Source organism: Camelina sativa, chromosome 4, assembly GCF_030686135.1.
Source record: "Camelina sativa cultivar CO46 ecotype springtype chromosome 4, ASM3068613v1".
In the NCBI taxonomy this organism is placed as follows: Eukaryota; Viridiplantae; Streptophyta; class Magnoliopsida; order Brassicales; family Brassicaceae; genus Camelina; species Camelina sativa.
Window position 1 is genome coordinate 1,479,220 of NC_141883.1, and position 144,179 is coordinate 1,623,398.

General features: G+C 35.4%; 12 protein-coding genes, 2 long non-coding RNA genes, 1 other non-coding gene and 1 pseudogene across 22 annotated transcripts; 8 read left to right on the forward strand and 8 right to left on the reverse strand.

Annotated features, from left to right (window-relative positions):
• Positions 1–25,596: 25,596 nt before the first annotated feature.
• LOC104789963 (serine/threonine-protein kinase BRI1-like 2) lies at positions 25,597–29,337 on the reverse strand. Its single transcript, XM_087509710.1, has one exon. It carries the CDS (start codon positions 29,128–29,130, stop codon positions 25,705–25,707), a length of 3,426 nt encoding a protein of 1,141 aa, XP_087365836.1. The 5' UTR covers positions 29,131–29,337; the 3' UTR covers positions 25,597–25,704.
• Positions 29,338–35,805: 6,468 nt separating this feature from the next.
• On the forward strand, positions 35,806–37,518 carry LOC104779535 (tetraspanin-14-like). The gene is made up of 2 exons (XM_010503901.3): positions 35,806–36,468; positions 37,175–37,518. The coding sequence occupies exons 1-2, from the start codon at positions 35,992–35,994 to the stop codon at positions 37,457–37,459; spliced, it is 762 nt and encodes a 253-aa protein (XP_010502203.1). The 5' UTR covers positions 35,806–35,991; the 3' UTR covers positions 37,460–37,518.
• A 22-nt stretch (positions 37,519–37,540) lies between these two features.
• On the reverse strand, positions 37,541–40,730 carry LOC104779536 (transmembrane 9 superfamily member 3). The gene is made up of 7 exons (XM_010503902.3): positions 40,423–40,730; positions 40,128–40,168; positions 39,409–39,994; positions 39,177–39,314; positions 38,930–39,086; positions 38,370–38,854; positions 37,541–38,129 (listed from the first exon to the last, which is right to left on the reverse strand). The coding sequence occupies exons 1-7, from the start codon at positions 40,572–40,574 to the stop codon at positions 37,910–37,912; spliced, it is 1,779 nt and encodes a 592-aa protein (XP_010502204.1). The 5' UTR covers positions 40,575–40,730; the 3' UTR covers positions 37,541–37,909.
• An 8,408-nt stretch (positions 40,731–49,138) lies between these two features.
• Positions 49,139–55,460, forward strand: LOC104779538 (sodium/hydrogen exchanger 7). 7 transcript variants are annotated; one of them, XR_015596386.1, is made up of 23 exons: positions 49,139–49,519; positions 49,655–49,705; positions 49,803–49,894; positions 49,969–50,046; positions 50,131–50,288; positions 50,376–50,477; positions 50,567–50,684; positions 50,766–50,818; positions 50,898–50,963; positions 51,056–51,100; positions 51,238–51,290; positions 51,773–51,957; positions 52,075–52,119; positions 52,218–52,325; positions 52,520–52,748; positions 52,832–53,134; positions 53,313–53,410; positions 53,488–53,619; positions 53,696–53,914; positions 54,004–54,210; positions 54,291–54,560; positions 54,659–54,960; positions 55,057–55,460. XR_015596386.1 is itself a non-coding variant. In XM_087509711.1 (23 exons), the coding sequence occupies exons 1-23, from the start codon at positions 49,315–49,317 to the stop codon at positions 55,357–55,359; spliced, it is 3,423 nt and encodes a 1,140-aa protein (XP_087365837.1). In that variant the 5' UTR covers positions 49,163–49,314; the 3' UTR covers positions 55,360–55,460. The 7 variants fall into 7 exon arrangements, 1 of the variants encoding a protein (XP_087365837.1); XR_015596388.1 differs by having other exon boundaries at positions 49,143–49,519; positions 49,969–50,051; XR_015596387.1 differs by having other exon boundaries at positions 49,163–49,519; positions 54,291–54,580.
• A 2,123-nt stretch (positions 55,461–57,583) lies between these two features.
• On the reverse strand, positions 57,584–59,441 carry LOC104779539 (uncharacterized). Its single transcript, XM_010503906.3, has 4 exons — positions 59,155–59,441; positions 58,805–58,986; positions 58,621–58,690; positions 57,584–58,168 (listed from the first exon to the last, which is right to left on the reverse strand). Exons 1-4 carry the CDS (start codon positions 59,231–59,233, stop codon positions 57,762–57,764), a joined length of 738 nt encoding a protein of 245 aa, XP_010502208.1. The 5' UTR covers positions 59,234–59,441; the 3' UTR covers positions 57,584–57,761.
• A 6,390-nt stretch (positions 59,442–65,831) lies between these two features.
• Positions 65,832–68,006, reverse strand: LOC104779541 (glutamate decarboxylase 4). Its single transcript, XM_010503907.3, has 6 exons — positions 67,906–68,006; positions 67,396–67,801; positions 67,103–67,317; positions 66,769–67,022; positions 66,629–66,681; positions 65,832–66,502 (listed from the first exon to the last, which is right to left on the reverse strand). Exons 1-6 carry the CDS (start codon positions 67,989–67,991, stop codon positions 66,044–66,046), a joined length of 1,473 nt encoding a protein of 490 aa, XP_010502209.1. The 5' UTR covers positions 67,992–68,006; the 3' UTR covers positions 65,832–66,043.
• Positions 68,007–70,122: 2,116 nt separating this feature from the next.
• Positions 70,123–72,753, forward strand: LOC104779542 (protein NRT1/ PTR FAMILY 8.4). Of its 2 annotated transcripts, XM_019244442.2 has the most exons (6): positions 70,140–70,324; positions 70,550–70,652; positions 70,742–70,959; positions 71,072–71,546; positions 71,701–71,774; positions 71,867–72,747. In XM_019244442.2, exons 1-6 carry the CDS (start codon positions 70,268–70,270, stop codon positions 72,512–72,514), a joined length of 1,575 nt encoding a protein of 524 aa, XP_019099987.2. In that variant the 5' UTR covers positions 70,140–70,267; the 3' UTR covers positions 72,515–72,747. The 2 variants fall into 2 exon arrangements, with proteins under 2 accessions (XP_087365838.1, XP_019099987.2); XM_087509712.1 differs by having other exon boundaries at positions 70,123–70,324; positions 71,072–71,624; positions 71,713–72,753.
• Positions 72,754–74,180: 1,427 nt separating this feature from the next.
• LOC104783449 (putative F-box protein At2g02030) lies at positions 74,181–75,803 on the forward strand. Its single transcript, XM_010508608.2, has one exon. The coding sequence runs from the start codon at positions 74,530–74,532 to the stop codon at positions 75,778–75,780; it is 1,251 nt and encodes a 416-aa protein (XP_010506910.2). The 5' UTR covers positions 74,181–74,529; the 3' UTR covers positions 75,781–75,803.
• Positions 75,804–76,238: 435 nt separating this feature from the next.
• LOC104779543 (uncharacterized) lies at positions 76,239–77,807 on the reverse strand. The gene is made up of 2 exons (XR_766490.3): positions 77,356–77,807; positions 76,239–76,567 (listed from the first exon to the last, which is right to left on the reverse strand). It is a non-coding gene; the product is annotated as an uncharacterized LOC104779543 (long non-coding RNA).
• A 2,381-nt stretch (positions 77,808–80,188) lies between these two features.
• On the forward strand, positions 80,189–83,304 carry LOC104779545 (protein NRT1/ PTR FAMILY 8.3). The gene is made up of 4 exons (XM_010503910.3): positions 80,189–80,683; positions 80,995–81,312; positions 81,688–82,244; positions 82,328–83,304. Exons 1-4 carry the CDS (start codon positions 80,627–80,629, stop codon positions 83,148–83,150), a joined length of 1,755 nt encoding a protein of 584 aa, XP_010502212.2. The 5' UTR covers positions 80,189–80,626; the 3' UTR covers positions 83,151–83,304.
• An 8,934-nt stretch (positions 83,305–92,238) lies between these two features.
• Positions 92,239–96,546, reverse strand: LOC104783451 (transcription elongation factor SPT6-like; annotated as a pseudogene).
• Positions 96,547–98,927: 2,381 nt separating this feature from the next.
• Positions 98,928–100,004, reverse strand: LOC147945201 (uncharacterized). Its single transcript, XM_087509143.1, has one exon. It carries the CDS (start codon positions 100,002–100,004, stop codon positions 98,928–98,930), a length of 1,077 nt encoding a protein of 358 aa, XP_087365269.1.
• Positions 100,005–108,761: 8,757 nt separating this feature from the next.
• LOC104783452 (uncharacterized) lies at positions 108,762–110,371 on the forward strand. Its single transcript, XM_010508610.2, has 7 exons — positions 108,762–108,806; positions 109,079–109,099; positions 109,214–109,307; positions 109,410–109,663; positions 109,795–109,938; positions 110,015–110,233; positions 110,339–110,371. The coding sequence occupies exons 1-7, from the start codon at positions 108,762–108,764 to the stop codon at positions 110,369–110,371; spliced, it is 810 nt and encodes a 269-aa protein (XP_010506912.1).
• LOC147945202 (small nucleolar RNA snoR138) lies at positions 108,866–108,976 on the forward strand. Its single transcript, XR_015597990.1, has one exon. It is a non-coding gene; the product is annotated as a small nucleolar RNA snoR138 (small nucleolar RNA).
• A 68-nt stretch (positions 110,372–110,439) lies between the features above and the next one.
• On the forward strand, positions 110,440–110,963 carry LOC104774731 (uncharacterized). The gene is made up of 2 exons (XR_765472.3): positions 110,440–110,573; positions 110,723–110,963. It is a non-coding gene; the product is annotated as an uncharacterized LOC104774731 (long non-coding RNA).
• Positions 110,964–136,411: 25,448 nt separating this feature from the next.
• LOC104779547 (uncharacterized) lies at positions 136,412–138,306 on the reverse strand. Its single transcript, XM_010503911.2, has 6 exons — positions 137,879–138,306; positions 137,644–137,804; positions 137,316–137,468; positions 137,025–137,220; positions 136,802–136,847; positions 136,412–136,652 (listed from the first exon to the last, which is right to left on the reverse strand). Exons 1-6 carry the CDS (start codon positions 137,895–137,897, stop codon positions 136,625–136,627), a joined length of 603 nt encoding a protein of 200 aa, XP_010502213.2. The 5' UTR covers positions 137,898–138,306; the 3' UTR covers positions 136,412–136,624.
• Between the last annotated feature and the right edge of the window lie 5,873 nt (positions 138,307–144,179).

The following is a 144,179-nucleotide window of genomic DNA, read 5'->3' on the forward strand; positions in this document are numbered from 1 at the left end:
AAATTACATATATTTCTCACTCAATGAATTTGACCCTAAACAGAAAGCAAATTGAAAACAGCCTAACATACCTCATTAACATAAGGCCAGATCTTTGTCAAGTGTTGGCTCAGCCAAGTCAATTGAGTAAATAAAAGCCAAAGTAAGAAGAATCAGTCCCAAGGATGAAAAAAATCTACAACTTTCGTTTCTACCAAATAAACAAAAAGAGAAAGGCATGTAAGTAGATGCAAACACATCAATATAAGTTGCACTACTAGAGCTAAAGAATGGCAATTAATTGAAAAATAAACAAGAATCCATATATCAAAAGGTTTAAATTGATGTAACCTGATGATCAACATTAGCATGACTCCACTGCCAAATCATACAGCTCTTAGAAATAATCACAGGTGTATGTAATCTAGAAAGAAAACAATGGTAAATGTCTGATGAATTCAAAACACACATGTAATAAAATCAATTCACCACAAAAAAAGTCAGAAAACATGTACCTTGTCACAAATTCTGCTACACTTAGACATCTCCTTTGCATCAATGAGATCATCAACATCTTTCGAAGGACTTACCTGAAGCAAATCAAAATTAGTCAATACTATGGCAGGTCTATATTGCTCGAGAACAGGCTCCACATATGCACTTATAAATTTAGACTCCGATGAATAAAAATCCATCCATTAGAAACAATATCTTCTCCATCAAGTTACATATATTGCTCACTCAATGAATTTGACCCTAAACAGAAAGCAAACTGAAAACAGCCTAACATACCTCATCAATATAAGGCCAGATCTTTGTCAAGTGTTGGCTCAGCCAAGTCAACTGAATAAATAAAAGCCAAAGTAAGAAGAATCAGTCCCAAGGATGAAAAAAAATCTACAACTTTCGTTTCTACCAAATAAACAAAAAGAGAAAGGCATGTAAGTAGATGCAAACACATCAATATAAACACAAGAAATTGATGGTGGTAACTTAACTTCTCCCGCTCGGAGAAGACAACACAGGAAGGATGAAACTCATGAGACAAAAGCTTCATAGAATCCTCCACAATCAACCTCGCAAAAGCAGCCACCGTATTCGCCTGATAAGAAGAAACAAAATCTCGATAAAAAAGAGCTGACTAATCGATGAGACTATCAACATCTTAGGAAACACTTACCTGAGCATCGATGTGTCTCTCACTTGTGATTTTCATAATTATATCAAATAATTCAAACAAGTTTTCTTTGTTACAGAAGTCAATTGCTTAAATAAAGAAACAAGAAATCTTATCAGAGAGAGAAATTTAAAAAACACAAACAAAACGGGAAAGACAGAGAAGTACCTTAGACAATTAGAGAGTGAATTCAAAACTTTAATATTGTATATCGTTCCAAAGTGCTAAGAGATCATAGCCTTCTAAATAGGAATTATCATTATTACCTGTGAGAAAGCCGAAATCGTTATCTGATTTGTCATGGTCATCATCGTGATTGATATTGACAATCTGAACCTGAGGAGGAGCTACAATATACATTCCATTTAAAAGAACATAGCAGACCTTTGCGATTTCATCGTGAAGAACACGCTGCAATATATCGTTTAGTGCCAATCACTGACAGAAAAGTTCCTAGTCTCTGGAGAATAAAAAAGGAAGGTACAATACTTTCAGCTTTAGCAAAACCCATCAAATGGGAGGAAACAACAGCAAACGAAGGAACAGAAACTTACGTTGTAGTATTCACAATAGTCATTCTATATTTTTGGTAAGTCAGCTATAAGTTCTTCTTTTAAAACCCTGCAACAACACGTTTAGAAGAAGCAGCTTCCATTACTTGAAAGCAAACCAGCAGTTTCATCTATTTATGCATACCTCTGGGGATTCCCGGGATCAAATTCTTCAAGCATGTCCATCAAAATATCAACTGATCCAGGCTAAAAGAAACTGAAAATATCAAGAAAAAATAAGACGCGACCAAAACAAAACTCACCCATTAGACAAAGAGCATGGATAGGCTAGAAGAGAGTACCTGAGGCTAGAAACACCATTCACTCGTCTGTGGATTAGTCAACCTGCAAGATTTAATCATGGAGAGTTTCATTCACAAAGCAGAAGATGAAATGCGAAAAGTGATTTATAGACCAAGCACAGGGAAAAATAATATTAGTGGTCTTGTTTCACCTTCGAGCTTTAACATCACAATCCCAACAGTGAACTCCACCGCCTCCACTGATGACCCAGAGAATATATTTGAAACCAAAGTCCTCTGCAATTAACAAGACCAAAATGAGTGACTACAAGTTCGTTCTATGATAAGACCGAACATTCTTGCACATTGGCAAAATCAAGATCAAACAGTGAACTCCAAAATGATCTTCATTTTACAAGGGTTATAAATATTACAAAAACTCATAGGGATGGAAAAGCTCAGGAACACTACAAACTCTAGTTGTATCAACTGTCTAAAAGTTAAGAAAACATCAACTGATCCCTCTAAGCTCTTTGAATCTCTTCCAGGCTAAAAGAAACTGAAAATATCAAGAAACAATAAGACTCCCACCAAAACAAAATCCATCCATTAGACAAAAGCATGGATGGACTAGAAGAGAGTACCTGAGGATAGAAACACCATCCACTCGTCTGTGGATTAGTCAACCTGCAGGATTTAATCATACAGATTTTCATTCACAAATCAAAAGATGAAATGCGGAAAGTGATTCATAGACCAAGCAAAGGGGGATATGGTGTTAGTGGTCTTGTTTCACCTTCGAGCTTTAACATCACAAACCCAACAGCATCCACTGATGACCCAGAGAATATATTTGAAACCAAAGTCCTCTGCAAAAAACAAGACCAAAATGAGTGACTACAAGTTCGTTCTAAGATAAGACCAAACATTCTTGCACATTGGAAAAATCTAGATCAAGCAGTGAACTCCACAATAATCTTCATTTTACAGGGGCAATAGTTATTACAAAAACTCATAGGGATGGAAAATCTCAGGAACACTACAAATTCTCATTGTATCAACTATTTGAAAGTTAAGAAAACATTTTTGATACCTCTCAGAGAAGTATCAATGACTTTGATAGCAACTGTCATCAAAGGCCAACACTTCAAGCAAACATCGGAGCAAAAGTATCTAACATCGCCATTATCAGTTATATCCTGAAGAAACAACAGATTCAAGTCAAGCAACCAAAACAAAATACATAAGACGAATAGAAAGACCCATCTCATCATGTTAACATACCTGACTTCATGGTATCAACCACAAAAACCTTCTTGCCATGTGTCTAACAAACTTAGAATCTTTTCCCTCACATTCAGAGATGCAAATCAAAACTCTGCAACAACACATATCCATAAGAAGCAGCTTCCATTACTTGAAAGAAAACCAGCAGCTTCATCTATTAATGCTTATACCTCGATGATTCCTTAGATCAAGGTGCTCCAAGCATGCCCATCAAAACATCAACTGATCCCTCTAAGCGCTTTGAATCTCTTCCAGGCTAAAAGAAACTGAAAATATCAAGACACTATAAGACTCCACCAAAACAAAACCCATCCATTAGACAAAGAGCATGGGTGGACTAGAGTCTAGAAGAGAGTACCTGAGGCTAGAAGCACCATCTCCTTGGCTGAATAGGCAGCATCTTTATCTGAGGTGGAAACGCTCAATACCAGCAGAGTAAAAGACATGAAAATATAAAACCATTTGCCAAAACAAATTAAAAGATAAATTGTGTAATGATGAGTAGAAATATCAAAGACCCATCTCATCATGATAACATACCCTGACTTATGGTATCGACCACCAAAAGCTTCTTGCCCTATTTAAGTCTAACAAACTTAGGATCTTTTCCCTCACATTCAGAGATAAGAATAAATATACCCTTAGTCAGTTTATCACACTAACATTCTAAGACGCAAGATGCAAAAGTCAGGATGGTAACATCGAAAGAAAAATGACAAAAAAAAATATGGCACTACCAACCAAAGAACTGTGTTCATGATAGGACAGATTTTATACTCTTAACACAAAGCCAAAAAAATAGAGAAAAGATTGTCCATTTCAAACAAACAACATAGATAATATGTATTTTAAGCACACTATGTAATGTTCCAATAGCCTAGACAAAATCTACCTTTTCTCAATGTCTGATACAAAACTGAAAATTCTAGGATGTCATTCACATGTTTAAAACAACCACGAAAGGTTTAGAGCATAACAAAAAAATACTACTTTCAAGATTCGAGGAAACTACAATCATATATGTAGAAGTCGCACCTATGTCAAAATAGATATCTACAAGAGACTCTTAAGATGCATACATTATATAGAATAAGAGACTCCACATATATTATATAGAATAAAATAAATATCTAAGATACATAGATTATATAGAATATGAGACCTTATGATACAAGCATTGAAACAGAGAGGATAAAAATATTAAAAACACAATGTGTCATCTAAAAACACAAACAATTTTAATGATCTTGAAACTGAAAATACCTAGTCTCTTGAATTGGAGTCTGTCTCCCAACATCTTTAAGGGTTGATACATCATAACTACCACTTTGGAGTTCAGGTTAATGGCACTGAGTCAATCATCATTGCCTTCAGTAGGGATTTAGCTTTACGGAACAATTTATGTAACTACCACAAAAACTAGAGAACAATATACATACCTGGAAGTTAAAGAGTTCCTCAAATGATCGGAGTTCAACCTTTATGGACTCTTTTCATAGGGAAGATTCAGCTACCCATTGTACAACCTCGTATAGAAAAAGTACAGAATATAAAGATGGTTATAGAAAATAACCTTTGGCTTTGACTTTAAGTACAGAGCTGCTATTATGCAAATAAAAGAAAATGTCAAAACCACAAAGATGCTTCAGATTCATAAGGGATTTTCTAAAACTTATAGTAAAATAGTGGGTCACAAATGCAGTTGCAGAAGTTATACTAATTCATGCTGCAAGTAGCCAAAAGACCTAGAAATGAATGCGTCATATTCTCAAAAGAATCAACATTGCAGTAGTCATAATCATAGCAAGGAACAGAGCCGACCTTTGCGATATCATCGTGAAGCTGAAGAACACGCTGCAAAATATCATTTAATGTCAATCATTGACACAGAAGTCTCTCGAGAATTAAAAAAAAAAAAGTAAAGTACTTTCACCTTTAGCAAAACCCACATCAAATGTGCGGAAACAGCATCGGATAAAGGAACAGAAACCTACGTTGTAGTGTTCAAAAGAGTCATTATATGTTTTTTATAAGTACAACATTGCTCAACTGAGTTAAGTATAAGTTCTTCTTTTTAAAAACTCTGCGACAACACATCTCCATAACAAGCAGTTTCCATTACTTGATAGAAAACCAGCAGTTTCATCTATTAATGCATACCTCTGGGGATTCCCGGGATCAAGTGCTCCAAGCATGTCCATCAATTGATCCATCTCTGGGTTTTAAATCTCTTTCAGGCTAAAAGAAATTGAAAAAATAAAAAAAATATAATACTCCACCGAAAAAAACCTATCCATTAGACAAAGAGAGAATGGATCGACTAGAAGCGCCATCTCCTTGGCTGAATAGGAAGTATCTTCATCTGGGGTGGAAACGCTCAATTCCAGCAGAGTAAAACCATTTGTCAAAACGTATCAAAAGATAAATTGTTTAAAGATGAATAGAAAGACCCATCTCATACCCTGACTTCATGGTATCGACAACCAAAAGCTTCTTGCCCTGTCTGTGTCTAACAAACTTAGTATCTTAAACCTCATATTAAGATATGAGAATCAAACGGAATCGCTAAATCTTCAACTGAACCACCAAAACTTTAATTAAACCCAATTTAAATAAAAATCAAAAGAAAAATTTAAACGCTTCTCTTATCTTTCTCATCGATGTCTTCTTACCTGCACAGTAACGGCGGCTACTGGAAGATCAAACCGATCATATCTACGTCCTCTCTCTTCTTCCCAGAGATTTACACAATCATCGCAAAGTGTCTTTGCAATCTCAACCTCCGGTTAAAAAATCTGGGATGCATAGATTATATAGAGAATAAGAGACCTTACGTATGATACACAAGTATTGAAACAGAGAGAATACAAAAATTTAAAAAGCACAATGTGTTCATCTAGAAGCGCAATCAATTTTTATGATCTTGAAACAGAAAATACCTAGTTAATTGTAGTTTAAGGGTTGATACAGCATAAGGACCATAAACTACCACTTTGGAGTTTGGGTTAATTGTAGCGAACCAATCATCATTGAGTTCAATAGAGTATTACCGTATTAGATACAATTTAGCTTTAGGGAACAATCTTTGTAACTACAACAAAAGCTAGAGAACAATATACATACCTCGAAGTTAAAGAGTTTCTCAAATTATCGGAGTTCAACCCTTATGGGCTCTTTTTCTAGGGAAGATTCAGCTACCTAATGTAGAAGAACCCCGATAAAAAGAAACAGTAAGAAAGAGCCACAATATTATAGAAAATATAAAGATTGTCAAAGAAAATAACCTTCGGCTTACGAACTGTTTCATTGTCATCAGCAAAGGAAACGTTGGTGCACGTAAATGGGAAAGCATATCTGCAAAAAGCAAGAAGCACATATAGTCACAAATGAATCATATTAAAAGAAAAAGTAATAATGATGAATAATGTCCCTTTCTATACCTTAGCAAGACAGATTTACCAGGAGCGAACCCATAATAATCTTTTGAATCCTTCATTCGAAAATCAGATTAGTCAATGTATATAACCCTAGAGAAGGGAACCTAAAACTAGTATGTGTAACACAGTTTACCTTGTAGAATGCCGAGGGATCATCATGCTTTTTTTGCTAAACTCCTCTCTAATATGATGCTCAAGAACTCACATGTATCATGCTACCATCACTTCAACATAGAACAATAGAGAGCAAATTTAACGAAGATCATAGACATATGCCAAACAGTATGTGTAAATATATAGCAAACCTTCTGATATGTGTACTAAATAATAAAAAGTTTGTAGATGCTTACAAAATTATCATGCGCTGAAGATGGTACATCTAAAATGTGAGTAGTAGAGAATGACAGTTGGAAACTTGTAGCAAATGAAGTAAAAGTTTAAGTGAAGTTGATCAAGGATGCCAAAAAGAACAAACCTGGGAAGCCTTAAGTATGAATGTATGATCACATGCAAACAAACAAGAACGCCAGCGCCGCCACACCTGCCATGAGGATAATCACATTACCAAGGGGTCTCTATCAAAGAAACTCTTCCTCCTTTATAATGAAGCTAATCTGGAACACCTTAAAAATAGTGCATCGAGCTGAAAAGGAACACCACTTATCCATTATATTCTGTTGATATCAAATATTTGAGCCATTAATGCTACATAACTTACATTGTTAGAAGACACAAACAGACAGAGACAATAAGAGTAGTTGGACATGAACATCTTGTAAAAATTATTCAATACTGATGCAATCAAGCAAGCAAATGTAACTAAGAACAGATAAAGCTAAAGTTAACATTGAAATCGTTTGTTTGTATATTAAACCCACAAAAGAAGGTCACTCTTACTTACTTTATTCGGAAGGCCATGAAAAACCATAAACGTATCTGTTCACACAGGCACATAATGAAAAGAAAAGTCATAAGCGGATGAATAATAAACTGGGCGTACATATATGAGCATGCGACTCTTTGTGGCGGAGATCCCATTTGTAACTTGACATCTCAGTTCCTTGGAAGCACACATTACACAATAGATGGGTGAAGACCAAAAGACAAGAAAATGAGCAAGTTAGTATTTTACCCAGTAGTATGAAGCATGTCGGGTTTCAAATTCAAGAGTACAGAGCTACTACAGTATTATGCAAATAAAAGAAAATGTCAAAAACAAAAAAAAATAGTTTTAAGAACTATAGATGCTTTAGATTCATAAGGGATTTTCTAATACTTAAAAGTAAAATAGTGGGTCACAAAATGCAGTTGCTGAAGTTATACTAATTCATGCTGCTAGTAGCCAATAGACCTAGAAAGGGACATACCGAATGCGTTTTCTCAAGAGAATCAATACTGCAGTAGTCATAATCATAGCTCGGATAGATACACCATTTGTCACCAGCCTTAGGATGAGGCGTGAACTGCAAAACTTACAAACAAGTCAGACAACAAGAGACAGGAGAGAGCCTATTTCTTAAATGTAACCAGAGATGATTTTAGTTTAACTTGCCTTGTAGGCAGTAAGTTCATACATATCAAAATTTCCACTATGCATATCTTGCTTAATTCTTAGTGTTGCCTTTCCCTTCCTCAATTATTCCTCGTCCCATTTCTTCAAAAGGTTTTAGAGATTCTTCAATATGGCTATCCGTCCAGGGGCTGTTCATTTTCTTCTCTCTGTGCTCCTTTTATCTAGTCGGCAATCTGAATGTATAACAATTATTCGGTTGGATTAGTTTCATGTGTGAAGTAAGTTGCACTACTAGAGCTAAAGAATGGCAATTAATTGAAAAAATAAACAAGAATCCATATATCAAAAGGTTCAAATTGATGTAACCTGATGATCAACATTAGCATGACTCCACTGCCAAATCATACAGCTCTTAGAAATAATCACAGGTGTATGTAATCTAGAAAGAAAACAATGGTAAATGTCTGATGAATTCAAAACACACATGTAATAAAATCAATTCACCACAAAAAAAAGTCAGAAAACATGTACCTTGTCACAAATTCTGCTACACTTAGACATCTCCTTTGCATCAATGAGATCATCAACATCTTTCGAAGGACTTACCTGAAGCAAATCAAAATTAGTCAATACTATGGCAGGTCTATATTGCTCGAGAACAGGCTCCACATATGCACTTATAAATTTAGACTCCGATGAATAAAAATCCATCCATTAGAAACAATACCTTCTCCATCAAGTTACATATATTGCTCACTCAATGAATTTGACCCTAAACAGAAAGCAAACTGAAAACAGCCTAACATACCTCATCAATATAAGGGCAGATCTTTGTCAAGTGTTGGCTCAGCCAAGTCAACTGAATAAATAAAAGCCAAAGTAAGAAGAATCAGTCCCAAGGATGAAAAAAATCTACAACTTTCATTTCTACCAAATAAACAAAAAGAGAAAGACATGTAAGTAGATGCAAACAGATCAATGTAAACACAAGAAATTGATGGTGGTAACTTAACTTCTCACGCTCGGAGAAGACAACCCAGGAAGGATGAAACTCAGGAGACAAAAGCTTCCTAGAATCCTCCACAGTCAATCTCGCAAAAGCAGCCACCGTATTCGCCTGATAAGAAGAAACAAAATCTCGATAAAAAAGAGCTGACTAATCAATGAGACTATCAACATCTTAGGAAACACTTACTTGAGCATCTATGTGTCTCTCACTTGTGATTTTCATAATTATATCAACTAATTCAAACAAGTTTTCTTTGTTACAGAAGTCAATTGCTGAAATAAAGAAACAAGAAATCTTATAAGACACAGAAAATTAAAAAACACAAACAAAACGGGAAAGACAGAGAAATACCGTATATCGTTCCAAAGTGCTAAGAGAGTGAACATCTTGTAAAAATTATTCAATACTGATGCAATCAAGCAAGCAAATGTAACTCAGAATAGATAAAGCTGAAGTTAACATTGAAATCGTTTGTTTGTATATTAGACCCACAAAAGAAGGTCACTCTAACTTACTTTATTCGGAAGGCCATGAAAAACCATAAACATACTGTTCACACAGGCACATAATGAAAAGAAAATTCATAAGCGGATGAATAATAAACTGGGCGTACATATATTAGCATGCGACTCTTTGTGGCAGAGATCCCGTTTGTAATTTCACATCTCAGTTCCTTGGAAGCACGCATTACAGGGATGTGGCTGTACCTAAAAACAAGGAAGATGATAAAGAGACTATTTAAACCATAGCAAATAGATGGGTGCTAATATATGTACGCCTATTCTCTGGAGAATAAAAAAAGGAAGGTACAATACTTTCAGCTTTAGCAAAACCCATCAAATGGGAGGAAACAACAGCAAACGAAGGAACAGAAACTTACGTTGTAGTGTTCACAATAGTCATTCTATATTTTTGGTAAGTCAACTATAAGTTCTTCTTTTAAAACCCTGCAACAACACGTTTAGAAGAAGCAGCTTCCATTACTTGAAAGAAAACCAGCAGTTTCATCTATTTATGCATACCTCTGGGGACGAGACTCTTAAGATGCATACATTATATAGAATAAGAGACTCCGCATACATTATATAGAATAAAATAAATATCTAAGATGCATAGATTATATAGAATATGAGACCTTATGATACAAGCATTGAAACAGGGAGGATAAAAATATCAAAACACACAATATGTCATCTAGAAACACAAACAATTTTAATGATCTTGAAACTGAGAATACCTAGTCTCTTGAATTGGAGTCTCTCCCCCAACATCTTTAAGGGTTGATACATCATAACTACCACTTTGGAGTTCAGCTTAATGGAAATGAGTCAATCATCATTGAGTTCAGTAGCGATTTAGCTTTACGGAACAATCTACGTAACTACAAGTCTACAACAAAAACTAGAGAACAATATACATACCTAGAAGTTAAAGAGTTCCTCAAATGATCGGAGTTCAACCTTTATGGACTCTTTTCCTAGGGAAGATTCAGCTACCCAGTGTAGAACCTCATATAGAAAAAGTAACAGTAAGAAAGAGCCACAAAATTATACAGAATATAAAGATGGTTAAAGAAAATAACCTTTGGCTTTGACTTTAAGTACAGAGCTGCTATTATGCAAATAAAAGAAAATGTCAAAACCACAAAGATGCTTTAGATTCAGAAGGGATTTTCTAATACTTATACTAAAATAGTGGGTCACAAATGCAGCTGCTGAAGTTATACTAATTCATGCTGCAAGTAGCCAAAAGACCTAGAAAGGGACATACCTATATTCTCAAGAGAATCAACATTGCAGTAGTCATAATCATAGCAAAGAACAGAGCCGACCTTTGCGATATCATCGTGAAGCTGAAGAACACGCTGCAAAATATCATTTAATGTCTATCATTAACACAGAAGTTCCTAGTCTCTGGAGAATTTAAAAAAAAAAGTAAAGTACTTTAACCTTTAGCAAAACCCACATTAAATGTGCGGAAACAGCATCGGATGAAGGAACAGAAACCTACGTTGTAGACTTGTAGTGTTCACAAGAGTCATTATATGTTTTTGATAAGTACAACATTGCTCAATTGAGTTAAGTATAAGTTCTTCTTTTAAAAAACTCTGCTACAACACATCTCCATAAGAAGCAGCTTCCATTACTTGAAAGAAAACCAGCAGTTTCATCTATTAATGCATACCTCTGGGGATTCCCGGGATCAAGTGCTCCAAGCATGTCCATCATCAGATCCCTCTCAGCGCTTCAAATCCTTTCACGTTAAAAGACACTGAAAATACAAAAAAAACTACACCAAAACAAAACCCATCAATTAGACAAAGAGAGAATAGATCGACTTGAAGAGAGTACCTGAGACTAGAAGCACCATATCCTCGGCTGAATAGGCAGTATCTTCATCTGAGGTGGAAACGCTCAATTCCAGCAGAGTAAAACCATTTGTCAAAACGTATCAGAAGATAAATTGTTTAAAGATGAATAGAAAGACCCATCTCATCATGTTAACATACCCTGACTTCATGCTATCGACAACCAAAAGCTTCTTGCCCTGTCTGTGTCTAACAAACTTAGTATCTTAACTCTCATATTAAGATATGAGAATCAAACGGAATCGCTTAATTTTCAACTGAACCACCAAAACTTTAATTAAACCCAATTTAAATAAAAATCAAAAGAAAAATTTAAACGCTTCTCTTATCTTTCTCATCGATGGCTTCTTACCTGCACAGCAATGGCGGCTACTGGAAGATCAAACCGATCATATCTACGCCCTCTCTCTTCTTCCCAGAGATTTACACAATCATCGCAGAGTCTCTTTGCAATCTTAACCTCCAATTAAAATATCTAGGATGCATAGATTACATAGAATAAGAGACCTTATGTATGATACACAAGTATTGAAACAGAGAGAATACAAAAAATTAAAAAGCACAATGTGCTCATCTAGAAGCGCAAGCAATTTTTATGATCTTGAAACAGAAAATACAAAGTCTCTCGAATTGGAGTCTGTCTCCCAGCATCTTTAAGGGTTGATACAGCATAAGCACCATAAACTGCCACTTTGGAGTTCGGGTTAATGGTAGTGAGCCAATCATCATTGAGTTCAATAGAGTATTACCGTATTAGACATCATTGAGTTCAATAGAGTGTCCCTTTCTATACCTTAGTAAGACAGATTTACCATGGGCGATCCCATAATAATCTTTTGAATCCTCCATTCGGAAGCCAGATTAGTCAATATATATAACTCTAGAGAACGGAACCTAGATCCACAACCCAAGAAAACTAGTATGTGTAACACAGTTTACCTTGTAGAATGCCGAGGGATCATCATGCTTTTTTGTTCAACTCATCTCTAATATGATGCTTAAGAACTCACATGTATCATGCTACCATCACTTCAACATAGAACAATAGAGAGCAAATTTAAAGAAGATCATAGACATATGCCAAACAGTATCTGCAAATATATAGCAAACCTTCTGATACGTGTACTAAATAATAAAAAGTTTGAAGACGTTTACAAAATTATCATGCGCTGAAGATGGTACATCTAAAATGTGAGTAGTAGAGAATGACAGTTGAAAACTTGTAGCAGATGAAGTAAAAGTTTAAGTGAAGTTGATCAAGGATGCCAAATAGAACAAACCTGGGAAGGCTTAAGTATGAATGTATGATCATATGCAAACAAACAAGAACGCCGGCGGCGCCACATTTGCCATGAGGATAATCACATTACGAAGGGGCACCACTTATATTCATACTTTATAATGAAGCTAATCTGTAACCCCTTAAACATAGTGCATCGAGCTGAAAAGGAACACCACTTATCAATTATATTATGTTGATATCAAATATTTGAGCCATTAATGCTACATAACTTGCATTGTTAGAAGACACAAACAGACAGAGACAATAAGAGTAGTTGGACATGAACATCTTGTAAAAATTATTCAATACTGATGCAATCAAGCAAGCAAATGTATCTCAGAACAGATAAAGCTGAAATTAACACTGAAATCGTTTGTTTGTATATTAGACCCACAAAAGAAGGTCACTCTTACTTACTTTATTCGGATGGCCATGAAAAACCTTTAACGTAGCTGTTCACAAAGGCACATAATGAAAAGAAAAGTCATAAGAGGGGCGTACATATATGAGCATGCGACTCTTTGTGGCGGAGATCCCGTTTGTAACTTGACATCTCAATTCCTTGGAAGCACACATTACACGGATGTGGCTGTACCTAAAAAAACAAGGAAGATGATAAAGATACTATTTAAACCATACCAAATAGATGGGTGAAGACCAAAAGACAAGAAAAATGAGCAAGTTAGTATTTTACCCGTATAAAGCATGTCGGGTTTCAAATTCAAGAGTACAGAGCTACTACAGTATTATGCAAATAAAAGAAAATGTCAAAACCAAAAAAAGAAGTAGTTTTAAGAACTATAGATGCTTTAGATTCATAAGGGAATTTCTAATACTTAAAGTAAAATAGTGGGTCACAAAATGTAGTTGCTGAAGTTATACTAATTCATGCTGCTAGTAGCCAATAGACCTAGAAAGGGACATACCGAATGCGTTATCGCAAGAAAATCAATACTGCAGTTGTCATAATCATAGCTCGGATAGATACACCACTTGTCACCAGCCTTAGGATGAGGTGTGAACTGCAAAACTTACAAACAAGTCAGACAACAAGAGACGGGAGAGAGCCTATTTCTTAAATGTAACCAGAGATGATTTTAGTTTAACTTGCCTTTATTAGATATGCATTAAGGTCATACATATCAAAATTTCCACTATGCATATCTTGCTTAATTCTTAGTGTTGCCTTTCCCTTCCTCAATTATTCCTCGTCCCATTTCTTCAAAAAGTTTTAGAGATTCTTCAATATGGCTATCCGTCCAGGGGCTTTTCATTTTCTTCTCTCTGTGCTCCTTTTATCTACTCGGCAGTCTGAATGTAACAATTATTCGGTTGGATAAGTTTCATGTGTGAAGTAAGTTGCACTACTACAGCTAAAGAATGGCAATTAATTGAAAAAATAAACAAGAATCCATATATCAAAAAGTTTAAATTGGTGTAACCTGATGATCAACATTAGCATGACTTCTCCGAATAAACTCCACTGCCAAATCATATAGCTCTTAGAAATAATCGCTGGTGTATGTAATCTAGAAAGAAAACAATGGTAAATGTTAGATGAATTCAAAACACACATGTAATAAAATCAATTTATCACAAAAAAATGTTAGAAAACATGAACCTCGTCATAAATTCTGATACACTTAGAAATCTCCTTGGCATCAATGAGAATATCAACATCTTTCGAAGGACTTACCTGAAGCAAATCAAAATTAGTCAACACTATGGCAGGTCTATATTGCTCGAGAACAGACTCCACAAATGCTCTTATAACTTTAGGCTCCGATGAATAAAAACCCAGCCATTAGAAACAATATCTTCTCCATAATACAAATTACATATATTGCTCACTCAATGAATTTGACCCTAAAAAGAAAGAAAATTGAAAACAGCCTAACATACCTCATCAACATAAGGCCATATCTTTGTCAAGTGTTGGCTCAGCCAAGTCAACTGAGTAAATAAAAGCCAAAGTAGCAAGAATCTGTCCCAAAAATAAAAAAATCCTAAAACTTCATTTCTTCCAAATACACTAAACGCAAGAAACTGAAGCTGGTAACTTAACTTTTGACGCTCGGAGAAGACAACCCAGGAACGATGAAACTCAGGAGACAAAAGCTTCCTAGAAACCTCCATAGTCAACCTCACAAAAGCAGCCACCGCATTCGCCTGATAAGAAAAAACAAAATCCCAATAAAAAAGAGCTGACAAATCGATGAGACTATCAACATCTTAGGAAGTACTTACCTGAGCATCTATATGTGTCTCTCACTTGTGATTTTCATAATTATATCAACTAATTCAAACAAGTTTTTTTTTGTTATAGAAGTCAATTGCTTAAATAAAGAAACAAGAAATATCATCAGATAGAGAAACAAAACGGGAAAGACAGAGAAATACCTCGTCAAAGAAGAACTGAGATCTCTTTTAAACCTTTAGAGATTGAAATCACAAAGTTAATATATCGTTCCAAGATGCTAAGAGATCATAGCCTTCCAAATAGGAATTATCATTATTACCTGTGATAATTTTCCAGGGTCATTTTCATGATTGATATTGACAGTCTGAACTGGAGGAGGAGCTATAGTATACATTCAATTTAAAAGAACAGTTTCTGATTTCATCGTGAAGCTGAAAAACACGCTGCAGTACACGGTTTAATGCCAATCACTGACAGAAAAGTTCATAGTCTCTGGAGAATAGAAAAGGAAGGTACCATACTTTCACCTTTACCAAAACCCATCAAATGGGAGGAAACAGCAGCAGATTAAGGAACAGAAACTTATGTTGTAGTGTTCACAATAGTCGTTATATATTTTTGATAAGTCAACTATAAGTTCTTCTTTTAAGACCCTACATCAACATATTTAGAAGAAGCAGCTTCCATTACTTGAAAGAAAACCAGCAGTTTCATCTATTAATGCATACCTCTGGGGATTCTCGGGATCAAATTCTCCAAGCATGTCCATCAAAACGTCACCAGATCTAGGCTAAAAGAAACTGACAATATCAAGAAACAATAAGACGCGACCAAAACAAAAAACCATCCATTAGACAAAGAGCATGGATGGACTAGAAGAGAGTACCAGAGGATAGAAACACCATCCACTCGTATGTGGATTAGTCAACCTGCAGGATTTAATCTTACAGATTTTCATTCACAAATCAGAAGATGAAATGCGGAAATTGATTTATAGACCAAGCAAAGGGAGAAATGGTGTTAGTGGTCTTTGTGAGAACTGAGATCAATTCTCTCCTTCCAAAGTGATTTAAATGTGGAGGAGCTTATCACCGTTAAAGGTTCCGAACTAAATTGAGAGTGTTTGAATGTTTGAATTGTATTGTATTGCTTTTGAGAAAAATTGTTCGATCCCTTACAAAAGACTCCCCCCTTACATATTTATACTGACCAATTTATTACCTAATTAATGCATAATTAATAGGGCACGATTTGCGTATCCTAATTAATCATCTTGAATGCGAGAATCTTTGACCAAGCCCGAGCTGCGAGCTGACCAACACGAAGCATCTCCGCGCTCTCTTCCTTTCTCCGGGCTTGATGGGCCGACCAGTAGTACATTCTTGGCCCATTAGACGTGCCCGACCTAGGCCCTTTGCCTATTGCCCGAGATGACAGATCGTGGGTACAACAGTCTTGTTTCACCTTCGAGCTTTAACATCACAAACCCAACAGCGTCCATTGATGACCCAGAGAATATATTTGAAACCAAAGTCCTCTGCAACAAACAAGACAAAAATGAGTGACTACAAGTTCGTTCTATGATAAGACCAAACATTCTTGCACATTGGAAAAATCTAGATCAAGCAGTGAACTCCACAATGATCTTCATTTTACAGGGGCTATAGCTATTACAAAAACTCATAGGGATGGAAAATCTCAGGAACACTACAAATTCTCATTGTATCAACTATTTGAAAGTTAAGAAAACATTTTTGATACCTCTCAGAGAAGTATCAATGACTTTGATAGCAACTGTCATCAAAGGCCAACACTTCAAGCAAACATCGGAGCAAAAGTATCTAACATTGCCATTATCAGTTATATCCTGAAGAAACAACAGATTCAAGCCAAACAACCAAAACAAAATAAATGAGATGAATAGAAAGACTCATCTCATCATGTTAACATATCCTGACTTCATGGTATCGACCACCAAAACCTTCTTGCCATGTGTCTAACAAACTTAGGATCTTTTCCCTCACATTCATAGATGCAAATCAAACTCTGCAACAACACATTTCCATAAGAAGCAGCTTCCATAACTTGAAAGAAAACCAGCAGTTTCATCTATTAAGGCATATACCTCGATGATTCCTTAGATCAAGTGCTCCAAGCATGCCCATCAAAACATCAACTGATCCCTCTAAGCTCTTTGAATCTCTTCCAGGCTAAAAGAAACTGAAAAAATCAAGACACTATAAGACTCCACCAAAACAAAACCCATCCATTAGACAAAGAGCATGGGTGGACTAGAAGAGAGTACCTGAAGCACCATCTCCTTGGCTGAATAGGCAGCATCTTCATCTGAGGTGGAAACGCTCAATTCCAGAAGAGTAAAAGTCATGAAAATGTAAAACCATTTGACTCAAAACGTATTAAAAGATAAATTGTATAATGATGAGTAGAAATATAAAAGGCCCTAACTTATGGTATCCACCACCAAAAACTTCTTGTCCTGTTTAAGTCTAACAAATGTAGTATATTTTTCCTCACATTCAGAGATGCAAATCAAACGGAATCGCTAAATCTTCTTCTTCTTTAACTGAACCACCAAAACTTTAATTAATCCAAAATTTGATTAAAAAGGTAATAATTAAAACGCTCTTATCCCTCTCATCGATCTCTTCTTACCTGCACTGTGATGGCGGCTACTGAAAGATGAAATCGATCAGTTCTACGCCCTATCTCTTCTTCCCAGAGATTACACAATCATCACGAAGTCTACTTGAAATCTTAACCTCCAGTTAAGATTTTCTCCAAGAAACATCCCAAAATCCTCCGTCGCAGTTTCTAATCCTCCGATTGTAATAGTTTCGTGCCTGAGTCGGAAACATCCTGAAACCCTCCGTCGCAGTTCGTACCTGAATCAAACAGAAAAAAAAAAAAAAAAAACCTTAGAGATCAATACAACATACATATAAGAACGATTACACAAAACTTCTATAAATCCGCAAGACAAAGAAATTGAAAATTAAAGAACTAATTTTAAGACTATTTGACTTTAATTTCCTCACCAGTCGATCGAAGAACTCTTCGTTCAAAACTTCAAAAAACCAATGAGAGAAAAATTTGGGAAAAAAATAAAATAAATTGATGTGATTATTTTGATTTTGCAATAAATATATGATATATTGATAAAAAAGTGTTTCTTAATGGCTAGCGGATAACGGCTATTATTAGACCTTGGTTGGCCATTGATTCTTCAGATGATGCTTCAATCAAACGGTCATGCATTTTCTACGATTAAAAAGTATTTTTTCTAAAAACAAACGCAAATGCATAGGGAATTAACGTCTTTGTCTTCAACGGTATTGGGTCTGTTTGTTTCGTTGACGTTGGCGGCAGCGGCAGCGGCAAACGCAAATTTTTTAATCACCGCATCTAATCGACTTAAATATCAGAAGTTGCATTTGTCGCAGCGTCATGCTGCAAGTACATGCGGCAACCAAACGAACAACGATAGCTGCGGCTGACGCAGCCGCAGGTACTTGCGGCGACGAAACAAACAGACTCATTATCTCGAGAGATTAGTAGGTGGGTTTCAATTTCATAGTGTAGTAATAGGATTTCCCTAGGACTAGAACTCTGATGAAGGCTGATAACCGAGTGATAGGCGATGTGAATGGAAGATGATGATGAACAAATGATCTTGGGTGATGATGTGCGAAAATCGAATGAAGAAACAATGGTTCGATGGTGTTAGGTGTTTGGGTGGTTAAATGGATTGTAAGATAGTGAAGGGATTCTGAATCACAAAGTGTATAGAAACCCAGAAATCAAGAACGCATTCAAGAATTCAAATTGAGAGAAGAAAGATCAACAATACTTGTTACAACATAATTCTTCGCTAAAGAACAAAGAGGCGTAGCTTTTGGGTTTATAATCACCCTAGGGCTCGACACTCTAAACCACAAGAAGTTCAAAACCAAAACAACAAGACGTTTAAAGGAAATAAGAAAAAACAGCAAAACGTCTAGGTGACCTGTCGTAGTACAGGAGTCACTTGAACTAGTACAGAAGTACGTTATTCCCCTTTGGTAATGATTTCTAGACAACTCGACGTAGTGATCCATTTGCCTCATTAAAAACCATGCTGAGAAAACCCATTGGGACAAAACTCAGCTATGGGAAAAAGAGTACAAACTTCACACCTAAGTTACCTAGTCCTCATTACCGGGTGAAGTCTTCAAGGTGGATATGTTGAAGACTTGGATCCTTGGTAGGTTGAATGACCCGTCAACTATGAGTGAATGAGCTTCTTTGGCCATCTCCTTAGCTCTTGAACGAGTGACCCTTCCCACCACCTCCGGTTGCTCTGCAGCCTCTAGCTCCTTGCTTGCCACGATCATATCATCCTCCCCCTCTTCAAAAGGATTTGTCCTCAAATCGGAATCTGCATAGTAAGGGAGCAAGTCAGAAACATTAAATGTATATGATATGGTATACTTACCTTGAAGATCAATCTGATATGCATTGTCATTGATCCTCCTGATGACTTCAAATGGACCATCAGCTCGTGGTAGAAGCTTGCTCTTCCTCTCTTCTGGGAACCTATCCTTGCGTAAATGAATCCACACTAAGTCTCCTTCTTCGAAAATGAGCTCCTTTCTTCCCTTGTTCGCATGCTTCTCATATTGTTTGGTCCTTTTCTCTATGTTCTCCTTAGCTTTAGCATGTAACCTCCTCACCTGTTCAGCCTTTTCTTTGCCATCAAAGCTACACTTCACACGTAAAGGTAAAGGGATCAAGTCTAGAGGTGATTATGGATTAAAACCATAAACAATTTCAAAAGGAGAAAACAGGGTAGCAGAATGCTTAGCGTGATTGTATGCGAACTCAACATGTGGGAGACATTCTTCCCATGATTTGAGATTGCTTCTCACTAAGGTCCTGAGAAGTGTAGATAGCGTCATGTTCACCACTTCGGTTTGTCCATCTGTTTGCGGGTGACATGTGGTTGAGAATGAAAGCTTGGTTCCTAGTTTAGCCCATAACGTCCTCCAGAAGTGTCCTAGAAACTTGGTATCTCGGTCTGAGACAATTACTTGAGGCATTCCATGTAGGCGTACTACTTCCCTGAAAAAACAAGTTAGCTACAATAACAGCATCATCCGTCTTGTGACTTGCAATGAAGTGAGCCATCTTGCTAAACCTGTCAACCACAACAAAAATAGAATCTCTACCATTTCTGGTTCGAGGTAAGCCAAGAACAAAATCCATAGAAATATGAGTCCAAGGTTGAGAAGGAATCGGTAGAGGAGTGTACAAGCCGTGAGGCTGTACCTTACCCTTCGCCATTTTGCAGATATGGCACCTAGAACAAACCTTCTCAACGTCTTTCTTCATTTGAGGCCAATAGAAGTGTTCTTGCAGTCCAAGTAGAGTCTTTGACACTCCGAAATGTCCAGCTAGTCCACCTTCGTGAGCTTCTCTGATCAGCAGCTCTCTCATGGATCCTCTTGGTATACACAATCTATCCTTAAAGAACAGATATCCATCCTGCCTATAATAGTTTTCTAAAGCAAACTTATGGCATTTGCCATAGCTCTCAGCAAAATCAATGTCAGTCTCATAAAGTCCTACTATTTCAGCAAAACCTTCTAACTTAGAACACAAAGTAGAAATGAGAGTGTACCTCCTGGATAATGCATCTGCGACTACATTATCCTTACCTTTCTTGTACTTAACCGTGTAGGGAAAAGTCTCAATGAACTCCATCCATCTAGCATGTCTCTTGTTGAGTTTCTGTTGTCCTTTGAGATGCTTCAGGGACTCGTGATCAGTGTGAATAACGAACTCCTTGGGACACAGGTAATGCTGCCACGTTTGAAGAGCCCGAACTAAGGCGTACAGCTCCTTGTCATATGTAGGATAGTTCAATGTCGATCCTCCTAGCTTCTCACTGAAGTAAGCTACTGGCTTCCTATCTTGCATCAAAACAGCACCTATACCCACTCCGGAAGCATCACATTCAATCTCAAAAGTTTTCATAAAATCAGGAAGTAAGAGAATAGGGGCAGAGATAAGCTTCTCTTTTAAGGTTGAAAACGCCTTCTCTTGTGCTTCCTCCCATCTGAATCCTACATTCTTGACAACTTCTGTAAGTGGCGCTGCAATAGTACTGAAGTCTTGCACAAATCGCCTGTAGAAACCTGCTAGTCCATGAAAGCTCCTGACTTCTGCCACGTTTTTGGGTGTTGGCCACTCCTTGATAGCCTTGACCTTCTCATCGTCCACTCTAACTCCTTCTGCACTGACAACAAAGCCTAGAAAAACAACCTCAGTAGTACAGAATGAACATTTAGAGAAATTAGCAAAGAGGGATTGAGAACGAAGAACATTTAGAACTTGGCGGATGTGTTCTAAGTGTTCTTCTAGACCTTTACTGTAGATGAGTATGTCGTCGAAATACACAACCATAAAGATGCCTATGAACGGTCTGAGAGCATGATTCATTAATCGCATGAAGGTGCTAGGAGCATTGGTGAGACCAAACGGCATGACTAGCCATTCGTAGAGCCCTTGCTTGGTCTTGAAAGCTGTTTTCCATTCATCTCCTTCCTTCATTCTGATCTGATGATACCCACTCTTCAAATCTATCTTTGAGAAGACTGTTGATCCACATAACTCATCCAACATGTCATCTAATCTCGGAATTGGGTGTCTGTACTTCACTGTGATATTGTTAATAGCTCTGCAGTCAACACACATCCTCCATGAACCATCTTTCTTTGGTACAAGCAATACTGGTACTGCACATGGACTGAGACTCTCTCGGATATGTCCCTTACTCATCAGCTCTTCTACTTGCTTCTGAAGCTCTTTAGTTTCTACTGGATTAGTTCTGTAAGCTGGTCTGTTCGGTAGAGCTGAACCTGGTAGCAAATCAATCTGATGCTCTATCCCACGTATTGGAGGCAAGCCTGGAGGTATCTCTTCTGGAAACACATCCTTGTACTCCTCTATAATCTCTATCATCTCGCGTGGAAGCTCTCCTGCTGACTTAGTACTGGTGAGTGTCTCTTTGTACACAAACATGAATGTGGTCATCTCTGGATCAAATAGCTTGTTGAACTCGCTATGATTGATGTACAGGCTGTGTGACACTTTTTCTGTATCCTTGCGGTTCATGTGAAGTTGGTCCTTGTAGATTTTGCTGGGTGTAAGCGGTAGAAGAGTAACCTTGCGTCCCTTGAACTCAAACGTTTGCTTGTTGGTGTAACCATCATGAAACACTCTTCTGTCGAACTGCCATGGTCTTCCCAAAAGGATGTGACTTGATTTCATTGGAATAACATCACAAAGCAGCTCATCCTCATACTTCCCAATCGCTAGTTTCACCATCACTTGCTGCGAAACTGTCAAAGCTCCCTTGTTGTTCAACCACTGTAGCTGATAAGGTCTTGGATGTGAAGTAGTCTTGAGATTAAGTTTCTGTACCATCTCTTCACTAGCTGCATTAGTACAGCTTCCACCATCAACGATCAAGGTGCAGACCTTGTCTTGAACCATACACCGTGTGTGAAATAGGTTCTCACACTGTCCTCTATCATCTGGGTGAACCTGAACACTTAAAGCTTTGCGTGCTACCAACATCTTTCCCATGACTACTGGTTCACCTTCTTCACAGAGTTCAGACTCTGATTCACTCTCTGAACTGTCTACTGGCACAATCTCTCCTCCTTCTTGAAGAAGAAACATCTTCTTGTTTGGACAGTCTCTGGAATAATGCCCCATTCCTTGGCATTTGAAACACCTAATATGACTTGTAGAGGTACTACTCTTGGGCTTGAAGTCGATTTTAACCTCCTCTTTGACTGTGGCTGTCACGGGTTTGCTGTCCTTGGTGAAGGCGGATTTGCTGAACTCCCTCGGCTTGGACATGTTAGGCGTAAATGTAGACCTCACTCCCTTTCTCTTGATCTGCGATTCAATCAACTCTGCCTTATGTACCATTTCTTGCACATCCTCATAGTCCTGCAACTCTACCTTGTCTTGAATCTCTCTGTTTAAACCCCCAAGAAACCTCGACATAACCATGTCTTCACTTTCCCTTAGATCAGCCCTGATCATAAGCGTTTCCAGCTCTTGATAGTAGTCTCTAACAGACTTAGTGCCTTGAATGAGACGCCTAAGCTTGTTAAGAATCTCCCTCTGATAGTGTGTAGGCACAAACTTCTTTCTCATCTGCGTGACTAACTGTTCCCATGTAGTGATAGCAGGCTCTCTCTGTCGATGTCTAGTAAGCCCCAACTGCTCCCACCACAACAAAGCATAGCCATTGAATTCGGATATGGCTATCTTCACCTTGTTCAACTCAAAAGTACCTTGAACCTGAAAGTTGGACTCTATCTTCCTTTCCCAGTCTAGATAAGTTTCTGGATCATTGGTTCCATGGAAAGAAGGATACTGAATTTTAAGGTGCTTCAGCTGCTGCCTCAAAGGATCATAATCCCTACCATGATCTCTATTTCGGTTTCTCCTCATTGTCTCTTGACTATGATCCGAAACTTCATCTTCTTCGGAATACTCTCTATCTGATTCAATGTATATCCGATGCCCAGCTACTTGTTCAGCTCGTCGTGGATGTATATGATCCCTGCCGGTTCTGCGTTGCTCTCTTTCTGTACCCTGAGTGCTTCTCCTCTGATTGAAACAAGTCTCTCTTCCCCCAGTAGGTGACTTAGCTGTTCTAATCCGTGTATGCTTGGAAGAGGTTCCTACGTGAGCCTTTCCTTTAGCTAAACGAAGGGCCTCATTAGGACTAGGCGGTTCTGTAGAACTCTGTTCTGAAGCACTAGATGCTTGAGCTATGTCTTCGAACTGTTTCTCAAACTTGTTACTGAGCTGCTCCATCTGTTGCTGAAACTGAGTAGACATTAACTTGTTTGCTTCTGCTATTTGCTTGGACATGGCTTGGTTCAAAGCTTCCATAGCCTCTGGAGAAAGCTCCATTGTACCTGCAAATTAAAGAAGAAACTCGCAGTAAATTGTTCTTTGAATAAGAAAAAACGAAAATAACTCTAAGACTCGAAATTTTCTAACACAAAATTACAAGAAAACGAGCGACACCTAATCCTATAGCTAACAAACTCGAAATAATCAAACCCTAATTGCAGTATAATTTCGAACAACATCAAACTAAATCCTAAACGATCTAGACACAAACGAACCAACAAAAACAAACCCTAAAACTAAACAAACAAATTTTAAGCAACAAAAACGAGATTAGGGTTTTAGAATCGCTTAGTCTTGGCACAAACCTGGCTCTGATACCACATAATAGGATTCCCTAGGACTAGAACTCTGATGAAGGCTGATAACCGAGTGATAGGCGATGTGAATGGAAGATGATGATGAACGAATGATCTTGGGTGATGATGTGCGAAAATCGAATGAAGAAACAATGGTTCGATGGTGTTAGGTGTTTGGGTGGTTAAATGGATTGTAAGATAGTGAAGGGATTCTGAATCACAAAGTGTATAGAAACCCAGAAATCAAGAACGCATTCAAGAATTCAAATTGAGAGAAGAAAGATCAACAATACTTGTTACAACATAATTCTTCGCTAAAGAACAAAGAGGCGTAGCTTTTGGGTTTATAATCACCCTAGGGCTCGACACTCTAAACCACAAGAAGTTCAAAACCAAAACAACAAGACGTTTAAAGGAAATAAGAAAAAACAGCAAAACGTCTAGGTGACCTGTAGTAGTACAGGAGTCACTTGAACTAGTACAGAAGTACGTTATTCCCCTTTGGTAATGATTTCTAGACAACTCGACGTAGTGATCAATTTGCCTCATTAAAAACCATGCTGAGAAAACCCATTGGGACAAAACTCAGCTATGGGAAAAAGAGTACAAACTTCACACCTAAGTTACCTAGTCCTCATTACCGGGTGAAGTCTTCAATGTGGATATGTTGAAGACTTGGATCCTTGGTAGGTTGAATGACCCGTCAACTATGAGTGAATGAGCTTCCTTGGCCATCTCCTTAGCTCTTGAACGAGTGATCCTTCCCACCACCTCCGGTTGCTCTACAGCCTCTGGCTCCTTGCTTGCCACAATCATATCATGTAGGCCCAATAAGGTCCATTAATTCAAAATTAAAGAAATTGCAAAACCCGGTATGAAGATTTGTGATATAGATCCGGTTAATACAATTTGCGGAACCGAATTCATAATTTATTTAACCGAAATAAGTGAACTATGAATTGCTCTTGATTCACATAATCCAAACCAACGCTTCTGTTTGGTTCAATAATTATCAACTTCTTCAGCAAAAAAATTCAAAGCTAAATCATATTATGAAAACTGTTTTAAGTAATTCATAATCTTTATTTTTTAGACAACATTCGCACGCACCCTGATATATAAATTATGAGAAAATAAAACCAATGACTTTACTTAAACCGAGATATGTGAGCCAAGCGTGAGTTATTTTAGCTAAGACATAAGATAAGACTTAAGAGGAGGATGAGGTTTCATATATATAATTATTAAAAAAAGATTTAATACAGAATAAAATTTTAATCATTGATCCACCACACATACATTCTCACAGCAATTTTCTAAAAGAGAGACAAATTATAACCAAAAAAAAAAAAGCAGATCATGGTTACGAGCTGTTACTGTGACTGTGACTACTATTTTCATTTCCACGAAGTTCTCTCAACGAAGCAACCACTTGTAACATATTAGGCCTCTTTGATGGGAAGTCGTCGACGCACCGCAACGCTATCTCCAAGTACCTTAACATCTCTTTCACAATCATCCCTCCGAAACCTTCTTTTTCATTCAGAGACTCTGAGGAACCTTCTTTCATACTCAGAAGGTCTTCATCAATCACTTCCATATGTTTCCCTTCTCTTGCTTTCATCTTCGACCAACCTACTAAGTTCGTATCACCAAACTCTTCTTTGTCCGTTGGTCTCTTCCCGCTTAAAATCTCGAGCATCACTACTCCGACGGAGTACACGTCGCCTTTTGCAGTACATCTGAAACTTTGGTAATACTCCGGTGGTACGTAACCTGGCGTGCCTGCCAAGGTACTCACACTCAAATGCGTGTCTAACGCGCTGATCAGCCTCGCCATTCCGAAATCTGAAACTCTAGCTTCCATGTCTTGATCGAGAAGCACGTTGCTTGACTTCATGTCACGGTGGATGATGTGAGGGATACAATTGTGATGCAAGAAACAAAGCCCTTTCGCTGCTCCTTTCGCAATCTTCTTCCTCTCTTCCCAACTCAAAACCCTCCGTTTTTCGCCTGTTCTCGGTCCGTGAAGCACTTCCTCGAGGCTACCATATTGCATAAACTCGTAAACTAGCAATCTCTCTTCCCCGATTTTACAGTATCCCAAGAGCGGTACAAGGTTTCGGTGTTTGATTTTCCCTAGCGTTTCCATTTCCGCCATGAACTCTCGATCTCCTTGACAACTAAGTCTAATCAGTTTCTTGATCGCCACGGAAGACCCATCTTTAAGCGTCGCCTTGAAAACCTCACCGAATCCACCGTGTCCGATCATACTCGCAGCCGAGAATCCATTCGTAGCTTCGATGAGCTGCGAGAACTTAAGCTTCCTCAACTGTCGCTGAAACGTCGCTACGTTGATACTCAACGGCTCTTTCTCCTTCTCAATCTTCCACGTCGTGGCGGAATTAACCGCCTGCAAACTGTGAAGCATCTTCGCATCTTCCGCGTCTCTCTTCCTTGCACGAACCGCAATCGCCCAAACGATCAAAATACAAACCGACGCAGCAGAAATCAAAACTCCCAAAACAATGCTATTCGCCCAAGAAGCTGCCCTGCTTCCGTGTTTAGCACGTTTCACTTCCTCTGTTCCTGCTGGAAGTTGATTGTTTCCGTTCTTACATTCCGGTAAAGGTACTCCACAAAGTCCAGGATTATCCGCGTACTGGCTCGCCGGAAGCGTGCTAAGCTGACCTCTCTGAGGAATCGGACCGGTTAACTCGTTATTAGACAAATCAATCTGCACCAAGAAAGACAAATTCGAGAAAGACTCAGGGATTTGACCCTGCAAACGGTTATCCGAAGCATCGAACACACCGAGGTTCTTGAGGTGACCAATCGTAACAGGAATCTCGCCGGAGAGTTGATTATGAGAAAGCTCAAGAACTTGAAGAGCGATCATCTCTCCAATCTCATCTGGGATCTTGCCTCGTAGCTGGTTGTAAGAAAGATCAAGATACTCAATGGTTTGATACCTTGTGAAAAGACTCAGAATCGGACCTGAATACATTCTTGTGAAGTCACAGCTTTTAAGAGATGGTATCTGAAGAAGCCTCTCTGGTCTGATCCCTGAGAACTCAACCAAACCTCCCACACCTTTACATGAGTTCCCAACGTTTCTTACGAAAGCCATTGTGTTCCCTGAGAGTAAACCGGAAAGAGCTTTTGAACCGGGTTGACGACCTAACCGTGGTGGGATTTCACCGGTTAAGTGGTTTGTATTGAGATCAAGCCAAACCAGAGTTGTGCATTTCCCTAGCTCCGCTGGGATCTCTCCGGTGAAGTTGTTGTTTCCGAGCTGAAGAACGGCTAACCGGGAAAGGATTCCGAAATCTTTTGGGACTTCTCCGGTTAACCTGTTGCTTGTGAATGAGACCCATTCGATGTTACTGCAGTTGAAAAACTCCGGTGGGATTTCTCCGGTGAGTTGATTGTTGTTGAGGATCAAATCTTTGAGGTTTTGTAGTTTTCCGATCTCCGGCGGGATTGTTCCGGCGAAATTGTTGTACCAAGCGATGAACTGCTCGAGTTTCTGGAGGTTTCCGATCTCCGGTGGGATTGTACCGTTGAGATAGTTGAGACTGAGATCGATCGTTCGAAGCTCCGAGCATTGAGATATCGACGGAGGAATCTCTCCGGTGACGAGATTATCCGGGAGTCTTAACTCTTCTAAAGAAGCTGCTCCGGGACATAAATCCGGCGGAATCACGCCGGAGAATCGATTGGAGCTGAAGTCAGCGATTCTCAAGCTTTTGCAAGAAGATATCGAAGTCGGAAACTCACCGGAGATTAAGTTGTTGCTGAGAAGCAAGATCTGAAGAGATCCGAAGCTTCGGAGGATAGTGTTCGGAAACGGACCGGAGATGTTGTTGTTGGAAAGGTCAAGACTTTGTAGCAAAGAACAAGAAGACAACGACTCAGGGATCACACCGGTGACGTTGTTGTTAGAAAGACGGAGGTTTTGTAATGTCCGGCAAGTGTCTCCGATCTCCGGCGGGATCCAACCGGTGAGTTTGTTATGAGAAAGATCCAAACTTTGTAAGAGTTTTAGCTCACCGAATGGTTTTGGAATCTGCCCATCAAAGTTGTTGTAAGAAAGGTTCAAGCTTTTGAGGCCGGTGCAGTTGATGAGTGAGTCAGGGATATAGCCGGAGATACTGTTACCGGAGAAGTCGAGATAGGACAAGGAGACGCAAGAGGAGAGAGGAATGGTTAAACCGGAGATTGAACCGGTTATGTTGTTGTAAGAAAGATCAAGGGTTTGAAGTTTCTTGCTGTCTAAGAAAACATCATTAGGTAACTTTCCGGTGAAGTTATTGTAAGAGAGAGTGATGGAGATAAGGTTTGAGTATTTGGGGAAGAAGTTTTCAGGGAGGATTCCGATTAAACCGGAGGAAGAGAGTTCGAGGTGAGTTAGGCTTAAGGGAAGAAGAAGAAGAGAGGTTGAGTTTAAAACGAAAAAGTTCTCAGAGAGTTTAAGAACTGTGAGAGAATCAAGAGAGGTGAAAGCATTGAAAGAGACGGTTCCGGAGAGACCACTACCGGAGAGATTAATCTCAGAGACTCTTCCACCGAGACAAGTGACGCCGGAGAATTGACAAGGGGATTTACGAGGTGTCCAGTTTGAGAGGATGTTGTTTGGATCATCTTGGATCATTGTTTTGAAAGAGAGGAGAGACAATGAGTCGGTTTTGAGTGAAGATGAAGATGATAGAGAGAAATGAGTAAGGAGGAAGATGAAGGATATATGGATCCGAGTCCGGATCCGAACCCGGATTGGTGAAGTAGTCATTGGAGGGAGGAGGTGTTTGGAGTTTGAATGGAGAAGTAAGTAAGTTGAAACATTTAGATGATAAAGAGAGTTTTTTTCTCGCCTTTGAGGCGATGCTAAAGCAGAGGAAGGAGAAGGAAAAGGGCTTTTCTTGAAGAAAAGAAAAAGCAGCTTTTGTTTTTATTTTATTTTTAGTATTGATGCTTATCAGTTTATTATATCAAATGCGAGAGTGAGACTAAACATCATTGTCAAGTTAGCTAAATATTGCAATTTCTTATATTAGTATCAGTTTAAGTTTATAGTTTGTTATTACCTTGACAAAACTAATGAAGATGATAATATTAGAAATTTACCCTATAATCACATCAAGTTTGAATTTTTGGGAGATTGTTTTGTGCATTGTAATTTGTTCAACAAAAAGAAAAAAAAAATCTTCTACAAATCGTTTGGAAAATGAATATTTGGGAGAAATCATTACAAACCGAATGAAGTACTAAATTTTCATATGGTGAGGTGTGTGGTCAAAATAATTGGGACCCAATTTAGTCATGATATGCATCGCATATGAAATGGTATTTTGTAAAACTTTGTTTGATCCAATGTTCACGGTCGATGCAGAGAGGCGTGGTTTTACAATAACAAACTTTATGGTGTAACCATTATGTTGCTCACTTCTTTCTACATTTTTATGTGTTTTTAATTAGTTTATAAAACCATATTAAACGCCATAGATAAGCCTTTATATCATGTTCCAAGTCACACACTCAATCCTTTTCATCATTACGCTTGCCCTCTCCTACCAAGTTTACGAGTAGATTTCTATCAAGTAAGCAATATATTAGCTTTGGTTACTTCATCCAACAGAAAAGAAAACGCTATTTTGCTAAGTTCATTGATAATTAGTCATATACACATTAAAAATAAAGCCATATTTCTAAGTGGTTCAATTGGTGATACTCTAGCTAATTTCTCTCTCAGGCACAATAATCGAGGCGCCTCCCTCTTCACTTCTCTCTAACGCCAGTAGAGCTCCGGCTCGCCGGCGTCGGGATCTCTCAGTATCCCCGCTCTGTTACTTCCTCTTCATTCCCTTTAGATTCTCTTTGCTTTCTTTTTTCCCTTTTTGTTCTCTTCTTTTGTGTCCCGACCAAACCTCTACAGCCACCCTAGATCTAGACGAAGGGTTGTCCTTGTGCCACCACAGCAGGATCTGGAGTTCGGCGAACCCCATCCTCACCTATCCTCGCCCAATCCTACCGTCGACGGTCCAAAAGTCCCTGAGCCTCTATCTCTTCCGATCCGGATTCTGCTTCGCCCCTGAAGCTTCCTCTTCCTCCACGGCTTCTGAGTTGATGTTTGGCGAGGAATCTTCCAGAGATGCGACTTATCTCCGTTTTTGGACTTCCGTTTCTAAGATCTATCACATTGAAAGCTTGGTAGACCCTTGTCAACTCCCTTGGCCATCCCCAAAGTCTTTTGGATCTCTGTGGATGAGCTCAGGACTTGAACTCGGATTGCTAACATCCCAAACGGTTCTACCCATTCTCCAAAATCCCAGGTCTACTCTCTTTATCCCTATGATATCTAGTAAACATCTCTTAGGTTCTTTGGTAGAACTCGATGTCCGAAGACTGCATCTGAGAATCCATGTACCTAGAATGATTAGTAGTAACATAGAGTATAGGAGATCCCTGGTCTTTGCTCAAGTTGCGAATCCGATTGTTAACTGGAAGAACCTCAACCCGTTTATCTCTATGCTAACTAGCGTTTCTAGTCCTCAACAACATCCCTTCACCTGCACCATTTTGGTGTTATCAACAACCCACCAGGCCAAGCCTAAATCTCATCTACCAATGTCAAACCGGATACATGCTTTGTGTGGTGTTCTTAATCTCCTTGGTAAAGGGCACCAAGTGAGAGAGAACCCACCTGTATTGTTACGGTTTGATTGTTATCCTTGGTTAGTCATGGATCTAGTTCCACTTGTATGGTTTGATGTTACAACCTTGAAGTATTATGGTCTTATGCCCTGTTATTCCACTTTTGCATCCGACGACTTCAAGCAAATTTTCTTCAGCGCCATCTTCAACACTCGGACTGTTTTTTATCGATGTGTTTCCTGGTGTGACCAGTTTTTCCTGACCCTCCGTTTTGGATGTTAAAGCACTCTACCCTTGACCACCAAACCTTGGTCTACCAAATCCTTGCCAGTGTGGTGCTCTTGTTAGTGCCCCTCGCTCCGGTGAGTTTACTGGCTATGGATTTGCTTTTAACGTCACATGGTCTATCGACTGTGACTATCTTGTCATCCACTGAATTTCTCGAGGATGAGCAATCGATATACCATGATCTCCCTTGTTCCAAGCCGCTTTTGAGTGACTGTTGCATAGCCCTCATGGATTCTATCTCGATTTTATTTATCTACTCTTTTATGGCATTGGGGAATGCCCATCTATGTAATCTTTGTTTCAGTTTAAACTTTGAGATATTTGTATCTCTCTTTCTGTATGTTTTAATTTGAATGAATGAGAGCATCTGGTTATTAAAAAAAAAAAGAGACTATTTCTTTAAGATCGATAGTTTCTAGTAAGAAATAATTATTCTTAGAAAAATTTCCCATTACAATTAATATAGTGCAAACCTCCTTATCACCTATAATAGTGTGATTGTGTGTTATAATATTTTACACTAGTGACTATCGAGTATATAGTTTATTGATTCTAATTAATAATAAAAATTCACAAAAAGAACCAAATAGTGGAGAGTAATAGTGAAAAGGCCCACAAAAGAAACAACATCAATTAGCTCGTGGTTTAGTGGCATGAGGGGTTATGATTCCTTTGCCCCCAATATTTTTTAAAACACTTCTTTACTAAATTCTTCTTTTCACTACCACTAATTCTTATATATCTCTTTTTTTATACGAATTTTGTTCTCTTGAACGTCAGTTTATTTTGACCACTCTTGCTAACAAAATAGTAAGAAAATCAGACTAAATTCCAATTACATCAAAGATTTGACTTGTCCCCAGAAAGAATCAACTATTGTTTTTACTTATAAACAATTACTGATCATGTAATACATTTTGGGGTTACCATAAAGTTTAAGAGATCTTAAGAGCAAGATTTTGCCTTTTTTAAAGGGAAACACTCCAAGATAGGGATAGTAATTAAATTATTATTTTTTTTTAAACCTATGTTGTTTCTTTGTGATTTTGTATTTAAAACTTCATGATGCCTCCATAAATAAGTGATCAAAATTTGAGCAAATCGATTTTACCAAATAATATCCCAATGCCAAGAGACAACATGAAGTCTCAAAATGTATAATCACAAAGAAACAATTTTTTAAAAGATTATTTGGTGGATTGTTTGAAAGCTCCTAGTGATACCATTATTCAAAGATCTAAAACGCAAATTACCATATATTTTAAAGAATGCAGAAAACAGAGATTTTAGGGTTCTGCTTATGTAGGTGTTGCAACTCAAAATTGATTTTCCAAAGCTTTATTTTATGAATTTATTGTTAAAAGAAGACATTATTCATATACATCTATATTCATATTCATATACATATATATGTCTGTATTAATAATTTTTTTTATACACACACGACCACAAGTACTAATTACTCCTTTAAAAACATCATGTATTGCCTATATTAGTCTATATGTTAACAGATGCATTTACACGTCAACCTATGATAAAATATATGGTATATTAATTGTTTTTTTTAATCATTAAAGTATAATAAACATGCTATCGTCTTGGTGGTACAAATCATTAGCGTATATTGTATAATTTTAAATCATGGTAGCGTCGCACATCCTTTGAGATCTGATAACAAATGTAATAATAAAAGTTAGATACTGTGATAGCCAATAGGGCTGGTGGTTCTCACCTAACCTTCCTACTTAGGCATAAAATTAATGTTAAACTTCCCAATGTGTGAGATATATACGGTGGAAGAAAATAGTACTATATTGGACTTCATTTTGACCATATACTGCTGTTGTGTTCCTTAATTCTTTGTCTAGTGAATACGTCGACCATTTTACGCTCAATGTATCGAACGTTTCAGCCCGGATTACGTTGAGAATGCGGTTTGAGAACTTAACCAAAGCAACTCAGATTTACTTGCAGTTAATTTAAAATAAAATGTAGGGAAGAAACGTCTTTTTTCTTTTCTTTTTCTTATAAGTTATAACTGGAATGTGTAAAAGTCAATGGTCAACCAAGCATGACTTGAAGTACAAATGATTTAAAAAAAACTATTTATATTGATTGTTGTTTTTAATCATAGGTTCAGGTCGATAATAATTGGACAATATCTTTGAGAATGGAGACATAATGATAATATATATGATGTGCACTTATGTCAAAAATGAAAGAAAATGCTGTATACCTTGTACATATGGGTTCAAATCTAATTACTCGAATATATTCAGCACCATCAATTACAGTTAAAAAAAAAAAAAAACAAATCTATATAAATAAAAGGCAAAGATGTGCCCATACTTGGTGTATATACCTTGTGCATTAGATAATTCAATGATGTAATTAAGACCGTTTTTTCGTTTTTAGGGTTTAGGCTAGTTTTTTCAATTTTGAGTAGTGTTGTTTATTTATTTTCAATTAAAAGTGTTTGTCTCTCAAAATTACAAGTTTAGTTTAATCGAAATTTATGGATTTTATTTTTTGAAATTTCGGTTTTAGAATTTAGATGGAATTTACGGATTTGGATTTCGTTGCTTCTTTGCTTCAGTATTCTTTCTGCTTCTGCTTCTTCTGTATTCTTCCTTCTAGTATTACTAAATGAAAGGAGGAAAGAAAAGAAAGATGACATAATATTTTATAGAAGTAACTTTGCGGAGAACTTGTATTCAACTCTTCTGTCACTACAAAAAATCAATTGTATTAAATCATTTATTTTCTATTATTGTATCAGTTTTAAGTGATGCAAAAATAATTTATATCACTTTAATGAATGATTTATATTTTGTCGATGCAAATAATTTGTATCAGTTTATATCAAAACGATGCTAATATTCAAATATTTACATCGATTATTATAATCAATGTCAATATATATCATTTGTTTAAAATTGATATCAACGTTTATATCATTTTATTTAAGTGATGTTAATATTTATGTCATTTAGTTAAACTGATTTAAAATTAGTGTCAATTATCACAAATGATTAGAATATTTACATCAGTTTCAACATGTTCTAAAAGTCGTGCGCCTAGCCGATTACATGTTCGATTAGGCGCTGATCGGAACATACCCGCAGCGATTATGATCAAATCGCTGAAATTAATCGTTATCCGATTTTTACCCGCTTAACCGACTAAAATCAGATATTTAACTAATTTTTAAAAAAAAATTGGTTAAGCTACACGGGCTTTAATACAATGCCCAAAGCCACTAAACAACATAAACCTACACCACTCTATTTATAGTCAGTTTTTTTAATCATTTTTTCTCTCCCACTCGGTGTGGGATACAATCATCTCTTATTAATTGTTTAAATATAATTTTGTTTAACATCAGTTTTTAATTGATGTAAATTTTAAATCATTTTTAAAAATGATTTTATCCAAAAAAAAAACACATCAATTATGTAAATGATATAAAAATATATTTTATATCAATTTTAAAAAAGTGATACAAACTAGTTAAAACTGAATCAATTATAAATAACTGATGTAAAATTAGATAATTATAACATCAAATGATCTAATTGATGCTAATCATTTTTATTTGCTTCACTTGAAAATAAGTAATTTAGATTTACTTCATTCTATTTTGTGATACAAAATAAATGATACAACACACCTGACTTTTTGTAGTGTGTGTCGAACCAAAACTGTGCCAAAGTCATCTCCTCTTTCATATTTCGACAAGTCATGTATTCTTTAACATGATGCGACGGTAAAATGAAAGAGTATTCTCATCAATAATTGAAAAACAAAAATCAGGGTAGATTCATATCATGTAAAACTAAAAGAGGAGAAAATAAAACACATGCAAATAATCGAGATAATATGCATGTGATGATGTGAGAAGATATATTAGTTAATTTGTAAACAAATTTAAGTTTATAAAACGTTAAAAAGTTGTATGACGGGAGGCTCGAGAGAGGAGGGACCAAAGATGTCGTGAATGGCACGCGTTTCTTCTTTATCCACTTTTATCTTTTACTGTGTTCAAATGATTGGTGTGTTGTACTCTGTCTCTGTTTCCTGTTAATTCCTTGTCAAAAACATTCAGCCTTTTTTAACTTTTTTTACTGAATACAGTAAACACGTGGCATATATATTACCATGCAATCGATTTTATTTTGAAAATGAACTTTTACATAGATATTTTATGATCAGTTTGTCAAACCATGAGCCATTTTTGTGTTAAGAATTGACCAGTGTGAAAAGTAACTTTAGATGTTGTGGCCCGTCAAAGCGATATCATTGTTATCAGTACCATCGATTCCAAAGATGTTACTATTTTTTGAAAATCGAACCATTTATTATAAAATAAATATTGAGTTGGAGAAATGATGAATTCGATCATCCCTATAACATAAATAAGCACGCCTTGTCTTTTGTTAGTCTCCTAGCTCTGACACGGTGTCAGATTGTTGTTTAATGGGCTTTAAGGCCTATTACAAGTTGGCTCAAATCAACTAACAAAACCGGACAATCAGAGAAATTGAGCTCTAGTCCATATCTAATTAGCTCTAGTCCATATCTAATTAGTTCTAGTCCTTATCTTAGCTTTCCTATCTCTATCTAGATAGTAGATACTAATCTCTGCTTGTATATAAATACCAATTTTTATGAATGTAACATCTACAAGATTTTCCAAAAACTATTTCAAACAATGAAGTTACAAAGCCATAAGTCGTGGAATCTAGTGGCCGGCATCATCCTTCCGGTCATCACTTTGATCCTCTCGGCTCCTCTCGTCCGCTACGCTTTGTATCATTTCATCATGCGTTACCACCAGTGGCCAAGTACGCCACGTGCTGAGACACTCTTCAGCGTCTCTCTCCTCGCCGTGTTCCTTCTCGGCAACGCCGCTATGTTTCTTCGACCACGACGGCTCGGCTACTTCTTAGTTGTTGTCTTCTTCATCGGCTTTGCTTACGCCGGTGTGTACGAGATGCAAAGCCGGTGGTTTTCTCCGACACCGATGTGGTTCAAGGGCGAATATGGTGTTGGTGGACAACGTAAATTAGAACGATACCAAGTGGTTAAGATAGAACAAAGTCAAGGACGCTTGCCAAGAGTTCATTTACGGTTCGTTGACAGCTCTTACTTACCACGGTACGATAGGAGGTTGGTACCTCCCATTGAGGTACTTTGCGAAATCGTTTAATCCTTTTTTAATAATAATACTAGGTACTAACCGCGGACTGAACATTTTATTTTAGAAAAATTTGGAAAATACAATGGTTTGTGACTGAAATTGTTGGTTTAGAATCTTTGGAATTTTTTCAATTTTTAAAATGTTTATTGAATGGATGATTCGATGATGGTTTGGTACAGAATAGACCCCTGTATTTATAGGGTGAAGGATGATTATTTCTTTATCTTCGTATTCTAGTGATATAGTTGTGAGTATTTTTTAAAAAGATATAGTATTTGGTGTTTTTAAAGAGTATATTCTTCTTTTTAGTTATAAGAGGATAAAGATGTTGTTAAAGGAATATCTTATGAGAAAAGATTTTGTTAAGGGATATTTTTTTTGTTTCGATTGTTTGTTTATGTGTTTGATTTAGTTGGATTAATTATCTATGTAACCCTGCAATTTTGGTTGAGTACTCGAGTAGAAATTTTAATTTTAAATAAATAATTACCAATTATTAATTATCTTTTATAGCCTCTATTGTTTTTTTAAGGTTATTTTTAATTTTGTACTTCTCAATTAATATAGTAGGATTAATTACTTAAATGTATATCTATTCTTGTATAGGTATTATAACTTTGATGAGATTCATATATGCCTTTGACTTAAAAAAAAAAAATGTTTCTAATTTGCTGTTGTTGTTGATGTTGTTTAGGCTGGATGCTGCATGCGGCCAGGGGAATGCGAACTAGAGACGGTCAATGCAACATTGCACATTACAAGAAATCGTGAAGGACCACCGTTGGAAACGGCACTGATCTACGGTCGTTACGGTGGCACTGCAGACATAAAGGATTATTACGATATGTGGAGGCACGAGTTGAGTGTGTTGTACTATGATTGCATGACATGTAAAGTCACGATCATTAAGTCTCCACGGCTGCGCAAATGGTGGCAATTTGGTGTTTTCTTTTCTTCCCTCACCTCTTTGTTTAGATAACAAATTCATCATAATTTTCGGAAGATTTTGTTGATCGAATAGATTAGCTTTTTGATTCATGAGCATTATCTTAATCAAGTATTTTCGTCTATAGAATATATAATATAAAAGAAAAAGGATACAAAGTAATTAATTAATTACCAAAAAAAGAAGATAACAACTCCCTAAAGTAGTAGAGAAAAGAGAATGACTCAACTAAACAACATCATAGTTTTGTCCAAGTCCGTATCACAGATAACAAAACGCCACAAAATATTGTATATATAGAAGAACTTAAAGCACTTTACGTAAATACCTCTAAGAAAATCAGACCATAAAAGCCATTTTGGTATTCGGTGTCTGGCTTTGAAGAAGCCTTCTTCTTTATCTACCAGGTGGACGGGTTTATCATCTTCTTTCTTCTACCAAAAATCGTAAGGGGAGAAGGTGACTGACTAGCCAGCAACAGTTTTACTCGCATTTAATCGACCGGTAAATGTGGCGGACAAAGAGGAGAGAAGATCGGAATCCAACGGCTCCAAGCATGAGGAAGAATCCGTAACAAATGCAAGCCATGTAGCCGAAGAAGTATGAGGTTTGCATGAAACCGGACATGTCTGATCTTGCATAGTAATAGTATAAGCAGTATGCGTAGATGAACACACCAGTCGATCCACCGCATAGGAATGATCTGCAATCGTATTATAACAATGTAGCTTTATCATCACCAATTCAAATTCTACTACGAATTTAAAATCTATGGAAGTATTTAGCAGGTTTAACTGATTCAAATTCGAACCCGACCTAAGAAACCAGTCTGAAACAAAACAAACCGATTTGGTAACTAAAGGGAATATAATGAACCCAAACCCAAAACATAGCAAACCTAGGAAAGTATTCCATCTATCAGAAACTACAATGAAAAAATTACCTCCACCACCATTCGTGATCTTCAGCAGCGAGTTGGAAGTAAGTGAGGGCAACTGTAATAAAAGCAGTGACGATCAACAGGATGATGAAGACGATGAAGAGGATGCTGTAAATAGTGTAGATACGATGGCCCCAAACACTGGCAAAAATGTAATATAGCTCGATGTAGATGGCACTGAAAGGAAGAAAACCAGCCATGGCCATCTGGGGTACAGCACTCCTGTACCATGGGAGTGGTGGGATCTCCCGAGGATACTTAGTGGTACGGCACGGAGCTTGGAACTCCGCTTTGCTGTTTTTACCGGCAATACCACCCAACACAAGCAAAGGCGAAGTGACTAGTGTCCATATGAGGACGATCACTACAATGGTTCCAAAGGGAAGAGCAGCGGTCGCATTGTAGGCGATTGCCACAGTGTTTAGGAAGCAGAAGGAGAGGAATAGTGGGCCACAGAAGAGACCTCCAGTGAGCAGTAAATTTCTCACCTGAGAAAAAGAAAAAGTTTTATTACTTTCTGTTAAAAGAGTTATTTATGGAAAGGGGTTTAGGATTTTACATACCCAGTTCTTTCCTTCAAGTTGACAATAGAAAGAGGAGGCAGTGTATCCGGCAATCCCAGATGTGAGAGCATAGATAACGACCAAAGCAGTGAAAAGTGCTCCGCGATTGTATGGATAGAACACTCCAACAAGTGAAAGCATGAAAATGAAGATGGTGCTGATGACATACATACGAGGGATATTATAGTTAGTAATGGCAAAGAAGACAATAATATTATGTGTAAGGAAGCTGAAAAACAAGACTTACAGAGTGAACAACTGGGTACCGCTACCGAGAGATGCAGCAAAGAGAGATTTGTGTTTTGGGAACCGGAACACATCCCCATGAATGTATTTCCATCCAGTCTCCTCTTGATCATCAGCAGCTTCCTCATCTTGGGCATACCTTTGAAAGTTGGGGTAAAAGTTTATATTCAGAAAAACAACAAAACGTGCATTGTTGAAGAGAAGCAAGTCAGGATTCAAAAGTCAAAACTTACTTCATGAAATCATTCTTGAGGACACGCATCAAGATAGTTGCAAGGAAACCAGTCAAAAGGAGTACAGTGACGCACGAGTTAATAATAGAGAACCAGTGGATTTCCAAGTGATGTGGAAGAGAAGAAGACATGGCATACTTGTCCATTCTTTTCTCAAAAGGAGTCTCAGTTTCTTTCCACTTCACAGTGTACATAAACTCAGCATCAACTTCCTTATCCTCAGTGAGATCCACAAGCGAGTGAGGATCCATTCTAGCATTGATTTCAATCACTCTATCCTTGTTGTACAAAATCTCAAACTGAATGTGCTTGTAGAGGAAATATTTGAACTCGCTAGGATCAGATTTGCTCTCTTTGTCAACTTTTCCAATGAACCCCCAGATAGGCAAATCATCATAATACATCTGAAAGTAATAATCTTTCTCAACAGCTCTTCGAAACTGTTCCACTTCTTTTCTGCTAAGCTTCTTTCTGCAGTAAACCTCAGAGTCTTTCTCATCTCTGAAGTTAAGCTTGTATGGAGCACTAACAAGTCTATCCCCATTCAAAACCTCACCAAGAGCTTCCTTCTTATCTTTCACTCCCTCTGCACAAACAAACCAAAACCAATTCATATGACCAAAAATACACAAATCTGAAACAACATTGAGCTTATTTCTCATGCCATCACACTCCAATTTATCACTTAACCTAAGAAATTTCACAACGAAATTGAGTACCTGGAATACAGAAGGGCAGATCGAAATACCGATACGTCTCACTGCGACAAAATCATCAAAATCACAAGTAACATCAGACATATGAAGATGAAATCGAAGATCTACAGCAACATTTCATGAGATCAGATTACACATTCTAGACGATGATGAATCGAAGTTTTCGATGTCAGATACAAATTTGATACAATCGGAGCTTTCACTGGGAAATTAATCACTAGTCTGAAGAGAATCTCAGATCTAAACCTAAGATCTGAACAAAACCTACCGACACGCACAGTAGAATAGATTATTTTACCTGGGATTGTGAAACGGGCCGACCTTGTTGGCGTAGAGAGGAACGGAGTCGCTGTCTTTGTAACGGTGGTCAGAGGCATCGGATCTGACATATGCGGCGCCGGAGAAGATGAGAGCTCCGATGAAGAGGAGCAGCGTCGTCGATAATGTCATGATGGGCGAATGGGGAAGAAATAAAATCGTGAGATCTGAGTTTTGCTTTATATTTTGTGAGCAACGCTTACGGCAAATGACGATAATGTTTTTATATTTTTGTCTCTATCTTTTTTTTTATTTCTTTTTGTATTTAATAACCCATTTTTTACCTACAAAATAACTTTATGCATAAGAAAATACTATATTGCGATAAAAAAGCATTATGTAAGAAAATAAAATCCCAATTTTTATGCAACATTTTTACATACGAATTTTTGATAGTTTTTAGTATACTAAATTATTTCTCTTTATTCAAATAAATTTTGGAGTTTTTTTTTTGCTATGTTTATACATTTAATGAAAAAATGATAATAATTATCTATATACTTATTTAAGCAATGTTATTAAAATTTAACCGTAATATTATGTGGTATTTTACATAAAATGCTACTACATTTTAATTAGTTTAATAACTAACTAAAGAAAAATTATATTGGTTTATAAAATAATTAAACAATATTTCAAAATTATTTAATAAAATTATTTAACTGATTCCATTTATTGTTTTAGAAATTTTAGGAAACAATAACAAACTATTTTGAATAATTATAAAACTTAATTTTATTTATAAAACTAAAATTAAATATTTGTATATCTAAATCGTTTAGTAATGATAGATATACTTTAAAACTAAGATACAAGTACAACATTGCTTAATTTTAATAACATCTCTATATATTTATTTAAGCAATGTTGTTAGAATTGTAACCAGCTTTAATGTAGCATATTACGAAAAATACTATTGCATTATATTTTAACTAATCTAATAACTAACAAAAAAAAGATTATATTAGTTTTAAAAATAATAAAAAAATATTTTCAAAATTATTTAATGAAATTATTTAACAGATTCTATTTATTGTTTCAGAAATCTCTAGAAAGAATAACAAACTATTTAATTGGTTAAAATTTATTTTTTTATACATAATATTCACTATATAAACAATACTACGTGTATAATGTTGACAATATACATATACATAATCTAATTGTAATTTTCATATACATAATCTAACTATTTGTGAATACAAAAAGATTGATCATTGAGAAATTTTTATATTTATTAAATATATTCTTCTCTTTGATTTTATATAGCTCTTATGAAAAAGGAAACAAAATCACTACCTCTAACATTATATTTAATCCCTATTCATCAATTTGTAATATCAGATCACATGTCAATACAGGTTTTGTTGGGTTTTTATTAGACTTTACCGAATTTATAATTCAGAAATTTGATATTGCACCCAAACCAAAATAGTGGTACCAACTACGGGTCAAAATCGGAGTATGAAACTAAGTAAATTAAATATATAATTTTATAAAATATATTGAATAAATAAAATTTCTACTATTATTTTGTAACAAATAAATCCAATTTACATAAATGTTTCCCCGCTGTACAGCGTGGGTCACTATCTAATAAAAATGTTATAGATGTTCTACGTTACGAAAGGAACTTGTGAATTGTGAATGGCAGATGAAGGGTTGTGCGAGTGCGATAACCTGAAGCAATTAAACTTTCTATGATCGATTGTTATATGAATCTTGCTGTTCAGGATGTGAATCTGTTGTTGATTCTATCAAGGAGCGGTTTACAATCTTGCCCCTTTATTTTCTGAGCCATTAGCCATAAGGGGAACTCCGAACTCCTCGATATCTTACTAGCAAAGAGCCTTGAGTCACACCAAATCTTGTAGAAAGCTGTCTGTCCCTATCAAATTCTTCCCCACTAATTAACAGTGTTGTCTTCTATCCGTTAGTACCCTAAACCCTGAACCTTGCTTGAATTCCTCCAGAATCCCCTAATAGAAGACTTTGATCCGTAAAAAAAAAGCAGCAACACATCATCAGCAAAGCTAAGATGGTGTTATAAAGGACTAAGGAGCCAAGCATCTGGGATCAAACTGATGTCATATAAAACAACACTCCATCTATAGGTTTTCTAATTATCTTTTTCTGTACTGTGAAAAACTTAAAAGGATAACTAAACTGGCTTATACAATACATTATAAGACTTAAGGCTCAAACTACAAATAAGTCCCATGATAGAAAACCATCACGTCGTTTTATTATTTTGGGACCAATGCACTGTGTTGAATCATTTTTGTACGAATATTGGCATATTGCCATGCTTTGTGGCTTGTAATAGCAATATGCCAATATTCGTACAAAAATGATCCAACATCATTTGTGGTTATGGTTAAGATATTTCATTCGTTATGTGGAAAAGATATATTCACAACTAATAGGGATGACAAAACTTTATTTTTTTTGGAAAAATATGTGAATTTTCATTAGATGGAAAGGTTTGTAGAAGCTACAATATTCCAACATCAATGATAGTAGTCATACTTTAGCCAAATTCGCAAAAGGTTTTTGAATGTTTTGAGTTTTCTCTTTGCAAAAATTGCATCGCGAATCTGTCAGTTTCTGTAAAGCCTTGACAAAGTTGTGAGTTTTCTATGGAAATGTTGTTGGGATACCGCTTGTCTCTCTAAATCCAAATGGCATATATATCGTTGGCTGGTGACTTGTACGTCGTTACAAAATCATATGATGTTGGTTAGTACATGTAGTCACATTGTCACAACACGTTACATAGCGGATTGTGGATTGCTTCGAACCTATATATAAAATGGATTCTTCGAACCTAGTTTATACCTTAACTAATTTCATATTTTTCATTTTCCAATCTAATCTTTTATTTTACTAGGACTCAGACCCCCGCGATATCGAGGGGGAAATATTTCACAAAAAAAGTTAAATTTATATTTAGAATCATATATTATATATAAAATTATTTGAAAGTAACAACATAGTTTGAAAATATATGATAAGAATACAATTAAAAATTATCTAAAAAAAGAAAAATAATAAATAGGGCTAAAACTACATAAATATTAAACATACAATATATAATTACAATTTAAAAAACACAACTATCAAAATGAAAACTTATATTAAAAAAAAATATTATGGTAAAAAGACACAACTCTAAGTTCAAAATTATTAAATGAAAAGGCATAATGAATAGAGGCAACATTATAAATTCTTTTGTATGTATTATAAGAATAAGATATTTTATGAAAAATTATAGTAGAGAGTAACAAGTATCATAACATTTATTGTTATTTATATTACTAATAAACATATATGATGACGAAGTGATCCTAAGTGAAAGTATCAAACAAAAGATTATAATAAGTAAATACAACTTTCTAATAAAATAAATTTTAAAGTAAAATAAATTTCATCTTGGGTGAAAATTTATCAACCAAAAATTAGGAAAAAAATACACAACTTCTAAAAATAAAATATTGAATAGTTAAATTTAGAAAAACACATATTTTATGAAGACTTAAGATAAATAAACACAACTTTAAGTTACATAATTAAAGTTGATTAAATATTTCTATTACTATAATTATTTCTAAAATCTTTAGTTACATTATAGAATAATGTTGGATATTGGATATTAAAGTTCATATTATTTAGTTTCAGCATGAAACGAAAACTTTGTGTCAGCTAACAATGATTTAATTATTAGTTATCCAATAAGAGACAAATAGTTCAAAATACATAAACATTTAGATAAATATAAATATTGGAACGAAAAGTTGATAATAAGATATGGTGAAAAGACACAACTCTACACTGAACAAACGCAATCGTATGATTTTTTTATGGTAAAAGACACAATTCTACAATGAACAAACACAACTGTATGATTTTTTTAAAAATAAATATTAAAACTTTTGATTTAATCATTCAAACTTTGTGTCAGCTAACAATGATTTAATTATTAGTTATCTAATAAGAGAAAATTAGTTCAAAATACATAAACATTTATATAAATATAACTATTGGAACGAAAAGTTGTGAATAAGATATGATGAAAAGACACAACTCTACACTGAACAAACGCAACCGTATGATTTTTTTTTACGGTAAAATACACAATTCTACAATGAACAAACACAACTGTATGATTTTTAAAAAAATAAATATTAAAAATTTTGATTTAATTATTAGTTATCTAATAAGAGACAAATAGTTCAAAAGACATAAACATTTATATAAATATAACTGTTGGAACGAAAAGTTGTGAATAAGATATGGTGAAAAGACACAACTCTACACTGAACAGACGCAACCATATGATTTTTTTTATGGTAAAAGACACAACTCTACAATGAACAGACGCAACTGTATGATTTTTAAAAAATAAGTATTAAAAAATTATTTCACGAAAAGATACGACGAAAAATCGCAACTATTATTGACATTTATTCAGATTGCTATTATTATAGATTTCTAAAATCTTTAGTTACATTATAGAATAATGTTGGATATTGGATATTAAAATTCATATTATTTAGTTTCAGCATGAAACGAAAACTTTGTGTAAGCAAACAATGATTTAATTATTAGTTATCTAATAAGAGACAAATAGTTCGAAAGACATAAACATTTAGATAAATATAACTATTGGAACGAAAAGTTGTGAATAAAATATGGTGAAAAGACACAACTCTACACTGAATAGACGCAACAATATGATTTTTTTTTTACGGTAAAAGTCACAATTCTACAATGAACAAACACAACTGTATGATTTTTTAAAATAAATATTAAAAATTTTGATTTAATTATTAGGTATCTAATAAGAGACAAATAGTTCAAAAGACATAAACATTTAGATAAATATAACTATTGGAACGAAAAGTTGTGTATAAGATATGGTGAAAAGACACAACTCTACACTGAATAGACGCAACAATATGATTTTTTTTTACGGTAAAAGACACAATTCTATAGTGAATAGACGTAACTGTGTGACTTTTTAAAAATAAGTAATAATAAAATGTTTTATAAAAAGATACGACGAAAAATCACCCGCGGTTATTAGCATTTATTTAGATTATTATTATTATATAGATTTTTTCTATTTGAACGTCCGAAAATTACTAAACAATGTTTTCATGCATCTGTCAAACTTGTCTCTTTCAACATTGACAAGCGAACGTACTAATTACTATGAGATTTTAAATTGGCACGAACTTATCTTCTTACATTTTTCTGTAGTATTTGCGTTATCTGAACGACGTTTGCAATAAATTGGCCCATATTATTTGCGTTATCTGAACGACGTTTGGACATATTTTTAAGTTTTGTTAACGGTAAAAAAAATATTTTTTTTTAATTAAAAACTATATATTTTGTTTGTAATCTTCTGTTGTAGTTATACTTGAATTAGTTGTATAACTCTGCCAAGAAATGACGAGTTCAGATGTATAATGTTTTGGACATACTTGATTGGATCTAATTGGTCGATCCATTTGACCTTATCTAATTATATAATTTATAACTCTTATAGAGAAACAAAAATATTAGTATTAATTAAATTACTGATGTCAGATGATAGCTACTTGCAAACACAAATTCGATCTGGGATTCGACTAACTAGGTTTCAATTTTATATTTCACAATTGGGTTACCACTAGTACCAATCAATTTATATGTTATAATCAGAGTGATCATAATTTACAGTTCACTTGCATTATACACACTTCTATCTTCATTAATACTGGGTAAACAATAATGATTTTGATTACTCATTTCCCAAAGTAAAGTTTTAAGATTTTGAGAAAAATGGTAATTGGAGTTTGGAGATTAGAAACTAAATTTTGTGTAAGTGGAAATTTTCACGTATTTCCAAACGACCAAACCATAAACATATGACCGACCACAAAGCAAAAACACACTCACATTGTCCAATTTTATTAAACAATCGATTAAAAAAACCAAAACGTTGTCAAGTTTTAAACGAGTAAGAAGGTTACCAAAGTAAAAGAAAAGACCATAACCATGAATCTTTTAGCCTTTTAGGACCAAACCAACTTTTGGAATATCACTAATTGTCTGTCTTAAAAGCATGCTTAGGAATAAAACTCTAAAGTCTTATAAATTCTTGTTCACTAAGTCACTTCTATATATACACATATAAAAGCTAGAGGAATATAAAACCTGTAATAAACTATATAATTAATTTCGGTTATAATAAGAACTTGTATATTGTTAGCTCCTGATCAGAAAAATTATATTTTAGATTAGAAGATCTGGTCAGGCTGAAATTTGTGAAAAATAAAAATAAAACGTAATGATTGTTGACATGTTGTCCATTCGAGATCTTACAAACAGTAAAATAATAATATTGTAATTTAGGAAAGACGTCCTATTTACCCCTCAAAACTACCATATCTTACCGAATATCCCTGGAACTTTGACCTACTAATAGAACATTTTCTATCTTATATCCTCTTTCTATTTTCCCCCGAATTAATACTTCTATGTCTATTTCCCCATCCGTCTGGGTTTACACGGTTTTGTTAGTAAACCCGATAGAAACCCATCTTAAACCGGTCTGGAAGCAATTTATAACCGGATAACATTTAGAACCCGACCCGATTACTTCTTCTTCTTTCTTTTAAAACGAAAACCCCCAAATTCTTACTCCACTAAGAACCCTAAAAATCTAAATTGAAAAGATCCAAATTTCTGTCTTTTTCTCTCAAAATCATGAGTAATATTTCTGGGTCTTCGAGTAGGTCGACAAATGTCCGCGAAAGAGGTAGAGTTGTTGGTGTACCTAAGAGATGCTGGTGTGGAGAAGCAATTGTGGCCAAAATGTCAAAATCCGACCATAACCCAAATCGACGATACTTTCGTTGTGTGTATGCAACTGGAAATAAGGTAATACGAAGTAGAACTTATTATTTGGCTTATGAATATTGATAAGGTTCTAAACGATAACCAAATGAATTGTCCATGGTGTAGCTTATGAATGACAATCACGTTTTCAAGTGGGTCGATGAGGCTTTGTTGGATGAGGTGGAGGCAATGAAAGAGTTCATATCAGAGACAATGAAAGTTGAGAAGAAGATGCAAATGGAGCTTGAGAAAGAGATATTTGAGAGGATTGAAGATGTAAAAGCTGAATTTAAATTTAGGATGAATAGGATGATAATTGTTTTAGTATTAGGTTGTATGATCATATTTGGTCTAGTTAAGCTAATATGATGACATTGTATGTTGTTTTCTATGTTTGTTTTGTATTAGACAAAATGTTTTTAAGAGATGATGTTATCTTGTTTCAAAATACATTCATGTTCAAAAGGGAAGAGTACATCCTTACATAGTTAATAATAAGGTTCAAAAGATTGGACTTGACCATACTAAGGCAAAACAAGATATGTTCTGAAACAGGTCATAAAACCAAAAAAAAACAGTCCTACTTATGCTAATCCTCCATCCCACATTATTTCTCTTGAGTCTCGAAGACGTTCAAATTGAGTGTCATATTCACTCGCTATCCATGCCAATGCATTTCTCCTAGCAGCTTGACATTGACCTCTCGTAGCTGATATCTTCCACTTCTCCATTATGGTCTGTTCCATCTTTAAAGGCATGTAATAATCTGGTTCTTCTCTAATCTTATCAAGAAATAACCTAGCTATGACTGGGACCTTAAACATCTCACATTCTCCATTAGGCACACAAACATGGGTGTTCGTGTACTTCGTAATCCTCCACATCAACTCATTATGAAGAGACGCAGAATAAACTTTCCATTGACATTTTCCCTTAGCACCAACACACCTAAACCCGATTCTATCTCTATTGTACCTGTATTGCTTCAGATTACAACCTGTTGCCAGTGCATAGTCAGTCACACACTCCTTAAACGCGATTCCATTGTAGAATCTCTGCCCTTTATACATTATACCATCGCCACGAACGATCGGTGTCCCCCCACGCGCGGCACCACCACGACCATTACCCTCAGACTCGTCGTCACTCTCTGGATACACGTTATGACGAATCGATTCCTCCGTTTCTGTAAAATCTGTCGCAAGCTTATCGGTGTGAAATTCATCTCGATCCTCGCCTTCCTCGTCGAACTCCACTCCAATAGGTGGATTAACAACGGGGACTAACGCCATCCCAAGAGCCAAGAGCAAGAGATAACAAAACGATTCGAAGAAAGAAGAATCAATTTAGGGATCTAGGGTTCGTCGATGGAAAGGGAAAAAACGATTTGGGGATTTTTGGGTTTTTTAGGTTAAGTGATCTAATCGGGTTGTAATCGGGTTGTAATCGGGTTGTCAATTGGTTAATAATGGTTTAATTTGGTTATTTTGGTTAATAAGAATTGTCTGTCGGTTAACTAAAACATTAAACCGTGTTAATCGACGTCGATGGGGAAATAGCTGAGAAGGTTAATTTAATTGGGGAAATAGACATAGAAGTATTAATTCGGGGGGAAATAGAAAGAGGATATAAGATGGAAGGGGTTCTATTAGGAGGTCAAAGTTCCAGGGATATTCGGTACGATATGGTAGTTTTGAGGGGTAAATAAGACGTCTTTCGTGTAATTTAACATGATTAATCACATGATCAATACGGAATCATATCACTAATTACTGATTAGGACTTAGGAGCCAACAAACACATAAATTACATAACCATAATATTTTAATTCAAATACATATATACACACTCATATGTGTATATATATTCTCTTCTCAGCTCTCTCATAAGAAGCTTTCTACAGTTCTTCTTCTTCTTCTTCTTCTTCTTCTTCTTCTTCTTCTTCTTCTTCTTCTTCTTCCTCACTCTCGTTGTTGTTGTTTCAATGGCTTCGATTCCGTACAGACTTATGGAGGAGGAGGCCGAATCGTCTCTTTCTTCTTCGAAAGAAGAATCTAGCCCTGTGGACGCCGTACTCTTCGTCGGAATGTCTCTGGTGCTCGGTATAGCTTCAAGGCATTTGCTTCGAGGAACTAGGGTTCCTTACACCGTCGCTCTCCTCGTTATCGGAATCGCTCTTGGATCCCTCGGTTCGATTTCGATGATTCCTAATTCGGTTTTTTTTTTTTAAATTTTTTTTTCAATTTCAATAGTTTGTATTTGAAAATTTCTTGGAAGAAGATCATAGAGTAGTACTGATGAGAAGAGTTGTTTGAATGTTTCAGAATATGGAACTCATCATAACCTTGGCAAGGTCGGCCATGGGATTCGTATTTGTAAGTTGTTAGTTTTGTTGAACAAATAATCAAATATAATACATAGCTTTTGGTTGATTCAATTTGGGAATTTTAAAATCTCTCTTGGTGTTGTTAGGGAATGATATCGATCCAGAGCTTCTTTTGGCTGTGTTTCTTCCTGCTCTTCTTTTCGAGAGTTCGTTTTCAATGGAAGTTCACCAGATCAAGGTTTGCTTTTTCTCCTCCCTAGTTAAGCCTTAAGTTGAAGGGAAATAGATGCTAAATGCTTTTGGTTATTGTAGAGGTGTCTGGGACAGATGGTGCTACTTGCTGGCCCTGGAGTTCTCATTTCAACGTTTTGTCTTGGATCGCTTGTTAAGGTAAGGTATGCTGTAGTCTAAGATTGAGAAGTAGTATTATGTAATAAGAGGTAGTGAAAAGTATGACTATGATGCTATTTGTAGCTTACGTTTCCGTATGACTGGGACTGGAAAACGTCGTTGTTGCTTGGGGGACTTTTGAGTGCTACTGATCCTGTTGCTGTTGTTGCTTTGCTTAAAGAGCTTGGTGCTAGTAAAAAGCTAAGCACTGTTATTGAAGGAGAATCCCTGATGAATGATGGGTAATCAATCACGTTAATCTTTTCTAATCTTCTGTCATAGTCTGCTTAATTTATGCTTATAATTTATGATTTGGAAACAATTTTCAGGACTGCAATTGTGGTTTTCCAGTTATTCTTGAAGATGGTTTTGGGGCATAGTTCTGACTGGAGTTCTATAATCAAATTTTTGGTTAAAGTGGCTCTTGGAGCGTATGTCTTGATCTTTTCCTCTTTTAGTGATATCGAGTTGTTGTGTTCTTGGCATCGTAAATTTATAACGTATGATTCTGTCTGTTTAGTGTAGGCATTGGTCTGGCTTTTGGCATTGCCTCAGTTCTTTGGCTCAGGTTCATATTTAATGACACCATAATAGAGATTACTCTAACGATTGCAGTGAGCTACTTCGCATATTACACTGTACGTCTTTCTGTAGACTTTGAAATACTGTATCAAGATCTTATTTTTGTATACAATTGAGAGTTAGTTACTGTGTGACAGGCTCAAGAGTGGGCTGATGCTTCTGGTGTTTTGACAGTGATGACTTTGGGCATGTAAATCTCAGTCACCTCATTGATTTCTTTTTTCTGTTATCATGTAAGACCCCACTTGTTATAATAATAACTGTTACAGGTTCTATGCTGCATTTGCGAGGACAGCATTTAAAGGTGACAGTCAAAAAAGTTTGCATCACTTCTGGTATTTCTCAATCTTGTGGAATTGGAATTGTTTTGAACTCTGTGAAAAAGGTTGATCTATGTAATACAGTTTTTTTCCGGTAACTTGTGCAGGGAAATGGTCGCGTATATTGCAAATACTTTGATTTTTATCCTAAGGTAAGACTCATCCCATGCTTAGGCCATGCCAACCCTAAGAAATAAGCTTATGGGTAGCAAAAAGCTATTTTACTGCAGTCTACTCTTTAGCCGGTCCTACAGTATTTAAGTTGTTTGTTTCTCATTCTTTTTTGCAGTGGTGTTGTCATTGCTGAAGGCATTCTCGACAGCGATAAGATTGCCTACCAAGGTGTCATTATTTGTTATAAGTTTGCAGTATATTTTTCTAGCTAAAAGTGATGTCTAGTCAGGTCGTATGAACATAGTTCCCGTCAAAATTTTCTACAGCCAATTGCTTATTGAATTTGGGTCCCTAGTCATTGCATTTCTCCACCTCTTATCATAGCTTGCTATTACTGATCAAACCTCTGTATTTGTGGTATCTGGTTCTCGACGGGTCAATTGTTCCTTAGCGTGAATTAGTTTAAAAGGTAACAACCTGGCATCGTTGGTTTGAGAAGTGATGAAATATACACTGTGCTAGGACTGAAACAATGTGTCTTTTCACCAATGAGTTGATTATTCAGTAGCTTTCAGAGATATACTGTCCTGGATTTATCTTTTGTTTTTCCTTCTCTGGAACCATACCCACATAAGTCACACAATATCATTGACCTTCTCGTAAAAATATATCTTGGTTTAACAACTCTTGATAACCCATGTTTTTTACAGGGAATTCATGGGGATTCCTTTTTCTACTATACTTTTACATCCAACTATCGCGATGTGTTGTTGTTGGAGTTCTATTTCCATTGTTATGTCGTGCTGGCTATGGCTTGGATTGGAAAGAAGCCATTATACTCGTATGGTCTGGTTTGAGGGGTGCAGTGGCGCTCGCGCTTTCTTTATCTGTGAAAGTTAGTTTTCAAGAACATTGTCAAGATTGTTCTTCTCTCTCTTGAATTTATGTACGTCGCTTATTCAGCTACATTGATTCAGTGTTGACCTACCGTATTCTCAATTATTTGTTTTAGCAATCAAGCGGAAATTCATTTCTCAGCACAGAGACGGGAACATTGGTAAGTTCTAGAAATAGTATGCCAGGTGTTTTTGACAACCTAAATGAATTATGGAAGAGTATCATGTCTCCATCTTGATAATCTCAGTTGTTTTGCAGTTTATTTTCTTCACAGGTGGAATTGTATTCCTAACTCTGATAGTTAATGGATCCACTACCCAATTTGTTCTACGCCTTCTTCGTATGGATGGTTTACCAGCCACAAAGGTCAAAATCTTTTCACAGACTTCATTTCCACTCTAGTATGGAATCTTGAAATCAATGAATCATGATACTGTCGTTAGGGTACCAAAGAAAGCTGTGGTTATGCCCGTGTCAGTCAGTAATAGCTAGCTCATGATTGGCTCAAAATGCTCAACCCCTTGATTTATTTGAAGTTTCTTCACTTTTCTTGTTGACAGAAACGAATATTGGAATATACAAAGTACGAAATGCTGAATAAGGCCTTGCAAGCATTTCAAAATCTAGGAGACGATGAGGAGCTAGGACCCGCTGACTGGTCTACCGTTCAAAATTATATTTCAAGCCTTAAAGATTCAGAAGGGGAACTAGTTCATCCTCACAATGGTTCTAAAACTGAAAATCTTGACCCTAAGAGTTTAAAGGACATACGTATACGGTTCTTAAATGGTAGTTATGATCATGTACCTTCCAATATGTATTCTTTATTTTAATTGGCAGATTATTGACACTTTGAGAACTGGATGATACAGGTGTCCAATCAGCTTACTGGGAGATGCTTGATGAGGGCAGGATATCTGAAAATACTGCTAATATTCTGATGCAGTCGGTGGATGAGGCATTGGATCGGGTTTCTACAGAGTCTTTATGTGACTGGAAAGGTCTAAAACCGCATGTTAAGTTCCCGAGTTACTACAATTTTCTTCATTCTAAAATTATCCCACGCAAGTTGGTCACATATTTTGCTGTCGAAAGACTGGAATCTGCTTGCTACATTTCCGCTGCATTTCTTCGCGCGCATACAATTGCACAGCAGCAATTGTTTGACTTTTTAGGTATGTGCAATTCAGATTCTGGATCACACTTTGGAAACAATGAATAGAAGAAAATTATATGATTGGACCATCTTTGTTGATCTATTAGAACTTTTGTTTTCAAGTACCACAACTTAGTAAGAACAATACTTTCATCCAACCCGCTTTTGTCTCTGAGTTATCTATTTTCTCTTTACAGGGGAGAGTAATATTGGTTCCATTGTAATCAATGAAAGTAAAAGGGAAGGAGAGGCAGCGAAAGAGTTCTTGGAAAATGTCCGATCTTCACTTCCTCAGGTTGAGAGTCGAGTCACTTATTTTGGGTGATATCTTACTCACGACGAATCCCATATAATCTTTGATTTATTTTTTAGGTTCTCCGTGTTGTGAAAACAAAACAAGTAACACATTCAGTGCTGAATCATTTACTCGATTACATTCAAAACCTTGAGAAGATTGGCTTGTTGGAAGAAAAAGAAATCGCTCATCTTCATGATGCTGTCCAGGTACTAAACGAATCTAATTCCTACAACAAATGGTCCTTTCTCTTTTATCTAATGTTATGTCTCTCTCTCTCCATAGACTGGCTTGAAGAAGCTTTTGAGAAACCCTCCGATGATAAAACTTCCAAAATTAAGCGACATGATCACCTCACATCCGTTATCTGTTGCTCTTCCATCTGCAATATGTGAACCTCTAAAACACTCGAAAAAAGAACCAATGAAGCTGCGTGGTGTCACGCTTTATAAAGAAGGCTCAAAGCCAAATGGAGTCTGGCTTATTTTCGATGGCATTGTTAAGGTAAGACAAAACTTAGTTTTACTTTCAAGTCATAATTCTAAACATCTGTTACCTTCTTCATCACTGAATGTTTTATTATAATCCTACAGTGGAAAAGCAAAAGCTTAAGCAACAATCACTCGCTGCATCCAACTTTTTCTCATGGTAGTACATTGGGACTCTACGAAGTCCTCACCGGGAAGCCATATATGTGCGACATGATTACAGATTCCATGGTTCTTTGTGTTTTTATCGATAGCGAAAAAATTCTCTCAATTCTACAATCAGACTCTACCGTCGATGATTTCCTTTGGCAGGTACGTCTCTATTGGAATCTATAGAAGAAGAGACACTCTCTTGATTGTTCATAACATCAAATTCTTTCACTTATTTGCAGGAAAGTGCATTGGTTCTTCTCAAACTCTTGCGTCCTCAGATATTCGAAAAAGTGGCAGTGCAAGAATTACGAGCACTTGTTTCTGCTGAAAGCTCGAAACTGACGACATATGTATCTGGAGAATCAATTGAAATCAATTATAACAACGTTGGTTTGTTATTAGAAGGATTCGTAAAACCAGTTGGTATCCAAGAAGAGCTTATAGCATCTCCCGCTGCATTACTACCTTTTAACGGGAATCAGAGCTTCCATAATTCATCTGAAGCTTCAGTTGATTAATTGCACATACAGTACAGCAGAATCAAACCCTTTTAAAATCATTAAACCGAATCAAATCAAAACTGTGTTTTTCTTTTTTTTGACCACAGGTATCATGAGAGTGAGTTTCTCGCAACAAGGAACACAATACAGTGTGGAAACAAGGGCAAGAGCAATCGTCGTCAACATTGGAGCATTTGGAGCTGATAGGACTCTACATCGAAGACCATCTTCGTTAACACCACCACGTAGCTCAAGCTCTGATCAGCTTCAGAGATCATTTCGTAAAGAACACAAAGGACTCATGAGCTGGCCTGAAAGTATTTACAAAGCCAAAAAACAACAAGAGATCAACAGAGCAACATTAAGTTTATCTGAACGAGCAATGCAACTCAGCATTTTTGGCAGCATGGTAAGAAAAAGATCACAACTTGAGATTCTTTTAAAGTCGTTATCGGTGACTTCTCGACTAACCTAAAGCTTCTCATATTTGGATATCCTCAATTAGGTTAATCTGTACAGAAGGAGTGCAAGTTTCGGTGGGATATATAATAACAAGTCACAAGATAACTTATCGTACAAGAAACTTCCATTAAACTCAGCTCAAGGTCTCGTATCAGCCAGATCAGAAGGTTCAATTGTGACCAAGAAGCAGCTTGATACACGTAAGTATCCGTGTCAGCTTCCACTGCAAGCGGAAAGCAGCACAAGGCGAACAAGGATGGAAGAATCAAGCGATGATGAAGAAGATGAAGGGATCGTCGTGAGAATCGACTCTCCGAGTAAAATCGTTTTCAGGAACGATCTATGAGCATAGAGATGTTTGTAAACAAAACAAAACAAAAAATGCTAGCTTACTCATTCTTAGTGCAAAAGCAAAAGAATAAAAAGCAAATATATCTTCTTAACGAATCAAGGTTTTTTTCTTTCTGTCTACCACACTTTGGTGAGTATATAACTTCTTTTGTTAAAACAATATCTGCCAATTTTGTAAAGAAAAATAATCATATTCGTTTTTTGTTGTTTACGTAGTCATTTACTCATTTATCTCCTCCCACTTTTTTTGTTCTTTTCTCCTTTTAATTTCTTTGGCTACAAGTCTACAACGGTCCATCTTCTTCTTTACTAAGTGGGGGATAATTTTTCTATCAAACGGGGAAAAGAAAAGGTTGGTTTGGACCCCGACTCCACCACCGATAAGGTAATATTCTATAACTACCCAGCCAAACTTATAATTAATGCCACGGTTCGTGAATTATAATATTCAAGAAAAACATTTGAATTAACTTAGACTATACTTAGCTATGTGAACGTTCAAATGATAATCATATATCCAACCTTTCACATATCTTGGAGATTAGTTGACATTCTGTTATTTTATCACTAAACTAGATTAAGACCCGCGGTACACCGCGAGGCAAAATTATTTATAATTAAAATATTAAAATTATAAATTGTATTTGTTTGTTAAATATGTTATAATTATATAATAATTATTAAATAAACCATATAATACCGCAATAAAAATTATTTTTTATATAAAATATATTTAAATTTAATTACATATGTCTATTCTCTGATACTGACAGTGTTAACAAAATAATGAAATGATGTTTTACCCGTGTAATACCGAATTACTGATATTTTTTAATTTATATAAATATCGATAAAACCTGTCCCGCTATATAACTCCGTCCGGATATATTTTAACTCACACTATATCATCTTAATTTTTAATATTTATTGTGTATCTACGGTATAATATTTATCATATTTAACTTTTAAAAAGTTTTAAATATTTTTCATATTTAAACTTTTAAAAATCTTTAAAATAAAGAACCGGAATAAACCAAATAAAAGTTTTTAAAGTTTGAATGCCTGATAAATCAAGGATCTACTCATTTGTATTCATAATCATTTTGGCAATTGAGAATATCATTAATGTCATAGTTATTTCAATGTGATTTTCCGGAAATTTTGTCTACAAATTCATTTTCCGGAAATTTTGTCTAGATTATTAGCAAAAGAGTATATTTTCGCGGGTCCTATAAAATTTTGGACATCGTTTTATCTACAACCTAAATAAATGGAAGTCCTTAAATTATAAATTATCAAGAGACCCATAAAATACTAAGAGGTCCATATAAAATTGCTAGAGGGACAGAATTAATTGCATTAGTAGCATTAATTGCAAAAATTTTCCTTATTAGTATTTTTGAGCAAAAACTGCTGCAAAAATACTAGTATAGATAATATTGGTGGTTTAACTATTGTTAAACTATAACTTACATTCACTAAATTAAGGTTAATTTGTTACTACTAATTACAGTATATACAAAATTATCACAAAACTTAGCCAAATCAACGATGAGCCACATGCATGCACTGTATCTTAGGCAATAGGCGTATATAAAGACCATTTACCACTTTTCGTTTTTACTTTTTCTTCCTAGTTCTTACTTCTTAGTAGCTCATGCCGACATAAGCATTACGTACGTTATTGTATGTCTATGGCTACCGTTTATTTTAAAATCAACACAAATAATATGGATTTGTGTTATTTGCCTACAAGACAATGAACTTTTATTTTAAAGCTCAATAAATTTTAAAAGGAAATAAAATTCTGATATTTCTTTTAGTTAATGACTTAGATATTTTCTTTCTTTCTGTTCTCTTGTATATGTTGTATTATCATGAGTGGCTTACAGAGTAGACCACTAATGATTTGTATAAAAATCTAAAAGTGGTATTATCAAACTACATATAATACATTGTTGACAAACATAAATAACAATTGAATAAATATCATTTTCTTTGTTTTTTACTTTTTACCCTTTACTTATTAAAATTGCATCTCTTCCTTTTCTTTTTATTCATTGGTTCTTTATTTTCTTTATTCTCATTGTTTTTTTCTTTATTCTTGTTTACTCATCGTACTTTATATAGCTTGTGAATATTCTCTTAATAAATAACAACATGCTTTGCTAATTGAAAAAAAGTATAAAGAGTAAAAAGCTCAAAATGCGAAATCCAAGAATTCAAAATAAGTTTATTTCTATCCACTGGATATTGTACAACATTTTCAAAATTTACCTCGCCTAACTTTCTATACAAAGTTGAAAGTTTATCTCATAGCCAATGATCGCTTTGGCTTTCTAAAACCTCATTTATATTACACATAACAGCCCCAACTAATTACCGATATTACATAGTTTATCCCTTTGTTCTGATTATAGTAATTGTACCCCTCCCTTGTGTTTGGATCTTAGTAAGAGCCACCACGGCTTTTCCGGAGAGGCCCGGTCCATGGCCAGAGACGCATGGTCGAGAGGCAAAGTCTCCTACAGGATGTCGAACCGGTCTAGACGGAGTCATCAAAATTCTTTCGTTGATATCATGTAGGGTTACATCATTTTCTTTACCACCTGGTTTCACCAATCCAAATGGGTACACTAGTTTCGTGATTAGTCTTTTGTTCTTATTACCACAATTGGATGAGGATGGTTCGGTTGGAGTTTTTTCTCGGACATAAATTCTGCCGGAAGAAACAGAAGTGTCGGGAGACTCATAAGCGGTCGATATTGTCTCCTCAAAGTAACCGACCCCACTTTTACGTTCATCTGTATATTTAGTAAAATTTTAATTAAAAGGCTATATTTTACTAAGTTTCTGTAACAAAATTAAATTCATTAATGGTGGAATATAATCAACGTATGGATCAAAAAACAAGTCTACTTTAAGAAAATGTACTGTCATTTGTATGCAAGACCGTCTCAAACTATATAGAAGTTTTGGGACCATAAATATGTAAAAGAACAGTGATGTTTGAACGAAATGATTACCAAAAAAAAAGGCAAATCTTTTTAAAAGTGCAATGCTATTTCATTTATTTTTAAGACAAACAAAATATAAAAATAGTGCCTTCATGCGAATAAGAAAACGTTGGTCAGCTGAATTTAAAACTACTAATTATATCCGACAAGTAAGTTCAAATTATCTTTTTTTCTTAGGTGGGTTCTCAATGACTAATATCTTTAAAATTTATTAACAATAAAACAAAAGTAGATCTCACCTGTGTTAACATGTGGTGTGACAAACTGACTATTCAAACAGCTATAACCCTCATGCAGGCCCCAATCGTTCTGCATATTCAACAATTTAAAATTAAAACAGCTATATTTATATTGTTACCAAATCATTTGGAAATGATAATTGAAGAAAATTTGCAAAAAAAAAATTCAAGAAATTACACAAACCTGCAAATCGTTAACGTTAGGAGATTTTGACGGATCCTCGAACAAGAGACGTCTCCTTTTGCTTCTCTCACCGGACTCGATAAGTGCATCTTCGAGGTAGCCTGTGGAGACGTCAGAATAATCCATATCCGGTGATCGGAAAATGTGTTCCGACGGCGATCCATTCATGAAACTACATGTATCTGCAAACACACATTACACTTTTAAACTTCTCGTTATATAGTAAAACCATTTTTCATTAACATATAACTTGTAAATAAGTACATGCACGTCGATACATATATATATTTACATTACATATATGTATTATATTTACGTGTATATATATATATATATATTTGTATATATACCAAGATTGAAGTCAGGCTTGAAGAGTGATCCAAGGTTATGGTGATCCCAAGTGGGGAGAGAGTAGAGAAGCTCACTCATCTCTTCTTCTTTTCTTTCTTTTTTGTGTGTTTCTTCTCTTTGAATTATTTCTGATTGTTTTGTATAATGAAAGCTTATATGGTTGCCTATTTATCTTGGTGGATCGTGACTAAAGTGAGAATAAACAATAATTTTGGAAAAAGAAAGTTTAAGTAAAAAAAAAGTAGTGGAGAGGTTTAGAAGATGAAGACGAATTTGTACTCAATACAGTCAACGGAAAAAGAAATAAAGCAAAAGAAAATTTGTTGGGTGGATGGATAGTGTTTTTTCTCCTTGACATATGAAAATTTACTAAATTTTTTTTCTTTCTAATTAGCAACAAACATTATACAAATTTGAACTCACAACCATGCATGCCGAAATTGATACAAACTCACTAAGTTACTTAGCTTGTCATCATAATCATATAATTTCAAAATATAGTATATAATATTGGTGAATGGTTTTAATAACATATAATCTCAATTACATCAATATACATACTTCATTTCCCGTATAAATTATAGAGTCCCGCAACTTGAATTAATGGCTTTATAACACCTAGCTTTTTAATTAGAACAAAGATTCGGGTGGTTTAAAACTAAATTAAAATCAATGCATGTTGAATAAATATGTTATCTACCTTAGTAAATTGGAAAAAAAAAAAAAGTCTACCAATATAGTCATTTCAACGTTAATAGTAGAGATGTTCCTTTCTAATCCGTACATATGTTTGAATTTTGTTAGGGTTTGGTTAGATGGGGGACCTTATATAATGCGAAAGGTTATGATATCACATCATGCTGTTATTTACTGTTCCGCTTTAAGCAAATTTAGTAAATAATCTTATAACTTGACTCACTCAAGATTATACTAGAATAAGAAAGATATCACAAGTGAATAGTAGAAATTGTCGGCAAATATTAATTAAACGTAACTGATATATACGTGAGTAAAATGCTATTTACATTTTCGTGAAATCAAATTTTTAATATTAATATTGTGTAAGCCATTTTTTTGTAATGATGTATGTAATGCATTAATTTCTTTATTTATCAAATCACTTTTCGAATTATAACTGTTACAAAATTATTGATATATATAGGACATGTTCATTTCACTGTTTCTGAGTAAGGACGATGATGTTGTGTTTGTTTTATTAACGTTATATTAACGTTAGTTCAGTGGTAAACATCGGTGATACAAACTACCGACAAGAATTTTAACGTTACTGTTATAATGTTTAATATTTCACCATTCATGTCTGATATCAACATCTAGTAAATTAAAAAGAACATACCCATGGTCAATCAAGAATAACAACATTATTAGCTGTAAATTAGATCGTTAATTAAGTCATAAAAGATAAAACCGTAACATTTTGAAAAGAAAAAAAAGTGATGTATCAGTTCAGTAAACTATAGCCCTTAATTTCAAAGGAGAATAATGAGTTTTGTTATATCTAGCTACTTTTTTTTTTTCTATAGTTGAACCAAAAAAGTCATTGTAGAAAAACTCTTTTTGTTTTCTTCGACGTCTAGGAGAAATTTTGTTTATTTGAAAATCATGATTATCTATTGTGCTTCTGATTTGGTTAACAACCGTTCTTCTTTTTTGTATGCTTTTTGTGAGTGTTTTTTCTTCAATTCTTCACAATGGTGGGGTAGTGTCACGTCCTTTCACGTTTACCTTCTTCCATTATTACAATCGATCTCTCCTTTATTTCAAGTTATATTAATTTTATTTTCGATTTGACTTGATCTGATTTGATATATGATAGGATGATGAAATTGTTCGGAATGGCTGCCACTGTTGAAGAAGCTATGTAATCAGTAATCACTATAGAATAAGTTTGGTCGTGTAGTAGTGATCAAATCAGAACATGTCGTGGTGTATACAAACAGTTTAGACGACGTACGATACATTCATCATTACGATATATATATATAGTTTTGATTGAGCTAATGAATAACCATGTTGATTTGCAAGAAAAATCCAACGATAATCGGGAAAACATTGTATATATTGTTTGAAAAAAGAGAGAGAAGAAAAAAACCAATTGAACAAAAGAAAATGTTAGAAGAAAGTAGAGAAGCACGAGACAAACTAACTATCTATACTAGTATTTTTGGAGCAATTTTTGCTCAAAAATATGTTTATGGAAACATTTACCATTAAATATCATTTAATGTTTATATTCATATCCAAACAAGTTTAGTTAATTCTCTCTACTATCCTTGAATTAAAATATTTTAAAAATTCATATATATAATATTCTATAATTAATATAGATATTTAGAAGATTTATTCCATATTAAAAAAATTATTCTCCTATTATTATTTTTTTTGATTTTAAAATGTAAATGTAGTGAATCATCATATAAGAAATAAAGTTAATAAAAATGTGTATTTTTCCTGCATATATTGTGATTAAAATTTTTTAAAACAAATATATATAACCCAATTAATATAAAAGTGTGTGTTCAACAGACATACATAGTAAATTTACCGTATATAGTAAATTATAAAATTTTAAGAAATTTATAATTTATAATTGATATATTTAAACTTAATAAAAAGTTTAAAGTTATGAATATTTAAACATATTAAATTTTCAAAATAACATAAACGAGTTATATTACATGATAGGTTATATAACATTACATGATTGAATTGATAATACTAAAAAATAAAATATCATTAATATGATACTTCGATACGGGTTAAATCCTTATTTTACTATTTTAACAACACCAATATAAAATATATCGAATCAAATTGATTTAATTAAGATTGTATTAAACAAAAATTGTTGTGCGGTATACCATAAATTATATACTAAATCACTTAAATTAACAAAATAGTACATAGCAAAATTAGTATTAAAATAGTATATTAACAAAAATAATCAAAAAAAAATTTGCCCCGCGGTATACCGCGGGTCATAATCTAGTTTGAAACTAGTATACAAATAGTGATGAAACAAACTATAGTGCGTTTAATGTTGTGATTGAGTGTATTAATCACAATGTCAATTTATATAAGTTTAATGTCTGTGATTAAGTGAGTGGTATAATAGACACATATGTAATCTTTTTTCGTGATTTTTTTTTTTTTGTCAGTGTACGTATATTTACTTTTGTCGATCTATTACTACTACAGTAGTGTTCTTTTTTTTTTCTTCTAGACATGTTTGTTTGTTTGTTTTTTCTCGGAGTAGGAAACCTTTTTTTTCTTTTTTAATGGGCCCAAATGTAGGCACGCTTGTGGGGCCCAATTAGAAAAGACGAAAAAAAATTGCGCCGGTATTATTCGCGGGACCCACATTCTGTATGTTTGGTCGCCTCTAAATTTATTAAAATAAATAAAGTATTTATTTTACGATAGCACTTCGCCGGTTGCTTCAATTTTTGTATGCTTTAGTTGTTTTGGATGGGTCTGGGCCTTTATCTCCTTTATCTTTAAAAAGATGTGTCGGCCCAATTAATTAAAGCCCATGTTTGAGATTAACATAATTTAACTTTATGCTGACCAAAAATAATTTAAAAGTTTCATTCTCGGATCTAGGGCTGGGCAAAATAACCGATAACCAAATAACCGACCGAAACCGAACCGAAAAAAACCAAACCGAACCGAACCGAAATTCTTCAAATACCCGAATGGTTAGTAAAAATCTATATCCAAACTAACTGAAACCGAACCGAACCGAACCGACAATTAAATGGTTAACCGAAATATCCGAAAACCTAGAAGATATCAAATATTATATACTTAATATTATGCAAAACTATAAAATAAACTTAAAATATAAATTATTTCTAGATTCAAAACAATTAAATATTTTAAATAATCAATATATGTAAATGTTATTATTTTGAATTTACAAAGTTAAATACTATTTTGTAAAATTGAATCCATATTTTTCCCTTTTTTGTATTTTTGTTATTGTATATTTGGTTAATTTTGGTTATATTCGGTTAGTTTTGGTTATATTTGGTTTATTTGGTTAATGTTAATATAATTTATGTTAGTTATGGTTATTTATTTAAATAACCAAACCGAAACCGAACCGAAAGAAACCGAACCGAACCGAACCGAAATTTCAAAAATATCCAAATGGTTACTATATTACTATATCCAAAATAACCGAAACCGAATACAACCGAACCGAAACCGAATGGTTAACCGAATGCCCAGGCCTACTCGGATCAACAAAAACAAATCCCTAAAAAATTTCGTGTCGTCTTCTTCTTCTTCTTCTTCATCTGGCGGCCTCTCTAATTTCTTCAAACTTTGAAACTTTAAAATGAAATTCTGATCGTAGTACTCTCTTTTACAAGGTTTCGTTCATTTCAAACAAGCTTCCCTAATCATGGTACACAGTACACTTAGTGTTCTTGTTTTAGATTCGACCGTTATTATATCTGAGTCAATATGTAGTATATATTTTTGGCAATATATAATTCTCAGTCTGAATCGGAGAAGCCGATCTTCACGGAGAAATAACTCGAACGGAAGAAAAAAGAACGAAGACAAGGTTTCACTTTCTTTCTTTTCCCGCAAGAATCTGATTTTTAAGGGTTTCGTTTGGTATCATTTGAATCTGATTTTTTTTTTTTTTCATTCATGAATGTGTTCTTTATAGTGACAAGAAAAAGTTATCTCCACTCATGGCTAAATAATAGAGTCCTGCTGCTGTTGAAAAATCGTAAGTGTCTAAGAAGATTTAGTGAATAACCAAACAATACTGATTTGTTTCCAATGTTTTGATTATAAATTTATAATAATAATCTCTGTCGTGGTTTTGGTTAGGTGGTATGAATGGTGGGAGCAATCTAGCTTTTTCAAGGCTCATGCTAAGAGTTCCAAACCAGCTTTTTTTTTTTTTTTTTTTTTTTTTATTGTAATAAGCACCCTACTTTTTCACAATCTTGACCTTTTAAGACTAGCCTAGACTCTAGAGTACTCTACAGAGAGTTGTTTAGTTTTTTTTTTGATTCTAATATACACGCCATTCTTGCAGATGCTGCTCCTCCAAACGTTACTAGAATCTTGCATACTGGAAACATACTGACATCAGCCATGCATAGAGGTTTCTTTGGTCATAAGATTCTTCTTATGTTGCCTTTCTTCTGAAAAAGGATCAGACTTATACAATTATTCGTTGGAAGAGAATGTCTGGTCAGTGCCGGTCCAGCAACATTGGAGGCCCAATACGATAAAAATTGTACTTTAAAAATGGGGCCTTATAATATTTTCTTTTAAATTGTTTTTCTCAATAAGTCTAATGTAATTTTTTAAATGAGGCTTCAACTCAAACCAATTTTTAAAATGAGGCCTCAACTAAAAGCAAATTTTTAAAATTGGGCCTTTTAAAAGAAACTAACTCTTAAATTGAGGCCTTCTAATTAAAAACAAAAAAACAAAAAATCCTTACAAAATGGGCTTCAAAAAATTGAGACCAGATACCTATGTATCATAGGAATGTGTCAAGGGCCGGGCCTGTGTCTGGTAAATGCTTTGTGGGTTCCCGCTACTGACCATGCTGGTATAGCTACACAGGTCTGCAATTAGTATACTTGTTTGTAAAATGTATTCTTCCTAGCTCCTATAGTTTATGTTGGGATATATGTGAAACTGGTGGTCATAACTAGTATTATAACTCTTGTTGACTAAAATGTAGGTGGTGGTTGAGAAAGATATCATGTCTATAAGAGGATTGAGTAGACATGACCTGGGCCGTGAAGAATTCGTAAAGCAAGTGAGTTAAAAAACTTCTTATGCACTGAGGAAGTGGAAGAACCAGTCTGGTGATACAATCATGCATGTCACAACAACGGCGTTTAGGTGCTTCACTTGATTGGTCTCGTGAGGTAAAAATTCAGTGATCTTCTGTACCTTCTTCACATGTTATTGATGAGTTATCTGTACACAAGTGTTTTCTATCTTTGAATTTGTAGTGCTTTGCAATGGATGGGCAAAGATCAAAAGCTGTCACCGAGGCTTTTGTACGGTTATACTAAAAGGAAGGGCTTATCTATAGGTATATGTTTCAAATCTTCAATAAGCTACACGACTCTTGGTGTAGAGAGGAAAACACTAACCTGAAGGCAAAACTGTTAATTCTGCAGAGATAATAGGAAAGTTTGCTGTACATCCATTTATTAGTGGATGGAAGTTACCAATCATCTGTTAATCAAAGACTATGGACCTAAGGGCTTTATATTTTAGTGTATATTGGGCCGATACATTTTTTTGAAGATAAAGGATGAAGCCATTAATCCATAAGGTCGAAGCTGAAAAAATAAGAAAAAAGATTGAGGAATTAGAGAAGTAAGTTTTCAACCCATAAGAACATAGTAGTCCGATCATTTGTCTTCTTCAAACAAACTACTCTGTTTTGTTTTTGATCAGAAAAAATGAAGAAGTTGATCAGCGGGAGTGTGTGTATGAAGAGAACGTCCCTGCGAACATAAAGGAATAGAACATGACTATAAAGGATAACTGAAACACAAGTGTGTGATGAAAGATTCTTCAAGCACTCGACTTTTTCAACAATATTGATTTAGAGACCCTTCAAAGGATAACTGAAACACAAGTGTGTGATGAAAGATAGAAATTTTATACATAAAATAGAAATTTTATTTCATTAATTTATTTAGTTCAAATACATAATAAATCACCATTCATCAGCAAATATCAAATCACAAAACTTTATAAAAACCAAAAAATAATCGAAGCAGCATGAAAGATAAAAGACGGTCCAAATTAAATGGATCTTTAATTAAGGACAAAAACAAATAATAGTATTAGTTTACAGTAATAATCTGATCAGCAAATTGTGTTCTTGCTTGTCTTCTTAGTCTCCAACAGCTTCTTCCAGTAGGACGTGACTTCTCTCTGCATCTCCTCTGGCGTCTTCTTAACATTTCCGTTAGCCATTTTCGCATGAACTCTCGCCGGAAGCGTATCGAGCTCGTGGAGAACCTTCTCGAAATCGGCCACAAGTCTCTCGGCTAAGGTTCGAGAGAAATCTTCTCGGATCACAACTCGGAGCACGGTGACGTGCTGCGCGTCCGCGGGCATCGTGTATGCCGGAACGATCCAGCCGAAGCGGCGGAGCGTTTCGGCCACCTCGAACTCGTTGTGGCGGCTACTGTCTTTGAGAGAAAACGCCACTAACGGAACACCGTTTTCTTTGGATACGATTTTGAAACGTCCCGTTTTCTCCAATCCTTGTCTTAACACCATCATGTTTTCACGACAATTATCCATCACATTGCGATATCCCTAGACCAAACACACACACAACGTTTAGTTCGAATAGTAGTTTTGAATTTTCTAAGTCAAAGAAGTATATATAGTAACAACTTGAATATATAGTACGTGATGTTTATTGAGTTATTGTTTAGTTACCTCGAATCCAAGACGAATGAGCTGGTAGTACTGAGCAATCACTTGACTTGAACCTGGTTTATACAAGCATTTATTAACATCTTTAATCTATAAGAATTATATAACTCTATCGAAAATTATATATTTGTGGTAATGTGTACCTTTGGAGAAGTTGAGTGTAAAGGTGGGTTGATCAGCGCCAAGATAATTGATATGGAAGATAAGTTCATCAGGCAAATCGGTTTTGGTTCTCCAGACAACCCAACCGATACCGGCGTAAACCAAACCATATTTGTGACCACTCACATTGATGCTCTTAACCAACGGTAGGCGGAAATCCCACTCCAGCTCCGGGTACAAGAACGGTGCGATAAACCCACCACTCGCTGCGTCCACGTGGATTGGCGTGTCCCATCTGCAAATTGCGAACGTTAGACCGGTCTCGGACCGGTTAAAATTCGATAATTAGCTTGTTTATCGGTTTGGTTTAATTACCCGGTCTGCTTGTTTTTCTCGACAAGAAGGTCGTTGAGGAGCTTTACGTCTTCGAATTCACCGGTTAGAGTCGAACCGAGGATGGCCGCAACGCAGATTGTGTTTTCGTCTACCATTTCGACCGCCTTTTCAGGGTCCATCACGTAATAGTCCTCTCTCAGATGTACTTCCTTGAGCTCCACTTCGAAATACCTTGCGAATTTCTCCCAGCAAACCTGTATTAAACCGAAAAATGAGTCAAACCGGAGAAACTCCTAAACCTGATTGATATCTCCAATTTTGATTTGGTTTACCTGGACATTGGCTCCGGTTACAATGTTGGGCTTATCATAAGGAAGCCCTTGGGCCTTACGCTTATTCTGCCACTGTCTCTTAAAAGCCAAACCGGCCAACATAATCGCCTCGGACGATCCCACGGTTCCGACACCAACGGCTGCTTCACCGTCACCGAGCGGCGCGTTGAAGAGACGCGCGATCATGTTGACACATCGGTTCTGAAGCTCAGTGGTGACAGGGTACTCGTCCATGTCGACGTAGTTCTTGTTGATGGACTCCATCATGAGCTTGTCACACTCTGGCTCCATCCATGTGGTCACAAATGAAGCTAGGTTAAGCCTCGGGTTACCGTCGAGCATTAGCTCATCGTTGATGATTTGGTACGCTGCTTCCTTTGGGATTGAGTTCTCAGGCATCTCAAATCTGATGATGACCATACATTAAGTTAAAACTACGAAATAGTATATTCATATATTATATAACATGATAATATCATACAAAAAAAAAATTATGTTGCAACTTGTTACCGTGGAAGAGAGTTGCGGACGTAACGAGAAGCAAAAGTTGAGTGGATTGAGACATCCGATTCAGAAGCTGTCTTAGACAAAACCATCTTTTCTGAATTCACTCGAATGCTTAGAAACTTTGATTTTTGGTTTTGAAATGAACAAGAGGAAGTAATGTTTTTGTTTGTAGTTGACGAATGTTGTGTGAAATTAGAAGAAGAGGAGCAAATGTTATTTATAGTAGTAACATAGAATGGTTTGGCTTCGTTTCGTGTTTGCAACGTGAAAGGAAGCATCGCTAGTCTTTATTTATGTGCTCCTTTTTCTAACGTTTCCTATCAATGACTTTTCCTTGTAATGATAGTAAGACCAATGAATTAATATTTTTAACAATTAATTAATTTAAATGAACCTTTTCTCTCTTAAAAGAAAATACTTTTAAAATACAAATACTTTTACAAAACAAATTTTATATCGACGACTACGAATTCAACTTTCATTTTTGTATTGAAATTTTAGTAGTTATAATAATTCATAAATTAGTGTATTCTTCACAACTCTTGCGTAAAGTTTGTAAACATAACCCTTGGCTTGGTGCGATGAGTAATAAAATCATGTAATTTGATAAATTTTTGCACTTTCAGGTGAATATTACAAACGCATAAAATGTGACCAGATTATATGGTTTTCGTGATCCTTTTTTTCTTTTTTTTTTTTGCTATTAGTGTAGTTTAATATAGACCGTAAATAAGTTAGAGACCAAATTCGAACTTTATATTGGTATCAATACTAAAGGACATTGACTATTTGTTGTAAGATCTATTGACTTTTTGTTGTAAGATGTCGTATAATTATTATTGCCATCTCTGAAGTAAAAAGATTCAAATAACATCAAACCCATATAGACTGACCTAAACAAATAAAGTTAGGCGATGCATCAAACCTCCCACATGTTTAGACTAGCTTTAGACTAGCCCTAGCTTAGGTTAATTATGTTGAAGACTACTCCAACCTTAACCATTGTTTCTAGATTATCTTTCCCATGAAAAACTAACTTTAGACTAGCCCTAGCTAGCTTGGGTTAATTACAAACATGCAATCGTCTTTTTGACAAAAAAAAATATCTTATTTTTTTCTTTTTTTGGTGTATACGTGTATTAATTTTGTTAATTACAATAGTTTTGTTATATTAATTTTGTTGTCTCGTGCAATTGATTAATGAGAAAATAACAAAATTTGTGAATATGGTGGGCATACGTAATTAAAAGGGAGTGAATGGGACATAACTGGTATATCATGAAAAAGGAATAATAAAAGTCGCGAACCCATCAAACATCAGTCACTCTCAAATAAAACGCCTTGGTCAATGGGAACCGGCTAATGTAGACGCCATTCGGCGAATAAGGTTATACCGGCAATTACGTGTTACCGCCACCGGTTTACTTCTCTTAAGTTCTTCTGACCTTCCTTAATTAATGCAACGCAGAATTTTGAAATGGCCAATTAAAACATGCTCTGTTCGGTTTTGTGTTTACTAGTCAACTATTAGCGACCGAATCTTTTCTATTTTCTTTTTTTTTTTTTTTTGAATGAAAAATCTTTTCTATTTTCAACGAAAACGATAAATTTTGACGATCAAAACTATTCGTTTCATATTCAATAAACCACAAATTAGTTTTATACAAAAAGAATTCGATAATCCAAATGTTAGAACGTTGCTGTTGTCATCACTAATCGCTGATTAGGTAAAGCAAACAACAAGACATATTATTAGTTTTACACCTGAAAACATATCATTTCCAGTTTTCAAAATTCATTTGTTCGTTTCTCCTTGTTCTTTTTGTAAATAATTTTTTTAATAATAAAATTTAACATTCTATTAATATATATATATATATATATATATATATATATATATATATATATATATATTTTGTTGGTTATTGTCATAATACACTCAAATTGCATTGGTTCCTTAATTTTTTTATATTACAAAGAGAGTAATTTTAATTACAAAAGTCAAAAAATATTACACGACTAGGACGTTAGAAAATATATCTGTTATTCAATTTTTTGGAGGTTTTAGACTGGCCTAACAAAGACAATTAAGAAACCCACTATTATTAAAGCCCAATATATCAAATCACATTTGTGAATAATTTAAAACGCATTCACACTCTTTATTTTTTGTTTATTTGGTTTTATATTCCTTTTATTTTGTAATAAAATACAAAGAATGTGGTTCTGTGGTGACTGTCACTGACCACTCACTGACTCACACCACAACTTTGGTGAGTGCGAGAATCATTTTTGAATGTATTCTTCGTGGAGAAGCATAAATCAACTTGCGTGAAGATTGTCATGTTCAAACAAAGTAAAAAAGATGGGTTCCATTGATGAAGAAGTGTCATTGCTAGAAGCTGAAGAATCTCTCATACAGGTTCAACCTCATAGGTCTATCTAATTTTGATTATCTATTTACGTTTTTGTTAAATTTTTAATTGAATTAATTCATAGATTTATATTTTTTTCCTCTAGAGTCTAGATATATGTAAATTTGCTCAAATTGATAAGTATCTCTTCAGTTTAATAATTTTCTTAGTCCCTTGAAATGCTTCAAACTAAAGTAAGCTTTGATAGATCTCTCGTTTTTTTTTTTCAACAGGAAGAATTGAAATTGTATGCTGAAGATGGTTCAATAGATATTTATGGAAACCCACCATTGAAGCAGAAAACAGGAAACTGGAAAGCTTGTCCATTCATTTTTGGTAAAATTTTTGTTTTATTTTACTTGTACGTATTCTCTCTCATGTTCTGTTTTTAATCTCCAAAACTTGGTATTTATGCTTTGGTGCAGCCAATGAATGTTGCGAACGGTTGGCTTATTATGGCATTGCCAAGAATCTAATCACTTACTTCACAAATGAATTGCATGAGACCAATGTTGCTGCGGCTAGACACGTCATGACATGGCAAGGGACATGTTACATCACTCCTCTTATTGGAGCTTTAATAGCTGATGCTTATTGGGGAAGATATTGGACTATTGCTTGTTTCTCTGCCATTTATTTCACCGTACGCTTTAGCTATACGTTTACTATATTAGCTACCCAAGTCTCACTCACTAATCAAGTCTTTCTGGTTATGTTCTTTGCTTGATGTTCTGTATTTTTGACTTGGTTTTTAGGGAATGGTTGCATTGACACTCTCAGCTTCAGTTCCGGGTCTTAAGCCAGCTGAATGTATTGGCTCTCTTTGTCCACCAGCAACAACGGTCCAGTCCACCGTTTTATTTTCAGGGCTTTACCTTATCGCTCTTGGAACAGGAGGAATCAAACCATGTGTCTCATCCTTTGGTGCTGATCAGTTTGACAAGACTGATCCAAGCGAACGAGTCAGAAAAGCTTCGTTCTTTAACTGGTTTTACTTCACCATCAACGTTGGTGCGTTTGTTTCATCTACTGTTCTAGTTTGGGTTCAAGAGAATTGTGGATGGGAATTAGGATTCTTGATACCAACCGTGTTCATGGGACTTGCTACCATAAGTTTCTTCTTTGGCACGCCACTTTATAGATTTCAGAAACCTAAAGGTAGCCCGATTACTAGAGTCTGCCAAGTTCTTGTTGCTGCATACCGTAACTTTAATCTCAAGTTCTCTGAAGAGTACCACACACATTTATTTGAAACATGGGATATGAACTCTTCAAATACTGGAGACTGCAAGATAGAGCACACGGACGGTTACAAGAAAATATTTTTTCCCTCTCATTTCTTATTTTTGAATTGAGCATTAGACTTTATATCTAACCTTTTCATATCAATGTGCAGGTTTCTTGACAAAGCCGCAATTATATCCGAAGGAGAAGCCAAATCTGATCCATGGAAGCTCTGTACCGTAACTCAAGTCGAAGAAGTTAAGATTCTGTTACGTTTGTTCCCCATTTGGGCCTCAGGAATCATCTTCTCAGTCCTTCATTCACAGATTTACACTCTCTTTGTTCAACAAGGACGGTCCATGAAACGAACCATCGGCTCATTTGAGATCCCTCCAGCTACTCTCGGGATGTTTGACACTGCGAGTGTTCTCATATCTGTCCCAATCTATGACCGCCTCATTGTTCCCTTTGTGAGACGGTTCACAGGCTTAGCTAAAGGATTCACCGAGCTACAACGGATGGGGATTGGACTTTTTGTCTCTGTCTTGAGCTTGACATTTGCAGCTATCGTTGAGACGGTTCGGTTACAGTTAGCCCGAGATCTTGATCTAGTGGAGAGTGGAGACACTGTTCCGTTAACCATCTTTTGGCAAATCCCTCAGTACTTCCTTATGGGAACAGCTGGAGTTTTCTTCTTTGTTGGGCGAATTGAGTTTTTCTATGAGCAGTCTCCAGATTCTATGAGAAGCTTGTGTAGTGCTTGGGCTCTTCTCACTACCACATTAGGAAACTACTTGAGCTCTATGATCATTACGGTTGTGGCGTATTTGAGCGGCAAAGATTGTTGGATTCCTTCAGACAACATTAACAATGGTCATCTTGACTACTTCTTCTGGCTTTTGGTCTGTCTTGGATTTGTTAACATACCGGTTTTTGTCTTCTTCTCTGTGAAATACACTCACAAAAAGGTTTGATCTCTTTTTCTTTTTTTTTTTTCTGCTTAAGATATCTATTGTCATGGAGGCTCTTGTGTGTACTTTCAAAATTTGTAGTGTGTCGCAAATTGAAAGTTATAGGTATTTGTGGTACAAACTGAAAGTTATGGCCCTCTGTTTTGGCTGTAGATTTTGTTCTTAGTTTTGAGTCTTTTGACTAATTTGAGCCATAGACAACTCAATCTAAAATTCAATCATAAAGGTTATAATTAGATAAATCTTATTATCTTTTTTCTTTTCATTATAGATATTTGATTTAATTTTATATCAGTTGATTATTATGAATCCCCTTTATAATAAAAGGGAAGTACACAACATTGTTTTGGTAGACTTTATAATTTTAATATATGGTTATAAATAATTATAAATAGGTTATATATGAATCCATATATTAATTGGTTAGAAGTTGATAGTTCATGTATTAATGGTAACAAATAAAGCCTTAATTGTAACGGAAAATCTTAAACGGGATATTCCAAATTGATAATTCATGGATATTCCAAACTTTATTTTCCGAAGAACATGTTGTTTCCAAAGATCTACAATCACAATATTATCAATTTATTTTCCTGAGATTTTATTGATAAACCATAACGTTAACCAAGTTATTAAAGGGGATAAAAATATACTCTCAATCATAAAAAGAAAGTACACAACTTTTTTTTGTATAATAAAACGGAAATATAATTTTTATAAGTTAAATAGATAATATATTAAATATAGGTTGGTTACAAAAAAAAAAAGTTATAGATTGAATTACGGGTCAATTAGTCTATTAGTACATTTTATGAATATAACATCTACTTTTCTATAAATATATGAGCAAAACATACATAGTTAAGTACTAAACAACTAAAATTAAACTTTTAAATTATTAGATAAAATAACTAACTGATTCTTTTATAAATAACAAGATTTATTTTAATTTGGTTTGAGTTTAAAGTGTGACCAAAATAAAATATTTTAATTTGAGACCGACAACCCAGTCCGACCTACCGGTTCACGGGTTTTTAGCGGGTTTTATTTGTTAGGTTTTTAGAGGTTACCCGGACCGGAATACCTATCGGATTGTGGTTGGATCGAACCGACCGGCCGGTCCGGTCCTGGTTAAAAAACATTGATATAAATCATTCAGATCTCCATTCACTAAAATACATCTCTCATATTCATACAAAAGGATAATAATAATAATAACAATCGTTTCTCAGTTTACAATGTTAAACCGTCTTATAAATTATATTTTATTTTGAAATTATAATACAGGTAAAAGAAATTTCAACCCGTGCTAGCACGGGTCCAAATCTAGTTTATGATTATTGTTAACAAATCTACAACGTACAATTCTCCCCACCATAGTCGGATCTCAACCTAACGAGAATTGAGAATGTGAATTTAAGGTCTCTTTAGGTTTGGAATTATTATTATGAATTTATGATTATTATGAACCAATCCACAATTCTCTTGAACTATTATTGTAAATTCATAAATTCTTATTTGCAAATCCAATAAGAATTTATAAATCAATGAACCAATAACAATCATTAGAGGATTAGCCCAAATTGATCATCCTAAAAAATGAAAAAGAAAACTTTTTGTTTGTTTTTCCTTTTTTTATCATCAAAAAATGATCGTGGGCTCGTCTAGGTGCCCAGTTGATGATCTAAGTTAGTTCTAAACCGGTAAACATAAGATCGTTTGTTTAGAAACAAAGAGAAGATAGCGTTAATGTAAGTTATGTACTTATGTCATTTCTTTTTTCTGCTGGAATTTGTTGGTACAAGCTTGAAGTTAGCTTGAGAAAGAAGCAATACTAATCCTAATCAAGTTGTGATTCAAGAGATAAGGTTCAAAAGAGTTTAGAAGCTATCTAAACTTAAGTGTTTTGTAAAATGATTAGGATTGGTGTTTATTATATAAAGAGTAGTCGAGGCATGACATAAGAAAACTTTATAAATTCGTCTCACATTGAATTCACGAGAGTAAGAAGAAGAGACATGAAGTCGGTGGAGAAAACTCAGAAACTCCTTACGATCAAACAAGTTGCTTTGTCTGCAAGAAAAGAAATCAAACAAAGAAGAAGAGAGTCTGAGAAGATTCATATACCTAACGATGTCGTCGTCGAAGAAATCATGATGAAGCTTCCGGTGAGATCGCTCATGAGATTCCAAACTGTGTCGAAAGAGTGGAGAACTCTGATCAGGTCAAGAGATTTCGGGGAAAGACACATGGCTCTTCAGAAAAGCAAAGGGTGCAAACTCCTTTTTGTCTGTGATGATTTTAAAGAACGTACGGAAGACACTCTCTTTTTAACAACAGTTGCCGTGGAGAAGAAGTCACCTTCTGTGGTAGATGAACAAGCTTTGGAATTCGAATTTAAGGGGATTCTAGAGATTTCCGAGAGCTGCGATGGCCTTGTCTGCTTCTACGACCAAACAAGAGCAGTGGAAGTTATAAATCCGGCCACCACAATGTTCATAGAACTCCCTCTATCGAGAATTCAACGGCTTTGTACATACAATCCAAGCCCGGAGGTAGAGCTGGAGCCAGTTCAAGATCCAAATCCTGTTCTAGATCCAATCATGTCGGATACTAAACTTGGATTTGGAAAAGACAGCGTTAATGGAAGGTATAAACTAGTCTGGATGTATCATACTTCTCCTACTACTCCTCCTACGTGCGAGGTTTTGGATTTAGAGGAAAAAAAATGGAGGTTCGTGAACACTACTACACTTGATCATCATAATATCTTGTTCAATCAGAGGCCAGTGTTTGCAAACGGATCACTCTATTGGCTCACGGGAGATAAAGATGGATATCCAACAAAAAATACCAAACTCATAGTTTTTGATATGCACACGGAGATATTTCAAGTCATTCCAACCCCACCGTGTATTACCCGTGATGCCCGTGGTGACAAGATTGGTTTATGCAATCTTGATGGTCGTCTCTGCATTTCTGAGTTGAAGGGAGATTGCAAACAAGAGTTTTGGTGGAGAGTTGAAGACAACAAATGGGAGAGGATCTTCTCAGTTGATTTGCATTCTACTTCCACTTGGTTTGCTGGTGTCACCTCGCAGCCTCTCATACCTTTAACCATTTCTAGGGACACCAATAAAGTCATCCTTTCACTTCGCTATCAAGATAATCTTGTTGCCCTCGATCTTGATCCTAACTCTTCAGTTTGTCATTTGTATTTTTCTGGTTACTACGGCTTAGTATGTCCTTATTTTCCAACTTTCACTTAATTTTTCCTTGAAGTTTTAGCAGAGTTGTAGGCTTGTGGCTTTTTTTCTGGAGAGAAATAAAAACTGGGCAGTTTTATATGTTTATAATCCAACAACTTTAATGAATATCAAATTGTATGACTTGCTTCTTTTTTTCTTTTTTCTTTTTTAATTCATTGGAGTGAATGAATGAATATAGAGCAAAAAGAGTATATATCACAGTTTGGAACTATAGCATTATTGCCGAGCAAGATTAATGGGGGGTTCATATATTGGGGTACTTATACACTGTTTGAATTTTTTAAGAATTTATTGTGTATTGTTTTGTAAATAAAAACTAATGATCTCTTAGTTAAAATTTTCTCCTCCAATGGTAAGTTCTAATTTTGGGTCTCTTATTTTTTTTAAAAATTATTTTTTTTTGAAATTTGAAAATTTTAAATAGAATAGAAGTAATATAAATATGTAAACATTTAAGATTATATAAAAATAGGAAAATATTGCATTTAATTAATTTGTAAACATATAAAACATAATAAAAAACATTAATACATTGTGGGATATAGTAACCTCAAAAGGGAGATTCAGTTTCGTTTTGGGGAATGAATGAGAAGTGAATACAACAAAATCTCGAAATAGTAAAAGTGGCCAACAGGTTTTTGATTTGTTCACACCAAGGTAAAAGAATTAGAAACACGACTGGAACTCTAGTTTGAGGTTCTCTTGTATGAGTAGAGGATTCTACTCTGTTTCGCTTAAGATGGGGACAATCAGAGGATTCATCTGTGCAATATATACAATTGCCCACCTACCATAGTCAAAAGATAAAACAAAAAGAAGTAAGAAACTGTGACCAAAGCAACAGCAGATTGTCGCAGCAATGACCAAGGTAAGATGTATCCTGTTATCAGAGAAATTTAGATGAGATATTTTGACTCCATTACATGTTTTACAGAACGAGAGTTCAAAGCAAATATAGTCAAGAAACAAAGAAGACAGACTATGAATTACAAAGCTTGAACACATCCATAAAACCTTTAGAGCACAAGAAACAAAACCATTATAGTACTATTTCTAACATCAACCAAAGCTACCTTGAAGAAATCACCACGTCAAGCAACCCAATTCAAAGAATTTGAAACCCATTATTAAATGTTTCCCGTTTTACAATTCTCAATTCCAAGAGTAAGAGAGTTCAAATATTCAATCATCTTCAGAAGAGATTTTACGTTCAGTTGAATCCTGGGAACTAACATTGATGCAGCAATCAAATCTAACACAGACACACGACCAATTCATACCTTAGGATATTAAGAAATCAAATTAAAAGTATCAAAAAATTTGCAAAGTAAGAGGGAACCCATGTTTGATTCCTGAATCTCCGACGAGATGTATTACACGCACGTGAATTCAAGGTACAATTTAAAAAACCTCAACGCGATCGATTCAAATCCGATCGAAAAAGACGGGAGAGGAGAAAGTGTCTGAGAGATCTTACAGATTTTCGATCCAAATTCAAAGAACCCTAATTGATTCAAACAACAAACATCAAAGAACCCTAATTGTTTCAAACAACAAACATCAAATAACCCTTACCTTGGGATTCCAATTGATTCAAACTCTTCCTATTTAATCTATCGCGATGGGACACGGCCGAGTCATCAATTCACGATGATGAGCATCTCCTCCGACCGCAATCTCCTCTTCCTCCACACCCTTCGATTCCAAATACAAATCTTCGTTTTTTCGCAGTCGCGAGAGAAAGAGAGAGAGAGAAGGAAAGAGTGATATGCGATCCAAATAATTTTTTTTCCCCTTTTCTATTTTTTTTGTTAGACCAATACCATGAACAGAAATGAGTATACTATATAAGGGAATCTCTTAAATTTTTTCTTTTGTTCTGATTTATTTTTTTGGACCAAAATGCTAAGAACTTCCCTATGAACCAGCCGATGGGGAAGGTCTTAGCTCTACACAAAAAATTGTTTCCAACCCCTTTACCCCTCTAAACATTATTGCATACCTATATTTCTAATAATGAAGCTTTCTCTTCGTTTGATCTCAGTCGTCGTTCTTCTATAGTTTGATGCATGATACTTAAAAAAAAATGTGGGATATTAAATATGCATTTCATGCCCATTCTTTACATATATATATATATATATATATATATAATTAAATATGCATTCATGTAATTACAATTAATATAATAAAATGTGGGATATGTTTTTGGAATCTTTTGCCCTTTATTATTCTACATTTATGGTTTCTATAATACAGTAATACTCTAAAGTGTAAGCAGTAAGCAGAAACTAACTGACTTAACTAACAACCAATTCTACAGGTAAATTAATTAACTAATGCGTTAACAAACTAATTAACAGACTCACAAAACAAGAGCAAACCTCATTAACAGACTAACGGACGTAGTTCAATAAAAAAAAACAATTTAGATGATTATCAAATAAATTAAACATACTTTTAGCTTAAAAAAGTTAAACTGAATAGTGAGTACGTAGTAAACTAACAACATTAAAACTATAATATATATATATATATAGATATATATATTTCATTATCGTGGGGTTAGTGTATAGAGTAGTATGTAACATGAGAAATTATATCTCGTCGCATAACAATAATTATTAATATTAATAATAATTACTTGAGGCTGCGTGTATCATCCATATTCTAATATAATCGTTTTATTTTCTCCTGAATCTAAAACTCGCACGTAAACAGACCTATATATACTCAACTTCACTAGTCATCGATCCCTAAGCCATTATCATCTCTTAATTCACTTTCTCTCTAGTTTTCTAATTTCCCAAACCCTTTCACGGAAAATCCGAAACCCAAATGGCCGACGAGTGGAAATCTCATGAAGATGTTCTTTTACTCGAGGGGATCAAGAAATATGGAACCTTTAGATGGGATAAGATATCAACATCGTTTCTTCTCTCCCAGCGAAGCATCGATGAATGCAAAGAAAGGTTCAAATCTTTCGTTGAACCAAAGGTATGGTTACTTTCCCGAGAAAATTCTGTTCTGTTTATCGAGAATCTAGGGGTTTCTTCAGTACGTCAATAGCTAATCCATCTTTTTTTTTTCTTCTTTGCGCAATATAACATTCATGTTTCTCGAGAAAGTTTTGCTCTTGTTTCTTTAGAATCAGGGGTTCAATATAAATCTTTCCGTTTCTTTACGAATAGTTTCTTCTTTGCGCAATATAACATTCGTGTTTTCTCGAGAAAGTTTTGTTCTTGTTTCTTTAGAATCAGGGGTTCAATATAAATCTTTCCGTTTCTTTACGACTAGTTTCTTCTTTGCACATTACATTTTTTTTTTTTTTTTCAACCAAACATTAATCAAATTAAAAAATAACTCCAAGATTGGTTGCCCAAACCGGAGGAAAAGAGTTTACAAAGGAAATTTCAGAGGAAAGCAATCTTGAAGAACGGGCTAGACAATCTGCCCTTACATTGAGCTCTCTAGAGATCCTGATCAGGGAGAACGAGGAAAAGCATGGTCTGAGCACAAGAAACTCCTCTAACAGGTTCGAAAAAGATGGCCAATCGTCAGGCGTCTGCACATTACATTTATAATCAGCTTTTTCATTTCTTCGAATGCAACTTGGTTATATTCCCGGGAAGATGTTCGGTTTATCTGAAAATATAGATATATATGTTTCTTTTAGGTTAAAGTTCTATATGATAATCTTTATAAGCCTTTGCTATATATATATATACACAAACCAAATAAACCCAAAGAATCTTTCCAAAGAATTTAATTTATTGTTCTTTTTCTATAAAGTCAAACTTATAGTATGCTTATTTTATTTTAGGCATGGACCTATGAAGACGACAAAAAACTACGCGAATTAGCTCATATTCACCAGCCTTCGTGGACTACTATCGGTGGATTGATGGGCAGAGACCCCAATTTATGCTATCAGCGCTTTATGTCACTTCCTTCTACATCGGTAAATGATCTTGATCTTTTGTTCTTAGTTTTCATTTATTTTTAGAATTCTTTTTGTTTTGACTCTTGAAAATATATTCATCGTTTTCTTTATTTCATTAAGCACCGGAAGAGAAGAAGGTTCAAGCTGGAATCATAAAAAAATATAGACCAAAAAGAAAGGTGTGTGTGTTTATTTTTCTTGAAATGTATATTCTTTTCATAAAGTTTAATATACAGTTTATTTCAATAATTTTTTTTTTGTTTTTTGTAATAAATAAAAATCCATAGGTTTCACAGAAAGTGGAAATCCCAACACCAATCCTTGGAGATAAGCCGAAATTGGCCAAACAGAAGGTGACTTTTGTGTATATCTGTATTTTTAGTTTTTCACTAACGAAAGGAAATGAGGTAATTTATTAATAAATTATATATCAATTTTAACGTATGGTTCTTTTTATTTATATAGGGCCGATGCATGAAACGGAAGTGGATTGATGTTTAATAAGGAGCTCCGGATTGAAGTTGTTTTAAAAGGAGCTTTGTTTTGTTAAGTGTGACAGCATTTTTTTTTTTCCCTGGTGTTCTGAAATTTTGAATATTTTTGGCTTTTATATAATTTTTTTTGGGGATCAAAGTGGCTTTTTTAATTAAAATAATCTTTCATCAACAACAAATTGAGACATGGATCGATTCACACAATTCTATAACGTAATAAAATAATAATAGAGAAATCGTCAGTTTTAGTTGATATTTATTTAATTTCCACTTATTTTCCAAAAAGGTCGCCGGGAAAAGTAAAATAAAAAAGCCGTCACGTCTTCCGAGAAATACAATAAGAGTATAGATAGATAGATAGAGCTTGCTTCCACGTAAGGAATCTAAATTTGGTTTCGTAGCGAACACGATGGGTTCCATTGAAGAAGAGCAAAGACCTCTCATCGAAGAAGGTTTAATATTACAGGTTTGTTCAATTTTGTTCTTAAGTTAACCAATTAGGTTGGCGAATTTCGGATTTCGCATCTTTAGGGTATTTGCTGAAATTCAAAAAAAAAAAAAAAAAAAATCTTGATTTTAGATTGATCTTATGCTTTTGCTTTCTGGGTTTATTGAGATAGTTTCTGGGTAATCACTGTTTTATCTGATCCCAGTGTTGTTCTTATGATCGTTTTTAATATTTAGGTGATGATTCCTATGTTTTTCTGGGTTTATTACAAGTTGTGATCAAAATTAAAGGTCGAATTCATTGTTTATGTGATTTTGTTTTCAAACCAGGAAGCGAAATTGTATGCTGAAGATGGTTCGGTTGACTTTAATGGGAACCCACCATTGAAGGAGAAAACAGGGAACTGGAAAGCTTGTCCTTTCATTCTTGGTAATGAATGCTGTGAGAGGCTAGCTTACTATGGTATTGCTGGGAATCTAATCACTTACCTCACTACTAAGCTACATCAAGGAAACGTCTCCGCTGCTACAAACGTTACCACATGGCAAGGGACTTGTTATCTTACTCCTCTCATTGGAGCTATCTTAGCCGATGCTTATTGGGGAAGATACTGGACCATCGCTTGTTTCTCTGGGATTTATTTCATCGTAAGTGTTTTTCTTATAACCATGTTTGTTTGTTTGCAACAATGGCTTTGCAAGACTTGTGATTTTGTGAGCCAAGACATAGTTGGTCAAGACTTAGCTATAGGTCTACTATGTTCACCCTATGATTGATAGCATATTAGAGCTCTGTATGTTGGTTAGAGAGCAACTATCCTAGTTTACTGATTTCACAATCGACTTACTATGTCCACCCTAGAACTGATTTGAGCATATCATAGCTCTGTATGTTGGTTAAGAGTCTAGAGAGTAGTTAGTAAGCATGTATTGAAATCCTACTTTAATGGTTTCAGAATTGATTTAAAGTATCATGTTTTGGTTTGTTTGCTCTGGTTACTGATTGGTTTTGTTTTCGTTTAGGGGATGTCGGCGCTTACTCTTTCAGCTTCAGTTCCAGCATTGAAGCCAGCGGAATGCATTGGTGATTTTTGTCCATCAGCAACGCCAGCTCAGTATGCAATGTTTTTTGGCGGGCTTTACCTGATCGCTCTCGGCACTGGAGGTATCAAACCGTGTGTCTCATCCTTTGGTGCAGATCAGTTTGATGACACGGACTCGCGTGAACGTGTTAGAAAAGCTTCCTTCTTCAACTGGTTTTACTTTTCAATCAATATTGGAGCACTTGTGTCATCTAGTCTTCTAGTTTGGATTCAAGAGAATCGCGGGTGGGGTTTAGGTTTTGGGATACCAACCGTGTTCATGGGACTCGCCATTGCAAGTTTCTTCTTTGGCACACCACTTTATAGGTTTCAGAAGCCTGGAGGAAGTCCTATAACTCGGATTTCACAAGTCGTGGTTGCTTCATTCCGGAAATCTTCTGTCAAAGTCCCTGAAGACCCCACGCTTCTGTATGAAACACAAGACAAGAGCTCTGCTATTGCTGGAAGTAGAAAGATCGAGCATACCAATGATAGCAAGTAAAAAAATATTAATCCGCTTCATTAACTTTCGAGGAACGTATAGCTTTGTTTGGTTTGACAAGGTCACCGATATGATGCAGGTATCTTGACAAAGCCGCTGTTATCTCAGAAGAAGAGTTAAAGTCTGGAGATTTTTCCAACTCGTGGAGACTATGCACTGTAACGCAAGTTGAAGAACTTAAGATTCTGATTCGAATGTTCCCAATCTGGGCATCCGGGATCATTTTCTCAGCTGTATACGCACAAATGTCAACAATGTTTGTTCAACAAGGCCGTGCCATGAACTGCAAAATTGGATCTTTCCAGCTTCCTCCAGCAGCACTCGGGACATTTGACACAGCTAGTGTTATCATCTGGGTCCCTCTCTACGACCGGTTCATCGTTCCTTTTGCAAGACGGTTCACAGGAGTAGACAAAGGATTCACCGAGATACAACGAATGGGAATCGGTCTGTTTGTCTCTGTTCTCTGTATGGCAGCTGCAGCCGTCGTCGAAATCATCCGTCTCCATATGGCCAACGACCTCGGACTAGTCGAGTCTGGAGCCCCGGTTCCGATATCCGTCTTATGGCAGATACCGCAGTACTTCATTCTCGGTGCAGGTGAAGTATTCTACTTCATCGGTCAGCTAGAATTCTTCTACGACCAATCTCCAGATGCAATGAGAAGTTTGTGCAGTGCCTTGGCTCTATTGACCAATGCTCTTGGGAACTACTTGAGCTCGTTGATACTCACACTCGTGACTTATTTCACAACAATGAATGGCCAACAAGGTTGGATTTCAGATAATCTCAATGCAGGTCATCTGGATTACTTCTTCTGGCTTTTGGCTGGTCTTAGCCTTGTGAACATGGCGGTTTACTACTTCTCTGCTGCTAGGTATAAGCAGAAGAAAGCTTCGTAGTAACGTTGTTGTCTTTTTCTCTCCTTTCATTACATACAAAGCTTGTTTCTTTCAACTGTAACTGTCTGTATCTGTTCTGTGTACTGTCCAATATTTACCAGAACAATTGTGTATTTTTCTTTCAAATTGAAAAAAATTCAAGTCGCATTTGCAATATTATACACAATCCAGGGTTGAAATTCTAAATAAAGAGAAACTATACAAAAAGCTTTCGTGGTTAGTAAATGGTCCTTCGTTATGTCTTTTGGACCACCGTTTTGACTTCATCCCCCTAAGCTAATTCCCTTACTCATTTTTTTCTCCCATTTGATTTCCCATTTATATATTTTTTTTCTCTTCCCTATTAAGTAATACTAATAAGAATTATTTATTTTACCCAAAGTATATATCTTTTGTCCTCATACTCTGGCTCTATGTGTCTAACACCTTTTCTTCTTATTTTTTCATTGTTGCTTTGGAATACATCGAAGACGAATCAAAACCATGATAACCATCATATCCCCTATATGGTAGCCGACAATAATTACTGATTTCTCTAATTTTTCTAACCACGGATTCAATACGAACGAATCATATATATAAAAGTAGAGTTTCAGTCTCTCCTTATTGGTCCACTTGACAATACAATTTTAACAAAAAAAAAATTTATATTAAAACACAAATTTAAAACAATTAATTTTCACATTTAACTCACATAATATAAAACTGAAATCTTTATAGCTTCTCCCTATAAATTATGCATTAACTTTATTTCTCTACTAAGTTGTATTAATCAATTATATTAAAACAAAACAATAAATTAAAATTGTAACTCTCATTTTTTTAAATATAAATTTTCATCATTTCTCTTCCTATAAATACTCATTATCTTATTCTCTTAGTCTATTACTATTTCATTCTCTCATCTTCTTCCACTACTCTCAAATCTTTTTTTTTTAGTTTTGTTTTGTTTTGTTTTGTATTTTTTTGTTATTGTTGTTGTATGGGTTATAAAAAATCAAATCAAATATCATTGTAAAAGCTTAGTTTTAGAGTTTGTATGATATGTATATCTTATATATTTATTTTAATCTTTTAAAATGTTTATCTCCATTTTCTATTTTATATTAACATCTTATAAGTCATTATTTTCATACTTCCTTACAATATTCACCATACAATAAGATCATAAAGTTGAAATGATTCATATGTAATTATCTATTATGTCTCTGGTTATCTCACATATTCATGTATCATTTTTAATAATTATAAAGATCAATATAATATTTAAAGATCAATATAATTATCTATTTATCCATTTATAAAGACTATTTTGTTTTGTGATCCAATTGTTAAATCTGTAGAGATCAATATAATATATATATTTTTTTATGATTTGAGGTTTTTGAAAACAAAAAGAACAGAATTAAACAATTGGTTTTTTGTGTCTTTAATCAAAATAAAAAATGATCCAAAAAACAAAACATATTCAACTGGAACTTAAATATAAAAATAAAATATAATTTTAAAAATATCATTTCACTAAATTCTTTAAAGATGAAACCATTAGTATGAAATCTAGCACTATAAATTAAATTGATGAGTGAAAACCACAAAAATATAAATTATCCTTGGGATTTTAAAAATTATTGAGATTGAAGAATTCATATAATTTTATAAGAAAACTAATTTAGTTTGTCACTTAAAAAGTAATATTTTTTATTTTGAAATATTATGTGTAAGTGTTGAGTTTATATCAACAAACAACCAAATCATGTGAATTTTGATTCAGCCACTTGATATTCCTTTTATTTTAGGTTATAAAAAATTAAAATATTTATTTATAATTAAAGACATGTAACTCCATTTAACTCAAATGTAACTCCTATCCAATAATTGTACATTAATTCATTCCTCCTACTAACTTATTATCTTTCAAGAGAAATTATTTTTGGTTAAATTTTAATATATTTTATTTATTTTGGTTGGCTAAACTTATATTCATATTTTGGTTGGCTAAATTAATATATTTCTCATGTAAAATTATTGTTTATAATATATTTCTCATTTCAAAGTTTAAAGCAATATATCATATATATATAAAAGTAAGGTTTTGGTCTCTCCTTATTGGTTGATTTTCATTTAATGTTTTCTAATTTTTATTTTATTTTTTTATTTGCTTTCTAATTGCTTTAAATAATATTTAATATCCAATAAACACAATACATTTAACTCACACATTAAAATAAAATTATAACTGAAAATAAAATAAATTATGCATTAATCATATTCTACCACTCAATTCTATTCAAACACAATAAATTACTATTGTAACTCCATAGTTCTAAATATAACTTCCATCATTTCTTATCATATAAATAAGTATTCTCTCAATCTATCATTCTCTCATACTGACATTCTTTTACTATCTCATTTTCACATTCTCTCATTCTCTTCTACAATTCCTCAAATCATTTTTCGTTTTTTTTGTTATTTTTGATTTCTTATTTTTGTTGTATGGGTTGTAAAAAAAAAAAAGAAATATCATTGTAAATTGTTAATGCTAAATTTTAATTTTAGAGACTACATGATATATATTTTACATTGTTCTTATTTTAAAAGATTTATCTCCTTTATCTAATTTGGATTATTATCTTATAAGTAATCATTATCTCTTCCTCTCCCACCAATATCAAATATTGTTATATCTCATATGTGTTGTAAGAGTTTGATTCTATATTTTAATTTAGAAAGTATTATATATATATATAGATATTACATTGTTCTATTTTTTAAAGATTCATCTGCATTATCTAATTTGGATTACCATCTTACAGTAAACATTCTCTCCTCCTCTCCTACCAATATCAAATGTTGTTATATCTCATATGTGTTGTAACTTGTAAGAGTTTGATTCTATATTTTAATGTAGAAAGTATTATATATATTTAACATTGTTTTCAATTTTTTTTTATTTATATAAAAAAAATATTTCTTTTATATTTCTTGCCTTTCTAATCTATTCATATTTATTTTTTAAATTTGCATAGTTAAATTTAAATTCACATATGTTGGTTTTAACAAAACAATCAACTTTATTTGAGAATTAGATGTTCCTATTCATTTTTAAACGATCAATGTGTAACATATAAGCATTTTGTCTTGCAATCACAAGTTCCATTTCCATTGCTTAACTCCATGGTTAAACTATAGTATATGTTGTCCTATTTGTAGGAATAACAACATACTTATTTAATTTATTTAAAAGAGCATATGATTAAACGAAATAAACATTTCTCCAAATTTTATAATTCAATCAGTGAGTGTACTTATTAATTTGAAAAACTTTTACATTGAAGTTCATAAAATCATATAAGAAAACTAAAATGTTATATCACTTCAAATTTGGAAGGAAACACTTGGTATTCCTTTTTAAAAAAGTCAAGACACATATAAAAATTTATTAATATTTAACTCACTTTAAAGACATTAAAGGTCATTTAACTAAAAAATAACTTCTATCCAATAATTTCATACATTCCTCCCACAAATAAAAAAAAATATATATATATATATATATATATGTTCAAGATTGTATTTAAATATTACATAACTTTTTAGTTAGCTAAATTTATAGTCACATATATACAATATATATACATAAGATTTTATATTCCTTATTAACACCATAATTCGACCCATTATTTGCTTAACTCAATATTGGTTTCAAAGCCAACTAAAGAAAAACAGAAACGATCTTATTGATATTAGATCAAAACATGGGTATACAAACATAATCACTTACACGGAAGATATTTTTAAAAAATAACTTATTATTGCAACATCAACGTATGAAGGGTTTACATAAGCAGTTAATTAGAAAATCTATAATACAATAAATGTATTGGAAACAATATCACTCAATGATAAGATTAGATCCTCAAAAGCAAGAAACAACATCTTCATAATTCATAAAAAGTAAACGCCACAATTATACACATCTGAACGAAATGGTATAAACATATAATGTATAAATAAAAGTGACGGCAAAACCCATATATGCCTAATTAAAACGAAATAATACAAAAGAGAAAACGAAAAAGACCAAAAAAAACAAGAAAGTGCCAACTACACCACAACCCACGCGTTGCATGGAGAAGCACCTAGTTATATTATATTATTGTGGACAGTTTTTTTTTACGAGTATATTTTCCTTTTTCACGAAATATTTTGATCAATGATAAAATAAAAAATTAGGCATAATCTTACTATATAAAGACGACTTATGTAGTAGACTAGCTACTATGTATGCTTTTTTTTCTTTCTCATTCATGCACATTCTCTATATTATTATAAAAGCGTGGAATGATCTGCGTATGTGCCAAAATTAGCTTTAATGATTTAAGAGATTTTTTTTTTGTTTTTCTTAAAACCATTGTTGAGTTATTGAAATCAGAAAGTTTAACACGAAACCCTACAAATAAAAATAAAAACAAAAATGAGAAAAAAAATAGAAACAATAATTATGCTATGGTCAAAGATTCAAAGCTAAGCAGTTGGGCTATTTTTAATTTAAATTTAAATTTAATTCATTTTGGTCTAAAACCTAGCTGGGGTGAAAAAGAGAGAAAGTTAAAAATAGAGGAAACTTCTTCATTTTGGTAAATCCCAAATCCCTATAGTGTAATTTCTTGGGTTATAAACTAAAGAAAATTTGTTTTTTTTTTTAATACCAAACAAAGGTATACACAATCTTAATATTACTAGTTTCATTTTTATTTGGACCCTCTCAACATACATCAGCTGTTACTAATTACTACTATTCATGTTATATACTATAAGGCTATATCGATTAATCAGCTCTGATTGGTATAACAATTACTCTTTAGGATGTTTTGAATTTTTTTTTTTTTTGGCAAACAGGATGTTTGGATTTTTAAGTTTTTCTTTTTTGGACTTTTACATGATGAGAATTATTGGATCAAAGCCCAAAAAACTTATCCCCGTTTATAAATCCCATATGATGTTTATTAAGATTGTTTATGACGGTGGTCCACGAGGTAAATGGATAAAAAGTAACATTAAAAATATTTTCTGAGAAAGAAATTATGTGTAAATGTAATATATTAGAAGGAAAATCTATATAATAATAACAATCTGAAAAATGCCAACAGTTGCGATTTTTCGTCGTACATTTTTGTAAAAAATATTTTTTTTTGACAGAAAAATTCAACGGTTGTATCTCTTTAAAAAGTTGCGTCTGTTAAATGTAGAGTTGTGTCTCTTACAAACAGTTGTGTCTATTCAAATGTTCACATCTTTATAAATTAAGTGACTTTTCATCATTATATTCAAATTTTCTTTATTTTATATTTATGACAGTAAATTTTTACAGTTGCGTCTCTCTAAAAAGTTACGTCTGTTGAATATATGTCTTTTACAAACAGTTGTGTCTGTTCACATCTTTAGAAATCTATATATTCGTCGTACCTTTTCAAAAAAATATATTTTTTTGACAGAAAAAATCAACGGTTGTATCTCTTTAAAAAGTTGCGTCTGTTAAATGTAGAGTTGTGTCTCTTACAAACAGTTGTGTCTGTTCACATCTTTAGAAATCTATATATTCGTCGTACCTTTTCGTTAAAATATATTTTTTTTGACAGAAAAATTCAACGGTTGCATCTCTTTTAAAAGTTGCGTCTGTTAGATGTAGAGTTGTGTCTCTTACAAACAGTTGTGTCTATTCAAATGTTCACATCTTTATAAATTTATATATAAGTGACTTCTCATCATTGTATTCAAATTTTCTTTATTTTATATTTTTGACAGTAAATTTTTATAGTTGCGTCTCTTTAAAGTTGCGTATGTTGAATATAGAGTTGTGTCTTTTACAAACAGTTGTGTCTGTTCACATCTTTAGAAATCTTTATATATTCGTCGTACCTTTTCGTAAAAATGTATTTTTTTGACTAGAAAAATTCAACGGTTGCATCTCTTTAAAAAGTTGCGTCTGTTAAATGTAGAGTTGTGTCTCTTACAAACAGTTGTGTCTATTCAAATGTTCACATCCTTATAAATTTATATATAAGTGACTTCTCATCATTGTATTCAAATTTTCTTTATTTTATATTTTTGACAGTAAATTTTTACAGTTGCGTCTCTCTAAAAAGTTGTGTCTGTTGAATATAGTAGAGTTGTGTCTTTTACAAACAGTTGTGTCTGTTCACATTTTTAGAAATCTATATATAAATAACTTCTCATCATTGTATTCAAATTTTCTTTATATTTGTATTAGTTAAAAGAGAATTTGTTGGAAATGATGTCTCATCATTGTGAGAAATTTATTCCAGTTTGATATATTTTGTTAATTGTTGTAATATTTAATTATATTCAATCCCTAGGTATACAACCATCTATTCATCGAGGGTTATCATTCTATTGGTATGAATCCAAACTGATTTTTTTTTGTTTTTTTTAGCTGTTAAAAATGTGGTTCAAGTTGGTTTTTTAGAAAATGAGAGCATATTGGCTCGTATATGTTTGTTTATTTTTTTGTCACAAGTATATATTTGTCTACTCCATGCTTTTTGATTAGAAAACTAATTGTATTATAGAAAACAAAATGGATTTCTATATTTTTATTTTTTAAGAAAATATCTGATTATGAAATATCAAGGTAAAAATAAAAATAAAATATCACAGTTTGTTCTATTATATTTTCTACCGTTGGGCATATTCAGTTTATTGGGAGATGGAAAACTGGTGATCAACAGAAAGATTGACGGTTGAGATGATTGTACAATAAACTATATTGACGACAAAAACTTATCTACAACTTCATACATGGTAAGAGAGTTTGTATATTTAGTTCTAATCATAATACATTCAAATTGAAATCTTAACAACAAAAGATACTGAATATGGCTGAAAAAAAAAATGAAATATTATAAAATTTTGAAAAGGTTTTGGATTATGACTACCAAAAAAAAAGAGGAGCATGTGGAAGCAATGAACCCGGCCGTCCTTGGCCAACCATCTTCCTTAGACGCGCACATTGTGATGCTACATTATGCACCTAAATATTATTGTTATAGGTTATAACTATTATTGTTCCCCTCTAATATTTATTATATTATTTATTTATGTGTGACTTGGGATAATTAACCAGCATCTTACGCAGAGAAAAATAAGTAGTAAGTACATTCAATATTGGATTAACCATATATATATATATATATATATAATCTATTATAATTGCCAAAATATTTAATGACTATAGTTTGTTTTACATAAAAATATGTTTCATCTATGAAACGATAGTTGTTTGTATTATATATTCATTTACAATACTGCCTTTATGAAAATAGATGTATTCTTTTTTATAATTTGATTCAAATAAATAAAATATGTTATAATTTTCTGTTTAGTTATATTCAAATTTGAGAGGATTGGTAATTTTCTTACTGATTGAGTGAATAGTAATATTTTCATTCATTTTGTATGAAGTAAAAATTGATTTTGGAAATAGAAATATGTTTGAGTTATGCTAAAAATATTAAAATAATTAATTGAAATGACAAATCATTTTGTCATTTTAAGAATGGTCCTCAATTAATATTTTTAATTTATTATATGATTATTTAAGAAATTTATATTGTCTTATACAATGTATTCATAATTTTATCATTTAAAACCAAAAAAATAATTAAAAATATAATCATTTACATATCATATTTGAAAACAAGAGAACAAGTTGTAATGGTTCATAAAATATACAAAAATATGACTGTAAGTTTAAGAAGAGAGGACACGACTGTAGATTGCATTTATTCATTTTTCAGAAATTAAAAAATATTTTGCGAAAAATTACGATGAAAAGACACAAATAAAATGTTACATTGAAAAGATACGAACGAAAGGTTATGACGAATAAAAGCGAACGAAATAACACAACTGCAATGTAATCTCATGGCAGTTAATCGTAAAGATTTGTTTAATTTGATATGTATAGCATTGTTAATTATATATTTAATCATATGTGAAAGTAAGATTATTTTTAAAGAATATTTTTCAATAAAGATATAAAGAATGTTTCAAAAATTCCTTTGTTTTTGAAATTTTTATTAAATAGTTTAGAAATCCCAATAGTTTAATAAATAAATTTAATTAAAGAAATTTTTGTAATAAATATTTTACTAAAATGAGTTCTTCCGTGATATCGCGGAGGCTCCATACCTAGTCATAATAGTAATCTAATGTGATTAGGTTTTCACTATCTTTTCTTTTCTTCACTAAAGTCAACGTTTTTTCATTAAAGTCTTCAAAATAATTGTAGCTATAGTTCGTTCACTTATTTTTTTTTTTCCACCGGTTAGTTGAATTGAATCTAACTCCATCTTCTTGATATATAAAATTTTGTTTTCTTGTTAGCCATCTTCTTTATGATAATTAAATTAAATAAATATTTTACCCCAGAAAAATGAAATCAATAGTACGTTTGTATCTTTGGGGGACAAACAAGCTTCTGAATAGTAGGATTTGCGCTAAAGTAAATTGGGAAAATAAACATAGCACAAAACTTCTAATGATATATTCATCGGTAGTAATAAGAGCTATACAGACAACGAATTGGCCCAATCACCTAAGGGAAAGATAAGCACAAGGAAAAAAAGAAGCAAAATGACTCATGGCCATGACAAGAGATTAAAATAAGCTCTTATTGGCGTAATATGAATTGTCAACATAAAATCACTGATTTAATTTGTTTAAAATAGCATAAAGTAGTTCTGGTGCTTCGAACCGGACATCAACAAAGCCATACGTTAAAATCAATCTGCAAAAAAATTACTAATATATATGAAACAAAACAGAGACGTTAGAATCGAAAACAAAACACTCTGTTCAGAAAACATAAGTTGTGAACAAACAAACATAAGTTGAATACTTCTACAGTTCTACTAAACAACAGACCTAATTACGTTCCAAAAACCAAAACCTTTATTCTCACATATGCGTTTCTTGCACAAAAAGCAACAGTCTAAACATTTCTTTAGGTAAAAGAGTAGAACAATTCATGAATCCAGACAAGTAAATATTACCTTCGAGTTCATTAATAGTAATGGACTGGATCATCAATATGTCTCTTGAAATAAGCAGCAAGCTTATCAAGATCCCCAAACATTCTTTTCCTGAACTTGAATCCCTTTGGGTATAAACCAATGTACTCGTGGTGCGGATTTGCGGATCGTATATAAGACAGTATTAAGCTCCCTGGATGTTCATGCGATACACCGAAACTGTAAACTACCATTTTGGGGTTTTCACCCTTCTCAACCCGAAGCAGATCATCTATTTGCGACTTTGTCCCAGTCCGAAATTTACGGTAGTTGATCATTGTCATAAGATGAGTTACCAAAGGATCAACATACCGATCCATTACCTGCAAATTTTTAAAACGTATAACTGTATAAGTATTTTCAATTATATCAAAACTGAAATTTATAAGAGTATATAAAGACGAACCTCATCTAGATCCTCGAAGGTTTCATTTCCAATTTTTAATGTTTTACCAATACGTTGTAAGCTCACTATGTCCTTGCTCTCCTTGTCACCTTCGATTATCTCCTTGTTAGCATACACATTATCAAAAATCTTGATCATCAAAGTCAGATGATTCAGTCCTCTTGAGCTTGGACGAACAATTCTTTCTCCAATATTGTTATCAGATAAATACTCTACTGCTTGCTCAGCAGAGATGTTCTGAACTCGAGATGAACAATCATCCGAGACTTAAACTGTTTCTTTTCTTCAGGAGCTTTCTCTTTCTCTACTAGGACATTGTTATGTTTCTCTACTAGGATCTTGCAAGTAACCATATCGCCTTCACACAGTATGTTAGACAAATCAACAATATCTCTGCCATTATCTGAGTAATCTTCCTTGAATAGAATCCCAGGTAATCGACAATCTAATGCACATATGGCTCTACCACTTGTCACTTTCTGAACAGTGGCCTGCACTATTCTCCTTTCACCAATAGTTTCTTTTGTTTCACCCGACAACAAATAAAACTCTTCATCTGCATCAACCGCTTTAAACGGACTCCGCCAATCCTGAAAACCACAGCTTAGTTCTCTCATGACTAGACTATAAGTTTCCTTCTTATTCTCTTGGTTCTTGCTTCTCAAATACTCATCAAGAACAATTCTTCTCAAAGAAGCTGGCTGATCTCTTACATGCTCTATCGCCATCTCTATCGCATCATCCACACCACCTCTTACGATATCATCATGAGCATAAACATCTTTCGCCAATTCCTGCGCAAGACGACCGTATGATTCTGGATGTATTCTAGTATCATCCAACAGATCAATAAATTGGCTGCTACTACAAGTCGATCCACTCCAAGAGACTCATCCGCATAAACCACTGAAATATCACGAATCCCATCAATTACATCAGACGCCAGTTCTTCCACGATTTGGAATATTACCTCATAAATCTTGTCCTTCAGACGTAAACAACTCATATTTACAGCTCCTAAAGCCACAACATCCGGTTGATGTTCTGTTATAAACTTCGAAAGACGATCTTGCTCCTTCTTTTTACGTTGCTGGTCATTTACATCTGGACATCGCAATGCCAAGGTTTCCGCGTAAAGCACATCAAGAAGCTCTCCCGATGAATCAAGCACCACAAATGTAGGGCCTGTTCGTTTGCCTGTCACCAGCGACAGAAACGAGCGACAGCCACAGATCGTTTAACTGTCGCTAGTTTAGCGATCAGTCGTAGCGACTGTCGCCAGCGATCAGCGACCGTAATTTTCAGTCGCTAAAATTTTCAGCGACTGTCGCCAACGATCAGCGATCAGTCGCTGAAACTAGTCGCTGGATCCAGCGACAGGCAAACGAACAACATAGCGACCAAGAAAAATAAAAAAATAAAAATTGATAAATTAAATATGATCAAAATTAAAATTAATTAAATAAAAATATAACTACGTATAGTTATTAAAATTAAACTAAATCTAAGTAAATAAAATAAAAATTAATTTGAATATATTTAAATAAAATTCTAAAAAAATCAGTTATAAACAAATTAAATTTAACAATATTAAAATGAATAAAATAAAAATAAAATTCAAATTAATTATTTAAAAATATGTAAATATGTTTTTAATTTATTTTCATGGCTATATGTAATTGTTTTTTTAAATAAAAATATAAATTATCAAAAATAAGTTTTATTAATTTTTTTAAAAAATATATAGTATTTAGTCGCAGCGACAGGCAATCGAATAATTTAGCGATAGTTTCTAGCGACAGTCGCTACAGTCGCTAGCTAGCGACAGATAAACGAACAATATATGCTGTCGCTGAAATCTATCGCTGTCGCTGGATCCAGCGACAAGAAAACGAACCGGGCCGTAATCTCTGGATTTCCAGGTCCCCAACAACACACCAAGACCCTCGGCGCAGCTTCTTTATCATTCTTTCGGTATGGCCCTGAAGACACTTTGTTCCATAAAACCTGTCCATACTCCGAAAGCAACCGAGTCTTAGCTCTGCTAGTTAAAAAGGATCTTGCTTCTTTCTCCATCTACGGCAAAAGAAAACCGTGAACCGCATCCTCAAGTATCAGTTTCCTCTGCTCATTCCAGAGTTGAGCATACTTATTAACACCAACACTTAGATAGTGTTCACTGCATTCACTAATGATTCTCCGGGAGCTTAAACGTCACTTGAAGAAGTTTCTCCTCTTCCGCTTTCTGAATCAGAAGCCATTGTACACCTTCAAAGTTCAAACTTCCTCAAAGGCTTTTCCCGTAACCACTTAACCGCAGAGAACCGATGGAAAGAATCTATAACCACATTCCCATCAGGTGTTGGACTTGTTGAGACTACTGCATTGTCCATATAAATCCCTCGAACATACTTTTTGATCAATACCTCACAACTTATCTCGACCGCAGCCACATGTCTTGCACCTTTTAAGTACAGCTTGAGGATCTTCAAACATCGCACACACATAGTTCAATGCCATCTCCGCTGGTGTTTCCTTTGCATCTTCAAGCTCATCAACAAGAAATTTTTCTCAAGAGATGAAAACCAACTGCTCAGCGCTATAACCAAACTTGTTTGCAAATTCCCGGATCCCAAATTTGCTGCAGATGTTATATTGTGATTTTCTATTAGGCCTCTTGTACTGTCCTTCTTCATCGATCTCACGATGAGGAAAATGCAAGTTGAACTTTGAGTCTACATCATCCACTTCTCTCTCTGTATCAGCCGCTTCAAGGGACTTGATAACCGATTCAAAAAAACTCTTATTCAGATCATACCTGCAGGTTTCTTCTTCAAAACGTTTTGTATAGTAACCGAACGAAGCAGTTTTTCGTTTCCGCAGAAGAAGCCACTTTCTATCCACAAGACTTTATGCCACTTGGTCTCAAGCTTCTTATCACCATCATCATCATCATCATGATCAGAACAGTCCAATAAACTCCGACACTGATCCTTCCGGTACATAGCTATAAACGGTATCTCTAGCTTATGCACATGATACAGCTCCAAAAATCTCACAATGTCATCTTTGTTAAACCAAACAACCTGGACCTTGTTCTTGAACCAATCGAGCATAAATCCAACGACTCTCTTCTTCAATGCTACTTTCATCCACGGGAGCGACTCCAAAGGCTTCTTCAGATATCTGCATTCTCTCAGGAACATCAAGCTTCCTAATTTCATCATCTCTCTCTGTCATATACTTCTCGGAGAGAACCAATGGGTCGACTCATCTTCTAGGTTTCTTTTGATCTTTTCGTTATACGCCAAAAATCCTTTTTCCTAAGTTTCAACAGTTCTTCAGGATCACCAAACAGATCGTTAGCGTAACGTAAAGCGTTGTAATCAGCTCCTAGCTTAAATTTCTTAATCTTCACTCCATGACTATCTTCATCTACAATGAAGTGACTCAAATCATCATCATCATCATCATCATCATCATCATCATCATCATCGTTAATGTTATTCTTTCCTCTGTAGATTTTTCAAACGCTTATACTTTTTTCTTTGGAAACTGACGTTGTTGTCTTCTAGAAGAAGGTAATCATCTTCGTGAAGGCTAAAGTCTTCGTCTTTCTTCCTTCTATTTTCACTCTTTTTTCTCACGACATGGCCTCTCTTCTTCTTCTTCGTCTTCTCCATCATCAGAACTATATCCACTAGAAACCCATCTCCATCCATAATCAAACTGATCATCTTCATCATCGTTGTCTCGGTTCTCCACTGGATCTTCATGAATCTGTAGCTCTGTATCAAAAACAGAGTCGAATCTTCAGGGAAAAAAAATAATAACAAAGAATTAGGGATTCAAAAGCAGACGTTTCAATTAATGTACCTTCGTTGATACTATTCATGATTATGCTAAGAGAGTAGCTATACAAAATCGATGAAGGTGGAGATTAACCCTAAGACCTCTGTGATCGTTAAAAATTGTAAACAAAAGCATATTACGAAAGTGTTACCAAAAAAAACATTAAGAAGAAAAAACAAAAAACAAAAAAAAGGATTACGAAGCTACTAATTAAAACACAAAATTTTGATTTCTTTTTAGCTAACGAAGTTAAAATATACTCTTTAATTAAAAAGTAGTAATGCTTAATTTTATGAAAAAGTGTATTAAAGATATCTAAAATATATAAATTTTCTAATTCAATCATCAAAATGTTCGTATTATTAAAAGATTAATCTTTCATATTTATACAATCTTCTATTAATAATTTGTTATATTACAATTCTTGACTAAGGGCTTAACTTAAGCCTAGTTCTTAAGGCGCTTAAAGTTGCCAAAAAAATGTTATTTATCAAATTAATAATTTTATAATCGAACGAAAATTAGAAAAATTTATTTATTTTCTTAGTTACACAAAAAAATTCTGAAAAAGTTATTTCTATTGTTAAGAAAATCGAAAAATGGAAAACCAAACGGATTGAAATCATCAAATCACATAGAGTTTTCAAATTTGCATAAGCTTTTTTTTTTTTTTTTTTTTTTTGTCACATAGAGTTTGCAAATTTTGCATAAGCATACCTCATAAAAATAAGTGTCTTGAAATTCCAAACATCTTAATTTTTAAAATCACATTCAAATTTTTTTTAATGTTTTGTTTGATCACATTCAAAAAATTAGTTTCCGGTATAATTACTTTTTGAGAAATTCGTGAAGAATTGTGGCAGGGTATGCCTCAATAGATCGAGTGTGTTCAGACTTCAGTGATAGGTTTAAAACTTAAACAATCATCATCATCATCATCATCATCATATTCGTATGCGCAAGTGCCACAAACTTCATAGATATTAATTAGTATAATCACATCCAGTACATAAACAAAAAAACCATATTTGTTTGTTACTTTTTTCCTATTGTATTTGATTTGATTGGTATTCTTATACTGTTTTCTATCTTTCTCCACGGCTAAAGTAAACAGAAATTGGTTTGGGTTTTGGATTTTGCTTACTTGTTCACTTTATTGAAGCTTTTGATTATTATTGGTTTCGCATATATATAAAAGTTTCGAGAAAATCATTAAAGTAGTTTTTTTAGATATGCTCAAATTCGATATTGTAATAACAGTGTTTACATCCTCAGTAGTCCATAGACAGACATCGAAATTGGGATATAATCCGTCATATGATCCTTCGATGTATCTTTAAATCTAGACTTGGATTCGTATATGGAAAATCAAATCATCCGCCATCGCTCTTATGTTGATACCATAAACGAAACCCTAACTTTTAAGTAAAGAAACTCGCGTTAATTACATATTTTGGAGTGACCTACCAAAACCATCCAAACAAGTATAGCACAATATAAATTACAACTAGTAACCAGTTTCAAATTGAGCTCAATAGAAAAGAGAGAACCACACAAACTATAATCTAGAATGTAAATCAATTGTGCATCTGCTACAAACCTACTATTGACCCAAAAGCTAAATTACTTGGGGTGAAAAGAAAAGAGTACCTCGCAAGAGATGTACTTGAACGATTCATGATAAAAATAGCAGACTTTAACTCGGAATTCTCTCGGCAGATCATAGGAAGGATACTTACCTTCAAAGGTAATGAAGTACATTTACGGCAATAGTAGCAGTTCTGTAAAGATTGGCTTTGATAACCTTGACAAATCCATATCTTGTATTCTGTAGTATAGACAAATGTGAAAAAAACCAACCACAAATAAGTTCAACATAACAAGAACTTAGAAGAAGAAACATATATTAGACTATAGTTTTGACCTCTCTTTCATTGTAACCCTCAAGGACTCCACGAGACAGCATGTCCATTAACTCTCTCGAGGTTTATGGTTTCATGACGAAATCGTTTTCATCAAAATCAAGAGGCAGGTAAATAAAAATGCAGCGGAACTGCTTGAAATCCATGTCGAAACCCTACAAAACACAAGATGATTCGATACCCAATAATAAACACTAGATTACCAAATTAGGAAAGGACAAATGAACATCAAAATATAAACACTAGATTATCCAACCCACCCATTTTTGATCGAATCCCATTTTTTCCATCAAAGCTCTAAAGAAATTCTATTCCACCCTATCATAAGCTTTACTCATGTCCGTTTTTATTGCCATAAATTTTTTCCGGTTGGCCTGATTAGAACGGAGGGCATGGAAGTTTTCTTGAGCAATGAGGATATTATCTGTGATTAATCTTCCCGACACAAAGGCAGATTGGGTCTCGGATATAATTTCCGGCAAAAACTTCTTGAGACGTAAGCTCAGAATTTTTGAGACCACCTTATACTCACATTACACAAGCTAATAGGGCGAAATCTTGACATTTCACGAGGTCGATCTCCTTTCGGGATTAAACATATATTTGTCTCATTTAGCTTGCCATCAAAAATTCCTGAGCTAAAGAAGTTCTTCACCATCTTAGTGAGATCGCCTTTTATGGTTTCCCAAAAATTTTGGAAGAACAAAGCAGTCATCCCATCCGGTCCTGGAGCCTTTTCCGGATTCAGGGAGAACAAAGCTCGTTTGACCTCCTCTTCTGAGATTTCTTTTGTGAGATGCTCATTCATGGCATGTGTGACCAATGTAGGTACATCCTTAATGGCCAGTGTAGGGTCACTCGCACTGGAGGATGAAAAGAGATTGTCAAAATACTCTACTGCAACTTTTTCTATTCCCTCTTCTGTATCAACCCAAACTCCAAGTTGATTAAGGATGCCTGTGATCTTGTTCCTTGCCCTTCTTTGTTTTGTGGAAGCGTGGAAGAATTTCGTATTTTGATCTCCTTCTGCAAGCCACAGTTCTCTGCTTTTTTGGTGCCAATATGCTTCCTCTTCCCTATAAGCTTCGCAGAGTCGCCATTTTAGGTTGAGGAGAGTCTCTGACGATGCTTGATCATCTCCATATGTCTCATCAATCTTTTCTTGAAGTTTCTTAATAAGCTTTTCGGAGTTTGTTTGATTATTTTTCTTCCAAATGGAAATTGCTCTTTTACAGTTTTGGATTTTTTTCAAGATGGATCGTTCGACAGAATTGTCGTCCCCTCCCCATCCATCTACCACCGCCTCTTTGAGGCCTGGCTTGTCTATCCAACGCTTGTCAAACATAAACCTTCTCAAAAACTTTTTTGGACGTGTAAGAATAGATGCAAAGAGGGGACGATGGTCCGAACCCCACATCTTCATATACTCCACATTACTGTGGGAAAATAAATTGTGCCACTCTTCATTTCCCATGGCTCTATCCAAGCGACACCGAATCTTACCATTTGACCGCTGACAAATCCATGAAAATTGGTTTCCTTGGTAAGGGAAATCAATGAGACCACATGAATCAATCATAGCACGGAAAGGTAGAAAGGAGGCTTCAGATCTTTTTTTCCCCCTCTTTTTTCATGATTCCCTGTTATTTCGTTGAAATCCCCAATAATAAACCAAGGCTCGGATCTCGAAACTCCAATACGCATTAGTCTTTCCCATACATAATCGCGAATTGCAGGGACAGGGTCGCCATAAATAAATGACATATAGACCCGATTTCCATTAATGATTGTTTCGATGTCGATTAAACGGTCATCTAATAACAAAAATTTTACCGGAAAATCATTCGAATACAATAAAGCTAAACCGCCGCTATTACCCTTAGGCTCGACAGTTTGAAGGTTATCAAAACCTAAATCCACTTGCACATCTTGCAGATAAAACTTGTCGTTTTTGGTTTTCGACAAAAATAAAAAATCTGGCGAGTATATCCGACACATCTCGCGCAGTCGACGGCGAGTCAGCTTGGATCCCGCCCCTTGACAATTCCAAGCAATTGTCCTCATTTGTTAGTTCCAGAGGGAGAATGAAACCCCACCGTACTAACATTTGTTTGAATGAACTCATCCTTTGGTGATGGAACCACTTCACTAGGAGAGAAAAACATGAAGTTTTTAAAAGCTTTTAATTCCAACTCACGCGGTTTGTATTCCAGATATTCAAGAATTTTTGAGCTCTCCTTACAAAAGGGAAATAAATTGGTCTGAAACTTTCTCGAGATTATGTATTTTAAACTCTCCATATAGGAGGAAATTGGTGGAGAAGCTCTCTCTAAATTGAAGAATGATAATGGCCAGTAATTAATAATAGCTGGACAAAAATCAAACAAGCTTGCAATAAGGTTGAAGCCCACTAGAAAAGTCTCAATCCAGGCCCACTTCCAGGTCCAAACCCATGTCGGCCAAATGGAACTTTTAGGAGTTGAATGTGTATCTAGGTTTGGACAGCACTTTGAGACGTCGTCGTCACCGGAGATAGTGGCACGGCGGTAGCTGGAAGAAGCACAACATGTAGAAGACTTATGTTGCCTTTGTTTTTTAGATCTAGAGCAAAGGTGAATCATCTCTGATAATAGTTCTTCAGCTATGGAAGCCAAGAAGGAGAGAAAATATTCTTCAGTTCTAGAGCGCATGCCGGAGGTCGGAGTAGCAACGAAAGGTCGTGGCTGGTGGTGGAGATTGATTGCAAGACAAATTGAATAGGACCTTCGGAATAAAACCGAAAATCACTTCACACCGACGCCGAGTGGAAGAACAATAAGATCTATAGCAGGGACGCTAGTACAACGAAGCCACTCACGAGCAGGGTCGACGGCCACCAGATTTGTCTTCTTCAGGTGGTCAAAATGATCTGAGCAAGAGGAAGGGGTCGAGACTGCAAAATCCAGAAATAAATCGAGACAAAAAGCAGAGTCAAAACCCCTGAGCCAGCGAGCACAGCCACCGGATCCAAAGATCATCAACGAAAACCTTCTTGCCGCCATGAGGAGAGTGACGCTGGACAGTTTTGCAGTATCCATTAAGCCGAAATAACCACGGGTTTGCCTCCTCAACAGAGGGAAACACATAACCTGCCATGACGGCAAAGAGACGGTACAGCCACCGGGATTTGTTTGAACGTCGGCATGTACGAGACAGATCTGTAACCAGAGACGACTGCACATAGCAGGAATTAGTTGCACAAAAGTGACGGGAGTATCCTTAGATACTAGATCTAGAGTCGCAAACGATGGCATTTGAACAGCCTTCCACAAACGATAATGAGATTAGGATGAACTAGACGTCTAGACAGTAAAAGAATCTCTGCAAATTGCAGGAACAATGGTGAAAGAGTTGTTCAGATTAAAGAGTTTGGGAAAGAGAGGTGGTCGGAAGAGATGAAGAAAAGTAACAGAGATGGTCGGATCCGATCTCATGTCTTATGGCAAAGCAAATCTAAAATTGAAGAAGAAGGAAATTTGAATCCTCGGGGAAAGTGCCTGATCGTCTGTGTCTCTGTGACTTGTTTTGTCATGAGGCGCAACTCTTCGTCTGGCGTGAGATGATCAGCCCCTTCATCACTGCGTCTTATACACGGAATGAACGCATAGTTAGGCACAGATCCAGCCTCATATTTCATATATGGAGATACATCCTCAGTAGTTCAATCTGAGACCTGACATCGAGATTAGAGATATGATCCGTCGATATATCATTTAAGACTTGGATTTGTACCTGGAAAATCAAATTATCTATCATCGCTTTTATATTGATACCATAAACGAAACCCTAACTTTTAAATAAAGAAACTCGCGTTAATTATATTTGAGTTCCTCTATATTTCTATTCTATGTATTTTTTTCTTCTTAGTTTTTAATTTAACACTCACACCCCACTAAATTGGTCAATGGAGCATACCGATGATTAAATTTTTTTATTGTAAATTACAAGTTAACTTTACAAATTGATTAAATTATTGTAAAACTGCCAGGTCAATAGGTATAAAAAAAATAGTTTTTTTTTGTTAAAAAATATTCAATAAAAAAATAGTTACAATGCAAATTTGATTGAGAAAATAAGCATTGACAACCTTAACAAAAGCAAAATTCGTAACCTCTTCAAAACAAAGGAAAAAAGAAGAGGATTTTCATCAAGTTAACTATTATAGCGTTTTTTGGGTTCAACAAACATAAATATAGAAGAAAACATCCACAAAAAAGAGAGATTTCCATAGCATATTATCTTCATTACGCGAATTTGAACAAGGAACGACAAAGAGAAGTTGAAAGCAGACACATTCATTGTTGCTTCTGGAACCCTCGACTAGATAAAACAATACATTATCTTAATTTGCTTGTATTTGACATTTGTTGGACTTGTATCCCATTAATTGTACACAAGTCCCTTTATTTTCTCTTTCGTATATAATTTGGCCTCATAGTTGTAGTTGTACACTATAAAACCCCATCGGAATCCACTGTAGACTGTGTAGTTTAATCACTAATTTATTTGGGTGGGCCTCTCTCAACATACTCACATCAGCTGTTTTTTTACTAATTTACTTACTCAAGGTTATAATAAATCATAAGGCTATGTCGATTAATCAACTCTGAATAGTTTTTGTATGATTATAATCACACTCTTGAGGATGTTTTGATTTAAAGTTTTTATTTTTTGAATTTATTTACTTGAGTTGATAGCTTCGTTTACATCACCGAGCGGATGAGATGGAGCTAATGAGTACTATTGGATCAAAGCCCAAAACACCTCAGTCCCGTTTTAAAAAACTCATATGACGTGTGTGACAGTAAACGCGTAGATAGAGAGGGGGGGAAGAGAGACGCTGTTTCATGTAGGCTGTAGCTACAGCTTCTGTCCCATGTAGTACGAGAATAATAATGATGAGAGGTACACGTGTCGGCTCTCCATCCAAACTCCATTTGAATTTGTTTTTTCTTTTTCTTTTTTTTTTTTTTTTTAATTTCTATAATTAATGGATCCGTTTAATCTTTTATGATGGTCAAATGATATTCTAGGCAAAATCTTTTTTCTTCCCTTCAACCTTGACAAGCAACAACCTGTCTTTTGTTGGAGCCCACGATATAATAAAACAAAACAAAGACTTGATTGATACGCAAATATATTTATCCCCATAAAAAACCCTTTTTTAGAAAGCTTTGAACATTTTTTCTTCAGTAAAGAACTTTCCATCATATCATGGAAAACGAGCGCGTATGAAAGTAATTCATCGTGACACATAGTAATGTTATGCTAACAAAACTATTAATTCAAACACATATTTACCATAATGCCCGTCTGATCATTTGAGTCTGGTTTTCTGAAAAAAAAAAAAAAAAAATCAGTATCCTCAATTATTCATAAAAGTGGAGCAGTGCGATCATATTAATATGACATTACATTTCGTTTCACAGAAATCGAAATGTACATAAAATTTAAAATATAATGACAATTGAATAATCCGGATGAAAAAATGATTTTACTTAGTCCATTTTTGTACTGAAGTAACGATATATTTAATTATAAATATTTCTGGAAATTTGGATGATAAATGTTAAACTGCATTTGGAGGAATAAAATTAAAATTGGATGATTTATATATGTATGATTAAAATAAAGGATGATAAATTGAAAGACATTGTTTTTGTTTTTAACAACATTGAAAGACATTGTTGTAGGAGTAATATTGTCAACATAAAGATAAGAGAGATGGTTTGAGATGACACAATTGCGTGTTAAATTTTTCAACTCCATTATTATTTTTGCAAATCTGAGCCAAAAATAGCTTCATTAATTTACTATGAATAATGAATACCAGAGAAATATCATGTGCTGTCTAATGATATTTTTAAAACAATGTCTTTCAATTTGGAATAGAAACTATTTTTAAAACAAACGATAATAAAAGGATATGTAGTGATATATTGAAGGTCTATTTGAATATATTTGTCGATTTACTAAAGTTTGGGGTTTTTTTTTTTTTTTTTTTTTTTTTTTTTTAATTTTATCTTTGCCAGACAATAATAAAAATCTATTTTTGGAGGTTTTCGTGTTTCAACGGGCATTATATGATTGCAACTTGAAAGAAATTGACATCTAAAGGTAAGTGCAACATTTTTACAAGGCCTAAAATAGAAAATATAATGGCTTTTCTAACCTCGAAGGAGAAAAAAAGATAACGTCGTGATAGTTAAATTAATTTCATGAAATCTTTTGAAGTAGCAAACTACGATCTTTTTTCTTCTGTAAACAATATGTTAACCTTTAAAAAAAAAATCAGTATATTCTACTACGTACATGAAGTCATGAATACTCTTAAGTTATTTCTTCATGTGTCGAATACGGTTTTTAAATAAGTGGTTTGAATATTTAATAATTTGTTGACAATGATGAACTATTGAATATTTTTTCAAAAACTGTCAAAACAAAAATAAATAAATAAACCAAAAAAGAAGACAGCAAGGATAACAGAAAAATCACAATTATTTTGAAAAAAATTGAACTGAATAAAAAAAGATAACCAGTGAATATTTTTATCAAGCGATCTTTTCCCCCAAACATTATTGTTTCTCGGATGAATCCGGATCTCTGTATTTTACATTATATTACGACATCAACCAACCTCGTATTAGTCCCAAGAAAATATAATAGTTTTAGTTGATGATTGCTCCAAAATATTATATAGTAACCTATCAAATGACATCATAAGTTTTTTTTTTTTAATAAAAATTACAATTATGAGAAATTATCCTTTTTATAAACGTACAGTAGTTTTTTTAGCTTATGTTGATAAAAAAAAAAGGTACAGTGGTTAATTTATAGGGTTTATATATGGATAAAAAAAATGTCAAGTAGCTAGGATATTTATATGTAATCCGTTATTAGTAGGATTTTAGTTTTATTTAATATATTGAGAATGCATGTTCCACCATTTATATTTATAATAAAATAAATTGAATAAGTTTCTAACAACAATTAAAAAGATCGGGAGAAAACTAACGGTCATAAATTATGACTCATCTTCAATGATCAAAATATCAAAAATTGTAAGAAAAAAATAAACCAACGGTTAATACTTAATAGTAGTAGTTTCTTTACCTTACTCCGATCCAATCTTTGCTATTCGTCAATCGGCTGTCATTGTCTTGATTACTGTGAATCATATAACAAGGAACTGTAAATTTTTAGGTGGACCTGTTAACTATGTAGCTACGTTACGTAGGGCATGGTAATGGTGTGTTTTTCCGTAAAAACTTTCGTTTTTCTTTCTTTTATGCCATATTCTTCATATCCCCTCACTTGTACGGAAGCCACCGTAGAGCTAATGATGAATTCAAGAAAACAACAATAAATACCAAATACCTCTTGTTCTTTTATTTGTTTGTTATACTGTTTATAAATATTGGAATGTGACAAGACAAAAAAAAAGTATATATATCAATCAAACCGTTTTATTCTTGTCTTAGAGTATCCTATCAAAACATATATTGTATCATAGTATGTCTGAGGCTTCGAGTCAAATAAATCTACGACTCTTTTTGGAAGGGTTTTTTTATTTTGTACTTCACTGACTTTAATAAAGCGGTTTGAAAAAAAAAATTAACATAAAAGATAGAACAATGCAACTTCATTACAAAGTTAAATATAATGATGTTTATAACTGCTAAGAAAAAGAAAAAAAAAATAATTAATTACATATATTATTTTTATGTGCACTATGTAAAGATTATGGTTACTCCTATACATCAACTTACAACACGTCTTTAATTAATTTCATAACAGAAAAACATGTTTCAGTGACAAAATTAAATATTAGCTTATTAAGTAGGAGTCTTAAGGTTGCTTATATCTTAGGCTTGGGCAGGTTGTAAAACAATCTCTTTCTCATGCATTAAATTTAAACAGTAAACTTTTTATCGAAAAAAAAAGAAGTAACAGCAATGGAAAAAAAGATCATTTGATTAAATCTTCTATTTTTTTAAATATGTTAAATTTATATTTCTAAATTCGAAATCTGATGGTAGAAAGGAAAATTAATCGCATATTCTCTAGTTTTTGGTTGAAGTTTAACTAGGGGAAATAAACAATAAATAATAAATTATCAAATATAAAGTTATTATCTAGTCAAATGATATTTTCGGGAAAATATTTTTCCTGACCATTTTCTTCTCTGTAAGTCTGTAACCTTGACCAGAAACATTTTGTCTTTTGTTGGTTGGAGCCCGCATATAATAAAACAAAAAACTTGATTGTCATTCCACCATAAAGCAAGCTTTGATTTTTTTTTTTTTTTTTTGGTCTGTAGATAACTAACCTCATATGGTGTAAGTGGGAAACGAGCAATGCAATGATAATACATAAAAGTTTTTTGAAAAAGCATATTTATAAGAATCAAAACATGATGACAATTAGATAATCCATATGAAACAGTGAGTGAGTTTCCTCTGCAATGCAATCTATATTAACATTTTAGACTGGAATAGCAACGCTTTAATTGTTATATCTTCTTGAAAATTTGAATGATTTGTGTAAAGTGCACGTAATTTCTTAAAATATTTCTTTATTAAAAAAAAGCTTTCATAAAATATTAGGTATGTCTAATATAACATGTGATAGATTAAAATAAAAATGCTACTTATCGGGAATTATTACCGTGTGTTTGAATCTATGTTAATTACAACAATTTAAATGTACATTTAAATTCTGCAGTATTATTTTTATGGACTGAGTTAATTTTTCATCTGTATTAATCTTTTTGCTTTTAAACCACAAATCTTATAGCAAAATAGAACATAGAGGAGTATTATTAGAAATTTCAATAAAATTATTGATTAATAGCATTTCAGTTTAGTGTATATCATAGATTGTAATTGATACATTGTTTAAAGCTATTATTACAGATTTTCATTTTGACCACTGATCAGTTGAAAGATGATGACACACTTTATTACTGTTTTCACTAACTATCTTATTACCTTACTCAGATCCAATGGCTACCAATCTTTGCTCTCGTTGATAGAGACCTCATTTGTTAATAAAACTTAATAATCAGAAATTGTATAATATTAAGTGAAATGGGTCGGTAACTCGTTACGTAGGGCATGGTGGTGTGCGTTTCGGTAAAATTTCTTTGGCATTTTTCTCCATATCTCATACTCTTTTGTACGGACGTCACAGCCACGAGACAGCTAGCTAATGATGAATCAAAAGCCCAAAAGATAAAATGCCAAATATTTTACTTATCATTATATAACCTGTTGTTTATACTATTATTGTTACACAAAGACGAAATATTGTTACATGACAAGACCAAAAGATAACACCTGATTATCAAACATTTACCTATAGTAATTTATTTTTTTGATTTTATTTAATAATACTATTTACTGTTTACTACTATATGTCAGTCGTGATTTCGTATTCAACTATTAAAATATATATGTTTGAGCCAAATTAATATAGTAATTAAAGTATGTGTTGACAAAAAGAGTAATTAAACTATAAAAACAAATCCCGTAAAAAAACTAGTATTGAAAAACAACGAAACAATGATCAAATAGAAAAGACGAAAATAAGAATAATGGAAAACATTGGAAAATTGTTTCATGTTAAACATCTAAGTCTAATGTGGTGGGTTTTCCAACCAATAGGAAAATTGAAGTTTGAATTTTTCCCAAGAAAAAAAAAAAAAAAGGAAAATTGAAGTTTGAAAAGAATTAACATATAGAAGTAAAACATATATAGCAATATCTTTAGAAAGTAAAATAATTTTAATTTTCAATGACACTTTTAACTTAGTGCTAAACAAAATATAAAGCTTTTTTACTTTTTGATAACCCTTCTCTTCGTTTGTTTTTTTTTTTGTTTCTTTTGACATCTAGTGGTTAAACTTTTATATAATCTTGTTCAAGCTCACCCTTTCTCTCCTTCATTTCTTGGTCATTCTCTCTCTCTCTCTCTCTCTCTCTCTCTCTATAGAGTCCGGATTCTCTTTCTCCTTTCTCTCGTTACGCCCTCCCTCGCTCTTTCCCTCACTCTTTCCCTCACTCATCTATTGTCAGATTCGCCGAAAGTCCAAGGTTTCGTTTCTCATCTCTCTATCCTTCATCTTTTCTTCTAGCTAGCTTAGGGTTTTTTTTTTTTTTTTTTTTTTTTTTTTTTTTTTTTTTTTTTTGTCAACCGCTAGCTTAGGTTCTAGACAGCTTAATATATATTTTGTGGGTGGCATCTGATCATTTTTTTCTTTTGTTTTTTTTTTTGATTATTATCAAGGTTTCAAAATATGGCAAGCAGAAGAAAAGGAAAAGGGATAATGGTTCCAGATGCGGTAAGGCTATATCTCTATACTCGAATCAGTTTTGTGAGTGAAAAATAATCGAAGTAGAGATTAAACAAAATATCTGTACTCGAATCAGTTTTGTGAGTGAAAAAGCTCACCTTTTTTTTTTTGCCCTTAAATCCAATATATATCCTTTACTAAAATAGATTCGAATAGCTGCTGAATTGGTTTTCTTTTCACATAAACCTATTTCACTCACCACCACCTCTCTTCTTCGACGATTTGAAGATCTCTACTAACATTTTTTTTTATTGATATAGGCACCCTCAGAACTTCCCGAGGTATGTATAAAGTGACATTTCTATTTACTGTTTAGATTATATTTGGTAATTGGTACATAAAGACAGATTTTCTAACAATTTATTTGTTTTTTTGTTTTTAATATTATTTTTCAGGATATTCCTAGCGGTTGCAAGTATAAATTGAGCTGGAGAGAATCCAAAGACAAGAAATGTGTTTTGCTGGAGATTTTCTTTCAAGGACGTAATGGTGAGTTTTTTTTTCCTTGGTAAATTGTGTCGTGCTTCGTTGTTTATCTGTCTAGAAAAAAAAATTAGATTAACTAGTGATATGTTTATTGATCATTAATAGGTTACTGCTGGACAGTAGTACTCAATAGGATGATATCTGCTCACCTCTACATCCACCAAAAAGTCAGAAAGCTCTTGCGACTTTCTTGCAAACACCTCTTCGCCAGTATTGAAGAAAAATTTGATGATGGGTTTTTAAAAAATTACAAAGGTGTCAAGGTTTTCCTAAAAGAAAATGGCCTGGTGTTAGAAGAAGAATGCAAATGCGTTCTGGGGAAGAAGGAGATCAACACTGTTGCATGTGATAAAGTCAAGGTATAACCGTATAAGTTAATTTTTTTTTTTTTTTTTTTTTTTTTTTTTAACAATAAAAATTGAATTGTTATCAAGTAACTTCAAATATGCTTATTGGAAATCGTATAAGAGTTTTCCGTTTAATATCTCAGGATAAAACTACTTTTAAGATTCGTGAATTGATAATCGTGGAGGGAAATGAAGTTGATGAGAAACAAATAATAAAGTTGCTGAATACCCACGGTGTCATTGCAGTCCATATAACGGTAGATGAGAAATACAAGACAAGCAAAAAGGTAAGCAAAGTTACATTTACTTAAAAAAATTCTATTTTAATATTCTTTTGTGTAACTATAATCCCTTTTAAATTAGGATGAAATTTTCTATGGAACCACGAGTGGCAAGGGAAACGAAAATCATATGGTTTTGCTTACTGGGTACGACACCACCAAAGATGGAGTTCACTTTTTTGAGTATCAGAATACATGGGGAGAGAAATGGGGAGGTGATGGTGGTTATGGGAAATTTGCTAGAAAAATTAGTCTCCCCAAAGGACGTCAATCTTTGATAAAGGCTTATATGTACCCAGAGGTATATAAACGATATATATATATATATATATATATATATATATACCTTGATTTCTACTATTGTTTTTACTGGTTTTATCCTTATTTTTAATTTCTGTTTATGCAGCTTCTGGACGAAGTCTTTGATGTGCGAGGATGAGAAACCGACCGGTAAATATACACTTTTGTAGAAGATTATATTTTAGATACATTCTAGATTATGATCAACTTAGGGTCTCTCTTTTTCTGTTGAGCTCAATTTGAAACTGGTTGTATTTAATATTTGTGTTATACTTGTTTGGATTGTTTTTGGCAGTTCACTCCATTGACGCTGCGGAGAAAGAAGATGCCAAGAAACCAAGGTATATGAAATATTTGGTTATTTATTTATTTTTTTTATTTACTTTGATGAGTCTCTTCATTAGTGTTGATTTCGTATATGGCTCTTGTTCTATCTAAAAGTTTTTTCACTTTGCTGATTTGTTTATTTAATTTTATTGATTTTCCTCAGATTGACAGAGGAGCTATCTACGGTCTAGTACTCGATGGTGGTGAGATGCATGCAAGCTTTCTTTCTGGTTATATTTTACCGACTCTAGTTATATATGACGAGACTTCTGCTACTTTTTATTATTTGTCTTGTTTGTTTGGTGTTTCTAGACTGCTAAGTTCTGCTCTGCTTTGTTTGCTCAAACTTTAAACTATGTTTCTTTTGCTGTGGTTTCACAAACATTTTAAAAAATGTTTCTCAACTGGTGGCTTTGTTGACTGTGAGATGGGTTCACGACTTCATGTGTTTTTAATTTCCTAATAGGTATAAAAGAACTGTGTTTTTATTCCTATTCCTAATACACTTATAAGCGAAATGCAATTTTAAAACTTGTTGTTGCGAACCCGAGTTCGTTATATATGTTCCTTCGTCCTCACCTGTAACGAGACTAATTAAGCTCAACCGTTATGATTTAAGTGATTTGCATCCGGGTAGTAGTGGTGCGCCCTCATCCATATTTAACCAAAGAGAATCAATACTTTTAACACACTTTACCAGATTTCAAAGGTTCACAAACCAGAAATTACTACTATTAGATAACTGTGTGAATATTTACAGATTTAAATGACTACCGCCAACAACATTTTCATCATGAGTCAAGTAGAACCAAAGAGAATTAATATGCGATACAGAGATAAAATGAATCAAAATTGCATTTAATGATTGATAAGGGAGGTCTTGTCCAGGAAGAAGAAGTAGACCTCTGCGACACAGTTCCCATACCACTTGAGAAAGATTGTGTGTTTGCTTCCAACCATTCTTTTACATTTGCCTTAACCTGTAATACTAGTCTTTGAGGGAAGTACAATGATTTTATTGAAAAATAGCGTTGTGACTATTCTGTGGAAATTGAAAATGACTTTGACACACAATGAAAGAAACAGCTTTTTATGGTTTTTAAAGACTTTTAACAAAACGGTGCGTCTAGCTCTGAGGGTGAAAAAAAGGCGATCTAGGGTTTTTTGCTTCTCCCGCAAGTTCTGATGCCACCAGAGGCTATTCCGCCTGGGGCTGATGTTTCGTTGGATCGGAGTGCGGTGGTAGAGAGTGTGGAGATAGAAGATGGTGAGATCAGACAGGCTGGTGATGGTACGGCTGTGCAGTCAGATCTTGCTAGTTGTGAAGGTATGGGTGTGTCTGATGCAGCTGGGAAAGATGATCTGCAAAATGTGGTGGAAAAGCAAGTAGCGGCGAAGATGGTAAAGCCAGGTGAGGTACCATCTACGAAACAACGTTCTTGGGTTTCAATGGTAAAGAAATCGGAGGAGATGGAAAAAGTGGAGTTGGCCATTGAAGAGATTGATGGTATGCCAACTGTGAGGATACCAGATAAAATCTTTGAGGAAGCACAATCCCTATGGGAAGACTTTCTCATTGGTAAATTTTTAGCCAAGGCTCCCTATAACACCCCCGAACCGTTCTATGACCACTAAGGCCATCGGACAGCCACAGGACGCCACTATGGGAACTGTACCGAGGTGATCCAGTCGAGGGACGGAAGCTGCAGACTTCCCGACCGGTCCTCCCTAGCACAATTCCACCCGCAATCGAGACTACTTAGGCTTTGCAACCCTTGCAGCCTGGTGCGTTGTGTTGGCCCGGACAAGGACGAGCACCATTTGCAACTTGCCATGTTTTCCCCGAAAACCGAATATATTACTTTAATAGATTATTACATTGTAAACAAGTCATCAAAGCAATATACATAGATAGTCGGAAAATTTTACAATAATCGTTTAAGAAAATATAGGGTTTTACAAAGAACACAGAATACCCTATCCGGTACCCTAATGTTTGCTCCAGCTCTAGACTCACTTAAGCTTCCTGCAAGACAAAATAATATCATGAGTAATCTAAGATTACTCAGTGAGCCTGGGCACCCCTTTGTCCTAAACAGGATTCTACTTCCCCAACCCGACTACCCCGGCAAGCAAAGAAAACAAGCAAGGCAAACTAGCAAGCAAGTAATCAAAGCAACGCAACATAAACAATAGCGGAAGCAATTGAACAACAAACAAACGAGAGAGGTTAGATCAACGCAACTCGACTCGGACGATCTAGACTTGCTACTCACGGAGAAAGACGACTAAAGGGAACAAGGACTACTTGGACGCTTTAGAGTCTTAACTCTTACACGACTCGCAGGACGACTAGAGTAAAACAAGGGAAACTTGAATACTCTAGACTCTTGGTCTCTTGGACAGTTTTCTCGGCATGCCTCGGTATCGCTCAGACACCATCGGTCCTCTCGGCATTTCTCGGACAGCTCTCTCGGTACATAACCGTCTCTTCTGCGGATACCGTTTTCCGCATAAACCGTTAACTTCTGATCGGTCTTAAGGTCTCGATCGCACCTCTGGTCACTTCAGTCTTGGCTCGGCCATCCTCCGACTCACTAATATTTCCTCGGACTTCCTTCGGTCATTCTTCTTTATTTTATTTCCTCTTCCTTTCTAAGTCTTTTCCGGGACATTTCCTCGAACTTTTATTTTGGGATTTTTGCTCTTGGTGAGGGTCATTACATTCTCCCCCCTTATAAGAATTCGTCCCCGAATTCTCAGGCCTTCTCCTTCTCTTCTGGTGTTGACGACACTTCCTGACACCTGCGTCCTTGACTTGTGATTACCATCACATTAACACCTTCCTCAAAATACTTCTAAATGATTAAACTCCCTTCACTTCTTCTTGGCTCTCTTGTGAACATAATCTTCTCCTTTCAATATTTGTTCTACTCACACTATTGGCCGATGCTTTTGGGAAAGCTTCTTCATCTCCAGCATCCACTTGGTTCCTCATATTCTTCAAGCTTTTCAAATACTAAGGCTTTTGCCTTATTGCACCATGACTTGTCCACTCCTTTATAATCTTTACTTCTCTTTCTTCAGCTTTTTCTTGACTCTTCTCTTTTCCTCTGAATTATAGCTTGGGTCACTCCACCATCTTGATATGCTCATCATACGACTTCGTATTCTCCCATCTGTAATAGACAGAAAATATTTTTCATTTATACCAAGGAACTTTAATTAATGAAACATTGGATAAACGAGAGAGGTTATTTTGAGGAAGATACGGTTATTAATGTTGGTGTTGGTGTTGAACAACAAACAAACGAGAGAGGTTAGATCAACGCAACTCGACTCGGACGATCTAGACTTGCTACTCACGGAGAAAGACGACTAAAGGGAACAAGGACTACTTGGACGCTTTAGAGTCTTAACTCTTACACGACTCGCAGGACGACTAGAGTAAAACAAGGGAAACTTGAATACTCTAGACTCTTGGTCTCTTGGACAGTTTTCTCGGCATGCCTCAGTATCGCTCAGACACCATCGGTCCTCTCGGCATTTCTCGGACAGCTCTCTCGGTACATAACCGTCTCTTCTGCGGATACCGTTTTCCGCATAAACCGTTAACTTCTGATCGGTCTTAAGGTCTCGATCGCACCTCTGGTCACTTCAGTCTTGGCTCGGCCATCCTCCGACTCACTAATATTTCCTCGGACTTCCTTCGGTCATTCTTCTTTATTTTATTTCCTCTTCCTTTCTAAGTCTTTTCCGGGACATTTCCTCGAACTTTTATTTTGGGATTTTTGCTCTTGGTGAGGGTCATTACATTCTCCCCCCTTATAAGAATTCGTCCCCGAATTCTCAGGCCTTCTCCTTCTCTTCTGGTGTTGACGACACTTCCTGACACCTGCGTCCTTGACTTGTGATTACCATCACATTAACACCTTCCTCAAAATACTTCTAAATGATTAAACTCCCTTCACTTCTTCTTGGCTCTCTTGTGAACATAATCTTCTCCTTTCAATATTTGTTCTACTCACACTATTGGCCGATGCTTTTGGGAAAGCTTCTTCATCTCCAGCATCCACTTGGTTCCTCATATTCTTCAAGCTTTTCAAATACTAAGGCTTTTGCCTTATTGCACCATGACTTGTCCACTCCTTTATAATCTTTACTTCTCTTTCTTCAGCTTTTTCTTGACTCTTCTCTTTTCCTCTGAATTATAGCTTGGGTCACTCCACCATCTTGATATGCTCATCATACGACTTCGTATTCTCCCATCTGTTGGCCACATTGACCACAAAATTTTGCTTCTCCGGCTCCTTTAACCTCACACTTCTTTTTACTTCTCCGATTCCTTTAGCTTCGCGTTCCTCAGGATTTTAACTTCTTTCGATTCCTTCGGCTTCACATAGCTTCTCTCCCAGATTATTTTGAATTCCATTTACGAACTTCTTCTTCAACTCCCATACTTATGAGGTTTGGTTTGATAACCTTACCCAACTCTCGCCACTTAGCATAATAATGCTTCTTCTTTGCCGTCCATTATTTTCTTGTACCCTCTTTGTCTATTCGTAGATAATTTCGTCTTCTGTGTATTATCTTCTTGCACCTTCTTTTGCACTTAGTTCTTGGATCATGCATTACTTTCGCACTTTCTTGATCACACTCGGTTCGACCTTCTCAATTTGTTTTGCCATTTTCGATTGATTTGCACCGCTCTTTTGTTCTTTCGATTTCTTTGAATTTGCCTCATCCTCCTCCATCATTTTTTTTTCTTTTTGCTCTTCTCTCCTTTTAACTGAACTGGTTGCCTTTTCTTGGTTGAACTTTCTTGGACTTCTTCTCTTTTGTCTGATCGCGCTTTGTGGTGACTTACGTGAATCCTCATCAATTGCGCTGAAGCAATGCAAGCTAATTATGCAAATAATTAACTATGCAACCTATAAAACTCAAGCAAAAATTAGAGCAAGCAATTCAAAAACAAGCAAAGATTAGCAAGCAGTTTTAACAACACAACAACACGGCTAGAGAACACAAGGTACTTTACAAAAGATACTGAGATTCTACACCACTTAGCCGATAATTTTAAAGGGTTCGGATCCTAGACAAACACAACAAAGGTTAGGTCTAGAAGCTTACAACATTAGGAAAACTATCCAACCCTTACACATAAACCCCAAAAAGAAACTTCCCTTACTCCCAACCATCCTACTGGTTCCTGAGCCTGGTACACGCTAAGTGCACACACACTCCCTAGCTGGCTCATCAGGTGGCGGTTCAGCGGGAGACGCGGTTAAGGTAGAGGCAGCAGACAATGAGGTTCCAGCTTGGTTCATCGGGTTTGCTTCGACTCGAACATCTCGGTCCAATGGGTTCTCTCCCGTCCCCACAAGTTGACTTGATGGGTTCAATCTCTCTTGCAAAACTCGGTACGGACAGCTATGAGTGAAATGTCCACTCCTCCCACACTCAGTACAGATGATAGGTTCTGGGAACAACGGACGATCTGGTCTTGCTCTCCAACAATGATTGTTTAGATGCCCCGGCATCCCACACGAATCACAAGGCCTCCTATGCCTCATGTAATCTGGGTTCGGACAGCGGTAGGCAAAGTTCCCTCGCATCCCACACGAATCACACTCCGCATTCTCAGGTGACAGCATACGTCTAAGAGACGTCCTCCAATAGTTTCTGGTCCAGTGTCCAATTCCCTCGCACAGCATGCAATAGGGTTGATTCCTCATGTGAACTTGGTTCAGATACACCACTCTCTTTCGGGCAGTGGCTCTTACTCTTAGCCGGCCTCTCGGTTGAAAAGTCACTGGCCGCGCGTCTGGCTGCTCTCTTGACTGAAACTCTTGATAGGTCATCCTTGGCCTCTTCGAACTGCTCTCTCCTTTCTCGAACCTTACTTTCTCTCGGTTCAATCTCCTTAACTCGACCATCTTCTCCCATTCTAGGTCTCTTGGTTCCTCCTCTTGTTCAGCTAACACCATCCACAAAGGTATGGCTCGAATAGGACTGTTGTGTCTCGGCACAATCAGGTTTGGCAATACTTGGTCTGGCACTACTCAATCTGGTCCACCTTGGTTTCTCACATCTCGGCTTGAACTGGCCCTTGATCTCGCGTCCTCTCTATACTCCCCACCTGTGTCAACTTCCTGGTCTTGGTCTCTTGGTATCGGTTCTTGATCACTCCTTGGTTCCACTACTAAGGTCGGTATCCCCTCGTCATCACTCGATAAAATATCGATCACCTCTACAAACTCCTCCCTTCTTGTCGTCAGTTCCTCGGACTTAGAGTCTCCGTCACCTGACTTCTCTTCCTTCTCGGCTTCCAGTACAATCAGTTCACCATCAACTCTATCCGCTCTCTCCGGTGAGTGCAACTCATTCAGCATAAGGAGAATCCTCGCAACCGTCTCCGGTCTCTCCTCCACTAGTCGTTCCGCACTGGTACCTCCGGTCTCGGGTGTTACCCCATTCCCACTAACAGCAGCTTCTTCTCCTGGCGCATACACATCCGTCAAGAAGTTTAGAATCCTCTCGACTGCCTCCGGGTACTCTCTCATATAATCCTCGGGATTAGTATCGTCGCACTGATCCTCCACAAGATCCAGCAGCAAACTCCGTAACTTATCGGCGAGCTCCTCTTCCGCCTCTCCATGATCTCCAATAGGGACAGTCTGAAATTTTCCTTGCGCGTCCATCCTGACTTGGATACGACTTGGTTCACCAATCTCCAATACGATCGTCTTGTCATCCTGATCCGCTTCCACCTCCTCCGTTTCGTCTAGACACTCGGATGGATCGGTCTCAATAGACACGTTGGTATCATCATCGTCCAATAACCCGTCCACACTCCAATTATTCGGATCAATTGGCTCGTGACTGCTCTCTGACTCCGTCGACAAATACCCATTGTGATGCTCATAATCCTCATGTCTCGGCCCCTCATCTCCTGAACCATCCCCGCAACCTGAATCACCTGAAGACATCTAAAACCCACAAGAAATAAGGTGAGATGCTTAGTCCATTCTAAGGTTCAACTTAAAACTAGACAAGCAAACAACCGGATAAAATTTGTGTTTTTGCGACACATTTACTCGATAAAATTTTTGAAATGCACAAGTGCTCGCGGATTCGAAAACACCGCTCTGATACCACCGTTGTAACGCCTTCGAACCGTTCTATGACCACGAAGACCATCGGACAGCCACAGGTCGCCACTATGGGAACTGTACCGAGGTGATCCAGTCGAGGGACGGAAGCTGCAGACTTCCCGACCGGTCCTCCCTAGCACAATTCCACCCGCAACCGAGACTACTTAGGCTTTGCAACCCTTGCGACATGGTGCGTTGTGTTGGCCCGGACAAGGCCGAGTACCATTTGCAACTTGCCATGTTTTCCCCGAAAACCGAATATATTACTTTAATAAAGTATTACATTGTAAACAAGTCATCAAAACAATATACATAGATAGTCGGAAAATTTTACAATAATCGTTTAAGAAAATATAGGGTTTTACAAAGAACACAGAAAACCCTATCCGGTATCCTAATGTTTGCTCCAGCTCTAGACTCACTTAAGCTTCTTGCAAGACAAAATAATATCATGAGTAATCTAAGATTACTCAGTGAGCCTGGGCACCCCTTTTTCCTAAACATGATTCTACTTCCCCAACCCGACTACCTCGGCAAGCAAAGAAAACAAGCAAGGCAAACTAGCAAGCAAGTAATCAAAGCAACGCAACAGAAACAATAGCAGAAGCAATTGAACAAAAAACAAACGAGAGAGGTTAGATCAACGCGACTCGACTTGGACGATCTAGACTCGCTACTCACGGAGAAAGACGACTAAAGGGAACAAGGACTACTTAGACGCGTTAGACCCTTAACTCTTACACGACTCGCAGGACGACTAGAGTAAAACAAGGGACACTTGAATACTCTAGACTCTTTCCTACTAACAACCAAACAAAGACATCTAGAATACAACAAGAAATACTTGAAATACCCTAGACTCTCTCACCTAAGGACCCTCGATAATCTGTTCCGTTCCACAACGTTTCCCATGCCGAGACCAGAAAGGTAACCAGCATGAGCCCACATAAATGCTACATCGTCATGTATCGGTCACACTAGTAGCTAGCTAGTCATGACATTGTCCCGCGCGAGTGGCCATCGGGAACTCTCGCGAGACAAACCGCATTTGGAACAGAAGATTGATTTTACTATTCTAGCTAAGACTCGAGAAACAAATTCAAGAGACTTCGCTAAAATACACACAATAACTCAAGCAAGAAGATCAAGCAAAACAAGCAAGAAATATCAAGCAAGAGAACATGCAACAATCAACAAGCAACAAGAATGATAATTTAAGCAACTTATGATTACTCTACATGCATGCAACCAATTTATCCAACTTAAGCAACTAAATGCAACAAGTTCATTTACGCATACAATCCAGTTTGATTTAACCGTTTAAATCCTTTAAGTTCAATTAAGCATGCAAGCTAACCTCACCCGATTTTATGCAATAAAATTTGCAATTAACTTCACCAATTTAGTCATGCATGAAACCAATTTTAAGCAAGAAATATTGCTACAAGATTCGCTAAGTCTCGACATGCATGCAATCCTCTTAACCAAATTTTAATCGTTCCAATTTTACTTAAAATGCATCCAAATTCATCTTGCATGGTGATTCCTAGCTCAAATTCGATGTGCATTTAAACATGAACCTAGCATGAATCCTACCATATTTCGCATACATCAATTTAAACCGATTCTAACATGAATCTAGTCTACATGCAACAAACAAAAGGGAACTTGAAAAGATCAAAAGATCGATGAAACCCCTGCATGCATTACCGCAGAACTCACCCTTACGCAACCGATGATGACCGGACTCCACTGCACCACTGATCAGACAATCTTCTTCTTCTTCTTCTTCGCGTCAGACAACATCTCGCTCTTCGTCCGCAACTACCATCTCTTCTCGGCTCGCTCTCGACACAATCACCGTCTCTCGATGATCTCTCTCTTGTTTATCTCTCGGCGCAAGCAGCGTCTCTCGCCCACTCTTCTTTCTTTTCTCTCTTGCTCACCTTCTCTCTCAATTTTCTCTCCTTACCCCTTTGTGTTCTTGTGCGAAAATGAGAAGGGTGAAGTCTTATTTATAGAGAGCTTGGGCGGTGGAGTTGGCCAATGCATGAGGTGCACTTCTTCTTCTTAGTGCATGTCCTTAACACTTGTGTGCAATTAACATTAACACTTGGCCTCAAAGATTTGTTTAATCTCAATTATCTCCACATGATTTGTTTAATCTCCACCATCTCCATTTTGATTAATTTAATCTCCATTATCTCCACTTGATTTAGTTTAATCTCCACTTCTCCTCTTGATTTGTTTATTCTTCCACTAACTCCACTTTGATTTGTTTAAGTCTTGATAAAACAAGATTTTTTCTTATTTCTCGAAATTCTTGTCGGATCGGTCGGCGTCTCTCGGTCGATCGTCGGTTATCTCTCAGCAATACTCGGACAATTTTCTCGGTATCGCTCGGACACCATCGGTCCTTTCGGCATTTCTCGGACAGCTCTCACGGTACTTAACCGTCTCTTCTACGGATGCCATTTTCCGCATAAACCGTTAACTTCTGATCAGTCTTAAGGTCTCGATCGCACCTCCGGTCACTTCAGTCTTGGCTCAGCCATCCTCCGACTCACGAATATTTCCTCGGACTTCCTTCGGTCATTGTTCTTTATTTTATTTCCTCTTCCTTTCTAAGTCTTTTCCAGGCCATTTCCTCGAACTTTTATTTTGGGTTTTTTGCTCTTGGTGAGGGTCATTACACTCCCTTTGTGAGAGGAATCCATGCTTTGGTCAACAAGATTTGGACCTTGGGTGATAAAACAATGAAAATTGATGTCTATGCGGTGGGTAATACTACAGTAAGATTTCGAATAAAGGATGAGAAAACTAGGTTGCGTGTGTTGTGGAGAGGAATGTGGAACCTTTGTGGTGTTCCGATGGTCCTTACAAAATGGACGCCGATTATTGACACAACGCAAGAGGGACTCCAAACGATTCCTATGTGGGTTGTTTTCAAAAATGTTCCTCCTAAGTATTTTTCCTCGAAGGTGCTAAGTGCAATCACGAGTCCTTTGGGTATGCCAAAGCGTTTACATCCTGCAATAGAAGCATGTAAATCTTTTGATGAGGCAAAGGTTTTTGTGGAGGTTGATCTCACAAAGAGCTTACCAAAACACATGTCCTTTAATTCAAGGAAATACAAAATGTGTCTGCAGCGTTGCAACCTACAACAGTCAGCGTGGACAAAATGCAGGCTCTGTCTGGTAAGTAGATGATAACTCTCTAATTTACATATTTTAAGCACCTTTTTGTCCATATTTTGCATTGTATATACCCTAACCTTAGCATTTTTAGGTCATTATCTGTAGGAATTTGCATTTAGGCCATTTAGGGTGTTGCATTCTTGCATTTGTGCATTTTGGATGAAAACAGGTACTTTAGAACCTCAAAAGAGTAAAAAAAAAGGGTTAACAAGTTGCAGCTTTCAAAAGGAAGGAACTGGTTACATTTATAGGGTTTACACAGAAGCATCAAGAAGGAAAAAGGAGGCACCCGACCATACCACCCGATAATTGCCACATAGCACCTGGTCGAGTTCATGACGAGACCTTCAAATATCGACTCGAATGAAGATTTTACGTTGGGATTCAGCTTCTGAGCTCTTCATCAAAGTTATTGGAAATCGAGTTCTCTTTCCAATGGTGGTGATTTGAAGCCAATCGGATGTACGATTCAAGAGTTATTTCTGTTTTCGTAAGCGTATATACATCCAGATCGAAGAATGGAACCATCCGATCACCTATCCGATCATGCCCTCGAATTGGGGCTCGAATTCCACCTCGTGTAGCATGGTCGGATACCTGATGACGTGGCTAGGTCAACCTTTTTCTTTATAAATACCCCTTCTTAACCTTATTTTCGACAGACAAGGGGCGAGAGCCGTCTCCACACTTTTCTTAACATTTCTTTTCCAGTTTTTGTTATTCTTTCAACTTGAATTCTATTTACATTTTGCTATTGCTTCTTTTTAGTAAAACATTTATCTCCTTTTCATCTTTATGATTATGCAATTTTTATTTAATTCTGGGTTTATGTTCTTTGCCATGAGATCTGAGTAGTTAATCAAAGTTTCTAGAGATGGGATAGGCTAGTATGTATTCTTGATCGGTTAGGATGTCTTAGCTTGATTGTTTATGTTTTATAAATTCCTTTCTAGATTGGTGTTCTTAATGCTATCAATAAATCGAGAGGGTGAGATTAGATCTAAGGTGTTTTACCATTGAAATGTGTAGATGAAATGCTTGAATCAACCAATGCTAGAGATTTACTCACTTAGCCTAAGAGATTAGATGTGTAAGGAGTTTATTGACAATAATGAAATGGTTTGTATTGCCTGCTTGGTCATGTTTCTCCAACGAGAGTTGGATAGGGAAGTGATCAAGGTTGATTGTTTCTATCACGAGAGTGTTTTAACAAGATTTTAGAGATTCATTGTCTAAGGAATAATTGCTTCAGGCATGTAAGATATCTCAAATTGATTAGGAATACTTATGAACCAATAACCCCATCCTTAGGAGCTTTCACATCTTGATTGTTTACTGTTTTTATATCAACCCGATCACCAGCCCGATCTGGTACTCGATCACCTGCATCGTGTGGTACTTCGAGTTGTTCTTGATTTTTGTTTTTTTTTGTTTTCTTATTTTTCTTCACCTTAGGTTGATAGATAAACCCCCCCCCCCATTATTATTTGGCTTGACTTGCTTGTTTCTGATTGCATCCTATCTGCTAGCATAACAACTATTTGGATTGATAACCCTTTGTACTACAACTGCATAGGGAATTGATACCCTGGGTGAAAATCATGTTATCAGTAGACGTACCGACTAAGGAACTTGGTGTCGTGGTTGATGAGGAAGCGCTAGATACTGGAGTTGTGGCTACTAGTATTGTCGACCAGAACACAGATGTGGGATAGCGTACTCCGTCTAAGGGTCTCTGCAGTCCCGAGAAACCGGTGGTTCAGCAGAATCAAGAACTCTCTATCATGTCCAATTCTTTTTCTTCTCTTAGTGATAAGAGAGAAAAAGGTGAGGACATCAACTCAGAGGCGGATCAAGGGGACAGTGACCGAGAGAGCTTATCTACAAATTGAGGGGGGGGGGGGGGTCTCTAAAGAGGGCTCTCATTGCCTCGATGAATGTGTACAGTTGGAACAACAAGGAAACATGTTGCACCCTTCTCTACCACGAGCTTCAAAAGAGGGACACAAGTATATCTCGGTAACTGGTCAGCAGAGCTCTAGGATTCAACAACCTAGTACTCTGAAGACACATAAATCCCAAAAAAATCCCTGATGTCGGGTTTCTTTTGGAACATCCGAGGTTTCAATAAGAAAGAGAAACAACAAGTGGTGCGAGAGTGGTTGGCTCACGGAGACTTTGATTTTGGTTGTCTGATTGAAACAAATATTAATGAAAGAAGAGCAAAACGAGTGTTTAACTCAGTTTTTGCAGACTGGTCTGTGCTCACTAACTATGAGGAACATCGTCTGGGTAGGATCTGGATTGTTTGGAAGAACAATGTGAGAGTGACTCCAATCTACAAATCATTTCAGCTGATTACAGTCTCGGTCTGTATTGAAAATCAGCAGGAATTTTTTGTTTACTTTATATATGCATCTAATCTTGTTGCAGATCGCAAGCTACTCTGGAGTGATTTGCGGCATCACTAAAAATCGCCTCTCTTACGACATAAACCATGGCTAATCTGTGGAGACTTCAATGAAACATTAGACATTGATGATCACTCTCTTCATGATTCCTCGCCATCTGTTTCAGAAGGTATGCGAGATTTTCAAGAATTGGTACGAGATTGTGAACTTATTGATATGGCTTACCAGGGACCACGATTTACCTGGAGGAATAAACGCCTTGATGGAGTCATCTGCAAGAAGCTGGATCTTGTGTTAATCAATCAGTATTGGCTCCAACGCTATGGTCAATCCTACTCTGTGTTTGAACCAGGCGGCTGCTCAGATCATCTGTGATGTCGGTTCAGCATTACTGACGAAGAGCAGAGAGTGCATAAACCATTCAAGTTTGGCAATGTTGTTACAACCCATCTGGATTACCTGACACAACTGCTAGAAATTTGGCAACGGTCTCCCCAGTTATTTCACTCGAAGTCTGCAATGTATCGTTTTTCAAAATCCCTCAAAGGTCTAAAGCCACTATTTTAACGCCTAGGCAAACAAATGGTAAGCAATATCACCAGTTGCACAACAACGGCGTTCAAAGCTTTATGTGAAGCTCAAGAGTAAACAATGGCGTTCCCCTCATCGCAAGTTTTTTATGCCGAGGCTATAACATATGCAAATTGGTTGAAATTGGCTGACACTGAAGAACGTTTTCTGCAGCAGAGGGCTAAGTTACACTGGCTCAGGATTGGTGATCAGAACAACAAAGCTTTCCATGCGTCAGCAAAAATTAGAGAGTCAAGGAACAATATAAAGGAGGTTCAGTGTGACGATGGGAGAGTAATTAAGACACAGACTCAGATCAAACTTGAAGCTGAACGATATTTTAAAGGTTTTCTAACTTCCTCGCCTGCAGATTATGTCGAATGGACTATAGAGGAGCTAGCAGACATATTGGATTTCTAATGTGATGAGAATGATAAGAACCTACTAATACGTGAATATTTAATATTCCGTAGACTTGGTTATTTACTCTTGAATCTCTTTGAATATGTTCTATTCTGTTCATCATTTTTGCAGATTGGCATAGGAAGCTTATGTATGTATTATTCAATGGCTGTGCGAAAGTAGTGTTTGGAGTGTTAGATATTATGGCAGAATTGTTCTTTGAAATAATAATAATACTAGGAGATGTCTCGTGCTATACTGCACGGATCAATATCTTTTCTAAAAATAATAATATAATAATAATAAATTTATTGTTATATTTATTTTAAAATTTTATTTTGATTGAGATAGTATTTGTTTTTAATATTGTTATTGTTTGGTAAATATATATATATATATATATATTTCTGAATACTAATTATTTTAGAATATTATAGTTTTTAATTTATTTGATGTATATACAGTTTTATATTGCTTGTTTTTATTATTTGCATCATTATTTTGTGAAATATTTTGAAGTAGCAATTATAATATTGTAATTGTGAGTAAATAAAATTTATGAATTTATCAGCCACATAAATTTAGTTTTACCAATCCGCTCATGTGCAAAAATTAAAATACACATTTTTTCTTCATAGATTGAGTAATATATATTTGATTTTAAAAATTCAAATCACAACATATGCAGAAATGTTTTTACATATCTATTAGTCATAAGTATTATATGATAATTCAAAATAATTTGTAAATAAAATAAAAGAAAGATGATAGGAGAACCATAATTTCAAATCTTAACAAAATTTTTCAAATCTAGTTATTAAAAATAATCATATTATCTACTTGGATATAAAATTTTAGTTTTAAAAATTATGATTGGTTATATATTTTAAAAAATAAATAATAATTTTAGTCCATAATTAATTAGAAAAATATAATAATTTTTTTTAATTAATAATTATTTAAAAGATTTTATTCGAAATTTTTGATATATTGCTTATATTTGGTCAAAGTGTTTATTATCTTTATTAAATTAAGTAATAAATTTTTATTAAATATTTCTAATGGTATTTGAATGTAAATTTTTATATTTTTTAAGGTTAGTTTCATATTTGTACTTCTCAATAAATATAGTAGGGTATGAGAAAGTTATATTGACTGAACGTTAGTAATGTGAGATATTATTTAACTATTTGTAATTAAGAAAGACGAGCATTGAACTTTCCTAGTTAAATTCGCGTTCAGAAGATAATATATCAATATGCTATGAAAATCTCTGTTGGAGCCTTGGTCGTGAAGTAACTTGGTCAACGTATCAATCTCGTGATACGAGCACAGTTAATGGTGGTTTCCATATATGTAAAGATTGTGATTTGTTAGGATCGTTCCTATGATGTATATATGTTTGTAAATCAAGGTTTAATACGATCATCGAAAACTTCATAACCTCTGTTTCTTCATGGTATCAGAGAGCGGGTCGATCCTTGTGGATCGATTATGACGACCCTCAAAGACGATGGTGATGAAGATGACAATGATGAAAACGGTGAGGATGACAATGGTGATATACGATCAAAAAGTTTCTAAAACTTTTGACGTTTCTCGCTCCGACATGATAAAGTCAGACGAGGTGGATGAGAAGACGAAGACGGTGGCACCGGCGTATTGCCACGACGGAGAACTCATGAGTCATTATGACTCAAGTTCAGTCCAATGGTGCCTAGATCCGATGATGAAAAAAAACGACAGTGGAGTCCAAGAAGATGGACATGAAGAAGTATGACGAACCCGACAAACAAGAACACGACTTGAAGGAATCCAACACGACTTGAAGGAATCTTTGTGTCACACACAAATATTGTGTTGTGACATCGACGAACCATTACGACAAGAAAATCTGAGATGACTCAACGGTGGAGTATAACACCGTGATGAATACCGATCAAAACCGAGATGTGAAGACGGAGACATGATCAAGTTCAGAACATTATTTTGATTGTCTTATGAAAATTCCGACAAGCATCGGACGTGAAAAGCACAACGACCACGAGAACATGGTGTTGAGCAGATAACTTAGCAAGGAAGAAACGAGGTTGTGTGGAAGACAATGAGTATAGAAGCACTTCTGACTGAAATTGGGCAATGGCAAGCAATCAGTCTGCTGGTCATTTGCAAGATTTTGTTTTGCAGTTTATATGCAAAACTGTTCAGTTCTTGGGAGAATAACCAAGACTTGTGATCGGAGTGGTCAAGTTGAAGCTATTATGGTCAAGTTGGGCATTTGCAAGCGGCATTCTCAACTTGAGGGGTAGTATTAACGGAATCAGCTCCCTCACCTACGCACCAAGTTATTGCTCCTACAATCACGTAACAAGTAGATATGATTTGGTCAAAGATAGTTGATATCTTTGTGATTGTAGTTAGATTCTATAAGATCTCTTCTGTAGTCTATAAAAGATTTGTAAGTCATTCTAAGCAATACATATTAAAAATATTTCCTTGTGATCTTTTATTCTTCATGGTATCAGAGCCTGAATCATTTCTGTAAAATTAAAAGTTTATTTTTTTCTATTGATCGATGGCTGCTGCAAATGACTGATCACTTTCTTGTGGTCCAGGACCGCATTTTGAAGATGGTGATTGGAACGGGTACTAGAGTTGGTGGAACGTTTTACTTTCGTAGTATGGAGGTTGCAGCAGCAGTCACTGCAACAGAGGAAAAAGAATATGAGCTGTTGCACAAACGGTTGGGTCATCCATCTGCTAGAGTTGTTTGTTCAATTTCACCGATTTCTGTATCAGTTTCTTTTTCTTTGAATAAAGCGTGTGATATATGTCTCCACGCAAAGCAAACTCGCACAACATTTCCTTTGAGTATGAATAAGACATCGACAATCTTTGAATTAATACACTGTGATTTATGGGATCATACCGAACAACTTCTCATTCTGGGGCTAGGTATTTTTTAACGATCGTTGATGACTATTCAAGAGGGGTGTGGTTGTATTTGTTAGCTGATAAGAGTGAGGCACCAGGGCATTTAAAACATTTTTTAGCATTGACAGAACGTCAATTTGGGGTCTAAGTACGTACTATCCGCAGTGATAACGGTTTGGAGTTTATGTGTTTAACCAATTTCTTTCAAAGCCATGGTATTGTTCATGAACGATCTTGTGTTTCAACGCCTGAACAAAATGGGCGGTTTGAACGCAAACACAGACACATACTCAACGTTGAGAGGGCGTTACGGTTTCAGGCGCATCTTCCATTGTAATTTTGGGGAGAGTGTGTCTTAACAGCGGCATATCTGATCAATCGGACTCCAAGTGCTATTCTTAACAACGAGACACCCTACGAACGGATTCATAAGAAACCACCCCAGTATGGACATTTGCGACTCTTTGGGAGCATGTGTTATGCTCACAATCACAAACGTCATGGTGACAAATTTACATCTTGAAGTCGCCAATGTGTATTTGCTGGTTATCCTCTTGGTCAAAAAGGTTGGAGATTATTTGATCTCGAAAAGCAAGAGTTTTTTGTCTCCCGTGATGTGGTCTTCTCCGAAGGTGAGTTTCCTTTTGCACCACTCTCGTCAATTGAGAACGTGACGGAGAAAAAGGTTGACGACGATCAACCTGCACTTTGGGCTTCACTATCTCCTGGCCCAGTTAAAGATGACTTGCTTGATGGATCACCAGGCCCATTATCTCAACCAAGTCCAAGTGATGCAAGTTCTGGTCCACGTGATATTGGGTCTTCATCTTCGACTTCGACTCCACCTGTGCCTCCGCTGGTTCCGGTGCCGTCACCGAATTCGTCCGCTACTCCATCGTCTTCGACTTTGGCAGAAGCTGCCCCCACGTCGTTGCCTAGTCACCCTCCATGCACAAACCCACCGGCTCCCGTTCCGATCAATCCTCCTCCTCTCCGACAAAGAGAAACCCCAGCTCATTTAAAGGATTATATTGTCAATTCCGCTACATGTGAACCAGTGGCTTCCACATCCGGCACGGTACGGTATCCAATTTCTCACCAAGATTGTAAGAAGCGTTTTAGTGCCTCTCATGTTGCGTATATGGCTGCGGTTGCAAAGGCTGTTGAACCCAAATCTTATAGAGAGGCTGTTGCTGATAAACGGTGGAATAAGGCCATGACATATGAAATCGATGCTCAGGAAGCAAATGGCACTTGGACTATAGAGGATTTGCCTCCTGGAAAACGAGCAATCGGGTGTCAATGGGTGTACAAGGTAAAACATCACTCTGATGGCACAGTTGAAAGATATAAGGCGCATGTGGTTGCGTTAGGAAACAAACAGAAATAAGGTAAGGACTATGGCGATACCTTCGCTCATGTAGCAAAGATGAACACTGTCCGGTTTATATGAAACTACCGCCTGGTTTTTGCATGGTGATCTTCAAGAGAAGGTCTATATGAAACTACCGCCTGGTTTCGCAGCTTCTCACCCTAACAAGGTATGTCGTCTTCGCAAAGCCTTGTATGGTTTGAAACAGGCTCCTAGGTGTTGGTTTGAGAAGTTGACAACATCTCTAAAGAACTATGGTTTTAAACAGTCCTTATCCGACTATTCTTTGTTCACTTTGGTCCGTGGTCCTGTTCGAATCAACATATTGATCTATGTTGATGATTTGATCATCACGGGTAGTTCTCCAAAGGCGACACAAGATTTTAAAGACTATTTGGCTTCGTGTTTTCACATGAAAGACTTAGGTCTTCTTAAGTATTTTCTGGGAATAGAGGTGGCACGCAACTCAAACGGCATATACATATGTCAGCGAAAATATGTTTTGGATATTCTTAAGGAAACGGGTATGTTTGGTGCCAAACCGGCGTCTTTTCCGTTAGAACAAAGTCATGATCTCATGTTGTCTACCTCACCTCTTCTTCCAGACCCGCATCGATAAACGGCATATACATATGAGAGCAGTTCGAAGAGGCCAAGGATGACCTATCAAGAGTTTCAGTCAAGAGAGCAGCCAGACGCGCGGCCAGTGACTTTTCAACCGAGAGGCCGACTGAGAGTAAGAGCCACTGCCCGAAAGAGAGTGGTGTATCCGAACCAAGTTCACATGAGGAATCAACCCTATTGCAAGTTGTGCGAGGGAATTGGACACTGGACCAGAAACTGTTGGAGGACGTCGCTTAGACGTATGCTGTCACCCGAGAATGCGGAGTGTGATTCGTGTGGGATGCGAGGGAACTTTGCCTACCGCTGTCCGAACCCAGATTACATGAGGCATTGGAGGCCTTGTGATTCGTGTGGTGATGTGTCTGTATTTTATAGGTTTTGACCATAGTTTTTAGGATTGTTTTGAGTCTTTTCCTAGGTCCAAGTGTGCTTTTAGAGTCCTTTTAGTCTTTTGTGAGTCTTTACAGGTCCTAGGTGACTTTGGAAGGAATCTGAGCGTTTTGGGGATGAAAATATGCATCTGGAGCTTAATTGGTTGAAGACTGATCGAGCTAGAAGGCAGATGGAGTAAGAGCAGAAATACATTCCGGATCGACTGATCCTCGCGAGATCGACCAATCCCGTCCCGACGCAATCTTTCCTTTCTGATTTAAACCGACTTTTTAGGGATTTATTTTACTATTTAAGCACGGGGGTCGACCCCTAGAAAAAGAACTTTTACTCTACGCCGTTTTTGAGCACTTGTAAGCTTGGGAGAAGATCTCTTACCCTTTCTAACCTTTTGGAGAAGAATTCTGAACCTTTTTTACTTCTTTTGCAATTCAAACATGTTCTCTTCATATTTGATTTGTGATTGTTTCTGTTCGATGTCTGAGTAGTCTCTCTGTTGGGTTTCGGGTTTCAAAAGGGGGTTTTATGATTTATTGATTTAGGTTGTTAGATTTGGGATTGATCTCTTTTGTTCTTCATCTATTGTTGTTTTTATTGCTTAAACTAGATTAGCTACCTAGTTTATGATCTTAGGTTTAATTCATCTAGGCATCAAAAGTGTTGTTGAATTACTTGAAAGAACATAGGTGAGCAAGGTGATCCTCAGCCAACGACAGTTGAAGTTGGGGCACCTTGTGAACAAATCAAACTTGAACTTATTGCTTGCAAGGATTGTTTAGATTCAAACGACGGTTTAGGATTCATTCAATTCCTTGCATAGAAAACTAATGCTGCGACAGTAGGTTAGTTTTATATTTGAGATTTGAGTTCAAGAGCGGTTCCTAAAGCTATCCTAATCCATCACCCAATTTCGTGATCATAACCCTTGATTAATTCTCTGCGCCCAATACTTTCTCTTAAATTTACAAACTCTTATTTATTTACTGTTTTAATTATGTTACTTGCAAAACAAACTTCCTCTTTGCTTTAGCTATACTCGGTCTATATAATTTCATAGTGTATCATTTGGTCTCTGTGGATTCGACCCTGAAGTGCTACGACGACACCACTAGATCGTGGTTGAGTGTGCTTTGGGTTATTGATTTAACTCTAGATCATGTGGGATGCCGGGGGATCTAAACAATCATTGTTAGAGAGCAAAACCAGATCGTCCGTTGTTCCCAGAACCTATCATCTGTACTGAGTGTGGGAGGAGTGGATATTTCACTCATAGCTGTCCATACCGAGTTGTGCGAGAGAGATTGAACCCATCAAGTCAACTTGTGGGGATGGGAGAGAACCCATTGGACCGAGCTGTTCGAGTCGAAGCAAACCCGATGAACCAAGCTGGAACCTCATTGTCTGCTGCCTCTACCTCAAACGCGTCTCCCGCTGAACCGCCACCTGATGAGCCAGCTAGGGAGTGTGTGTGCACTTAGCGTGTACCAGGCTCAGGAACCAGTAGGATGGTTGGGAGTAAGGGAAGTTTCTTTTTGGGGTTTATGTGTAAGGGTTGGATAGTTTTCCTAATGTTGTAAGCTTCTAGACCTAACCTTTGTTGTGTTTGTCTAGGATCCGGACCCTTTAAAATTATCGGCTAAGTGGTGTAGAACCTCAGTATCTTTTGTAAAGTACCTTGTGTTCTCTAGCCGTGTTGTTGTGTTGTTAAAACTGCTTGCTAATCTTTGCTTGTTTAAATTGCTTGCTCTGATTTTTGCTTGAGTTTTATAGGTTGCATAGTTAATTATTTGCATAATTAGCTTGCATTGCTTCAGCGCAATTGATGAGGATTCACGTAAGTCACCACAAAGCGCGATCAGACAAAAGAGAAGAAGTCCAAGAAAGTTCAACCAAGAAAAGGCAACCAGTTCAGTTAAAAGGAGAGAAGAGCAAAAAGAAAAAAAAATGATGGAGGAGGATGAGGCAAATTCAAAGAAATCGAAACAACAAAAGAGCGGTGCAAATCAATCAAAAATGGCAAAACAAATTGAGAAGGTCGAACCGAGTGTGATCAAGAAAGTGCGAAAGTAATGCATGATCCAAGAATTAAGTGCAAAAGAAGGTGCAAGAAGATAATACACAGAAGACGAAATTATCTACGAATAGACAAAGAGGGTACAAGAAAATAATGGACGGCAAAGAAGAAGCATTATTATGCTAAGTGGTGAGAGTTGGGTAAGGTTATCAAACCAATACTCATAAGTATGGGAGTTGAAGAAGAAGTTCGTAAATGGAATTCAAAATAATCTGGGAGAGAAGCTATGTGAAGTCGAAGGAATCGAAAGAAGTTAAAATCCTGAGGAACGCGAAGCTAAAGGAATCGGAGAAGTAAAAAGAAGTGTGAGGTTAAAGGAGCCGGAGGAGCCGGAGAAGCAAAATTTTGTGGTCAATGTGGCCAACAGAATACGAAGTCGTATGATGAGCATATCAAGATGGTGGAGTGACCCAAGCTATAATTTGGAGGAAAAGAGAAGAGTCAAGAAAAAGCTGAAGAAAGAGAAGTAAAGATTATAAAGGAGTGGACAAGTCATGGTGCAATAAGGCAAAAGCCTTAGTATTTGAAAAGCTTGAAGAATATAAGGAACCAAGTGGATGCTGGAGATGAAGAAGCTTTCCCAAAAGCATCGGCTAATAGTGTGAGCAGAACAAATATTGAAAGGAGTAAGATTATGTTCACAAGAGAGCCAAGAAGAAGTGAAGGGAGTTTAATCATTCAGAAGTATTTTGAGGAAGGTGTTAATGTGATGGTAATCACAAGTCAAGGACGCAGGTGTCATGAAGTGTCGTCAACACCAGAAGAGAAGGAGAAGGCATGAGAATTCGGGGACGAATTCTTATAAGGGGGAGAATGTAATGACCCTCACCAAGAGCAAAAATTCCAAAATAAAAGTTCGAGGAAATGTCCTGGAAAAGACTTAGAAAGGAAGAGGAAATAAAATAAAGAAGAATGACCGAAGGAAATCCGAGGAAATATTCGTGAGTCGGAGGATGGCCGAGCCAAGACTGAAGTGACCGGAGGTGCGATCGAGACCTTAAGACCGATCAGAAGTTAACGGTTTATGCGGAAAAAGGTATCCGCAGAAGAGACGGTTAAGTACCGAGAGAGCTGTCCGAGAAATGCCGAGAGGACCAATGGTGTATGAGCGATACCGAGGCATGCCGAGAAAACTGTCTGAGAGACCAAGAAAATTGTCCGAGTATTGCCGAGAGATGACCGACGATCGACCGAGAGACGCCGACCGATCCGACAAGAATTTCGGGAAATAAGAAAAAATCTTGTTTTATCAAGACTTAAACAAATCAAAGTCTAGTTAGTGGAAGATTAAACAAATCAAGAGGAGAAGTGGAGATTAAACTAAATCAAGTGGAGATAATGGAGATTAAATTAATCAAAATGGAGATGGTGGAGATTAAACAAATCAAGTGGAGATAATGGAGATTAAACAAATCTTTGTGGCCAAGTGTTAATGTTAATTGCACACAAGTGTTAAGGACATGCACTAAGAAGAAGAAGTGCACCTCATGCATTGGCCAACTCCACCGCCCAAGCTCTCTATAAATAAGACTCCACCCTTCTCATTTTCGCACAAGAACACAAAGGGGTAAGGAGAGAAAATTTAGAGAGAAGGTGAGCAAGAGAGAAAAGAAAGAAGAGTGGGCGAGAGACGCTGCTTGCGCCGAGAGATAAACAAGAGAGAGATCATCGAGAGACGGTGATTGTGTCGAGAGCGAGCCGAGAAGAGACGGTAGTTGTGGACGAAAGTGGACGAAGAGCGAGACGCTGTCTGACGCGAAGAAGAAGAAGATTTTCTGATCGGTGGTGCAATGGAGTCCGGTCATCATCGGTTGCGTAAGGGTGAGTTCTGCGGTAATGCATGCAGGGGCTTCATCGATCTTTTGATCTTTGCAAGTTCCCTTTTGTTTGTTGCATGTAGACTAGATTCATGTTAGAATCGGTTTAACTTGATGCTTGCGAAATATGGTAGGATTCATGCTAGGTTCATGTTTAAATGCACATCGAATTTGAGCTAGGAATCACCATGCAAGATGAATTTGGATGCAATTTAAGTAAAATTGGAACGCTTAAAATTTGGTTAAGAGGATTGCATGCATGTCGAGACTTAGCGAATCTTGTAGCAATATTTCTTGCTTAAAATCGGTTTCATGCATGATTAAATTGGTGAAGTTAATTGCAAATTTTATTGCATAAAATCGGGTGAGGTTAGCTTGCATGCTTAATTGAACTTAAAGGATTTAAACGGTTGAATCAAACTGGATTGCATGCGTATATGAACTTGTTGCATTTAGTTGCTTAAGTTGGATAAACTGGTTGCATGCATGTAGAGTAATCATAAGTTGCTTGAATTATCATTCTTGTTGCTTGTTGATTGTTGCATGTTCTCTTGCTTGAAATTTCTTGCTTTTTTTGCTTGATCTTCTTGCTTGAGTTATTGTGTGTATTTTAGCGAAGCCTCTTGAATTTGTTTCTCGAGTCTTAGCTAGAATAGTAAAATCGATCTTCTCTTCCAAATGCGGTTTGTCTCGCGAGAGTTCCCGATGACCACTCGCGCGGGACAATGTCACGACTAGCTAGCTACTAGTGTGACCGCTACATGACGATGTAGCATTTATGTGGGCTCATGCTGGTTACCTTTCTGGTCTCGGCATGTGGAACGAAACAGATTATCGAGGGCCCTTAGGTGAGAGAGTCTAGGGTATTTCAAGTATTTCTTGTTGTATTCTAGATGTCTTTGTTTGGTTGATAGTAGGAAAGAGTCTAGAGTATTCAAGTGTCCCTTGTTTTACTCTAGTCGTCCTGCGAGTCGTGTAAGAGTTAAGAGTCTAAAGCGTCCAAGTAGTCCTTGTTCCCTTTAGTCGTCTTTCTCCATGAGTAGCGAGTCTAGATCGTCCGAGTCGAGTTGCGTTGATCTAACCTCTCTCGTTTGTTTGTTGTTCAATTGCTTCCGCTATTGTTTATGTTGCGTTGCTTTGATTACTTGCTTGCTAGTTTGCCTTGCTTGTTTTCTTTGCTTGCCGGGGTAGTCGGGTTGGGGAAGTAGAATCCTGTTTAGGACAAAGGGGTGCCCAGGCTCACTGAGTAATCTTAGATTACTCATGATATTATTTTGTCTTGCAGGAAGCTTAAGTGAGTCTAGAGCTGGAGCAAACATTAGGGTACCGGATAGGGTATTCTGTGTTCTTTGTAAAACCCTATATTTTCTTAAACGATTATTGTAAAATTTTCCGACTATCTATGTATATTGCTTTGATGACTTGTTTACAATGTAATAATCTATTAAAGTAATATATTCGGTTTTCGGGGAAAACATGGCAAGTTGCAAATGGTGCTCGTCCTTGTCCGGGCCAACACAACGCACCAGGCTGCAAGGGTTGCAAAGCCTAAGTAGTCTCGATTGCGGGTGGAATTGTGCTAGGGAGGACCGGTCGGGAAGTCTGCAGCTTCCGTCCCTCGACTGGATCACCTCGGTACAGTTCCCATAGTGGCGTCCTGTGGCTGTCCGATGGCCTTAGTGGTCATAGAACGGTTCGGGGGTGTTATAGGGAGCCTTGGCTAAAAATTTACCAATGAGAAAGTCTTCCCATAGGGATTGTGCTTCCTCAAAGATTTTATCTGGTATCCTCACAGTTGGCATACCATCAATCTCTTCAATGGCCAACTCCACTTTTTCCATCTCCTCCGATTTCTTTACCATTGAAACCCAAGAACGTTGTTTCGTAGATGGTACCTCACCTGGCTTTACCATCTTCGCCGCTACTTGCTTTTCCACCACATTTTGCAGATCATCTTTCCCAGCTGCATCAGACACACCCATACCTTCACAACTAGCAAGATCTGACTGCACAGCCGTACCATCACCAGCCTGTCTGATCTCACCATCTTCTATCTCCACACTCTCTACCACCGCACTCCGATCCAACGAAACATCAGCCCCAGGCGGAATAGCCTCTGGTGGCATCAGAACTTGCGGGAGAAGCAAAAAACCCTAGATCGCCTTTTTTTCACCCTCAGAGCTAGACGCACCGTTTTGTTAAAAGTCTTTAAAAACCATAAAAAGCTGTTTCTTTCATTGTGTGTCAAAGTCATTTTCAATTTCCACAGAATAGTCACAACGCTATTTTTCAATAAAATCATTGTACTTCCCTCAAAGACTAGTATTACAGGTTAAGGCAAATGTAAAAGAATGGTTGGAAGCAAACACACAATCTTTCTCAAGTGGTATGGGAACTGTGTCGCAGAGGTCTACTTCTTCTTCCTGGACAAGACCTCCCTTATCAATCATTAAATGCAATTTTGATTCATTTTATCTCTGTATCGCATATTAATTCTCTTTGGTTCTACTTGACTCATGATGAAAATGTTGTTGGCGGTAGTCATTTAAATCTGTAAATATTCACACAGTTATCTAATAGTAGTAATTTCTGGTTTGTGAACCTTTGAAATCTGGTAAAGTGTGTTAAAAGTATTGATTCTCTTTGGTTAAATATGGATGAGGGCGCACCACTACTACCCGGATGCAAATCACTTAAATCATAACGGTTGAGCTTAATTAGTCTCGTTACAGGTGAGGACGAAGGAACATATATAACGAACTCGGGTTCGCAACAACAAGTTTTAAAATTGCATTTCGCTTATAAGTGTATTAGGAATAGGAATAAAAACACAGTTCTTTTATACCTATTAGGAAATTAAAAACACATGAAGTCGTGAACCCATCTCACAGTCAACAAAGCCACCAGTTGAGAAACATTTTTTAAAATGTTTGTGAAACCACAGCAAAAGAAACATAGTTTAAAGTTTGAGCAAACAAAGCAGAGCAGAACTTAGCAGTCTAGAAACACCAAACAAACAAGACAAATAATAAAAAGTAGCAGAAGTCTCGTCATATATAACTAGAGTCGGTAAAATATAACCAGAAAGAAAGCTTGCATGCATCTCACCACCATCGAGTACTAGACCGTAGATAGCTCCTCTGTCAATCTGAGGAAAATCAATAAAATTAAATAAACAAATCAGCAAAGTGAAAAAACTTTTAGATAGAACAAGAGCCATATACGAAATCAACACTAATGAAGAGACTCATCAAAGTAAATAAAAAAAATAAATAAATAACCAAATATTTCATATACCTTGGTTTCTTGGCATCTTCTTTCTCCGCAGCGTCAATGGAGTGAACTGCCAAAAACAATCCAAACAAGTATAACACAAATATTAAATACAACCAGTTTCAAATTGAGCTCAACAGAAAAAGAGAGACCCTAAGTTGATCATAATCTAGAATGTAAATCAATTTTGCATTTTCTACAAAACTAGATCAATAGCTAAATTGCTTGGGTGGAAAAAAAAGAGTACCTTTCTTCTCAGGTATCAGATCGCAGGAGATGTACTTGGGCGGTTCATGATAAAAATAGCAGACTTTAGCTCGGAATTCTCTTGGCTGATCATAGGAAGGATCCTTACCTTCAAAGGTAATGAAGTACATTACGGCAGTAGTAGCAGTGGTGTAAAGATTGGCTTTGATAACCTTGACAAACTCATATCTTGTATTCTGTTATTTAATAAGAAAAAAAAAACCATGCATGAATTAGCAAAACACATATATAATGCGAAATTAAAAGGCAAAAGTACAAGAATAGTTCCGACCCGTTCATCATTGTATCCTGCAAGGGCTCCAAGAGACAGCCTATCCATTAACTCTCTGGGGGTTTCTGGTTCCATGACGAAATCGTTGTCATTGAAATCAAGGGGTAGGTAATTAAAAATGCAGCGGAACTGCTTAAAATCCATGTCAAAACCCTACAAACACACAAGATGATACCCAAGAATCCACAAAATCAACACATAAACAAAATTTTCAAACAGGGAAAAAAAACAATAAAAGAAGAAGAATATTAAAATCTCTCCCTATAACAACACTAGCTTATCAAAGAAGGGACAAATGAACATCAAAGTTTTTAATTTCTCAAGAGACCTGGGTCTCCGCGACTTGTTTTGTCATGAGGCGCAACTCTTCGTCGGGCGTGAGATGAGGCTCTTCATCCACACCGCGTCTTATACACGGAATAAACGCATACTCAGGCACAGATCCAGCCTCGTACTTCATATATGGAGATACATCCTCAATTGTCCAATCTGAGACCACCAGAATTCGAAATTAGGGGATTTTTTTATCATCGGTCGACATATCTTAAATCTACAGCTCGTACCTGGAAAATCATCCGCCATCTCTCCTCTCAGATCAGTTGCACAAATTAAGAACCTAAATCCAATCTTAGATCCACAAATAGCTCCTCTCGGATTTTTTTTTTTTTTTTTTTTAAGATTTTAGTTTTTAAGGAAAGTGACTTTAGTAATTAATATCGGTTCCAGGCCTTCTAGAAACCTCTATAAAAAAATCCAGCTATTCCGCCATTGGCCTTTAATTGTACTGCAGTAGTCCCTCCAACTTTTTTACTTTTCGCATTCGGCCTAGCAATTTGGTTTGTATCTGGTACGCCTGGGTATATATATATATATATATGTAATATGTAAGATAGTCGTTACCCTAAGGGCATCTCTAACCCACCTCTATATTTGTTTTTAACTCTATTTTAGAGTAAAATCTACTCCAACCCATCTTTATTTCTACCTCTATAATAGAGATCTCTATTTTTTCTTCTATATATAGAGGAACTCTATTTTTTCCTCTATAATAGAATTGAACTTTTTTATTTATAAAATAGACCTTAAACTTTTAACACTTTTATATTTATTATCAAAATAAATAAATTATATATTTAATTGTCCTTAAACTTTTAACACTTTTATTATTTTATATGATGCAATGTATTTTAATAAATGTGATATTTAAATAATATTTATGAATGTTAAAAATTTAAATAATATCATAATTTTATGAAAGTTTCACAAATACTAAAATAAATGGGTTAGTTTGCAACTTTTATAAGTAAAATGTATTAATAATAAAATAAAAAAAGAATCTCTACGGAATATTCCTTTTTAGAGGAAAAAATAAAGGTATCCATTGGAGCAAAAGTCACCTCTATTATAGAGTTCCTCTATTTTAGAGGTAAAAATAGGGAAAATCATTGGAGATGGTCTTAGTGTTACTCATCAGGCAAAGAAAACTTCGATGCCATTTAACAAAATAGTAGGATCCGTGCTCGTACTAGAACACAAGTTGAATTTTATTTTTATTGATATTGTAATTTCTATCTAAAACAGCATATATATGATTATTTAAAAAAAAAAATTAGACGAAACAGTATACAGTAAAACTATAAATCGGTTATTCGGTAAATGATCCAATTATTAGTTCTATGTTTTGTATAATTGAATAGTCTAGATTTTTAAATTAAGAATCGACAAATGAACATTAAAAAATTTATTTTTTTTTAGAGATCGATCATCTGTGTCTCTGTGACTTATTTTGTCATGAGGTGCAACTCTTCGTCTGACGTGAGATGATTAGCTCCTTCATCCTAACTACGTCTTATATACGGAATAAATGCATAGTTAAGCACAGATCCAGCCTCGTGTTTCATATATGGAGATACATCCTTAGTAGTCCAATCCGAGACCAGACATCAAAATTAGGGATTTGATTCGTCAATGTATCCTTAAATCTAGACTTAGATTCGTACTTGGAAAATTAAATCATCCGTCATCGCTCTTATGTTGATACCATAAATGAAACCCTAACTTTTAAGTAAAGAAAGTTGCGTTAATTGCATTTGAGTTCTTCTATGTTTTTATTCTTTGTATTTTTTTCTTCTTAGTTTTTAATTCAACACTCACACCCCATTAAATTTGTCTATTGTAGATAACAATTTAACTCTACGAATTGGTTAAATTATTGTATAACTGCCAGGTCAATAGGCACAAGAAAATAGTTACAATGCAAATTTGATTGAGAAGAAAAATCTAATCATTTGGTAACGGGAATATTATCAGAGTTAGCCCTTTAATTATATATTTCGTCATCATTTAGATGATCAGTCTAATTGTCTACCTAGCTCTCGTTATATAACTAGACACGGTCAACTATATTATCACATGAGTGCTTGCATCCCATACCACCAGACCAATTTTATACCCTAGATAGCTCCTCTGTTAATCTGAGGATATCAAAAAAAGACAAGAAACATTCACCAAGAGGAAAAAAAGACTTTCGAAACAAGAATCGTCGATCTAAAATAAAAAATAAAATAAAACAAAAGATTCATGGAAGTAAAAAAGATGTATATTTCATATACCTTGGAGTGACCTACCAAAACAATCGAAACAAGTATAGCACAATATAAATTACAACCAGTAACCAGTTTCAAATTGAGCTCAATAGAAAAAAGAGAACCACACAAATCATAATCTAGAATGTAAATCAATTGTTCATTTGCTACAAACCTACTATTGACCCAAAAACTAAATTACTTGGGGTGAAAAGAAAAGAGTACCTCGCAAAAGATGTACTTGGGCGATTCATGATAAAAATAGCAGACTTTAGCTTGGAATTCTCTTGTCTTATCATAGGAAGGATCCTTACCTTTAATATAAAGAGAACTTAGAAGAAAAAACATATATAAGACTATAGTTTTGACCTCTCTTTCATTGTAACCCTCAAGGGCTCCAAGAGACAGCCTGTCCATTAACTCTTTGGAGGTTTCTGGTTCCATGACAAAATCATTTCTATCAAAATCAAGAGGCAGGTAATTAAAAATGCAGCAGAACTGCTTAAAATCCATGTCGAAACCATACAAAACACAAGATGATTCGATACCCAAGAATAAACACTAGATTACTAAATTAAGAATAGACAAATGAACATCAAAAATTTTAATTTCTCAAGAGATCGATCACATGTGTCTCCGTGACTTGTTGTAACGCCCCGACCGCCACTCCTTAGTGGACTCCATATCCAATTCCAGTCCATGAGCCCACTTTCCTTAATGGGCCTCACGTCCTCTCACTAGGCTCGTGAGCCCATCAATATCCAATGGTCGGTTTGCTACGTCCGGAAGATTTTAAAGACTTGTTACCGTCCCTACAAATCACCACATGATCTTTCCCTGTGTTTTGTCCTCACTCGCACAGTTCCGACATTCGCTTCCCGAAAGGTCACCCATCCTGAGACTACTCCAGCTCAAGCACGCTTAACTCTAGAGTTCTCTCAGGACCCTTGACCGAAAAGATAAGTGCACTTTGGTGACATAGGTGGCCAAATCAATTATTTTAAACCTCTCTGCATGTCCCTGAAACCGGGGTGTCACAATTCACCCCCACTAACAGATTGCAACGTCCTCGTTGCGCACCAACACCGTCATCCCCGATGGTGTGAGCCCACTTGACTCCACACTCGTCTGGGTTTGGCTCTGATACCACTTGTAATGCCCCGACTGCCACTCCTTAGTGGATCCCATGTCCAATCCCAGTCCATGAGCCCACTTTCCTTAATGGGCCTCACGTCCTCTCACTAGGCCCGTGAGCCGTCAATATCCGACGGTCGGTTTGCTACGTCAGGGAGATTTTAAAGACTTGTTACCGTCCCTACAAATCACCACATGATTTTTCCCTGTGTTTTGTCCTCACTCGCACAGTTCCGACAGTCGCTTCCTGAAAGGTCACCCATCCTGAGACTACTCCAGCTCAAGCACGCTTAACTCTGGAGTTCTCTTAGGACCCTTGACCGAAAAGATAAGTGCACTTTGGTGACATAGGTGGTCAAATACACTTGTTTGTCATGAGATGCAACTCTTCGTCTGGTGTGAGATGATCAGCCCCTTCATCCAAACTGCGTCTTATACACGGAATAAACGCATAGTTAGGCACAGACCCAACCTCGTATTTCATATATGGAGATACATCTTAAGTAGTCCAATCTGAGACCAGACATCGAAATTAGGGATTTGATCCATCGATGTATCCTTAAATCTAGACTTGGATTCGTACCTAGAAAATTAAATCATCCGCCATCGCTCTTATGTAAATACCATAAACGAAACCCTAATTTTTAAGTAAAGAAAGTCGTGTTAATTGCATTTGAGTTCCTCTATGTTTCTATTCTTTGTATATTTTTCCTCTTAGTTTGTAATTCAACACTCACACTCCACTAAATTGGTCAATGGAGCATACCGATGATTAAATTTTTTGATTGTAGATAACAACTTAACTCTACGAATTGGTTAAATTATTGTATACTGCCAGGTCAATAGGCACAAGAAAATAGTTACAATGCGAATTTGATTGAGAAGAAAAATCTAATCATTTGATAACGGGAATATCATCAGAGCTAGCCCTTTAATTATACATTTCGTCATCGTTTAGATGATCAGTCTAATTGTCTACCTAGTTCTCGTTATATAACTAGACATGGTCAACTATATTATCATATGAGTGCTTGCGTCCCACACCACCGGACCAATTTTATACACTAGATAGCTCCTTTGTTAATATGAGGATATCAATAAAATAAGACAAGAAACATTCACCAAGATGAAAAAAAACTTTCGAAACAAGAATCGTCGATCTAAAATAATTAAAAAAAAAGATTCAAAGAAATAAAAAAGATGTATATTTCATAACCTTGGAGTGACCTACCAAAAATATCCAAACAAGTATAGCACAATATAAATTACAGCCAGTAACCAGTTTCAAATTGATCTCAATAGAAAATAGAGAACCACAAAAATCATAATCTAGAAGGTAAATCAATTGTGCATCTGCTACAAACCTACTATTGACCCAAAAGCTAAATTACTTGGGGTGAAAAGAAAAGAGTAACTCGCAAGAGATGTACTTGGGCGATTCATGATAAAAATAGCAGACTTTGGCTCGGAATTCTCTTGGCTGATCATAGGAAGGATCCTTACCTTCAAAGGTAATGAAGTACATTTACGGCAGTAGTAGTAGTGGTGTAAAGATTGGCTTTGATAACCTTGACAAATCCATATCTTGTATTCTGTAGTATAGACAAATGTGAAAAAAACCAACCACAAATAAGTTCAACATAATAAGAACTTAGAAGAAGAAACATATATAAGACTATAGTTTTGACCTCTCTTTCATTGTAACCTTCAAGGGCTCCACGAGACAGCCTGTCCATTAACTCTCTGGAGGTTTATGGTTTCATGACGAAATCGTTTTCATCAAAATCAAGAGGCAGGTAAATAAAAATGCAGCAGAACTGCTTGAAATCCATGTTGAAACCCTACAAAACACAAGATGATTCGATACCCAATAATAAACACTAGATTACCAAATTAAGAAAGGACAAATGAACATCAAAAATTTTAATTTCTCAAGAGATCGATCGTCTGTGTCTCCGTGACTTGTTTTGTCATGAGGCGCAACTCTTCGTCTGGCGTGAGATGATCAGCCCCTTCATCACTGCGTCTTATACACGGAATGAACGCATAGTTAGGCATAGATCCAGCCTCGTATTTCATATATGGAGATACATCCTCAGTAGTTCAATCTGAGACCTGACATCGAGATTAGAGATATGATCCGTCGATATATCATTTAAGACTTGGATTTGTACCTGGAAAATCAAATTATCTATCATCGCTTTTATATTGATACCATAAACGAAACCCTAACTTTTAAATAAAGAAACTCGCGTTAATTATATTTGAGTTCCTCTATATTTCTATTCTATGTATTTTTTTCTTCTTAGTTTTTAATTTAACACTCACACCCCACTAAATTGGTCAATGGAGCATACCGATGATTAAATTTTTTTATTGTAAATTACAAGTTAACTTTACAAATTGATTAAATTATTGTAAAACTGCCAGGTCAATAGGTATAAAAAAAATAGTTTTTTTTTGTTAAAAAATATTCAATAAAAAAATAGTTACAATGCAAATTTGATTGAGAAAATAAGCATTGACAACCTTAACAAAAGCAAAATTCGTAACCTCTTCAAAACAAAGGAAAAAAGAAGAGGATTTTCATCAAGTTAACTATTATAGCGTTTTTTGGGTTCAACAAACATAAATATAGAAGAAAACATCCACAAAAAAGAGAGATTTCCATAGCATATTATCTTCATTACGCGAATTTGAACAAGGAACGACAAAGAGAAGTTGAAAGCAGACACATTCATTGTTGCTTCTGGAACCCTCGACTAGATAAAACAATACATTATCTTAATTTGCTTGTATTTGACATTTGTTGGACTTGTATCCCATTAATTGTACACAAGTCCCTTTATTTTCTCTTTCGTATATAATTTGGCCTCATAGTTGTAGTTGTACACTATAAAACCCCATCGGAATCCACTGTAGACTGTGTAGTTTAATCACTAATTTATTTGGGTGGGCCTCTCTCAACATACTCACATCAGCTGTTTTTTTACTAATTTACTTACTCAAGGTTATAATAAATCATAAGGCTATGTCGATTAATCAACTCTGAATAGTTTTTGTATGATTATAATCACACTCTTGAGGATGTTTTGATTTAAAGTTTTTATTTTTTGAATTTATTTACTTGAGTTGATAGCTTCGT

Coding starts and splice junctions, on each gene's coding strand:
- LOC104779538 (XM_087509711.1), top strand. CDS start 49,315: ATGGCTTCGATTCCGTACAGACTTATGGAGGAGGAGGCCGAATCGTCT. Junction 50,685..50,765: donor GCTACTTCGCATATTACACT/GTACGTCTTTCT, acceptor ACTGTGTGACAG/GCTCAAGAGTGGGCTGATGC. Junction 52,326..52,519: donor ATGGTTTACCAGCCACAAAG/GTCAAAATCTTT, acceptor TCTTGTTGACAG/AAACGAATATTGGAATATAC.
- LOC147945201 (XM_087509143.1), bottom strand. CDS start 100,004: ATGATTGATTCATGTGGTCTCATTGATTTCCCTTACCAAGGAAACCAA.
- LOC104783449 (XM_010508608.2), top strand. CDS start 74,530: ATGAAGTCGGTGGAGAAAACTCAGAAACTCCTTACGATCAAACAAGTT.
- LOC104779536 (XM_010503902.3), bottom strand. CDS start 40,574: ATGACATTATCGACGACGCTGCTCCTCTTCATCGGAGCTCTCATCTTC. Junction 38,855..38,929: donor AACTTGAAGGAAAGAACTGG/GTATGTAAAATC, acceptor TCTTTTTCTCAG/GTGAGAAATTTACTGCTCAC. Junction 38,130..38,369: donor GATCACGAATGGTGGTGGAG/GTAATTTTTTCA, acceptor ATACGATTGCAG/ATCATTCCTATGCGGTGGAT.
- LOC104779542 (XM_019244442.2), top strand. CDS start 70,268: ATGGGTTCCATTGATGAAGAAGTGTCATTGCTAGAAGCTGAAGAATCT. Junction 70,325..70,549: donor CTGAAGAATCTCTCATACAG/GTTCAACCTCAT, acceptor TTTTTTCAACAG/GAAGAATTGAAATTGTATGC. Junction 71,547..71,700: donor TAATCTCAAGTTCTCTGAAG/AGTACCACACAC, acceptor TAACCTTTTCAT/ATCAATGTGCAGGTTTCTTG.
- LOC104783452 (XM_010508610.2), top strand. CDS start 108,762: ATGGCAAGCAGAAGAAAAGGAAAAGGGATAATGGTTCCAGATGCG. Junction 109,664..109,794: donor TTGCATGTGATAAAGTCAAG/GTATAACCGTAT, acceptor TTAATATCTCAG/GATAAAACTACTTTTAAGAT. Junction 110,234..110,338: donor AGGCTTATATGTACCCAGAG/GTATATAAACGA, acceptor CTGTTTATGCAG/CTTCTGGACGAAGTCTTTGA.
- LOC104779539 (XM_010503906.3), bottom strand. CDS start 59,233: ATGAGTGAGCTTCTCTACTCTCTCCCCACTTGGGATCACCATAACCTT. Junction 58,691..58,804: donor CTAACGTTAACGATTTGCAG/GTTTGTGTAATT, acceptor TTGAATATGCAG/AACGATTGGGGCCTGCATGA. Junction 58,169..58,620: donor CACACCACATGTTAACACAG/GTGAGATCTACT, acceptor CTAAATATACAG/ATGAACGTAAAAGTGGGGTC.
- LOC104779547 (XM_010503911.2), bottom strand. Junction 137,469..137,643: donor AACAAGTCGCGGAGACCCAG/GTCTCTTGAGAA, acceptor GTGTGTTTGTAG/GGTTTTGACATGGATTTTAA. Junction 136,653..136,801: donor GAAGATGCCAAGAAACCAAG/GTATATGAAATA, acceptor GATTTTCCTCAG/ATTGACAGAGGAGCTATCTA.
- LOC104789963 (XM_087509710.1), bottom strand. CDS start 29,130: ATGACTACTTCACCAATCCGGGTTCGGATCCGGACTCGGATCCATATA.
- LOC104779535 (XM_010503901.3), top strand. CDS start 35,992: ATGAAGTTACAAAGCCATAAGTCGTGGAATCTAGTGGCCGGCATCATC. Junction 36,469..37,174: donor GGTTGGTACCTCCCATTGAG/GTACTTTGCGAA, acceptor GATGTTGTTTAG/GCTGGATGCTGCATGCGGCC.
- LOC104779545 (XM_010503910.3), top strand. CDS start 80,627: ATGGGTTCCATTGAAGAAGAGCAAAGACCTCTCATCGAAGAAGGTTTA. Junction 80,684..80,994: donor AAGAAGGTTTAATATTACAG/GTTTGTTCAATT, acceptor TTTTCAAACCAG/GAAGCGAAATTGTATGCTGA. Junction 81,313..81,687: donor TCTCTGGGATTTATTTCATC/GTAAGTGTTTTT, acceptor GTTTTCGTTTAG/GGGATGTCGGCGCTTACTCT.
- LOC104779541 (XM_010503907.3), bottom strand. CDS start 67,991: ATGGTTTTGTCTAAGACAGCTTCTGAATCGGATGTCTCAATCCACTCA. Junction 67,802..67,905: donor GTCCGCAACTCTCTTCCACG/GTAACAAGTTGC, acceptor GGTCATCATCAG/ATTTGAGATGCCTGAGAACT. Junction 66,503..66,628: donor TCATTCGTCTTGGATTCGAG/GTAACTAAACAA, acceptor TGTTTGGTCTAG/GGATATCGCAATGTGATGGA.